Below are 130194 nucleotides of genomic sequence, written 5' to 3' on the forward strand. Positions count from 1 at the left end.
GTTTTTCAACACTAACACAAGTGCGAAAAGTGGTTTTTCCACACTAATACAAGTGCAAAAGTGGTTTCCTGCACCAACACAAGTGCGAAAAGTGGTTTTTCAACACTAACACAAGTGCAAAAAGTGGTTTTTCAACACTAATACAAGTGCAAAAGTGGTTTCCTGCACCAACACAAGTGCGAAAAGTGGTTTTTCAACAATAACACAAGTGCGAAAAGTGGTTTTTCAACACTAACACAAGGGCGAAAAGTGGTTTTTCCACACTAATACAAGTGCAAAAAGTGGTTTTTCAACACTAACACAAGTGCGAAAAGTGGTTTTTCAACACTAACACAAGTGCGAAAAGTGGTTTTTCAACACTAACAGAAGTGCGAAAAGTGTTTTTTCCACACTAATACAAGTGCAAAAGTGGTTTCCTGCACCAACACAAGTGCAAAAAGTGGTTTTTCAACACTAACACAAGTGCGAAAAGTGGTTTTTCAACACTAACACAAGGGCGAAAAGTGGTTTTTCAACACTATCACAAGTGCAAAAAGTGTTTTTTCCACACTAACACAAGTGCGAAAAGTGGTTTTTCCACACTAATACAAGTGCAAAAGTGGTTTCCTGCACCAACACAATTGCAAAAAGTGGTTTTTCAACACTAACACAAGTGTGAAAAGTGGTTTTTCAACACTAACACAAGGGCGAAAAGTGTTTTTTCCACACTAATACAAGTGCAAAAGTGGTTTCCTGCACCAACATAAGTGCGAAAAGTGGTTTTTCAACACTAACACACGTGCAAAAAGTGGTTTTTCAACACTAACATAAGTGCGAAAAGTGGTTTTTCAACACTAACACAAGTGCAAAAAGTGGTTTTTCAACACGAACACAAGTGCGAATAGTGGTTTTTCAACACTATCACAAGTGCAAAAAGTGTTTTTTCCACACTAACACAAGTGCGAAAAGTGGTTTTTCAACACTAACACAAGGGCGAAAAGTGGTTTTTCAACACTATCACAAGTGCAAAAAGTGTTTTTTCCACACTAATACAAGTGCAAAAGTGGTTTCCTGCACCAACACAAGTGCGAAAAGTGGTTTTTCAACACTAACACAAGTGCGAAAAGTGGTTTTTCAACACTAACACAAGTGCGAAAAGTGGTTTTTCAACACTAACACAAGGGCGAAAAGTGGTTTTTCAACACTATCACAAGTGCAAAAAGTGTTTTTTCCACACTAACACAAGTGCGAAAAGTGGTTTTTCCACACTAATACAAGTGCAAAAGTGGTTTCCTGCACCAACACAAGTGCGAAAAGTGGTTTTTCAACACTAACACAAGTGCGAAAAGTGGTTTTTCAACACTAATACAAGTGCAAAAGTGGTTTCCTGCACCAACACAAGTGCGAAAAGTGGTTTTTCAACAATAACACAAGTGCGAAAAGTGGTTTTTCAACACTAACACAAGGGCGAAAAGTGGTTTTTCAACACTATCACAAGTGCAAAAAGTGTTTTTTCCACACTAATACAAGTGCAAAAGTGGTTTCCTGCACCAACACAAGTGCGAAAAGTGGTTTTTCAACACTAACACAAGTGCGAAAAGTGGTTTTTCAACACTATCACAAGGGCGAAAAGTGGTTTTTCAACACTATCACAAGTGCAAAAAGTGTTTTTTCCACACTAATACAAGTGCAAAAGTGGTTTCCTGCACCAACATAAGTGCGAAAAGTGGTTTTTCAACACTAACACAAGTGCGAAAAGTGGTTTTTCAACACTAACACAAGGGCGAAAAGTGGTTTTTCAACACTATCACAAGTGCAAAAAGTGTTTTTTCCACACTAACACAAGTGCGAAAAGTGGTTTTTCCACACTAATACAAGTGCAAAAGTGGTTTCATGCACAAACACAAGTGCGAAAAGTGGTTTTTCAACACTAACACAAGTGCGAAAAGTGGTTTTTCAACACTAACACAAGTGCGAAAAGTGGTTTTTCAACACTATCACAAGTGCAAAAAGTGTTTTTTCCACACTAACACAAGTGCGAAAAGTGGTTTTTCAACACTAACACAAGGGCGAAAAGTGGTTTTTCAACACTATCACAAGTGCAAAAAGTGTTTTTTCCACACTAACACAAGTGTGAAAAGTGGTTTTTCAACACTAACACAAGGGCGAAAAGTGTTTTTTCCACACTAATACAAGTGCAAAAGTGGTTTCCTGCACCAACATAAGTGCGAAAAGTGGTTTTTCAACACTAACACACGTGCAAAAAGTGGTTTTTCAACACTAACATAAGTGCAAAAAGTGGTTTTTCAACACTAACACAAGTGCGAAAAGTGGTTTTTCAACACTAACACAAGGGCGAAAAGTGGTTTTTCAACACTAACACAAGTGCGAAAAGTGATATTTCCACACTAATACAAGAGCAAAAGTGGTTTCCTGCACCAACACAAGTGCGAAAAGTGGTTTTTCAACACTAACACAAGGGCGAAAAGTGGTTTTTCAACACTATCACAAGTGCAAAAAGTGTTTTTTCCACACTAACACAAGTGCGAAAAGTGGTTTTTCCACACTAATACAAGTGCAAAAGTGGTTTCCTGCACCAACACAAGTGCGAAAAGTGGTTTTTCAACACTAACACAAGTGCGAAAAGTGGTTTTTCCACACTAATACAAGTGCAAAAGTGGTTTCCTGCACCAACACAAGTGCGAAAAGTGGTTTTTCAACACTAACACAAGTGCAAAAAGTGGTTTTTCAACACTAATACAAGTGCAAAAGTGGTTTCCTGCACCAACACAAGTGCGAAAAGTGGTTTTTCAACAATAACACAAGTGCGAAAAGTGGTTTTTCAACACTAACACAAGTGCGAAAAGTGGTTTTTCCACACTAATACAAGTGCAAAAAGTGGTTTTTCAACACTAACACAAGTGCGAAAAGTGGTTTTTCAACACTAACACAAGTGCGAAAAGTGGTTTTTCAACACTAACAGAAGTGCGAAAAGTGTTTTTTCCACACTAATACAAGTGCAAAAGTGGTTTCCTGCACCAACACAAGTGCAAAAAGTGGTTTTTCAACACTAACACAAGTGCGAAAAGTGGTTTTTCAACACTAACACAAGGGCGAAAAGTGGTTTTTCAACACTATCACAAGTGCAAAAAGTGTTTTTTCCACACTAACACAAGTGCGAAAAGTGGTTTTTCCACACTAATACAAGTGCAAAAGTGGTTTCCTGCACCAACACAAGTGCAAAAAGTGGTTTTTCAACACTAACACAAGTGTGAAAAGTGGTTTTTCAACACTAACACAAGGGCGAAAAGTGTTTTTTCCACACTAATACAAGTGCAAAAGTGGTTTCCTGCACCAACATAAGTGCGAAAAGTGGTTTTTCAACACTAACACACGTGCAAAAAGTGGTTTTTCAACACTAACATAAGTGCGAAAAGTGGTTTTTCAACACTAACACAAGTGCAAAAAGTGGTTTTTCAACACGAACACAAGTGCGAATAGTGGTTTTTCAACACTATCACAAGTGCAAAAAGTGTTTTTTCCACACTAACACAAGTGCGAAAAGTGGTTTTTCAACACTAACACAAGGGCGAAAAGTGGTTTTTCAACACTATCAGAAGTGCAAAAAGTGTTTTTTCCACACTAATACAAGTGCAAAAGTGGTTTCCTGCACCAACACAAGTGCGAAAAGTGGTTTTTCAACACTAACACAAGTGCGAAAAGTGGTTTTTCAACACTAACACAAGTGCGAAAAGTGGTTTTTCAACACTAACACAAGGGCGAAAAGTGGTTTTTCAACACTAACACAAGTGTGAAAAGTGGTTTTTCAACACTAACACAAGGGCGAAAAGTGGTTTTTCAACACTATCACAAGTGCAAAAAGTGTTTTTTCCACACTAACACAAGTGTGAAAAGTGGTTTTTCAACACTAACACAAGGGCGAAAAGTGTTTTTTCCACACTAACACAAGTGCGAAAAGTGGTTTTTCAACACTAACACAAGGGCGAAAAGTGGTTTTTCAACACTATCACAAGTGCAAAAAGTGTTTTTTCCACACTAACACAAGTGTGAAAAGTGGTTTTTCAACACTAACACAAGGGCGAAAAGTGTTTTTTCCACACTAATACAAGTGCAAAAGTGGTTTCCTGCACCAACATAAGTGCGAAAAGTGGTTTTTCAACACTAACACACGTGCAAAAAGTGGTTTTTCAACACTAACATAAGTGCAAAAAGTGGTTTTTCAACACTAACACAAGTGCGAAAAGTGGTTTTTCAACACTAACACAAGGGCGAAAAGTGGTTTTTCAACACTAACACAAGTGCGAAAAGTGATATTTCCACACTAATACAAGAGCAAAAGTGGTTTCCTGCACCAACACAAGTGCGAAAAGTGGTTTTTCAACACTAACACAAGGGCGAAAAGTGGTTTTTCAACACTATCACAAGTGCAAAAAGTGTTTTTTCCACACTAACACAAGTGCGAAAAGTGGTTTTTCCACACTAATACAAGTGCAAAAGTGGTTTCCTGCACCAACACAAGTGCGAAAAGTGGTTTTTCAACACTAACACAAGTGCGAAAAGTGGTTTTTCCACACTAATACAAGTGCAAAAGTGGTTTCCTGCACCAACACAAGTGCGAAAAGTGGTTTTTCAACACTAACACAAGTGCAAAAAGTGGTTTTTCAACACTAATACAAGTGCAAAAGTGGTTTCCTGCACCAACACAAGTGCGAAAAGTGGTTTTTCAACAATAACACAAGTGCGAAAAGTGGTTTTTCAACACTAACACAAGGGCGAAAAGTGGTTTTTCCACACTAATACAAGTGCAAAAAGTGGTTTTTCAACACTAACACAAGTGCGAAAAGTGGTTTTTCAACACTAACACAAGTGCGAAAAGTGGTTTTTCAACACTAACAGAAGTGCGAAAAGTGTTTTTTCCACACTAATACAAGTGCAAAAGTGGTTTCCTGCACCAACACAAGTGCAAAAAGTGGTTTTTCAACACTAACACAAGTGCGAAAAGTGGTTTTTCAACACTAACACAAGGGCGAAAAGTGGTTTTTCAACACTATCACAAGTGCAAAAAGTGTTTTTTCCACACTAACACAAGTGCGAAAAGTGGTTTTTCCACACTAATACAAGTGCAAAAGTGGTTTCCTGCACCAACACAAGTGCAAAAAGTGGTTTTTCAACACTAACACAAGTGTGAAAAGTGGTTTTTCAACACTAACACAAGGGCGAAAAGTGTTTTTTCCACACTAATACAAGTGCAAAAGTGGTTTCCTGCACCAACATAAGTGCGAAAAGTGGTTTTTCAACACTAACACACGTGCAAAAAGTGGTTTTTCAACACTAACATAAGTGCGAAAAGTGGTTTTTCAACACTAACACAAGTGCAAAAAGTGGTTTTTCAACACGAACACAAGTGCGAATAGTGGTTTTTCAACACTATCACAAGTGCAAAAAGTGTTTTTTCCACACTAACACAAGTGCGAAAAGTGGTTTTTCAACACTAACACAAGGGCGAAAAGTGGTTTTTCAACACTATCACAAGTGCAAAAAGTGTTTTTTCCACACTAATACAAGTGCAAAAGTGGTTTCCTGCACCAACACAAGTGCGAAAAGTGGTTTTTCAACACTAACACAAGTGCGAAAAGTGGTTTTTCAACACTAACACAAGTGCGAAAAGTGGTTTTTCAACACTAACACAAGGGCGAAAAGTGGTTTTTCAACACTATCACAAGTGCAAAAAGTGTTTTTTCCACACTAACACAAGTGCGAAAAGTGGTTTTTCCACACTAATACAAGTGCAAAAGTGGTTTCCTGCACCAACACAAGTGCGAAAAGTGGTTTTTCAACACTAACACAAGTGCGAAAAGTGGTTTTTCAACACTAATACAAGTGCAAAAGTGGTTTCCTGCACCAACACAAGTGCGAAAAGTGGTTTTTCAACAATAACACAAGTGCGAAAAGTGGTTTTTCAACACTAACACAAGGGCGAAAAGTGGTTTTTCAACACTATCACAAGTGCAAAAAGTGTTTTTTCCACACTAATACAAGTGCAAAAGTGGTTTCCTGCACCAACACAAGTGCGAAAAGTGGTTTTTCAACACTAACACAAGTGCGAAAAGTGGTTTTTCAACACTATCACAAGGGCGAAAAGTGGTTTTTCAACACTATCACAAGTGCAAAAACTGTTTTTTCCACACTAATACAAGTGCAAAAGTGGTTTCCTGCACCAACATAAGTGCGAAAAGTGGTTTTTCAACACTAACACAAGTGCGAAAAGTGGTTTTTCAACACTAACACAAGGGCGAAAAGTGGTTTTTCAACACTAACACAAGGGCGAAAAGTGTTTTTTCCACACTAACACAAGTGCGAAAAGTGGTTTTTCCACACTAACACAAGTGCGAAAAGTGGTTTTTCCACACTAATACAAGTGCAAAAGTGGTTTCCTGCACCAACACAAGTGCGAAAAGTGGTTTTTCAACACTAACACAAGTGCGAAAAGTGGTTTTTCCACACTAATACAAGTGCAAAAGTGGTTTCCTGCACCAACACAAGTGCGAAAAGTGGTTTTTCAACACTAACACAAGTGCAAAAAGTGGTTTTTCAACACTAATACAAGTGCAAAAGTGGTTTCCTGCACCAACACAAGTGCGAAAAGTGGTTTTTCAACAATAACACAAGTGCGAAAAGTGGTTTTTCAACACTAACACAAGGGCGAAAAGTGGTTTTTCCACACTAACACAAGTGCGAAAAGTGGTTTTTCAACACTAACACAAGTGCGAAAAGTGGTTTTTCAACACTAACAGAAGTGCGAAAAGTGTTTTTTCCACACTAATACAAGTGCAAAAGTGGTTTCCTGCACCAACACAAGTGCAAAAAGTGGTTTTTCAACACTAACACAAGTGCGAAAAGTGGTTTTTCAACACTAACACAAGGGCGAAAAGTGGTTTTTCAACACTATCACAAGTGCAAAAAGTGTTTTTTCCACACTAACACAAGTGCGAAAAGTGGTTTTTCCACACTAATACAAGTGCAAAAGTGGTTTCCTGCACCAACACAATTGCAAAAAGTGGTTTTTCAACACTAACACAAGTGTGAAAAGTGGTTTTTCAACACTAACACAAGGGCGAAAAGTGTTTTTTCCACACTAATACAAGTGCAAAAGTGGTTTCCTGCACCAACATAAGTGCGAAAAGTGGTTTTTCAACACTAACACACGTGCAAAAAGTGGTTTTTCAACACTAACATAAGTGCGAAAAGTGGTTTTTCAACACTAACACAAGTGCAAAAAGTGGTTTTTCAACACGAACACAAGTGCGAATAGTGGTTTTTCAACACTATCACAAGTGCAAAAAGTGTTTTTTCCACACTAACACAAGTGCGAAAAGTGGTTTTTCAACACTAACACAAGGGCGAAAAGTGGTTTTTCAACACTATCACAAGTGCAAAAAGTGTTTTTTCCACACTAATACAAGTGCAAAAGTGGTTTCCTGCACCAACACAAGTGCGAAAAGTGGTTTTTCAACACTAACACAAGTGCGAAAAGTGGTTTTTCAACACTAACACAAGTGCGAAAAGTGGTTTTTCAACACTAACACAAGGGCGAAAAGTGGTTTTTCAACACTATCACAAGTGCAAAAAGTGTTTTTTCCACACTAACACAAGTGCGAAAAGTGGTTTTTCCACACTAATACAAGTGCAAAAGTGGTTTCCTGCACCAACACAAGTGCGAAAAGTGGTTTTTCAACACTAACACAAGTGCGAAAAGTGGTTTTTCAACACTAATACAAGTGCAAAAGTGGTTTCCTGCACCAACACAAGTGCGAAAAGTGGTTTTTCAACAATAACACAAGTGCGAAAAGTGGTTTTTCAACACTAACACAAGGGCGAAAAGTGGTTTTTCAACACTATCACAAGTGCAAAAAGTGTTTTTTCCACACTAATACAAGTGCAAAAGTGGTTTCCTGCACCAACACAAGTGCGAAAAGTGGTTTTTCAACACTAACACAAGTGCGAAAAGTGGTTTTTCAACACTATCACAAGGGCGAAAAGTGGTTTTTCAACACTATCACAAGTGCAAAAAGTGTTTTTTCCACACTAATACAAGTGCAAAAGTGGTTTCCTGCACCAACATAAGTGCGAAAAGTGGTTTTTCAACACTAACACAAGTGCGAAAAGTGGTTTTTCAACACTAACACAAGGGCGAAAAGTGGTTTTTCAACACTATCACAAGTGCAAAAAGTGTTTTTTCCACACTAACACAAGTGCGAAAAGTGGTTTTTCCACACTAATACAAGTGCAAAAGTGGTTTCATGCACAAACACAAGTGCGAAAAGTGGTTTTTCAACACTAACACAAGTGCGAAAAGTGGTTTTTCAACACTAACACAAGTGCGAAAAGTGGTTTTTCAACACTATCACAAGTGCAAAAAGTGTTTTTTCCACACTAACACAAGTGCGAAAAGTGGTTTTTCAACACTAACACAAGGGCGAAAAGTGGTTTTTCAACACTATCACAAGTGCAAAAAGTGTTTTTTCCACACTAACACAAGTGTGAAAAGTGGTTTTTCAACACTAACACAAGGGCGAAAAGTGTTTTTTCCACACTAATACAAGTGCAAAAGTGGTTTCCTGCACCAACATAAGTGCGAAAAGTGGTTTTTCAACACTAACACACGTGCAAAAAGTGGTTTTTCAACACTAACATAAGTGCAAAAAGTGGTTTTTCAACACTAACACAAGTGCGAAAAGTGGTTTTTCAACACTAACACAAGGGCGAAAAGTGGTTTTTCAACACTAACACAAGTGCGAAAAGTGATATTTCCACACTAATACAAGAGCAAAAGTGGTTTCCTGCACCAACACAAGTGCGAAAAGTGGTTTTTCAACACTAACACAAGGGCGAAAAGTGGTTTTTCAACACTATCACAAGTGCAAAAAGTGTTTTTTCCACACTAACACAAGTGCGAAAAGTGGTTTTTCCACACTAATACAAGTGCAAAAGTGGTTTCCTGCACCAACACAAGTGCGAAAAGTGGTTTTTCAACACTAACACAAGTGCGAAAAGTGGTTTTTCCACACTAATACAAGTGCAAAAGTGGTTTCCTGCACCAACACAAGTGCGAAAAGTGGTTTTTCAACACTAACACAAGTGCAAAAAGTGGTTTTTCAACACTAATACAAGTGCAAAAGTGGTTTCCTGCACCAACACAAGTGCGAAAAGTGGTTTTTCAACAATAACACAAGTGCGAAAAGTGGTTTTTCAACACTAACACAAGTGCGAAAAGTGGTTTTTCCACACTAATACAAGTGCAAAAAGTGGTTTTTCAACACTAACACAAGTGCGAAAAGTGGTTTTTCAACACTAACACAAGTGCGAAAAGTGGTTTTTCAACACTAACAGAAGTGCGAAAAGTGTTTTTTCCACACTAATACAAGTGCAAAAGTGGTTTCCTGCACCAACACAAGTGCAAAAAGTGGTTTTTCAACACTAACACAAGTGCGAAAAGTGGTTTTTCAACACTAACACAAGGGCGAAAAGTGGTTTTTCAACACTATCACAAGTGCAAAAAGTGTTTTTTCCACACTAACACAAGTGCGAAAAGTGGTTTTTCCACACTAATACAAGTGCAAAAGTGGTTTCCTGCACCAACACAAGTGCAAAAAGTGGTTTTTCAACACTAACACAAGTGTGAAAAGTGGTTTTTCAACACTAACACAAGGGCGAAAAGTGTTTTTTCCACACTAATACAAGTGCAAAAGTGGTTTCCTGCACCAACATAAGTGCGAAAAGTGGTTTTTCAACACTAACACACGTGCAAAAAGTGGTTTTTCAACACTAACATAAGTGCGAAAAGTGGTTTTTCAACACTAACACAAGTGCAAAAAGTGGTTTTTCAACACGAACACAAGTGCGAATAGTGGTTTTTCAACACTATCACAAGTGCAAAAAGTGTTTTTTCCACACTAACACAAGTGCGAAAAGTGGTTTTTCAACACTAACACAAGGGCGAAAAGTGGTTTTTCAACACTATCAGAAGTGCAAAAAGTGTTTTTTCCACACTAATACAAGTGCAAAAGTGGTTTCCTGCACCAACACAAGTGCGAAAAGTGGTTTTTCAACACTAACACAAGTGCGAAAAGTGGTTTTTCAACACTAACACAAGTGCGAAAAGTGGTTTTTCAACACTAACACAAGGGCGAAAAGTGGTTTTTCAACACTAACACAAGTGTGAAAAGTGGTTTTTCAACACTAACACAAGGGCGAAAAGTGGTTTTTCAACACTATCACAAGTGCAAAAAGTGTTTTTTCCACACTAACACAAGTGCAAAAAGTGTTTTTTCCACACTAACACAAGTGTGAAAAGTGGTTTTTCAACACTAACACAAGGGCGAAAAGTGTTTTTTCCACACTAACACAAGTGCGAAAAGTGGTTTTTCAACACTAACACAAGGGCGAAAAGTGGTTTTTCAACACTATCACAAGTGCAAAAAGTGTTTTTTCCACACTAACACAAGTGTGAAAAGTGGTTTTTCAACACTAACACAAGGGCGAAAAGTGTTTTTTCCACACTAATACAAGTGCAAAAGTGGTTTCCTGCACCAACATAAGTGCGAAAAGTGGTTTTTCAACACTAACACACGTGCAAAAAGTGGTTTTTCAACACTAACATAAGTGCAAAAAGTGGTTTTTCAACACTAACACAAGTGCGAAAAGTGGTTTTTCAACACTAACACAAGGGCGAAAAGTGGTTTTTCAACACTAACACAAGTGCGAAAAGTGATATTTCCACACTAATACAAGAGCAAAAGTGGTTTCCTGCACCAACACAAGTGCGAAAAGTGGTTTTTCAACACTAACACAAGGGCGAAAAGTGGTTTTTCAACACTATCACAAGTGCAAAAAGTGTTTTTTCCACACTAACACAAGTGCGAAAAGTGGTTTTTCCACACTAATACAAGTGCAAAAGTGGTTTCCTGCACCAACACAAGTGCGAAAAGTGGTTTTTCAACACTAACACAAGTGCGAAAAGTGGTTTTTCCACACTAATACAAGTGCAAAAGTGGTTTCCTGCACCAACACAAGTGCGAAAAGTGGTTTTTCAACACTAACACAAGTGCAAAAAGTGGTTTTTCAACACTAATACAAGTGCAAAAGTGGTTTCCTGCACCAACACAAGTGCGAAAAGTGGTTTTTCAACAATAACACAAGTGCGAAAAGTGGTTTTTCAACACTAACACAAGGGCGAAAAGTGGTTTTTCCACACTAATACAAGTGCAAAAAGTGGTTTTTCAACACTAACACAAGTGCGAAAAGTGGTTTTTCAACACTAACACAAGTGCGAAAAGTGGTTTTTCAACACTAACAGAAGTGCGAAAAGTGTTTTTTCCACACTAATACAAGTGCAAAAGTGGTTTCCTGCACCAACACAAGTGCAAAAAGTGGTTTTTCAACACTAACACAAGTGCGAAAAGTGGTTTTTCAACACTAACACAAGGGCGAAAAGTGGTTTTTCAACACTATCACAAGTGCAAAAAGTGTTTTTTCCACACTAACACAAGTGCGAAAAGTGGTTTTTCCACACTAATACAAGTGCAAAAGTGGTTTCCTGCACCAACACAAGTGCGAAAAGTGGTTTTTCAACACTAACACAAGGGCGAAAAGTGGTTTTTCAACACTATCACAAGTGCAAAAAGTGTTTTTTCCACACTAACACAAGTGCGAAAAGTGGTTTTTCCACACTAATACAAGTGCAAAAGTGGTTTCCTGCACCAACACAAGTGCGAAAAGTGGTTTTTCAACACTAACACAAGTGCGAAAAGTGGTTTTTCCACACTAATACAAGTGCAAAAGTGGTTTCCTGCACCAACACAAGTGCGAAAAGTGGTTTTTCAACACTAACACAAGTGCAAAAAGTGGTTTTTCAACACTAATACAAGTGCAAAAGTGGTTTCCTGCACCAACACAAGTGCGAAAAGTGGTTTTTCAACAATAACACAAGTGCGAAAAGTGGTTTTTCAACACTAACACAAGTGCGAAAAGTGGTTTTTCCACACTAATACAAGTGCAAAAAGTGGTTTTTCAACACTAACACAAGTGCGAAAAGTGGTTTTTCAACACTAACACAAGTGCGAAAAGTGGTTTTTCAACACTAACAGAAGTGCGAAAAGTGTTTTTTCCACACTAATACAAGTGCAAAAGTGGTTTCCTGCACCAACACAAGTGCAAAAAGTGGTTTTTCAACACTAACACAAGTGCGAAAAGTGGTTTTTCAACACTAACACAAGGGCGAAAAGTGGTTTTTCAACACTATCACAAGTGCAAAAAGTGTTTTTTCCACACTAACACAAGTGCGAAAAGTGGTTTTTCCACACTAATACAAGTGCAAAAGTGGTTTCCTGCACCAACACAAGTGCAAAAAGTGGTTTTTCAACACTAACACAAGTGTGAAAAGTGGTTTTTCAACACTAACACAAGGGCGAAAAGTGTTTTTTCCACACTAATACAAGTGCAAAAGTGGTTTCCTGCACCAACATAAGTGCGAAAAGTGGTTTTTCAACACTAACACACGTGCAAAAAGTGGTTTTTCAACACTAACATAAGTGCGAAAAGTGGTTTTTCAACACTAACACAAGTGCAAAAAGTGGTTTTTCAACACGAACACAAGTGCGAATAGTGGTTTTTCAACACTATCACAAGTGCAAAAAGTGTTTTTTCCACACTAACACAAGTGCGAAAAGTGGTTTTTCAACACTAACACAAGGGCGAAAAGTGGTTTTTCAACACTATCAGAAGTGCAAAAAGTGTTTTTTCCACACTAATACAAGTGCAAAAGTGGTTTCCTGCACCAACACAAGTGCGAAAAGTGGTTTTTCAACACTAACACAAGTGCGAAAAGTGGTTTTTCAACACTAACACAAGTGCGAAAAGTGGTTTTTCAACACTAACACAAGGGCGAAAAGTGGTTTTTCAACACTAACACAAGTGTGAAAAGTGGTTTTTCAACACTAACACAAGGGCGAAAAGTGGTTTTTCAACACTATCACAAGTGCAAAAAGTGTTTTTTCCACACTAACACAAGTGTGAAAAGTGGTTTTTCAACACTAACACAAGGGCGAAAAGTGTTTTTTCCACACTAACACAAGTGCGAAAAGTGGTTTTTCAACACTAACACAAGGGCGAAAAGTGGTTTTTCAACACTATCACAAGTGCAAAAAGTGTTTTTTCCACACTAACACAAGTGTGAAAAGTGGTTTTTCAACACTAACACAAGGGCGAAAAGTGTTTTTTCCACACTAATACAAGTGCAAAAGTGGTTTCCTGCACCAACATAAGTGCGAAAAGTGGTTTTTCAACACTAACACACGTGCAAAAAGTGGTTTTTCAACACTAACATAAGTGCAAAAAGTGGTTTTTCAACACTAACACAAGTGCGAAAAGTGGTTTTTCAACACTAACACAAGGGCGAAAAGTGGTTTTTCAACACTAACACAAGTGCGAAAAGTGATATTTCCACACTAATACAAGAGCAAAAGTGGTTTCCTGCACCAACACAAGTGCGAAAAGTGGTTTTTCAACACTAACACAAGGGCGAAAAGTGGTTTTTCAACACTATCACAAGTGCAAAAAGTGTTTTTTCCACACTAACACAAGTGCGAAAAGTGGTTTTTCCACACTAATACAAGTGCAAAAGTGGTTTCCTGCACCAACACAAGTGCGAAAAGTGGTTTTTCAACACTAACACAAGTGCGAAAAGTGGTTTTTCCACACTAATACAAGTGCAAAAGTGGTTTCCTGCACCAACACAAGTGCGAAAAGTGGTTTTTCAACACTAACACAAGTGCAAAAAGTGGTTTTTCAACACTAATACAAGTGCAAAAGTGGTTTCCTGCACCAACACAAGTGCGAAAAGTGGTTTTTCAACAATAACACAAGTGCGAAAAGTGGTTTTTCAACACTAACACAAGGGCGAAAAGTGGTTTTTCCACACTAATACAAGTGCAAAAAGTGGTTTTTCAACACTAACACAAGTGCGAAAAGTGGTTTTTCAACACTAACACAAGTGCGAAAAGTGGTTTTTCAACACTAACAGAAGTGCGAAAAGTGTTTTTTCCACACTAATACAAGTGCAAAAGTGGTTTCCTGCACCAACACAAGTGCAAAAAGTGGTTTTTCAACACTAACACAAGTGCGAAAAGTGGTTTTTCAACACTAACACAAGGGCGAAAAGTGGTTTTTCAACACTATCACAAGTGCAAAAAGTGTTTTTTCCACACTAACACAAGTGCGAAAAGTGGTTTTTCCACACTAATACAAGTGCAAAAGTGGTTTCCTGCACCAACACAAGTGCAAAAAGTGGTTTTTCAACACTAACACAAGTGTGAAAAGTGGTTTTTCAACACTAACACAAGGGCGAAAAGTGTTTTTTCCACACTAATACAAGTGCAAAAGTGGTTTCCTGCACCAACATAAGTGCGAAAAGTGGTTTTTCAACACTAACACACGTGCAAAAAGTGGTTTTTCAACACTAACATAAGTGCGAAAAGTGGTTTTTCAACACTAACACAAGTGCAAAAAGTGGTTTTTCAACACGAACACAAGTGCGAATAGTGGTTTTTCAACACTATCACAAGTGCAAAAAGTGTTTTTTCCACACTAACACAAGTGCGAAAAGTGGTTTTTCAACACTAACACAAGGGCGAAAAGTGGTTTTTCAACACTATCACAAGTGCAAAAAGTGTTTTTTCCACACTAATACAAGTGCAAAAGTGGTTTCCTGCACCAACACAAGTGCGAAAAGTGGTTTTTCAACACTAACACAAGTGCGAAAAGTGGTTTTTCAACACTAACACAAGTGCGAAAAGTGGTTTTTCAACACTAACACAAGGGCGAAAAGTGGTTTTTCAACACTATCACAAGTGCAAAAAGTGTTTTTTCCACACTAACACAAGTGCGAAAAGTGGTTTTTCCACACTAATACAAGTGCAAAAGTGGTTTCCTGCACCAACACAAGTGCGAAAAGTGGTTTTTCAACACTAACACAAGTGCGAAAAGTGGTTTTTCAACACTAATACAAGTGCAAAAGTGGTTTCCTGCACCAACACAAGTGCGAAAAGTGGTTTTTCAACAATAACACAAGTGCGAAAAGTGGTTTTTCAACACTAACACAAGGGCGAAAAGTGGTTTTTCAACACTATCACAAGTGCAAAAAGTGTTTTTTCCACACTAATACAAGTGCAAAAGTGGTTTCCTGCACCAACACAAGTGCGAAAAGTGGTTTTTCAACACTAACACAAGTGCGAAAAGTGGTTTTTCAACACTATCACAAGGGCGAAAAGTGGTTTTTCAACACTATCACAAGTGCAAAAAGTGTTTTTTCCACACTAATACAAGTGCAAAAGTGGTTTCCTGCACCAACATAAGTGCGAAAAGTGGTTTTTCAACACTAACACAAGTGCGAAAAGTGGTTTTTCAACACTAACACAAGGGCGAAAAGTGGTTTTTCAACACTATCACAAGTGCAAAAAGTGTTTTTTCCACACTAACACAAGTGCGAAAAGTGGTTTTTCCACACTAATACAAGTGCAAAAGTGGTTTCATGCACAAACACAAGTGCGAAAAGTGGTTTTTCAACACTAACACAAGTGCGAAAAGTGGTTTTTCAACACTAACACAAGTGCGAAAAGTGGTTTTTCAACACTATCACAAGTGCAAAAAGTGTTTTTTCCACACTAACACAAGTGCGAAAAGTGGTTTTTCAACACTAACACAAGGGCGAAAAGTGGTTTTTCAACACTATCACAAGTGCAAAAAGTGTTTTTTCCACACTAACACAAGTGTGAAAAGTGGTTTTTCAACACTAACACAAGGGCGAAAAGTGTTTTTTCCACACTAATACAAGTGCAAAAGTGGTTTCCTGCACCAACATAAGTGCGAAAAGTGGTTTTTCAACACTAACACACGTGCAAAAAGTGGTTTTTCAACACTAACATAAGTGCAAAAAGTGGTTTTTCAACACTAACACAAGTGCGAAAAGTGGTTTTTCAACACTAACACAAGGGCGAAAAGTGGTTTTTCAACACTAACACAAGTGCGAAAAGTGATATTTCCACACTAATACAAGAGCAAAAGTGGTTTCCTGCACCAACACAAGTGCGAAAAGTGGTTTTTCAACACTAACACAAGGGCGAAAAGTGGTTTTTCAACACTATCACAAGTGCAAAAAGTGTTTTTTCCACACTAACACAAGTGCGAAAAGTGGTTTTTCCACACTAATACAAGTGCAAAAGTGGTTTCCTGCACCAACACAAGTGCGAAAAGTGGTTTTTCAACACTAACACAAGTGCGAAAAGTGGTTTTTCCACACTAATACAAGTGCAAAAGTGGTTTCCTGCACCAACACAAGTGCGAAAAGTGGTTTTTCAACACTAACACAAGTGCAAAAAGTGGTTTTTCAACACTAATACAAGTGCAAAAGTGGTTTCCTGCACCAACACAAGTGCGAAAAGTGGTTTTTCAACAATAACACAAGTGCGAAAAGTGGTTTTTCAACACTAACACAAGTGCGAAAAGTGGTTTTTCCACACTAATACAAGTGCAAAAAGTGGTTTTTCAACACTAACACAAGTGCGAAAAGTGGTTTTTCAACACTAACACAAGTGCGAAAAGTGGTTTTTCAACACTAACAGAAGTGCGAAAAGTGTTTTTTCCACACTAATACAAGTGCAAAAGTGGTTTCCTGCACCAACACAAGTGCAAAAAGTGGTTTTTCAACACTAACACAAGTGCGAAAAGTGGTTTTTCAACACTAACACAAGGGCGAAAAGTGGTTTTTCAACACTATCACAAGTGCAAAAAGTGTTTTTTCCACACTAACACAAGTGCGAAAAGTGGTTTTTCCACACTAATACAAGTGCAAAAGTGGTTTCCTGCACCAACACAAGTGCAAAAAGTGGTTTTTCAACACTAACACAAGTGTGAAAAGTGGTTTTTCAACACTAACACAAGGGCGAAAAGTGTTTTTTCCACACTAATACAAGTGCAAAAGTGGTTTCCTGCACCAACATAAGTGCGAAAAGTGGTTTTTCAACACTAACACACGTGCAAAAAGTGGTTTTTCAACACTAACATAAGTGCGAAAAGTGGTTTTTCAACACTAACACAAGTGCAAAAAGTGGTTTTTCAACACGAACACAAGTGCGAATAGTGGTTTTTCAACACTATCACAAGTGCAAAAAGTGTTTTTTCCACACTAACACAAGTGCGAAAAGTGGTTTTTCAACACTAACACAAGGGCGAAAAGTGGTTTTTCAACACTATCAGAAGTGCAAAAAGTGTTTTTTCCACACTAATACAAGTGCAAAAGTGGTTTCCTGCACCAACACAAGTGCGAAAAGTGGTTTTTCAACACTAACACAAGTGCGAAAAGTGGTTTTTCAACACTAACACAAGTGCGAAAAGTGGTTTTTCAACACTAACACAAGGGCGAAAAGTGGTTTTTCAACACTATCACAAGTGCAAAAAGTGTTTTTTCCACACTAACACAAGTGCGAAAAGTGGTTTTTCCACACTAATACAAGTGCAAAAGTGGTTTCCTGCACCAACACAAGTGCGAAAAGTGGTTTTTCAACACTAACACAAGTGCGAAAAGTGGTTTTTCAACACTAACACAAGTGCGAAAAGTGGTTTTTCAACACTATCACAAGTGCAAAAAGTGTTTTTTCCACACGAACACAAGTGCGAAAAGTGGTTTTTCAACACTAACACAAGGGCGAAAAGTGGTTTTTCAACACTATCACAAGTGCAAAAAGTGTTTTTTCCACACTAACACAAGTGCGAAAAGTGGTTTTTCCACACTAATACAAGTGCAAAAGTGGTTTCCTGCACCAACACAAGTGCAAAAAGTGGTTTTTCAACACTAACACAAGTGTGAAAAGTGGTTTTTCAACACTAACACAAGGGCGAAAAGTGTTTTTTCCACACTAATACAAGTGCAAAAGTGGTTTCCCACACCAACATAAGTGCGAAAAGTGGTTTTTCAACACTAACACACGTGCAAAAAGTGGTTTTTCAACACTAACATAAGTGCGAAAAGTGGTTTTTCAACACTAACACAAGTGCAAAAAGTGGTTTTTCAACACGAACACAAGTGCGAAAAGTGGTTTTTCAACACTATCACAAGTGCAAAAAGTGTTTTTTCCACACTAACACAAGTGCGAAAAGTGGTTTTTCAACACTAACACAAGGGCGAAAAGTGGTTTTTCAACACTATCACAAGTGCAAAAAGTGTTTTTTCCACACTAATACAAGTGCAAAAGTGGTTTCCTGCACCAACACAAGTGCGAAAAGTGGTTTTTCAACACTAACACAAGTGCGAAAAGTGGTTTTTCAACACTAACACAAGTGCGAAAAGTGATATTTCCACACTAATACAAGTGCAAAAGTGGTTTCCTGCACCAACATAAGTGCGAAAAGTGGTTTTTCAACACTAACATAAGTGCGAAAAGTGGTTTTCAACACTATCACAAGTGCAAAAAGTGTTTTTTCCACACTAATACAAGTGCAAAAGTGGTTTCCTGCACCAACACAAGTGCGAAAAGTGGTTTTTCTACACTAACACAAGTGTGAAAAGTGGTTTTTCAACACTAACACAAGGGCGAAAAGTGTTTTTTCCACACTAATACAAGTGCAAAAGTGGTTTCCTGCACCAACATAAGTGCGAAAAGTGGTTTTTCAACACTAACACACGTGCAAAAAGTGGTTTTTCAACACTAACATAAGTGCGAAAAGTGGTTTTTCAACACTAACACAAGTGCAAAAAGTGGTTTTTCAACACGAACACAAGTGCGAATAGTGGTTTTTCAACACTATCACAAGTGCAAAAAGTGTTTTTTCCACACTAACACAAGTGCGAAAAGTGGTTTTTCAACACTAACACAAGGGCGAAAAGTGGTTTTTCAACACTATCACAAGTGCAAAAAGTGTTTTTTCCACACTAATACAAGTGCAAAAGTGGTTTCCTGCACCAACACAAGTGCGAAAAGTGGTTTTTCAACACTAACACAAGTGCGAAAAGTGGTTTTTCAACACTAACACAAGTGCGAAAAGTGGTTTTTCAACACTAACACAAGGGCGAAAAGTGGTTTTTCAACACTATCACAAGTGCAAAAAGTGTTTTTTCCACACTAACACAAGTGCGAAAAGTGGTTTTTCCACACTAATACAAGTGCAAAAGTGGTTTCCTGCACCAACACAAGTGCGAAAAGTGGTTTTTCAACACTAACACAAGTGCGAAAAGTGGTTTTTCAACACTAACACAAGTGCGAAAAGTGGTTTTTCAACACTATCACAAGTGCAAAAAGTGTTTTTTCCACACGAACACAAGTGCGAAAAGTGGTTTTTCAACACTAACACAAGGGCGAAAAGTGGTTTTTCAACACTATCACAAGTGCAAAAAGTGTTTTTTCCACACTAACACAAGTGCGAAAAGTGGTTTTTCCACACTAATACAAGTGCAAAAGTGGTTTCCTGCACCAACACAAGTGCAAAAAGTGGTTTTTCAACACTAACACAAGTGTGAAAAGTGGTTTTTCAACACTAACACAAGGGCGAAAAGTGTTTTTTCCACACTAATACAAGTGCAAAAGTGGTTTCCCGCACCAACATAAGTGCGAAAAGTGGTTTTTCAACACTAACACACGTGCAAAAAGTGGTTTTTCAACACTAACATAAGTGCGAAAAGTGGTTTTTCAACACTAACACAAGTGCAAAAAGTGGTTTTTCAACACGAACACAAGTGCGAAAAGTGGTTTTTCAACACTATCACAAGTGCAAAAAGTGTTTTTTCCACACTAACACAAGTGCGAAAAGTGGTTTTTCAACACTAACACAAGGGCGAAAAGTGGTTTTTCAACACTATCACAAGTGCAAAAAGTGTTTTTTCCACACTAATACAAGTGCAAAAGTGGTTTCCTGCACCAACACAAGTGCGAAAAGTGGTTTTTCAACACTAACACAAGTGCGACAAGTGGTTTTTCAACACTAACACAAGTGCGAAAAGTGATATTTCCACACTAATACAAGTGCAAAAGTGGTTTCCTGCACCAACATAAGTGCGAAAAGTGGTTTTTCAACACTAACATAAGTGCGAAAAGTGGTTTTCAACACTATCACAAGTGCAAAAAGTGTTTTTTCCACACTAATACAAGTGCAAAAGTGGTTTCCTGCACCAACACAAGTGCGAAAAGTGGTTTTTTAACACTAACTCAAGTGCGAAAAGTGGTTTTTCAACACTAACACAAGTGCGAAAAGTGATATTTCCACACTAATACAAGTGCAAAAGTGGTTTCCTGCACCAACACAAGTGCGAAAAGTGGTTTTTCAACACTAACACAAGTGCGAAAAGTGGTTTTTCAACACTAACACAAGGGCGAAAAGTAGTTTTTCAACACTATCACAAGTGCAAAAAGTGTTTTTTCCACACTAATACAAGTGCGAAAAGTGGTTTTTCAACACTAACACAAGGGCGAAAAGTGGTTTTTCAACACTATCACAAGTGCAAAAAGTGTTTTTTCCACACTAATACAAGTGCAAAAGTGGTTTCCTGCACCAACACAAGTGTGAAAAGTGGTTTTTCAACACTAACACAAGTGCGAAAAGTGGTTTTTCAACACTAACACAAGGGCGAAAAGTGGTTTTTCAACACTATCACAAGTGCAAAAAGTGTTTTTTCCACACTAATACAAGTGCAAAAGTGGTTTCCTGCACCAACATAAGTGCGAAAAGTGGTTTTTCAACACTAACACACGTGCAAAAAGTGGTTTTTCAACACTAACACAAGTGCGAAAAGTGGTTTTTCAACACTATCACAAGTGCAAAAAGTGTTTTTTTCCACACTAATATAAGTGCAAAAGTGGTTTTTCAACACTAACACAAGTGCGAAAAGTGGTTTTTCAACACTAACACAAGTGCGAAAAGTGATATTTCCACACTAATACAAGTGCAAAAGTGGTTTCCTGCACCAACACAAGTGCGAAAAGTGGTTTTTCAACACTAACACAAGGGCGAAAAGTGGTTTTTCAACACTATCACAAGTGCAAAAAGTGTTTTTTCCACACTAACACAAGTGCGAAAAGTGGTTTTTCCACACTAATACAAGTGCAAAAGTGGTTTCCTGCACCAACACAAGTGCGAAAAGTGGTTTTTCAACACTAACACAAGTGCGAAAAGTGGTTTTTCCACACTAATACAAGTGCAAAAGTGGTTTCCTGCACCAACACAAGTGCGAAAAGTGGTTTTTCAACACTAACACAAGTGCGAAAAGTGGTTTTTCAACACTAACACAAGGGCGAAAAGTGGTTTTTCAACACTATCACAAGTGCAAAAAGTGTTTTTTCCACACTAATACAAGTGCGAAAAGTGGTTTTTCAACACTAACACAAGGGCGAAAAGTGGTTTTTCAACACTATCACAAGTGCAAAAAGTGTTTTTTCCACACTAATACAAGTGCAAAAGTGGTTTCCTGCACCAACACAAGTGCAAAAAGTGGTTTTTCAACACTAACACAAGTGCAAAAAGTGGTTTTTCAACACTAACACAAGGGCGAAAAGTGGTTTTTCAACAATAACACAAGTGCGAAAAGTGGTTTTTCAACACTAACACAAGGGCGAAAAGTGGTTTTTCAACACTATCACAAGTGCAAAAAGTGTTTTTTCCACACTAATACAAGTGCAAAAGTGGTTTCCTGCACCAACATAAGTGCGAAAAGTGGTTTTTCAACACTAACACACGTGCAAAAAGTGGTTTTTCAACACTAACACAAGTGCGAAAAGTGGTTTTTCAACACTATCACAAGTGCAAAAAGTGTTTTTTCCACACTAACACAAGTGCGAAAAGTGGTTTTTCAACACTAACACAAGTGCGAAAAGTGGTTTTTCAACACTAACACAAGTGCGAAAAGTGATATTTCCACACTAATACAAGTGCAAAAGTGGTTTCCTGCACCAACACAAGTGCGAAAAGTGGTTTTTCAACACTAACACAAGTGCGAAAAGTGGTTTTTCAACACTAATACAAGTGCAAAAGTGGTTTCCTGCACCAACACAAGTGCAAAAAGTGGTTTTTCAACACTAACACAAGTGCGAAAAGAGGTTTTTCAACACTATCACAAGTGCAAAAAGTGTTTTTTCCACACTAACACAAGTGCGAAAAGTGGTTTTTCAACACTAACACAAGGGCGAAAAGTGGTTTTTCAACAATAACACAAGTGCGAAAAGTATTTTTTCCACACTAATACAAGTGCAAAAGTGGTTTCCTGCACCAACACAAGTGTGAAAAGTGGTTTTTCAACACTAACACAAGTGCGAAAAGTGGTTTTTCAACACTAACACAAGGGCGAAAAGTGGTTTTTCAACACTATCACAAGTGCAAAAAGTGTTTTTTCCACACTAATACAAGTGCAAAAGTGGTTTCCTGCACCAACATAAGTGCGAAAAGTGGTTTTTCAACACTAACATAAGTGCGAAAAGTGGTTTTTCAACACTAACACAAGTGCAAAAAGTGGTTTTTCAACACTAACACAAGTGCGAAAAGTGATATTTCCACACTAATACAAGTGCAAAAGTGGTTTCCTGCACCAACACAAGTGCGAAAAGTGGTTTTTCAACACTAACACAAGTGCGAAAAGTGGTTTTTCAACACTAACACAAGTGCGAAAAGTGTTTTTTCCACACTAATACAAGTGCAAAAGTGGTTTCCTGCACCAACACAAGTGCGAAAAGTGGTTTTTCAACACTAACACAAGTGCGAAAAGTGGTTTTTCAACACTAACACAAGGGCGAAAAGTGTTTTTTCCACACTAATACAAGTGCAAAAGTGGTGTTTCAACACTAACACAAGTGCGAAAAGTGTTTTTTCCACACTAACACAAGGGCGAAAAGTGGTTTTTCAACACTAACACAAGGGCGAAAAGTGTTTTTTCCACACTAATACAAGTGCAAAAGTGGTTTCCTGCACCAACACAAGTGCGAAAAGTGGTTTTTCAACACTATCACAAGTGCAAAAAGTGTTTTTTCAACAATAACACAAGTGCGAAAAGTGGTTTTTCAACACTAACACAAGGGCGAAAAGTGGTTTTTCCACACTAATACAAGTGCAAAAGTGGTTTTTCAACACTAACACAAGTGCGAAAAGTGTTTTTTCCACACTAACACAAGGGCGAAAAGTGGTTTTTCAACACTAACACAAGGGCGAAAAGTGTTTTTTCCACACTAATACAAGTGCAAAAGTGGTTTCCTGCACCAACACAAGTGCAAAAAGTGGTTTTTCAACACTAACACAAGTGCGAAAAGTGGTTTTTCAACACTAACACAAGTGCGAAAAGTGGTTTTTCAACACTAACAGAAGTGCGAAAAGTGTTTTTTCCACACTAATACAAGTGCAAAAGTGGTTTCCTGCACCAACACAAGTGCAAAAAGTGGTTTTTCAACACTAACACAAGTGCGAAAAGTGGTTTTTCAACACTAACACAAGGGCGAAAAGTGGTTTTTCAACACTATCACAAGTGCAAAAAGTGTTTTTTCCACACTAACACAAGTGCGAAAAGTGGTTTTTCCACACTAATACAAGTGCAAAAGTGGTTTCCTGCACCAACACAAGTGCAAAAAGTGGTTTTTCAACACTAACACAAGTGTGAAAAGTGGTTTTTCAACACTAACACAAGGGCGAAAAGTGTTTTTTCCACACTAATACAAGTGCAAAAGTGGTTTCCTGCACCAACATAAGTGCGAAAAGTGGTTTTTCAACACTAACACACGTGCAAAAAGTGGTTTTTCAACACTAACATAAGTGCGAAAAGTGGTTTTTCAACACTAACACAAGTGCAAAAAGTGGTTTTTCAACACTAACACAAGTGCAAAAAGTGGTTTTTCAACACTAACACAAGTGCGAAAAGTGGTTTTTCAACACTATCACAAGTGCAAAAAGTGTTTTTTCCACACTAACACAAGTGCGAAAAGTGGTTTTTCAACACTAACACAAGGGCGAAAAGTGGTTTTTCCACACTAATACAAGTGCAAAAGTGGTTTCCTGCACCAACACAAGTGCGAAAAGTGGTTTTTCAACACTAACACAAGTGCGAAAAATGATATTTCCACACTAATACAAGAGCAAAAGTGGTTTCCTGCACCAACACAAGTGCGAAAAGTGGTTTTTCAACACTAACACAAGGGCGAAAAGTGGTTTTTCAACACTATCACAAGTGCAAAAAGTGTTTTTTCCACACTAACACAAGTGCGAAAAGTGGTTTTTCCACACTAATACAAGTGCAAAAGTGGTTTCCTGCACCAACACAAGTGCGAAAAGTGGTTTTTCAACACTAACACAAGTGCGAAAAGTGGTTTTTCCACACTAATACAAGTGCAAAAGTGGTTTCCTGCACCAACACAAGTGCGAAAAGTGGTTTTTCAACACTAACACAAGTGCAAAAAGTGGTTTTTCAACACTAATACAAGTGCAAAAGTGGTTTCCTGCACCAACACAAGTGCGAAAAGTGGTTTTTCAACAATAACACAAGTGCGAAAAGTGGTTTTTCAACACTAACACAAGTGCGAAAAGTGGTTTTTCCACACTAATACAAGTGCAAAAAGTGGTTTTTCAACACTAACACAAGTGCGAAAAGTGGTTTTTCAACACTAACACAAGTGCGAAAAGTGGTTTTTCAACACTAACAGAAGTGCGAAAAGTGTTTTTTCCACACTAATACAAGTGCAAAAGTGGTTTCCTGCACCAACACAAGTGCAAAAAGTGGTTTTTCAACACTAACACAAGTGCGAAAAGTGGTTTTTCAACACTAACACAAGGGCGAAAAGTGGTTTTTCAACACTATCACAAGTGCAAAAAGTGTTTTTTCCACACTAACACAAGTGCGAAAAGTGGTTTTTCCACACTAATACAAGTGCAAAAGTGGTTTCCTGCACCAACACAAGTGCAAAAAGTGGTTTTTCAACACTAACACAAGTGTGAAAAGTGGTTTTTCAACACTAACACAAGGGCGAAAAGTGTTTTTTCCACACTAATACAAGTGCAAAAGTGGTTTCCTGCACCAACATAAGTGCGAAAAGTGGTTTTTCAACACTAACACACGTGCAAAAAGTGGTTTTTCAACACTAACATAAGTGCGAAAAGTGGTTTTTCAACACTAACACAAGTGCAAAAAGTGGTTTTTCAACACTAACACAAGTGCAAAAAGTGGTTTTTCCACACTAACACAAGTGCGAAAAGTGGTTTTTCCACACTAATACAAGTGCAAAAGTGGTTTCCTGCACCAACACAAGTGCGAAAAGTGGTTTTTCAACACTAACACAAGTGCGAAAAGTGGTTTTTCAACACTAACACAAGTGCGAAAAGTGGTTTTTCAACACTATCACAAGTGCAAAAAGTGTTTTTTCCACACGAACACAAGTGCGAAAAGTGGTTTTTCAACACTAACACAAGGGCGAAAAGTGGTTTTTCAACACTATCACAAGTGCAAAAAGTGTTTTTTCCACACTAACACAAGTGCGAAAAGTGGTTTTTCCACACTAATACAAGTGCAAAAGTGGTTTCCTGCACCAACACAAGTGCAAAAAGTGGTTTTTCAACACTAACACAAGTGTGAAAAGTGGTTTTTCAACACTAACACAAGGGCGAAAAGTGTTTTTTCCACACTAATACAAGTGCAAAAGTGGTTTCCCGCACCAACATAAGTGCGAAAAGTGGTTTTTCAACACTAACACACGTGCAAAAAGTGGTTTTTCAACACTAACATAAGTGCGAAAAGTGGTTTTTCAACACTAACACAAGTGCAAAAAGTGGTTTTTCAACACGAACACAAGTGCGAAAAGTGGTTTTTCAACACTATCACAAGTGCAAAAAGTGTTTTTTCCACACTAACACAAGTGCGAAAAGTGGTTTTTCAACACTAACACAAGGGCGAAAAGTGGTTTTTCAACACTATCACAAGTGCAAAAAGTGTTTTTTCCACACTAATACAAGTGCAAAAGTGGTTTCCTGCACCAACACAAGTGCGAAAAGTGGTTTTTCAACACTAACACAAGTGCGACAAGTGGTTTTTCAACACTAACACAAGTGCGAAAAGTGATATTTCCACACTAATACAAGTGCAAAAGTGGTTTCCTGCACCAACATAAGTGCGAAAAGTGGTTTTTCAACACTAACATAAGTGCGAAAAGTGGTTTTCAACACTATCACAAGTGCAAAAAGTGTTTTTTCCACACTAATACAAGTGCAAAAGTGGTTTCCTGCACCAACACAAGTGCGAAAAGTGGTTTTTTAACACTAACTCAAGTGCGAAAAGTGGTTTTTCAACACTAACACAAGTGCGAAAAGTGATATTTCCACACTAATACAAGTGCAAAAGTGGTTTCCTGCACCAACACAAGTGCGAAAAGTGGTTTTTCAACACTAACACAAGTGCGAAAAGTGGTTTTTCAACACTAACACAAGGGCGAAAAGTAGTTTTTCAACACTATCACAAGTGCAAAAAGTGTTTTTTCCACACTAATACAAGTGCGAAAAGTGGTTTTTCAACACTAACACAAGGGCGAAAAGTGGTTTTTCAACACTATCACAAGTGCAAAAAGTGTTTTTTCCACACTAATACAAGTGCAAAAGTGGTTTCCTGCACCAACACAAGTGTGAAAAGTGGTTTTTCAACACTAACACAAGTGCGAAAAGTGGTTTTTCAACACTAACACAAGGGCGAAAAGTGGTTTTTCAACACTATCACAAGTGCAAAAAGTGTTTTTTCCACACTAATACAAGTGCAAAAGTGGTTTCCTGCACCAACATAAGTGCGAAAAGTGGTTTTTCAACACTAACACACGTGCAAAAAGTGGTTTTTCAACACTAACACAAGTGCGAAAAGTGGTTTTTCAACACTATCACAAGTGCAAAAAGTGTTTTTTTCCACACTAATACAAGTGCAAAAGTGGTTTTTCAACACTAACACAAGTGCGAAAAGTGGTTTTTCAACACTAACACAAGTGCGAAAAGTGATATTTCCACACAAATACAAGTGCAAAAGTGGTTTCCTGCACCAACACAAGTGCGAAAAGTGGTTTTTCAACACTAACACAAGGGCGAAAAGTGGTTTTTCAACACTATCACAAGTGCAAAAAGTGTTTTTTCCACACTAACACAAGTGCGAAAAGTGGTTTTTCCACACTAATACAAGTGCAAAAGTGGTTTCCTGCACCAACACAAGTGCGAAAAGTGGTTTTTCAACACTAACACAAGTGCGAAAAGTGGTTTTTCCACACTAATACAAGTGCAAAAGTGGTTTCCTGCACCAACACAAGTGCGAAAAGTGGTTTTTCAACACTAACACAAGTGCGAAAAGTGGTTTTTCAACACTAACACAAGGGCGAAAAGTGGTTTTTCAACACTATCACAAGTGCAAAAAGTGTTTTTTCCACACTAATACAAGTGCGAAAAGTGGTTTTTCAACACTAACACAAGGGCGAAAAGTGGTTTTTCAACACTATCACAAGTGCAAAAAGTGTTTTTTCCACACTAATACAAGTGCAAAAGTGGTTTCCTGCACCAACACAAGTGCAAAAAGTGGTTTTTCAACACTAACACAAGTGCAAAAAGTGGTTTTTCAACACTAACACAAGGGCGAAAAGTGGTTTTTCAACAATAACACAAGTGCGAAAAGTGGTTTTTCAACACTAACACAAGGGCGAAAAGTGGTTTTTCAACACTATCACAAGTGCAAAAAGTGTTTTTTCCACACTAATACAAGTGCAAAAGTGGTTTCCTGCACCAACATAAGTGCGAAAAGTGGTTTTTCAACACTAACACACGTGCAAAAAGTGGTTTTTCAACACTAACACAAGTGCGAAAAGTGGTTTTTCAACACTATCACAAGTGCAAAAAGTGTTTTTTCCACACTAACACAAGTGCGAAAAGTGGTTTTTCAACACTAACACAAGTGCGAAAAGTGGTTTTTCAACACTAACACAAGTGCGAAAAGTGATATTTCCACACTAATACAAGTGCAAAAGTGGTTTCCTGCACCAACACAAGTGCGAAAAGTGGTTTTTCAACACTAACACAAGTGCGAAAAGTGGTTTTTCAACACTAATACAAGTGCAAAAGTGGTTTCCTGCACCAACACAAGTGCAAAAAGTGGTTTTTCAACACTAACACAAGTGCGAAAAGAGGTTTTTCAACACTATCACAAGTGCAAAAAGTGTTTTTTCCACACTAACACAAGTGCGAAAAGTGGTTTTTCAACACTAACACAAGGGCGAAAAGTGGTTTTTCAACAATAACACAAGTGCGAAAAGTATTTTTTCCACACTAATACAAGTGCAAAAGTGGTTTCCTGCACCAACACAAGTGCGAAAAGTGGTTTTTCAACACTAACACAAGTGCGAAAAGTGGTTTTTCAACACTAACACAAGGGCGAAAAGTGGTTTTTCAACACTATCACAAGTGCAAAAAGTGTTTTTTCCACACTAATACAAGTGCAAAAGTGGTTTCCTGCACCAACATAAGTGCGAAAAGTGGTTTTTCAACACTAACATAAGTGCGAAAAGTGGTTTTTCAACACTAACACAAGTGCAAAAAGTGGTTTTTCAACACTAACACAAGTGCGAAAAGTGATATTTCCACACTAATACAAGTGCAAAAGTGGTTTCCTGCACCAACACAAGTGCGAAAAGTGGTTTTTCAACACTAACACAAGTGCGAAAAGTGGTTTTTCAACACTAACACAAGTGCGAAAAGTGTTTTTTCCACACTAATACAAGTGCAAAAGTGGTTTCCTGCACCAACACAAGTGCGAAAAGTGGTTTTTCAACACTAACACAAGTGCGAAAAGTGGTTTTTCAACACTAACACAAGGGCGAAAAGTGTTTTTTCCACACTAATACAAGTGCAAAAGTGGTGTTTCAACACTAACACAAGTGCGAAAAGTGTTTTTTCCACACTAACACAAGGGCGAAAAGTGGTTTTTCAACACTAACACAAGGGCGAAAAGTGTTTTTTCCACACTAATACAAGTGCAAAAGTGGTTTCCTGCACCAACACAAGTGCGAAAAGTGGTTTTTCAACACTATCACAAGTGCAAAAAGTGTTTTTTCAACAATAACACAAGTGCGAAAAGTGGTTTTTCAACACTAACACAAGGGCGAAAAGTGGTTTTTCCACACTAATACAAGTGCAAAAGTGGTTTTTCAACACTAACACAAGTGCGAAAAGTGTTTTTTCCACACTAACACAAGGGCGAAAAGTGGTTTTTCAACACTAACACAAGGGCGAAAAGTGTTTTTTCCACACTAATACAAGTGCAAAAGTGGTTTCCTGCACCAACACAAGTGCAAAAAGTGGTTTTTCAACACTAACACAAGTGCGAAAAGTGGTTTTTCAACACTAACACAAGTGCGAAAAGTGGTTTTTCAACACTAACAGAAGTGCGAAAAGTGTTTTTTCCACACTAATACAAGTGCAAAAGTGGTTTCCTGCACCAACACAAGTGCAAAAAGTGGTTTTTCAACACTAACACAAGTGCGAAAAGTGGTTTTTCAACACTAACACAAGGGCGAAAAGTGGTTTTTCAACACTATCACAAGTGCAAAAAGTGTTTTTTCCACACTAACACAAGTGCGAAAAGTGGTTTTTCCACACTAATACAAGTGCAAAAGTGGTTTCCTGCACCAACACAAGTGCAAAAAGTGGTTTTTCAACACTAACACAAGTGTGAAAAGTGGTTTTTCAACACTAACACAAGGGCGAAAAGTGTTTTTTCCACACTAATACAAGTGCAAAAGTGGTTTCCTGCACCAACATAAGTGCGAAAAGTGGTTTTTCAACACTAACACACGTGCAAAAAGTGGTTTTTCAACACTAACATAAGTGCGAAAAGTGGTTTTTCAACACTAACACAAGTGCAAAAAGTGGTTTTTCAACACTAACACAAGTGCAAAAAGTGGTTTTTCAACACTAACACAAGTGCGAAAAGTGGTTTTTCAACACTATCACAAGTGCAAAAAGTGTTTTTTCCACACTAACACAAGTGCGAAAAGTGGTTTTTCAACACTAACACAAGGGCGAAAAGTGGTTTTTCCACACTAATACAAGTGCAAAAGTGGTTTCCTGCACCAACACAAGTGCGAAAAGTGGTTTTTCAACACTAACACAAGTGCGAAAAGTGATATTTCCACACTAATACAAGAGCAAAAGTGGTTTCCTGCACCAACACAAGTGCGAAAAGTGGTTTTTCAACACTAACACAAGGGCGAAAAGTGGTTTTTCAACACTATCACAAGTGCAAAAAGTGTTTTTTCCACACTAACACAAGTGCGAAAAGTGGTTTTTCCACACTAATACAAGTGCAAAAGTGGTTTCCTGCACCAACACAAGTGCGAAAAGTGGTTTTTCAACACTAACACAAGTGCGAAAAGTGGTTTTTCCACACTAATACAAGTGCAAAAGTGGTTTCCTGCACCAACACAAGTGCGAAAAGTGGTTTTTCAACACTAACACAAGTGCAAAAAGTGGTTTTTCAACACTAATACAAGTGCAAAAGTGGTTTCCTGCACCAACACAAGTGCGAAAAGTGGTTTTTCAACAATAACACAAGTGCGAAAAGTGGTTTTTCAACACTAACACAAGTGCGAAAAGTGGTTTTTCCACACTAATACAAGTGCAAAAAGTGGTTTTTCAACACTAACACAAGTGCGAAAAGTGGTTTTTCAACACTAACACAAGTGCGAAAAGTGGTTTTTCAACACTAACAGAAGTGCGAAAAGTGTTTTTTCCACACTAATACAAGTGCAAAAGTGGTTTCCTGCACCAACACAAGTGCAAAAAGTGGTTTTTCAACACTAACACAAGTGCGAAAAGTGGTTTTTCAACACTAACACAAGGGCGAAAAGTGGTTTTTCAACACTATCACAAGTGCAAAAAGTGTTTTTTCCACACTAACACAAGTGCGAAAAGTGGTTTTTCCACACTAATACAAGTGCAAAAGTGGTTTCCTGCACCAACACAAGTGCAAAAAGTGGTTTTTCAACACTAACACAAGTGTGAAAAGTGGTTTTTCAACACTAACACAAGGGCGAAAAATGTTTTTTCCACACTAATACAAGTGCAAAAGTGGTTTCCTGCACCAACATAAGTGCGAAAAGTGGTTTTTCAACACTAACACACGTGCAAAAAGTGGTTTTTCAACACTAACATAAGTGCGAAAAGTGGTTTTTCAACACTAACACAAGTGCAAAAAGTGGTTTTTCAACACGAACACAAGTGCGAATAGTGGTTTTTCAACACTATCACAAGTGCAAAAAGTGTTTTTTCCACACTAACACAAGTGCGAAAAGTGGTTTTTCAACACTAACACAAGGGCGAAAAGTGGTTTTTCAACACTATCAGAAGTGCAAAAAGTGTTTTTTCCACACTAATACAAGTGCAAAAGTGGTTTCCTGCACCAACACAAGTGCGAAAAGTGGTTTTTCAACACTAACACAAGTGCGAAAAGTGGTTTTTCAACACTAACACAAGTGCGAAAAGTGGTTTTTCAACACTAACACAAGGGCGAAAAGTGGTTTTTCAACACTATCACAAGTGCAAAAAGTGTTTTTTCCACACTAACACAAGTGCGAAAAGTGGTTTTTCCACACTAATACAAGTGCAAAAGTGGTTTCCTGCACCAACACAAGTGCGAAAAGTGGTTTTTCAACACTAACACAAGTGCGAAAAGTGGTTTTTCAACACTAACACAAGTGCGAAAAGTGGTTTTTCAACACTATCACAAGTGCAAAAAGTGTTTTTTCCACACGAACACAAGTGCGAAAAGTGGTTTTTCAACACTAACACAAGGGCGAAAAGTGGTTTTTCAACACTATCACAAGTGCAAAAAGTGTTTTTTCCACACTAACACAAGTGCGAAAAGTGGTTTTTCCACACTAATACAAGTGCAAAAGTGGTTTCCTGCACCAACACAAGTGCAAAAAGTGGTTTTTCAACACTAACACAAGTGTGAAAAGTGGTTTTTCAACACTAACACAAGGGCGAAAAGTGTTTTTTCCACACTAATACAAGTGCAAAAGTGGTTTCCCACACCAACATAAGTGCGAAAAGTGGTTTTTCAACACTAACACACGTGCAAAAAGTGGTTTTTCAACACTAACATAAGTGCGAAAAGTGGTTTTTCAACACTAACACAAGTGCAAAAAGTGGTTTTTCAACACGAACACAAGTGCGAAAAGTGGTTTTTCAACACTATCACAAGTGCAAAAAGTGTTTTTTCCACACTAACACAAGTGCGAAAAGTGGTTTTCAACACTAACACAAGGGCGAAAAGTGGTTTTTCAACACTATCACAAGTGCAAAAAGTGTTTTTTCCACACTAATACAAGTGCAAAAGTGGTTTCCTGCACCAACACAAGTGCGAAAAGTGGTTTTTCAACACTAACACAAGTGCGAAAAGTGGTTTTTCAACACTAACACAAGTGCGAAAAGTGATATTTCCACACTAATACAAGTGCAAAAGTGGTTTCCTGCACCAACATAAGTGCGAAAAGTGGTTTTTCAACACTAACATAAGTGCGAAAAGTGGTTTTCAACACTATCACAAGTGCAAAAAGTGTTTTTTCCACACTAATACAAGTGCAAAAGTGGTTTCCTGCACCAACACAAGTGCGAAAAGTGGTTTTTCTACACTAACACAAGTGTGAAAAGTGGTTTTTCAACACTAACACAAGGGCGAAAAGTGTTTTTTCCACACTAATACAAGTGCAAAAGTGGTTTCCTGCACCAACATAAGTGCGAAAAGTGGTTTTTCAACACTAACACACGTGCAAAAAGTGGTTTTTCAACACTAACATAAGTGCGAAAAGTGGTTTTTCAACACTAACACAAGTGCAAAAAGTGGTTTTTCAACACGAACACAAGTGCGAATAGTGGTTTTTCAACACTATCACAAGTGCAAAAAGTGTTTTTTCCACACTAACACAAGTGCGAAAAGTGGTTTTTCAACACTAACACAAGGGCGAAAAGTGGTTTTTCAACACTATCACAAGTGCAAAAAGTGTTTTTTCCACACTAATACAAGTGCAAAAGTGGTTTCCTGCACCAACACAAGTGCGAAAAGTGGTTTTTCAACACTAACACAAGTGCGAAAAGTGGTTTTTCAACACTAACACAAGTGCGAAAAGTGGTTTTTCAACACTAACACAAGGGCGAAAAGTGGTTTTTCAACACTATCACAAGTGCAAAAAGTGTTTTTTCCACACTAACACAAGTGCGAAAAGTGGTTTTTCCACACTAATACAAGTGCAAAAGTGGTTTCCTGCACCAACACAAGTGCGAAAAGTGGTTTTTCAACACTAACACAAGTGCGAAAAGTGGTTTTTCAACACTAACACAAGTGCGAAAAGTGGTTTTTCAACACTATCACAAGTGCAAAAAGTGTTTTTTCCACACGAACACAAGTGCGAAAAGTGGTTTTTCAACACTAACACAAGGGCGAAAAGTGGTTTTTCAACACTATCACAAGTGCAAAAAGTGTTTTTTCCACACTAACACAAGTGCGAAAAGTGGTTTTTCCACACTAATACAAGTGCAAAAGTGGTTTCCTGCACCAACACAAGTGCAAAAAGTGGTTTTTCAACACTAACACAAGTGTGAAAAGTGGTTTTTCAACACTAACACAAGGGCGAAAAGTGTTTTTTCCACACTAATACAAGTGCAAAAGTGGTTTCCCGCACCAACATAAGTGCGAAAAGTGGTTTTTCAACACTAACACACGTGCAAAAAGTGGTTTTTCAACACTAACATAAGTGCGAAAAGTGGTTTTTCAACACTAACACAAGTGCAAAAAGTGGTTTTTCAACACGAACACAAGTGCGAAAAGTGGTTTTTCAACACGATCACAAGTGCAAAAAGTGTTTTTTCCACACGAACACAAGTGCGAAAAGTGGTTTTTCAACACTAACACAAGGGCGAAAAGTGGTTTTTCAACACTATCACAAGTGCAAAAAGTGTTTTTTCCACACTAACACAAGTGCGAAAAGTGGTTTTTCCACACTAATACAAGTGCAAAAGTGGTTTCCTGCACCAACACAAGTGCAAAAAGTGGTTTTTCAACACTAACACAAGTGTGAAAAGTGGTTTTTCAACACTAACACAAGGGCGAAAAGTGTTTTTTCCACACTAATACAAGTGCAAAAGTGGTTTCCCACACCAACATAAGTGCGAAAAGTGGTTTTTCAACACTAACACACGTGCAAAAAGTGGTTTTTCAACACTAACATAAGTGCGAAAAGTGGTTTTTCAACACTAACACAAGTGCAAAAAGTGGTTTTTCAACACGAACACAAGTGCGAAAAGTGGTTTTTCAACACTATCACAAGTGCAAAAAGTGTTTTTTCCACACTAACACAAGTGCGAAAAGTGGTTTTCAACACTAACACAAGGGCGAAAAGTGGTTTTTCAACACTATCACAAGTGCAAAAAGTGTTTTTTCCACACTAATACAAGTGCAAAAGTGGTTTCCTGCACCAACACAAGTGCGAAAAGTGGTTTTTCAACACTAACACAAGTGCGAAAAGTGGTTTTTCAACACTAACACAAGTGCGAAAAGTGATATTTCCACACTAATACAAGTGCAAAAGTGGTTTCCTGCACCAACATAAGTGCGAAAAGTGGTTTTTCAACACTAACATAAGTGCGAAAAGTGGTTTTCAACACTATCACAAGTGCAAAAAGTGTTTTTTCCACACTAATACAAGTGCAAAAGTGGTTTCCTGCACCAACACAAGTGCGAAAAGTGGTTTTTCTACACTAACACAAGTGTGAAAAGTGGTTTTTCAACACTAACACAAGGGCGAAAAGTGTTTTTTCCACACTAATACAAGTGCAAAAGTGGTTTCCTGCACCAACATAAGTGCGAAAAGTGGTTTTTCAACACTAACACACGTGCAAAAAGTGGTTTTTCAACACTAACATAAGTGCGAAAAGTGGTTTTTCAACACTAACACAAGTGCAAAAAGTGGTTTTTCAACACGAACACAAGTGCGAATAGTGGTTTTTCAACACTATCACAAGTGCAAAAAGTGTTTTTTCCACACTAACACAAGTGCGAAAAGTGGTTTTTCAACACTAACACAAGGGCGAAAAGTGGTTTTTCAACACTATCACAAGTGCAAAAAGTGTTTTTTCCACACTAATACAAGTGCAAAAGTGGTTTCCTGCACCAACACAAGTGCGAAAAGTGGTTTTTCAACACTAACACAAGTGCGAAAAGTGGTTTTTCAACACTAACACAAGTGCGAAAAGTGGTTTTTCAACACTAACACAAGGGCGAAAAGTGGTTTTTCAACACTATCACAAGTGCAAAAAGTGTTTTTTCCACACTAACACAAGTGCGAAAAGTGGTTTTTCCACACTAATACAAGTGCAAAAGTGGTTTCCTGCACCAACACAAGTGCGAAAAGTGGTTTTTCAACACTAACACAAGTGCGAAAAGTGGTTTTTCAACACTAACACAAGTGCGAAAAGTGGTTTTTCAACACTATCACAAGTGCAAAAAGTGTTTTTTCCACACGAACACAAGTGCGAAAAGTGGTTTTTCAACACTAACACAAGGGCGAAAAGTGGTTTTTCAACACTATCACAAGTGCAAAAAGTGTTTTTTCCACACTAACACAAGTGCGAAAAGTGGTTTTTCCACACTAATACAAGTGCAAAAGTGGTTTCCTGCACCAACACAAGTGCAAAAAGTGGTTTTTCAACACTAACACAAGTGTGAAAAGTGGTTTTTCAACACTAACACAAGGGCGAAAAGTGTTTTTTCCACACTAATACAAGTGCAAAAGTGGTTTCCCGCACCAACATAAGTGCGAAAAGTGGTTTTTCAACACTAACACACGTGCAAAAAGTGGTTTTTCAACACTAACATAAGTGCGAAAAGTGGTTTTTCAACACTAACACAAGTGCAAAAAGTGGTTTTTCAACACGAACACAAGTGCGAAAAGTGGTTTTTCAACACGATCACAAGTGCAAAAAGTGTTTTTTCCACACTAACACAAGTGCGAAAAGTGGTTTTTCAACACTAACACAAGGGCGAAAAGTGGTTTTTCAACACTATCACAAGTGCAAAAAGTGTTTTTTCCACACTAATACAAGTGCAAAAGTGGTTTCCTGCACCAACACAAGTGCGAAAAGTGGTTTTTCAACACTAACACAAGTGCGACAAGTGGTTTTTCAACACTAACACAAGTGCGAAAAGTGATATTTCTACACTAATACAAGTGCAAAAGTGGTTTCCTGCACCAACATAAGTGCGAAAAGTGGTTTTTCAACACTAACATAAGTGCGAAAAGTGGTTTTCAACACTATCACAAGTGCAAAAAGTGTTTTTTCCACACTAATACAAGTGCAAAAGTGGTTTCCTGCACCAACACAAGTGCGAAAAGTGGTTTTTTAACACTAACTCAAGTGCGAAAAGTGGTTTTTCAACACTAACACAAGTGCGAAAAGTGATATTTCCACACTAATACAAGTGCAAAAGTGGTTTCCTGCACCAACACAAGTGCGAAAAGTGGTTTTTCAACACTAACACAAGTGCGAAAAGTGGTTTTTCAACACTAACACAAGGGCGAAAAGTAGTTTTTCAACACTATCACAAGTGCAAAAAGTGTTTTTTCCACACTAATACAAGTGCGAAAAGTGGTTTTTCAACACTAACACAAGGGCGAAAAGTGGTTTTTCAACACTATCACAAGTGCAAAAAGTGTTTTTTCCACACTAATACAAGTGCAAAAGTGGTTTCCTGCACCAACACAAGTGTGAAAAGTGGTTTTTCAACACTAACACAAGTGCGAAAAGTGGTTTTTCAACACTAACACAAGGGCGAAAAGTGGTTTTTCAACACTATCACAAGTGCAAAAAGTGTTTTTTCCACACTAATACAAGTGCAAAAGTGGTTTCCTGCACCAACATAAGTGCGAAAAGTGGTTTTTCAACACTAACACACGTGCAAAAAGTGGTTTTTCAACACTAACACAAGTGCGAAAAGTGGTTTTTCAACACTATCACAAGTGCAAAAAGTGTTTTTTTCCACACTAATACAAGTGCAAAAGTGGTTTTTCAACACTAACACAAGTGCGAAAAGTGGTTTTTCAACACTAACACAAGTGCGAAAAGTGATATTTCCACACTAATACAAGTGCAAAAGTGGTTTCCTGCACCAACACAAGTGCGAAAAGTGGTTTTTCAACACTAACACAAGGGCGAAAAGTGGTTTTTCAACACTATCACAAGTGCAAAAAGTGTTTTTTCCACACTAACACAAGTGCGAAAAGTGGTTTTTCCACACTAATACAAGTGCAAAAGTGGTTTCCTGCACCAACACAAGTGCGAAAAGTGGTTTTTCAACACTAACACAAGTGCGAAAAGTGGTTTTTCCACACTAATACAAGTGCAAAAGTGGTTTCCTGCACCAACACAAGTGCGAAAAGTGGTTTTTCAACACTAACACAAGTGCGAAAAGTGGTTTTTCAACACTAACACAAGGGCGAAAAGTGGTTTTTCAACACTATCACAAGTGCAAAAAGTGTTTTTTCCACACTAATACAAGTGCGAAAAGTGGTTTTTCAACACTAACACAAGGGCGAAAAGTGGTTTTTCAACACTATCACAAGTGCAAAAAGTGTTTTTTCCACACTAATACAAGTGCAAAAGTGGTTTCCTGCACCAACACAAGTGCAAAAAGTGGTTTTTCAACACTAACACAAGTGCAAAAAGTGGTTTTTCAACACTAACACAAGGGCGAAAAGTGGTTTTTCAACAATAACACAAGTGCGAAAAGTGGTTTTTCAACACTAACACAAGGGCGAAAAGTGGTTTTTCAACACTATCACAAGTGCAAAAAGTGTTTTTTCCACACTAATACAAGTGCAAAAGTGGTTTCCTGCACCAACATAAGTGCGAAAAGTGGTTTTTCAACACTAACACACGTGCAAAAAGTGGTTTTTCAACACTAACACAAGTGCGAAAAGTGGTTTTTCAACACTATCACAAGTGCAAAAAGTGTTTTTTCCACACTAACACAAGTGCGAAAAGTGGTTTTTCAACACTAACACAAGTGCGAAAAGTGGTTTTTCAACACTAACACAAGTGCGAAAAGTGATATTTCCACACTAATACAAGTGCAAAAGTGGTTTCCTGCACCAACACAAGTGCGAAAAGTGGTTTTTCAACACTAACACAAGTGCGAAAAGTGGTTTTTCAACACTAATACAAGTGCAAAAGTGGTTTCCTGCACCAACACAAGTGCAAAAAGTGGTTTTTCAACACTAACACAAGTGCGAAAAGAGGTTTTTCAACACTATCACAAGTGCAAAAAGTGTTTTTTCCACACTAACACAAGTGCGAAAAGTGGTTTTTCAACACTAACACAAGGGCGAAAAGTGGTTTTTCAACAATAACACAAGTGCGAAAAGTATTTTTTCCACACTAATACAAGTGCAAAAGTGGTTTCCTGCACCAACACAAGTGCGAAAAGTGGTTTTTCAACACTAACACAAGTGCGAAAAGTGGTTTTTCAACACTAACACAAGGGCGAAAAGTGGTTTTTCAACACTATCACAAGTGCAAAAAGTGTTTTTTCCACACTAATACAAGTGCAAAAGTGGTTTCCTGCACCAACATAAGTGCGAAAAGTGGTTTTTCAACACTAACATAAGTGCGAAAAGTGGTTTTTCAACACTAACACAAGTGCAAAAAGTGGTTTTTCAACACTAACACAAGTGCGAAAAGTGATATTTCCACACTAATACAAGTGCAAAAGTGGTTTCCTGCACCAACACAAGTGCGAAAAGTGGTTTTTCAACACTAACACAAGTGCGAAAAGTGGTTTTTCAACACTAACACAAGTGCGAAAAGTGTTTTTTCCACACTAATACAAGTGCAAAAGTGGTTTCCTGCACCAACACAAGTGCGAAAAGTGGTTTTTCAACACTAACACAAGTGCGAAAAGTGGTTTTTCAACACTAACACAAGGGCGAAAAGTGTTTTTTCCACACTAATACAAGTGCAAAAGTGGTGTTTCAACACTAACACAAGTGCGAAAAGTGTTTTTTCCACACTAACACAAGGGCGAAAAGTGGTTTTTCAACACTAACACAAGGGCGAAAAGTGTTTTTTCCACACTAATACAAGTGCAAAAGTGGTTTCCTGCACCAACACAAGTGCGAAAAGTGGTTTTTCAACAATATCACAAGTGCAAAAAGTGTTTTTTCAACAATAACACAAGTGCGAAAAGTGGTTTTTCAACACTAACACAAGGGCGAAAAGTGGTTTTTCCACACTAATACAAGTGCAAAAGTGGTTTTTCAACACTAACACAAGTGCGAAAAGTGTTTTTTCCACACTAACACAAGGGCGAAAAGTGGTTTTTCAACACTAACACAAGGGCGAAAAGTGTTTTTTCCACACTAATACAAGTGCAAAAGTGGTTTCCTGCACCAACACAAGTGCAAAAAGTGGTTTTTCAACACTAACACAAGTGCGAAAAGTGGTTTTTCAACACTAACACAAGTGCGAAAAGTGGTTTTTCAACACTAACAGAAGTGCGAAAAGTGTTTTTTCCACACTAATACAAGTGCAAAAGTGGTTTCCTGCACCAACACAAGTGCAAAAAGTGGTTTTTCAACACTAACACAAGTGCGAAAAGTGGTTTTTCAACACTAACACAAGGGCGAAAAGTGGTTTTTCAACACTATCACAAGTGCAAAAAGTGTTTTTTCCACACTAACACAAGTGCGAAAAGTGGTTTTTCCACACTAATACAAGTGCAAAAGTGGTTTCCTGCACCAACACAAGTGCAAAAAGTGGTTTTTCAACACTAACACAAGTGTGAAAAGTGGTTTTTCAACACTAACACAAGGGCGAAAAGTGTTTTTTCCACACTAATACAAGTGCAAAAGTGGTTTCCTGCACCAACATAAGTGCGAAAAGTGGTTTTTCAACACTAACACACGTGCAAAAAGTGGTTTTTCAACACTAACATAAGTGCGAAAAGTGGTTTTTCAACACTAACACAAGTGCAAAAAGTGGTTTTTCAACACTAACACAAGTGCAAAAAGTGGTTTTTCAACACTAACACAAGTGCGAAAAGTGGTTTTTCAACACTATCACAAGTGCAAAAAGTGTTTTTTCCACACTAACACAAGTGCGAAAAGTGGTTTTTCAACACTAACACAAGGGCGAAAAGTGGTTTTTCCACACTAATACAAGTGCAAAAGTGGTTTCCTGCACCAACACAAGTGCGAAAAGTGGTTTTTCAACACTAACACAAGTGCGAAAAGTGGTTTTTCTGCACTAATACAAGTGCAAAAGTGGTTTCCTGCTCCAACACAAGTGCAAAAAGTGGTTTTTCAACACTAACACAAGTGCGAAAAGTGGTTTTCCACACTAATACAAGTGCAAAAGTGGTTTCCTGCAACAACACAAGTGCGAAAAGTGGTTTTTCAACACTAACACAAGTGCAAAAAGTGGTTTTTCAACACTAACACAAGTGCAAAAAGTGGTTTTTCAACACTAACACAAGTGCAAAAAGTTGTTTTTCAACACTATCACAAGTGCAAAAAGTGTTTTTTCCACACTAACACAAGTGCGAAAAGTGGTTTTTCAACACTAACACAAGGGCGAAAAGTGGTTTTTCAACACTATCACAAGTGCAAAAAGTATTTTTTCCACACTAATACAAGTGCAAAAGTGGTTTCCTGCACCAACACAAGTGCGAAAAGTGGTTTTTCAACACTAACTCAAGTGCGAAAAGTGGTTTTTCAACACTAACACAAGTGCGAAAAGTGGTTTTTCAACACTAACACAAGTGCGAAAAGTGGTTTTTCAACACTAATACAAGTGCAAAAGTGGTTTCCTGCACCAACACAAGTGCAAAAAGTGGTTTTTCAACACTAACACAAGTGCGAAAAGTGGTTTTTCCACACTAATACAAGTGCAAAAGTGGTTTCCTGCACCAACACAAGTGCGAAAAGTGGTTTTTCAACACTAACACAAGTGCAAAAAGTGGTTTTTCAACACTAACACAAGTGCGAAAAGTGGTTTTTCAACACTATCACAAGTGCAAAAAGTGTTTTTTCCACACTAACACAAGTGCGAAAAGTGGTTTTTCAACACTAACACAAGGGCGAAAAGTGGTTTTTCAACACTATCACAAGTGCAAAAAGTGTTTTTTTCCACACTAATACAAGTGCAAAAGTGGTTTCCTGCACCAACACAAGTGCGAAAAGTGGTTTTTCAACACTAACACAAGTGCGAAAAGTGGTTTTTCAACACTAACACAAGGGCGAAAAGTGGTTTTTCAACACTATCACAAGTGCAAAAAGTGTTTTTTCCACACTAATACAAGTGCAAAAGTGGTTTCCTGCACCAACATAAGTGCGAAAAGTGGTTTTTCAACACTAACACAAGTGCAAAAGTGGTTTCCTGCACCAACACAAGTGCGAAAAGTGGTTTTTCAACACTATCACAAGTGCAAAAAGTGTTTTTTCCACACTAACACAAGTGCGAAAAGTGGTTTTTCAGCACTAACACAAGGGCGAAAAGTGGTTTTTCAACACTATCACAAGTGCAAAAAGTGTTTTTTCCACACTAATACAAGTGCAAAAAGTGTTTTTTCCACACTAATACAAGTGCAAAAAGTTGTTTTTCAACACTAACACAAGTGCGAAAAGTGATATTTCCACACAAATACAAGTGCAAAAGTGGTTTCCTGCACCAACACAAGTGCAAAAAGTGGTTTTTCAACACTAACACAAGTGCGAAAAGTGGTTTTTCAACACTAACACAAGGGCGAAAAGTGTTTTTTCCACACTAATACAAGTGCAAAAGTGGTTTCCTGCACCAACACAAGTGCGAAAAGTGGTTTTTCAACACTAACACAAGTGCGAAAAGTGGTTTTTCAACACTAACACAAGGGCGAAAAGTGTTTTTTCCACACTAATACAAGTGCAAAAGTGGTTTCCTGCACCAACACAAGTGCAAAAAGTGGTTTTTCAACACTAACACAAGTGCGAAAAGTGGTTTTTCAACACTAACACAAGTGCGAAAAGTGGTTTTTCAACACTAACAGAAGTGCGAAAAGTGTTTTTTCCACACTAATACAAGTGCAAAAGTGGTTTCCTGCACCAACACAAGTGCAAAAAGTGGTTTTTCAACACTAACACAAGTGCGAAAAGTGGTTTTTCAACACTAACACAAGGGCGAAAAGTGGTTTTTCAACACTATCACAAGTGCAAAAAGTGTTTTTTCCACACTAACACAAGTGCGAAAAGTGGTTTTTCCACACTAATACAAGTGCAAAAGTGGTTTCCTGCACCAACACAAGTGCAAAAAGTGGTTTTTCAACACTAACACAAGTGTGAAAAGTGGTTTTTCAACACTAACACAAGTGCGAAAAGTGGTTTTTCAACACTAACACAAGTGCGAAAAGTGGTTTTTCAACACTAACACAAGGGCGAAAAGTGTTTTTTCCACACTAATACAAGTGCAAAAGTGGTTTTTCAACACTAACATAAGTGCGAAAAGTGGTTTTTCAACACTAACACAAGTGCAAAAAGTGGTTTTTCAACACTAACACAAGTGCGAAAAGTGGTTTTTCAACACTAACACAAGTGCGAAAAGTGGTTTTTCAACACTAACACAAGTGCGAAAAGTGGTTTTTCAACACTAACACAAGTGCGAAAAGTGTTTTTTCCACACTAATACAAGTGCAAAAGTGGTTTCCTGCACCAACACAAGTGCGAAAAGTGGTTTTTCAACACTAACACAAGGGCGAAAAGTGTTTTTTCCACACTAATACAAGTGCAAAAGTGGTTTTTCAACACTAACACAAGTGCGAAAAGTGTTTTTTCCACACTAACACAAAGGCGAAAAGTGGTTTTTCAACACTAACACAAGGGCGAAAAGTGTTTTTTCCACACTAATACAAGTGCAAAAGTGGTTTCCTGCACCAACACAAGTGCAAAAAGTGGTTTTTCAACACTAACACAAGTGCGAAAAGTGGTTTTTCAACACTAACACAAGTGCGAAAAGTGGTTTTTCAACACTAACAGAAGTGCGAAAAGTGTTTTTTCCACACTAATACAAGTGCAAAAGTGGTTTCCTGCACCAACACAAGTGCAAAAAGTGGTTTTTCAACACTAACACAAGTGCGAAAAGTGGTTTTTCAACACTAACACAAGGGCGAAAAGTGGTTTTTCAACACTATCACAAGTGCAAAAAGTGTTTTTTCCACACTAACACAAGTGCGAAAAGTGGTTTTTCCACAGTAATACAAGTGCAAAAGTGGTTTCCTGCACCAACACAAGTGCAAAAAGTGGTTTTTCAACACTAACACAAGTGTGAAAAGTGGTTTTTCAACACTAACACAAGGGCGAAAAGTGTTTTTTCCACACTAATACAAGTGCAAAAGTGGTTTTTCAACACTAACACAAGTGCGAAAAGTGTTTTTTCCACACTAACACAAGGGCGAAAAGTGGTTTTTCAACACTAACACAAGGGCGAAAAGTGTTTTTTCCACACTAATACAAGTGCAAAAGTGGTTTCCTGCACCAACACAAGTGCAAAAAGTGGTTTTTCAACACTAACACAAGTGCGAAAAGTGGTTTTTCAACACTAACACAAGTGCGAAAAGTGGTTTTTCAACACTAACAGAAGTGCGAAAAGTGTTTTTTCCACACTAATACAAGTGCAAAAGTGGTTTCCTGCACCAACACAAGTGCAAAAAGTGGTTTTTCAACACTAACACAAGTGCGAAAAGTGGTTTTTCAACACTAACACAAGGGCGAAAAGTGGTTTTTCAACACTATCACAAGTGCAAAAAGTGTTTTTTCCACACTAACACAAGTGCGAAAAGTGGTTTTTCCACAGTAATACAAGTGCAAAAGTGGTTTCCTGCACCAACACAAGTGCAAAAAGTGGTTTTTCAACACTAACACAAGTGTGAAAAGTGGTTTTTCAACACTAACACAAGGGCGAAAAGTGTTTTTTCCACACTAATACAAGTGCAAAAGTGGTTTCCTGCACCAACATAAGTGCGAAAAGTGGTTTTTCAACACTAACACACGTGCAAAAAGTGGTTTTTCAACACTAACATAAGTGCGAAAAGTGGTTTTTCAACACTAACACAAGTGCAAAAAGTGGTTTTTCAACACTAACACAAGTGCGAAAAGTGATATTTCCACACTAATACAAGTGCAAAAGTGGTTTCCTGCACCAACACAAGTGCGAAAAGTGGTTTTTCAACACTAACACAAGGGCGAAAAGTGGTTTTTCAACACTATCACAAGTGCAAAAAGTGTTTTTTCCACACTAACACAAGTGTGAAAAGTGGTTTTTCCACACTAATACAAGTGCAAAAGTGGTTTCCTGCACCAACACAAGTGCAAAAAGTGGTTTTTCAACACTAACACAAGTGTGAAAAGTGGTTTTTCAACACTAACACAAGGGCGAAAAGTGTTTTTTCCACACTAATACAAGTGCAAAAGTGGTTTCCTGCACCAACGTAAGTGCGAAAAGTGGTTTTTCAACACTAACACACGTGCAAAAAGTGGTTTTTCAACACTAACACAAGGGCGAAAAGTGTTTTTTCCACACTAATACAAGTGCAAAAGTGGTTTTTCAACACTAACACAAGTGCGAAAAGTGGTTTTTCAACACTAACACAAGGGCGAAAAGTGGTTTTTCAACAATAACACAAGTGCGAAAAGTATTTTTTCCACACTAATACAAGTGCAAAAGTGGTTTCCTGCACCAACACAAGTGCAAAAAGTGGTTTTTCAACACTAACACAAGTGCGAAAAGTGTTTTTTCCACACTAATACAAGTGCAAAAGTGGTTTCCTGCACCAACACAAGTGCGAAAAGTGGTTTTTCAACACTAACACAAGGGCGAAAAGTGTTTTTTCCACACTAATACAAGTGCAAAAGTGGTTTTTCAACACTAACACAAGTGCGAAAAGTGTTTTTTCCACACTAACACAAAGGCGAAAAGTGGTTTTTCAACACTAACACAAGGGCGAAAAGTGTTTTTTCCACACTAATACAAGTGCAAAAGTGGTTTCCTGCACCAACACAAGTGCAAAAAGTGGTTTTTCAACACTAACACAAGTGCGAAAAGTGGTTTTTCAACACTAACACAAGTGCGAAAAGTGGTTTTTCAACACTAACAGAAGTGCGAAAAGTGTTTTTTCCACACTAATACAAGTGCAAAAGTGGTTTCCTGCACCAACACAAGTGCAAAAAGTGGTTTTTCAACACTAACACAAGTGCGAAAAGTGGTTTTTCAACACTAACACAAGGGCGAAAAGTGGTTTTTCAACACTATCACAAGTGCAAAAAGTGTTTTTTCCACACTAACACAAGTGCGAAAAGTGGTTTTTCCACAGTAATACAAGTGCAAAAGTGGTTTCCTGCACCAACACAAGTGCAAAAAGTGGTTTTTCAACACTAACACAAGTGTGAAAAGTGGTTTTTCAACACTAACACAAGGGCGAAAAGTGTTTTTTCCACACTAATACAAGTGCAAAAGTGGTTTTTCAACACTAACACAAGTGCGAAAAGTGTTTTTTCCACACTAACACAAGGGCGAAAAGTGGTTTTTCAACACTAACACAAGGGCGAAAAGTGTTTTTTCCACACTAATACAAGTGCAAAAGTGGTTTCCTGCACCAACACAAGTGCAAAAAGTGGTTTTTCAACACTAACACAAGTGCGAAAAGTGGTTTTTCAACACTAACACAAGTGCGAAAAGTGGTTTTTCAACACTAACAGAAGTGCGAAAAGTGTTTTTTCCACACTAATACAAGTGCAAAAGTGGTTTCCTGCACCAACACAAGTGCAAAAAGTGGTTTTTCAACACTAACACAAGTGCGAAAAGTGGTTTTTCAACACTAACACAAGGGCGAAAAGTGGTTTTTCAACACTATCACAAGTGCAAAAAGTGTTTTTTCCACACTAACACAAGTGCGAAAAGTGGTTTTTCCACAGTAATACAAGTGCAAAAGTGGTTTCCTGCACCAACACAAGTGCAAAAAGTGGTTTTTCAACACTAACACAAGTGTGAAAAGTGGTTTTTCAACACTAACACAAGGGCGAAAAGTGTTTTTTCCACACTAATACAAGTGCAAAAGTGGTTTCCTGCACCAACATAAGTGCGAAAAGTGGTTTTTCAACACTAACACACGTGCAAAAAGTGGTTTTTCAACACTAACATAAGTGCGAAAAGTGGTTTTTCAACACTAACACAAGTGCAAAAAGTGGTTTTTCAACACTAACACAAGTGCGAAAAGTGATATTTCCACACTAATACAAGTGCAAAAGTGGTTTCCTGCACCAACACAAGTGCGAAAAGTGGTTTTTCAACACTAACACAAGGGCGAAAAGTGGTTTTTCAACACTATCACAAGTGCAAAAAGTGTTTTTTCCACACTAACACAAGTGCGAAAAGTGGTTTTTCCACACTAATACAAGTGCAAAAGTGGTTTCCTGCACCAACACAAGTGCAAAAAGTGGTTTTTCAACACTAACACAAGTGTGAAAAGTGGTTTTTCAACACTAACACAAGGGCGAAAAGTGTTTTTTCCACACTAATACAAGTGCAAAAGTGGTTTCCTGCACCAACATAAGTGCGAAAAGTGGTTTTTCAACACTAACACACGTGCAAAAAGTGGTTTTTCAACACTAACACAAGGGCGAAAAGTGTTTTTTCCACACTAATACAAGTGCAAAAGTGGTTTTTCAACACTAACACAAGTGCGAAAAGTGGTTTTTCAACACTAACACAAGGGCGAAAAGTGGTTTTTCAACAATAACACAAGTGCGAAAAGTATTTTTTCCACACTAATACAAGTGCAAAAGTGGTTTCCTGCACCAACACAAGTGCAAAAAGTGGTTTTTCAACACTAACACAAGTGTGAAAAGTGGTTTTTCAACACTAACACAAGGGCGAAAAGTGTTTTTTCCACACTAACACAAGTGCAAAAAGTGGTTTTTCCACACTAATACAAGTGCAAAAGTGGTTTCCTGCACCAACACAAGTGCAAAAAGTGGTTTTTCAACACTAACACAAGTGTGAAAAGTGGTTTTTCAACACTAACACAAGGGCGAAAAGTGTTTTTTCCACACTAATACAAGTGCGAAAAGTGGTTTTTCAACACTAACACAAGTGCAAAAAGTGGTTTTTCAACACTAACACAAGTGCGAAAAGTGATATTTCCACACTAATACAAGTGCAAAAGTGGTTTCCTGCACCAACACAAGTGCGAAAAGTGGTTTTTCAACACTAACACAAGTGCGAAAAGTGTTTTTTCCACACTAATACAAGTGCAAAAGTGGTTTCCTGCACCAACATAAGTGCGAAAAGTGGTTTTTCAACACTAACACAAGTGCGAAAAGTGGTTTTTCAACACTAACACAAGTGCGAAAAGTGGTTTTTCAACACTATCACAAGTGCAAAAAGTGTTTTTTCCACACTAATACAAGTGCAAAAGTGGTTTCCTGCACCAACACAAGTGCGAAAAGTGGTTTTTCAACACTAACTCAAGTGCGAAAAGTGGTTTTTCAACACTAACACAAGGGCGAAAAGTGGTTTTTCAACACTATCACAAGTGCGAAAAGTGGTTTTTCAACACTATCACAAGTGCAAAAAGTGTTTTTTCCACACTAACACAAGTGCGAAAAGTGGTTTTTCAACACTAACACAAGGGCGAAAAGTGGTTTTTCAACACTAACACCAGTGCAAAAAGTGGTTTTTCAACACTAACACAAGTGCGAAAAGTGGTTTTTCAACACTATCACAAGTGCAAAAAGTGTTTTTTCCACACTAACACAAGTGCGAAAAGTGGTTTTTCAACACTAACACAAGGGCGAAAAGTGGTTTTTCAACAATAACACAAGTGCGAAAAGTATTTTTTCCACACTAATACAAGTGCAAAAGTGGTTTCCTGCACCAACACAAGTGCGAAAAGTGGTTTTTCAACACTAACACAAGTGCGAAAAGTGGTTTTTCAACACTAACACAAGTGCGAAAAGTGGTTTTTCAACACTAATACAAGTGCAAAAGTGGTTTCCTGCACCAACACAAGTGCAAAAAGTGGTTTTTCAACACTAACACAAGTGCGAAAAGTGGTTTTTCCACACTAATACAAGTGCAAAAGTGGTTTCCTGCACCAACACAAGTGCGAAAAGTAGTTTTTCAACACTTACACAAGTGCGAAAAGTGGTTTTTCAACACTAACACAAGTGCGAAAAGTGGTTTTTCAACACTAACACAAGTGCGAAAAGTGGTTTTTCCACACTAATACAAGTGCAAAAGTGGTTTCCTGCACCAACACAAGTGCGAAAAGTGGTTTTTCAACACTAACACAAGTGCAAAAAGTGGTTTTTCAACACTAACACAAGTGCAAAAAGTGGTTTTTCAACACTATCACAAGTGCAAAAAGTGTTTTTTCCACACTAACACAAGTGCGAAAAGTGGTTTTTCAACACTAACACAAGGGCGAAAAGTGGTTTTTCAACAATAACACAAGTGCGAAAAGTATTTTTTCCACACTAATACAAGTGCAAAAGTGGTTTCCTGCACCAACACAAGTGCGAAAAGTGGTTTTTCAACACTAACACAAGTGCGAAAAGTGGTTTTTCAACACTAACACAAGTGCGAAAAGTGGTTTTTCAACACTAATACAAGTGCAAAAGTGGTTTCCTGCACCAACACAAGTGCAAAAAGTGGTTTTTCAACACTAACACAAGTGCGAAAAGTGGTTTTTCCACACTAATACAAGTGCAAAAGTGGTTTCCTGCACCAACACAAGTGCGAAAAGTGGTTTTTCAACACTAACACAAGTGCGAAAAGTGGTTTTTCAACACTAACACAAGTGCGAAAAGTGGTTTTTCAACACTAACACAAGTGCGAAAAGTGGTTTTTCCACACTAATACAAGTGCAAAAGTGGTTTCCTGCACCAACACAAGTGCGAAAAGTGGTTTTTCAACACTAACACAAGTGCGAAAAGTGGTTTTTCAACACTAATACAAGTGCAAAAGTGGTTTCCTGCACCAACACAAGTGCAAAAAGTGGTTTTTCAACACTAACACAAGTGCGAAAAGTGGTTTTTCAACACTATCACAAGTGCAAAAAGTGTTTTTTCCACACTAACACAAGTGCGAAAAGTGGTTTTTCAACACTAACACAAGGGCGAAAAGTGGTTTTTCAACACTATCACAAGTGCAAAAAGTATTTTTTCCACACTAATACAAGTGCAAAAGTGGTTTACTGCACCAACACAAGTGCGAAAAGTGGTTTTTCAACACTAACTCAAGTGCGAAAAGTGGTTTTTCAACACTAACATAAGTGCGAAAAGTGGTTTTTCAACACTAACACAAGTGCGAAAAGTGGTTTTTCAACACTAACACAAGTGCGAAAAGTGGTTTTTCAACACTAATACAAGTGCAAAAGTGGTTTCCTGCACCAACACAAGTGCGATAAGTGGTTTTTCAACACTAACACAAGTGCGAAAAGTGGTTTTTCAACACTAACACAAGTGCGAAAAGTGGTTTTTCAACACTAACTCAAGTGCGAAAAGTGGTTTTTCAACACTAACACAAGTGCGAAAAGTGGTTTTTCAACACTATCACAAGTGCAAAAAGTGGTTTTTCAACACTAACACAAGTGCGAAAAGTGGTTTTTCAACACTATCACAAGTGCAAAAAGTGTTTTTTCCACACTAATACAAGTGCAAAAGTGGTTTCCTGCACCAACACAAGTGCGATAAGTGGTTTTTCAACACTAACACAAGTGCGAAAAGTGGTTTTTCAACACTAACACAAGGGCGAAAAGTGGTTTTTCAACACTATCACAAGTGCAAAAAGTGTTTTTTCCACACTAATACAAGTGCAAAAGTGGTTTCCTGCACCAACATAAGTGCGAAAAGTGGTTTTTCAACACTAACATAAGTGCGAAAAGTGGTTTTTCAACACTAACACAAGTGCGAAAAGTAGTTTTTCAACACTAACACAAGGGCGAAAAGTGGTTTTTCAACACTATCACAAGTGCACAAAGTGTTTTTTCCACACTAATACAAGTGCAAAAGTGGTTTCCTGCACCAACATAAGTGCGAAAAGTGGTTTTTCAACACTAACATAAGTGCGAAAAGTGGTTTCCTGCACCAACACAAGTGCGAAAAGTGGTTTTTCAACACTAACACAAGTGCAAAAAGTGGTTTTTCAACACTAACACAAGTGCGAAAAGTGGTTTTTCAACACTAACACAAGTGCGAAAAGTGGTTTTTCAACACTATCACAAGTGCAAAAAGTGTTTTTTTCCCACTAATACAAAGGCAAAAGTGGTTTCCTGCACCAACACAAGTGCGAAAAGTGGTTTTTCAACACTAACACAAGTGCGAAAAGTTGTTTTTCAACACTAACACAATTGCGAAAAGTGGTTTTTCAACACTAACACAAGTGCGAAAAGTGGTTTTTCAACACTATCACAAGTGCAAAAAGTGGTTTTTCAACACTAACACAAGTGCGAAAAGTGGTTTTTGAACACTAACACAAGTGCGAAAAGTGGTTTTTCCACACTAACGCAAGTGCGAAAAGTGGTTTTTCAACACTAACACAAGTGCGAAAAGTGTTTTTTCCACACTAATACAAGTGCAAAAGTGGTTTCCTGCACCAACACAAGTGCGAAAAGTGGTTTTTCAACACTAACACAAGTGCGAAAGTGGTTTTTCAACACCAACACAAGTGCGAAAAGTGGTTGTTCAACACTATCACAAGTGCAAAAAGTGTTTTTTCCACACAATTCACAAGTTTTTTTACAAATTCCACAAGTTTTCACCTGTTTGTTTGTTTGTTACCTGCAAAATTGAAGATTTTTCAAGTATGTTGGTTGGTCTTGTGCATTATTCTGTCTGTTTGTCTGTCTGTCAATTGCCTACAGGTCACAATTTTAAACCGATCTTCACGAAACTTCCCCAGATGGTAGAGTTGGTCATACGGAAGAAGCCTATTGATTTTGAGGTCAAAGGTCATCTTGGTCAAATTTCTAAAATTGTCATTTTTCATCCAATTGACCTGAAAATTAAACAGCAATTGTTTTGCTGTTTAAGTACCTCACTGAATTGGGAAACCAACTATTTTAAGGTCAAAGGTCAAATCAAAGTCAAACTTCTAAAATCAATTTTCATTTGAAAATCATCTATTTTTATCCTATCAAATTGAAAATTAAACAGAAATTACATAGTGCATCACTGAATTGCAAAAGCAACTATTTTAAGGTAAAAAGGTCAAAGGTCAACGCAAGGTCAAACTTCTAAAATCAATTTTCATTTGAAAATCATCAATTTTTATCCTATCAAATTGAAAATTAAACAGAAATTACATAGTGCATCACTGAATTGTAAAAGCAACTATTTTAAGGTAAAAAGGTCAAAGGTCAACGCAAGGTCAAACTTCTAAAATCAATTTTCATTTGAAAATCATCAATTTTTATTCTATTAACTTGAAATTAAACAGCAATTACATAGTTCGTAATTGAATTGGGAACCCAACTATTTTTGAGGTCAAAGGTCAAAGTACAACTCAAGGTCAAACTTCTAATATCAATTTTCATCTGAAAAATCATCAATTTTAATCTGATTGAACAGATCTATGATCAAGATGGTCAATTTTAATCTTAATGAAATGGACAATTTGATGTAACTATGGCAACTTTTTTTGGGGGGTGGAGGTGGATTTTGCAAGTAGTGCTCTGCATGGCATCTTCCTGTTTGTTTGTTTGTGAGCATGATATTTCTGGTTATCTCCCTTTGTAAATTGCTATTTAAACATGCGACTAGCTGTGCTCGTACAATGATGTTTTTTCAGCGTTTAAGGGTTACGCGTGTGTGAGCAAGACTTTCCCTAAACGCCTTTCATATATTTGGCCCTTAGTGTTTGTCTAAAACCGAGTACAAAACGTCCCTCAGACCTTTCATTGTGTAATAGGTCATCTTGTTTAAGTCATTTAAATTTTGTTTATTATTTTCACGTCATTTTGTTTCTTTTTTTGAAAGAAGAACATCAAATATGACCAGACTTTCTTCTCGATATTCAATAGAAATCGTGAGCAAGCTTTAATACCACACCTTACTACTGGCATCAGAGATTAAGTTGGGATTCTGTACCAGCAATGTTATAACTGATTGTCATTTGTGTCATGCGTATTGATTATGCAAAATGTTAGATATTTCATGTCATGGCAAGAAGGAAATCACAAAACAATATTTATCCATGCCAAACAAACAACTTTCCATCTTTGACAACAAGCAGATATGAAAAGAATCCATCCTAAATTGATTTTCTCGACTATGTATACAAAAACTAGAGGTTCCAGGGAACCTGAACAAAACTGGTCTATGGTTAGAATATGCATAATAGAACCACAAACTATATAGTTTATATGTGCTAAAAATATATGACAAAAATTGATTTTTCAATATGGCCGTCCTGCCGCGCCCATTTTTGGGCGTGTAACGCCCAAATGCAATCCCAAATTAGTTTATGTCTTAAAGATGCTGCATAACAAGTTTCATCAAATTTCATCAATATTTGTGTCTTTCAGAGCGTAGACGTCAAATTGTTTACAGACGACAGACAGACAGACAGACAGACGGACGACGGACACTGGGTGTCGACAAAAACTCAGCTGGACATAGTCCAGTTGAGTTTTTTAAAAGTACAACTACAAAACCACACCACCACAACCACCACCCTGAAAAATTTGGTTGGTATGCGGCAAATGTCAATTATATTGTCTCACCGACAGCACAAATACGTTTAATTACAGCTAGAACAGCGCTCGGTAGAACACATAGCTCGGATCTGGATCTGGACCTGAACAAAAATCGAATCGGCTTGTTCTGGACACCTACCCAACTCATTGACCTAGTTTTGTCACAACTCGTCAATAACTTTATGGTATATCGTGCTATTTATCGTTTTACACTCAATGGTGTCGATTAATTTACAAAATTTAAAACATCTCTTATGCAGAGCAGGTTTGGATCTTCATGAAAATCAAATCGATTCCTCTCTGTCACACATCCTGTTCGTCCGAATCGTCCATAACTTTTTGAGATATTATGCTACATATTATTATTGGCCCGAACTCAAAATGGTGAAGAATCACTTGTAAATTCTAGTATCCAGATCTGGATCTTCACCAAAATCTAATGAATTTGTCCTCACATACCAAACCTTTCGACCAAATTTCGTACGAATCCGTCCACAACTCTTTGAGATATCCTGCTCACAGACAGACAGGGGTGAAAACATAACCTCCGTCCATCCACCTTAGGTGGTGGAGGTAATAACAATATGGTCATAATGATACAATTTTATACTGAAATTCAATCAAAAATCAAGTTGATATTAAACCCTAAGATTTGAGTGAGTGAAATCCTCATTAACCTACTTCCTATACAAGTACATACACCACACTTCAAACAGGCAAACGTGTTCTCACCCTGATAACATTCACTTTGGGTAGGAGAGTGCAGTCTGCCAGTGTGAGATGGTTTCCATCTAGAAACGAACGTTTTGATGGACTTTCACCAGGTTCTCCGGGCAGTGGACTCGTCAGGTACAAATCAAGGATCTCCAAGGTATGCATGAGTGCCCGCTGCTGTGCTATAGCCATAGAACCGGAAAGAAAACACAAAACCAAAATGGACAATGTGAAAATGAATGTTTGACTGAAATTATCATCTCTGAAAAAATTCTCTGAAAACAGATGTGTTTCTGGGTCACTGGTCATCATCAGTGTAGAGTTTATTTACCAGAAATTGAGCTACTAACCTGTCCCTCTTAAGATTATATCTATAGATGACACATTAAATGTTGAGAGCATTGACTCTGTGCCACACCAACACTTGACTCCAAACATCATGACCAGTGGGACATCTGCCACCCGTCCATCCTGTTTGCGCATCAATTATATAGTTAAGCGGCTTTCTGAATTTCAAGCGGGAAAGCAGATATTAAAGATAAAGTGCACTTTTGGCTTAGTTGCTGTCAGTTAAAGACACAGAGACATCCATTGCACATAATCTACATAAAAGTGGCTTTTGCTTGAATTATTCAATAAATAAATCAATTAATTGAAGAATGCGTGAGCAGTACTCGTACTCTTTAAAAACTGTGTGTACAATCCAAGTCCCACTCTCCCTCCCCCCAAACTCCTTTCTCCCGGCTGAGGTACGCACAACTCGCACAGTCCCAGGTCCACCACTCTCCCAGCCGAGGGAGCGAAGCTCGACTGGCCAATTTGTATTTACGGATATTTTCATTTATGGAGTTTTGTGATTTTTTCTCCTGGAATTGTGTTTTGGAGTTACATCAGTATGTGAAATTTATACTTTCTAGCCCATCTAGAAGGCACTAAACATTTATATCAGTGAGTGAGTGGTTATGTCATGGAGCTTTATCTATAAGATACACATCTATAAATGGATTGAGGTGTTTGCTGGAATGTTTGTACCAGCATTGCTCGCCAGGTTGGTGTTCCGAATGTATGCCGAAAATCTTGAGAAGATGTCACGACCTGCAGAGTTTGATCCTGGGTACTGCACCGCCAGCTTGGGATACCTTGAAGGAAAACAGGGTTGTGAAAGGCAGAGACATGTGCAGTTAATTTGAGTGTTTTTGAAAATGCTAAATAAAAACGAAAGGTAATTTTTTTATAGCAGGGCTGTTTGGGGGGGTGGGGGGGGGGGGAAATATAGATATGATAAATAAATAAACTAAAACAATTAAAATATAATAGATATTTAAAATAGGAGAGAACAGAAAGGAGAAATGTGAAGGGGAGAGAGAGAGAGAGAGAGAGAGAGAGAGAGACAGAGAGAGAGAGAGAGAGAGGAGGAAAATGAGGAGGAAAGATATATATAAAAGAAAAGTGGAAAAACAGAGTGGGGAAAAAGATTTTTCACGACAGCGGATCTAACTTTCCACCATCAACTTTTCCATCCTCACCAAAGAATCATGCACTTAAATCTATCTGGAAATGGGAGAATGCCATCAAACAGGGGACGAAGGCACTCCAGTGGTAGAGTGGCAACAATATTCAATATCTACCCGACATAATCAAGGATACCCATCACATCAACCTGGACTTATTCAATCTCTTCCCCACATAATCAAGGATACCCATCACGTAAACCTGGACTTATTCACTATCTACCCGACATAATCAAGGATACCCATCACGTAAACCTGGACTTATTCAATATCTTCCCAACATAATCAAGGATACCCATCACATCAACCTGGACTTATTCAATCTCTTCCCAACATAATAAAGGATACCCATCACATAAACCTGGACTTACTCAATCTCTTCCCCACATAATCAAGGATACCCATCACGTAAACCTGGACTTATTCAATATATACCCGACATAATCAAGGATACCCATCACATAAACCTGGACTTACTCAATCTCTTCCCCACATAATCAAGGATACCCATCACGCACCCAGGATCTTATTCAATCTCTTCCCAACATCATCAAGGATACCCATCATGTAAACCTGGACTTATTCAATATCTACCCGACATAATCAAGGATACCCATCACGTAAACCTGGACTTATTCAATATCTACCCGACATAATCAAGGATACCCATCACATAAACCTGGACTTACTCAATCTCTTCCCCACATAATCAAGGATACCCATCACGCACCCAGGATCTTATTCAATCTCTTCCCAACATCATCAAGGATACCCATCACGCACCCAGGATCTTATTCAATCTCTTCCCAACATCATCAAGGATACTCATCACGCAACCAGGCTCTGATTCAATCCTCTACCCTACATAATGAAGGATACCCATCACGTAAACCTGGACTTATTCAATCTCTACCCTACATAATCAAGGATACCCATCACGCACCCAGGATCTTATTCAATCTCTACCCTACATAATCGAGGATACTCATCACGTACCCAGGATCTTATTCAATCTCTACCCTACATAATGAAGGATACCCATCACGTACCCAGGATCTTATTCAATCTCTACCCTACATAATCAAGGATACCCATCATGCACCCAGGATCTTATTCAATCGCTTCCCTACATCATGAAGGATACCCATCACGTCCCCAGGATCTTATTCAATCTTTACCCTACATAATCAAGGATACCCATCACGCACCCAGGATCTTATTCAATCTCTACCTTACATAATGAAGGATACACATCACGTACCCAGGATCTTATTCAATCTCTTCCCTACATAATCAAGGATACCCATCATGCACCCAGGATCTTATTCAATCTCTACCCTACATAATGAAGGATACCCATCATGTACCCAGGATCTTATTCAATCTCTACCCTACATAATGAAGGATACCCATCACGTACCCAGGATCTTATTCAATCTCTACCCTACATAATCAAGGATACCCATCATGCACCCAGGATCTTATTCAATCGCTTCCCTACATCATGAAGGATACCCATCACGTCCCCAGGATCTTATTCAATCTTTACCCTACATAATCAAGGATACCCATCACGCACCCAGGATCTTATTCAATCTCTACCCTACATAATGAAGGATACACATCACGTACCCAGGATCTTATTCAATCTCTTCCCTACATAATCAAGGATACCCATCATGCACCCAGGATCTTATTCAATCTCTACCCTACATAATGAAGGATACCCATCATGTACCCAGGATCTTATTCAATCTCTCCCCTACATAATGAAGGATACCCATCACGCACCCAGGATCTTATTCAATCTCTACCCAACATATTCAAGGATACCCACCATGCACCCAGGATCTTATTCAATATGTAACCTCCATATTGCTTTCATTGCAAAAATAAATTTTGAGTGCTTTATCATTCAGAAACCGTTGTGGCCTGTTTCAAGTTCCATTGCATTGCTGCACGGACCGAACAGCAAGAAAAAGGCAAGCCACAAAGTATACCAAAACAACAACCACAAAGGTTTATCTCTCGAGTTCTTTAAAAGTGAAATTCAAGTGGGAAATTGGTGAATTAAATTCAAATATTTATCAAGCCACAGAGCTCACAAAATGTGTTCACAGCTAGAACCAACATGGCAGAGTTCCGAACATGAGGTTTGATTCGATGTTGGGCATTTTGGGGTTTTTTTAAATCGGTATCTATATATAATGAAAGCAGATCGCACAAAAAGATGAAAAAAATGTTTATTAAATAAATTTAATTAAAGAATACCAAATGCGCCCAACCAGTTCCACCAGGCATGAAAAAAGGCCTGCAACAAAATGGCGGCTTAAGACTCCTGCGAGGTGACAGTAGACTGACCAAGATGGCGCACCGCAATCCTGGTAAGGATTTCTTTTGTATTTTGATGATGATCATCTCGCTGATTATCTTCAAAAGGTGTGTTTAAATTCACCCATACATCCGATTTTCATTCCTGCACTCCCGTGGAGGTCCGTTCATATGCATGCAAAGCTTGGGGCCGCTAGGTTTCATGGTTTTGGAGTTATGGAGGAGACACACTGATACACATGCACACTTTATCTTTTATTATTATAGAGATGGTTGGGAGACAGTGGCCATAATTATATAATAATATGATCCCTGACAAAAGGAACTTCATTGCAGGAGAAGGCCATCAGCACCTGCACAAGGGTTGCCAACCGATGGCTGTTTGTCCATGCTATATCCTTTTTAAATGCTGAGCATCAAGCAAGTAAGCAACAAGTAGCATTTTCAAATCCATTGGTAAACTAGAACGCCACTCAGTAGAGCGCATATTCCCGCCGTGGGTTTAGTTGGAATAATACTGTTGTTGTTTTTAGAACCCTCCACTTTGTAAATATTGTAATATCCCTTATAAATAATCCCCTGTAAATATTCCCATTTTTGTGTAAAGGTCAGAGGTCGCACCCTAGCTCGGTCATATTGCAACACGTAGGACACCATAGGCTTCTTCTTTAGTTATCTCATTAGTGTGTGTTCTAGTTAAGGATCTGTTCCCAATAGTTGAATCTGCGTTGCATTAATCAAATACGATAGGCCCATTTCGCTCATTATGCACTCTCTCTCTCTCTCCAAATTATCATGTGGCTGGGTTAGCAGCATTCGCTGCATTGAGCCATCATCGCTGCCTCAGCGCTGGCTCCAAACGCCATTGAACACGAGGTCAGGCTTGGAGAAGAAAGGGGCGGAGCGGCAAGAACGAGGTGTGGCCACGTCAACTCACCACCAGGGCGTGGCAGGTAAGCCCCCACCAGCCAACCAGGGCTGAGGTGAGCTCGTTAGTGGGCGTAGCCCTATGAAGGCGGCTTGATTTCAACGTGCGATCATATAAGCACAAGCGCCAAGCCCTTTGACGGACTGCGCGAGGGGAGGTCATTGTGAACGAACTGCGCGGGGAGCGCTCAATTGATTGTCACTGCATTGAGCGATCTGCGCGAGGGTACCCTCTGAGACGAACGTTGGGCGAGAGAGAGTTGGCCCGAAGATTATGTACGCAGCATCCCAGTCCCTCGCATAATTATAAGGTCCGGTCGTGCGCCAACGACACGCGAAGCTGCCTGCCATTCTTTGCGGCGGATCCGGAGCCTGGACCGGACCCCATCACCTGGACCTTTCATTAGGCTGGGCCAAATCAGGGGTGATTCTCAATTTTTCATACTACAAGGTTGTAATTTACCTAAAAGTTGTGGCTGGGTAACAGAAACAAAAGCATGAAATGTTTTTTCAAAAATATTGACGTCTTACGGTAAAACAGCCCGTTACCATAGCAACCGTTACAGACGACTCAAAAAATTCTTAAAATCGATGATTTCTCAGGCTGTGTGTGACCCCCAGAGTTGATTCTGGTACCAAAAGATTCAGAATTGAAAGCCAAGGATGATTGGATAGTTTAACAATGTCTGTGACACAATTCAATACAACCTTTATCCCAAAAACTCATTTTCATCTCAAATTTAAGGCATTTGTTTGAAAAAAAAAAAAAATTTGCTTTTTAATCATAGGATAATCATTAATCAGAGCTATAGTCAAATTAAATGTACTTTAAATTAACTTTTGTCATTGATTAAGCTTTTTTGTCTCAAATTTAAGGTCTGACATTGAACATTGATAACAAAATAAAAAACCTAGTCCCAATTGTAATCAATGGAGGCCAATGACTTCTTAGTCACAACCTCAGTGGATGTTGCCAGTCCATGCAGCTTCTCCCTGACGCCCTTCACAACCCTGTATAGAGCCTGGAGCTGCGCCTCAGATTTGGGGGCCTTGTTTGTGTTCAAATCTGTGGCGAGTCCAAGTGTCCGCTCTGCTGCGTCATTGACAACTGGGAGTTTGGCCACAACTTCCTTGCCATGACGATAGCTGTCTGCGGTGGGCCACTGTGCAACGGGGAGCTTGACAAAACTGGAGTCAATACCCAAGAGTTCAAACATGCTCCAAGAGTCGTAACCAATAAAGTCTTTGAGGGCTTTACTCCCCAATTGCTGTGAGGCTGGCATCTCCTGTATCATGTTATGTGCAGCCCCATGGTACCTGAGCATAGCCCTTCTCATAGTCTGCTTGTCAGATGACGTTCTGTCCGAGAAGAGTGCCAAAGAGACCAATCTCTCTGAGAGGTACCACAAATGGTTTTGTAGCTTCTCTCGGGCCACAGGCACAAAGGACAGAAATTTGGCAGGCCACTTTGTTGGATTCTTTGCGATACTGGCCTCAGCCTTGAGGAGGTTCTTCATCAGGTACAGGTCGTTAGATGGTGCATCTGCAGCACTGGTACATGTCAACCACGCTTTAGTGTAGAAGACTGACATGAATGCAGCGAGACTGGTTATGTCTTCCAGCTCTTCGGGTGTGTAGATATCTCCCAGCTGCCGACGGTCCTGCAAGTCCTTCACTACAAGCTTGACTGCATCCTTTTTGCTAGACTGAAGGTGGCTGATTTCCTGCAGATGTCTGTGATACCCATGGTACTGGAGAACAACCAGTTCCCCTGTTGGTGGATAAGGGCCAGTGAATCCCTGGTTTCCTGGTAGATTGAAGATGGGGGGACACTTTTCGAAGAGCCACAACACGGTCTTGGCTTTTGTATCCATGCCTAATTGCCTATGTGATGCACTGCAATAAAAAAACAATTATTAATATAATGTTTGAATGAGAAAAGTAAACAAAAACAGCATACTTGCCTGATGAATGGTTACAGTAACAACCGAAAGCAGGCATTAAAATTAATGATTGTAAGCTGCTTTTGTTAACTTTTTTTTATTGAAATTAAGATGGCCAAATTTAAACAACGTTATAACAGTTATAAAAACTGGACAATACAAGGTTGTAAAAGACAATTTAAAGTAAATTTAATTTGATTAATGGTTATCCTATGATTAAAAAGCAAAATTTTCAATTTTTTTCCATAAATATGATTGAAATTTCAGACAAAAATCAGTTTTTTGGATAAAAGTGGTATTGAATTGTGTCACAGACATTGTTAAGCTATCCAATCATCCTTGGCTTTCAATTCTGCATCTTTTGGTACCAGAATCAACTCTGGGGGTCAAACACAACTTGAGAAATCGTCAATTTAGGCATTTTTTGAGCCGTCTGTAACTGTTGCTATGGTAACGGGCTGTCTGACCGTAAAACGTCAATATTTTTGAATTATTTTTTCATGATTTTGTTCCTGATACTCACTCACAACTTTTAGGTAAATTACATTGAATTAGGAAAATCACCTCCGATTTGGCCCAGCCTAACTTTCATCCCTGCTATTCCCCATTCGTGTAAGTGTGTTTGTACTGTCCTGGGCATGTGATAAAATAAGAGTGTTTAAGGATTGCCCTGTGTATCTGCTTCTTCCTCTTCCTGTACAGTCTTACCTTTCGTTTCTTCCTTGGTTTTGGTTTTGTACATAATTAATAAACCTGTGTTCTTCCTTCTTATTCTTTTGGGTTTCCTCTCATCCGGTCGCTTTAGTGATTTCTCCATTGATATACGTGGCACGATTTGGCCAACGCTCAGGAACGGGTTTGTTTTATTGCTAACGGCTCGAGCCTCGGATTGCTAAACCGCTCGGCAATCTTCCATCTTGTCTGTGGCTCGAGCAGAAGTATCGCCCTGCTTTGCAGAGAGTTTGGTAAAGGTATCTGGGAACCCGTTGACCAGTCACCCTGGTCAACCTCAACCCCGCAAAGGAGCGCGATATCTTCTAGGACTCGGACGGCCAGCTTAAAAGACGAGGGGATTAAACATCCCTCGGTAATGGGGGCGCCGTAATCCGAGATCCGCAACAATTGGTGTCGGGGAGTGGGATTGGACCCGAACCACAGTTTTTAATTCATCTAAAAAATTTGGTCGAAAAAATTAGGAGAGGCCAAAATTATTTTTAAAACCCAAATTAAGGTCGTGCCATGGATAATCAAGGCGATTGGATGCCGGTAGGGGAGAATGAGGAGGTAGAATCGACACAGGACCCCAGGGAAGAGGTGGGAGTAATGCAGGAGGAAAGCAAAGAAGGTGCGGTAGCGGGGGTTGCAGGTGCACAAGATGGCGGCGCCTCACACGTGGCAACGAGGGCCGCGCCCGCTGCACAAATCGGGGGGATGAATGTGCAGGACCTCATGGCGCAGATTCATGCAGCCATACAAATGGGGAATATGGGATTGAGAAATGAATTGAGGAATGATATGGCAGACCAAATTGGCAGACTAAAAAATGATTTGGGAAGCAAATTGGGGGGATTAGGAAGCAAATTGGGGGGATTAGGAAGCAGATTGGGGGGATTAGGAAACTAAATTGAGGGGTTTGGAAACAGAATGAGTGACCGCATACAAAAATGTGGGGAGAACCGAGACCACATGGCAGGCGGGAGAGGCGCATCGGTACGCAGCGAGGTAACGCGACTCGAGGAGCGCGGGGTTGAGCGAGGCAGAGCAGAGCGCAGTTAAAATGACCGGGATAGAGATCGCGACCTGGGGTATGGGGAAGCCGGTGACCGCCGAAGTAGAAAAAATTGTAAGCGCGCCAGCGGTCGTCGGGCTTCACAAGGAAAAATAATTAATTCAAATTGGAAAAGAAATAGTGGAAATTGGGTTAGAAAAGACGCCGGACGTAGAAAAGCACTCGCGACAGGGAGAAATGGAATGTGCCCAAGGTCCATGTTCGCATCATGATGCCGTGCTTATTAACCCCAATGAAAGTTTGCAGGTGGTGGAGGAACAAAGAAGAGGAAGCGCCCAGGTGAGTCGGGTTGTGTTTGGTGCAAAAAGAATTTTCGCGTGCTTGGGGTGCAGGCGTAACCCGGGAGCTCGTAAAAGGTCTGTGGTGCGCGTTATGAATGGCAATGGCGCGCGTGTGCGAACGGCGCCGAAGCGCAAGTGTGATACCGAGTGCGAGGGAGAATGCACGGCAGAGTGTGATAGTGGGAGTGATTGTGATACAGAGGGTGCGTTGGTTGTGGCGGGTGTGCGAGAACGCACACCTGAGTTGGTTGTGGCGCATGTGCGGGAGGGCACATCAGAGCGCGTGAGTGGGTATGTGCAAGAGTAAGAGTGCACACCGTGAGTGTGGTAAGAGTGCACACCCACGAGTGAGTGGTAAGAGTGCACACCCACGAGTGTTACGGAGGACGTAACGGAGGAGAGGTGTGGAATGGAGTCTGTGAGCGGAATGAGTGTGCCTGGGTGGTGTGCACGGAGAGAGAGGGCGGTGACGAAATGTACGGAGTGTATGGAGACACCTGGATGTGTGAGTGTAAAAGGGGTCGCGTATGCATGTGAGCATGCAAGTCAAGCATCGACGTTGACCGGGACAGCGATTAGGCCGACGTATAGCCGACGCGAGCCCTCGGTGCACGGTGTTCGTTGTGTACTGGGGGAACCGGCGAGGGTCGTAATCACGGCGGTTTCAAAAGAACCGCCGTGCGCGATCCGCGCCGGGCCCCGCCCTGCACGGTCGGTTCCGCGCTTTGCCAGGCAAAGCGGGCGGCCCGATTTGAGGGGAGGTAGGAGGGGCCGGCGCGGCGCCCCCTTGTGGTGGTGGCGCTCCACCCGGGGAAGGCTGGGCCATCGCGCGTGGCAGCACAAAGCCTTGCACCGGGATGGTGCCTTGAGCCTTGGCCCGACGAAACCTCCTCCCCTGAATCGAATGCCGGACGGACTCAACCTACAGTAGACCCAAACCACCCGCATGCATTGCTCAGCTTTGCGAAGCCGAGCTGTAAAGAATGCATGGACATACCGAGGAGGCTCAGATATAGCGGACTGTGATGATGATGGTGTTATTGTTTGGAATTGATAGGGAATTGGCTTGAAATTACTAGTGATTCGAAATTCGGAATAGTGATGGTTGGAAATTGATACCCAGTGTCGGGGGGTGATATCCCTACCATCCCTCACACGCCTGGGGCAAAGGAGCTATATTTTTATGGGGATTGGCTGTGTAAACTAGCCCGGGAGGGTTAGGTTAATGATTCGGGAAATAGCTGACAATAGGTAACTGTAGCTTTAAGTAGCGACATTTATACCTGTAGTGGGGACGCAGAATAGCTTAGTTTGGATGATAACGATGAGGGAGTGATTAGTATAAGGGAAGATGGGGAGCACGAGTTTCAGAAGGGAGTAGTCAGCTTAGGTGATGCTGTGTGTTTGTGGTGAGGGTGATGAAGTGAGGCAATGCTCGTGAGAGATGTGTGTCATTGCTTGGATTGAGTGAATGTGCCTGGAGGAAAGGAGGGTGCAAGTGCCACCAGGTGTGTGTGCACAAGGTGTGCAAGTGAAAGTACAGGTGTATGGAGAATGGTTGTATGGAATAGATGGTATGGAATAAATGGAGTATGGAATCGATGGTGTGGAGTGAGTAGTGTGGAATATGTGGAGTGGAGTGCATGGTGCGGAAGAGTGGATGTGGGAAGATGGACCCCTTCACGAATACCCGGGGAGGGTAGTTTAAAAGTAGGTAGAGGGAGTAGGTAAATTGTGGTTGGATATTGACATCTGTGGTGCGAGAGAAGCAGAGTACTGCTTTGAGGGGTGCATTAGTGGAGTAAATTGGCTGGGCGTGTGGCCTGTTAGTACGTATGGTTAAATGGGCACTCCGCCACTGTTAGTCTGTCGGCCAGGTGAGGCCGCAGGTAGGCTCTGGGAGCCAGTAGAGTTCAATGGGGCCTGAGGATCCGGAGGACGGACCCGGGTAGCCCGACGCCAGAGAGGGCGGTAGTGGGGTGAGAGTGCCAGAGGGCCTTCCCCATGTAGGTTAGGGTAAGGAGCAGGTAAGCTCGGGAGACAACTACAGTGGCGGAGGTGTGCAGGTGAGCAGACCTGCTGGGAGCGCCACACGACCCAGCCCTGAAATTGTGTGAGGGCACAGGGAGTAGGATCGGGGGAGTGAGACCCCAAATTGGTGAGCACCACAGTTTGGTCAATGGGAGTTCGGTTCTTAGAACCACATAGTGTAAAATGGCCAATGGTTTTGCAGGGAAAGTACCCGGCTAGAGTAAAAGTTTTAAAGTCATTTAGAAGGTAGTTAGGATTGGAAGTCTCTTGGCACCATCTGCATCCACTCACCAGGGTGACAGGACTCCCCACCACCGGTTTGTGCAAATGTCTGGTATGTAAGACGCATCATGACGTGGGTGTGACATTGCTCATTGTTCCATCTCTTCCTCCTTATGAGAGATTGATGGTAAATTTGGAATAGAGGGATTAATGAGAAATTGGGATTGATGACGAATTTGGTATAGAGGGGAGATATGGGGAAGACAAGACGTAGCGACGAATTTGTAAATTGTGTAAATACGGGGTAAGGGCAAGGGTAGATTAGGTGACAGGGGGGGAACGTATGGTAGGGACGAGCTTTCTCGGCTCGCTCTCCTGCGCACCTCACCTCTGCATTACCTTGTGTTGATGTGTGCTCTTGCGCCCTTGCACCCCGCTAACCCTGCTCTGTCGTCTTTCCTCACTCATGGACCGTGGTCTTTGTGTGCAGAGGGGAAAGTGTGCAGGTGTCACAGTTGTGTGCCCGCGCCCTCACTGCTGCCTGCCTGGACCGGTACCACACGTATGGACCGCACGTTGTTGTGGCCAAGCACCACCATATGGACCACAGGTCTGTGGCCAAGTACCACATTCATGGACCCCACATTTTGGGGCCTGGCACCTCTGCTGGGGACCGGCTATTGTGGCCAGGGAGAGCTTGCTTGCGGACCACGGTAAAGGTGGCACCTAAGCCATGCAGGTGGACCACCTTAGTTGGCCCCTGCTGGCCATAATTAAAGAAATGGACATGTTTTGTGCCTTCTTTTTAGTACCAACTAGGCAGCAAGCAAGAAGTCGTCCAGGAACATCGGCCCAGCAGCCAAAAACATCGGCCCAGCAGAGAAGACATCGCACGTCATCTGCTGATTATTATTTGAACTGTGATGACTGTGCACCGGATGGTGCTTTTTGGCATTTTGGTGCTTTGGTGCTTATTGGTGCTGGTGGTATCGGTGCAGTGCGGTGTATGCCTTTCCTCTTCTCAAAAGATCTTCTTTTTGTTTCCAAAAACACAGGTCCTGGGTTCGCGTGTAAATACCAACTAGTGTCTTTGTAAATAATGCTCCCCACCGTCAATGTGTAGTTTGAAAATTAATTCCGTGATTCTGTTATTCTGTGGGCATGAGTCTGATAGACAGAATGCAATGCAGCAGGCGGGACATACTTAGTTGTTTTTAAAAATGTCGCACTCAGGGTGAAGTTAATAGTAGAGGGTTACCACACCTGAGTGTCACACTAAGTTAAAGTTCTGTCGGGCCGGGACGGCCCTGGAGGTAATGAGGGTGCAGTGTTGTGGTTTTTAGAACCCTCCACTTTGTAAATATTGTAATATCCCTTATAAATAATCCCCTGTAAATATTCCCATTTTTGTGTAAAGGTCAAAGGTCGCACCCTAGTTAGGTCATATTGCAACACGAAGGACACCATAGGCTTCTTCTTTAGTTATCTCATTAGTATTTGTTCTAGTTAAGGATCTGTTCCCAATAGTTGAATCTGCATTGCATTAATCAAATAAGATAGGCCCCATTTCGCTCATTATGCACTCTCTCTCTCTCTCTCCAAATTATCACGTGGCTGGGTTAGCAGCGTTCGCTGCATTGAGCCGTCATCGCTGCCTTAGCGCTGGCTCCAAACGCCATTGAACATGAGGTCAGGCTTGGAGAAGAAGGGGGCGGAGCGGCAAGAACGAGGTGTGGCCACGTCAACTCACCACCAGGGTGTGGCCGGTAAGCCCCCACCAGCCAACCAGGGCTGAGGTGAGCTCGTTAGTGGGCATAGCCCTATGAGGGCAGCTTGATTTCAACGCGCGATCATATAAGTGCGAGCGCCAAGCCCTTTGATGGACTGCGCGAGGGGAGGTAATTGTGAACTAACTGCGTGGGGAGCACTCGATTGATTGTCACTGCATTGAGCGATTTGCGCGAGGGTACCCTCTGAGATGAGCGTTGGGCGAGAGAGAGTTGGCACGAAGATTATGTACGTGGCGTCCCAGTCCCTCGCATAATTATAAGGTCCAGTCGCGCGCCAACGACACGCGAAGCTGCCTGCCATTCTTTGCAGCGGATCCGGAGCCTGGACCGGACCCCATCGCCTGGAACTTTCATCCCTGCTATTCCCCATTCGTGTAAGTGTGTTTGTACTGTACTGGGCGTGTGATAAAATAAGAGTGTTTAAGGATTGCCCTGTGTATCTGCTTCTTCCTCTTCCTGTACAGTCTTACCTTTTGTTTCTTCCTTGGTTTTGTACATAATTAATAAACCTGTGTTCTTCCTTCTTATTCTTTTGGGTTTCCTCTCATCCAGTCGCTTTAGTGATTTCTCCATTGATATACATGGCACGATTTGGCCAACGCTCAGGATCGGGTTAATTTTATTGCTAACGGCTCGAGCTTCGGATTGCTAAACCACTCGGCAATCTTCCATCTTGTCCGTGGCTCGAGCAGAAGTATCGCCCTGCTTTGCGAAGAGGTTGGCAAAGGTATCTGGGAACCCGTTGACCAGTCACCCTGATCAACCTCAACCCCGCAAAGGAGCGCGATATCTTCTAGGACTCGGACGGCCAGCTTAATAGACGAGGGGATTAAACCCCCCTCGGTAAGGGGAGCGCCGTAATCCGAGATCCGCAACAATACGTTTTGTCTAACATCCCCTCTCCCCAAAACAATAAATGAAAAAGAAAGTAAGCCCTAACGGTCAGAGAATTTGTTTTGATATATCTCGGGATTAGAGGAGAAAAACATCATTTAAGAATAAGAATAAAAGCTTTAATGCAGTAAAACAGAAAAAAATCTTTCCCAAAAAAATTCCTGGATCCGGAATAATATCCTGAGCTTCACCAAAAACTAATCAATTCTTCCTTATCCCAAGGGCAATCATCCCACCAACTTTCATCCAAATCCGTTCAGAACTTTTCCAGATATCTTGTTCACAAACACACAAACACACACACACACGGACGGACAGGATCGAATGCGTTACTCCCTGGCAGGAGTAATAAACCCGAAAACCGCAGAGCCAGAACCAGAATGATTTCTTTGGCCTGGGAAGGCCATGCGAGGTTCCTTCTTCTTCAGCCTCTAACAACCCTGGGTGAATATGCGATCTTTTAAAAAAAAGTTGGAATTTTGCCAAATCTGTTTTATTCGTTTGTTAATATACCTCAGCCATTGACAAATCTGGAACTAAGTCTTTATAAGTTCATCAAATACTGACACCGTGAATGAAATTCGCTGAGATAAATGTTGATATCTCTTCTGAGGTTAAAAAAAACAGTTTTAAAGCATTATACGTATCAAACAATACATTTTATGAAACGGGGAAACCTAATACACAATTTGGTGGTTTTAAAATGACAGAATATGTCTTTATTAGAAAAGAAAAAAAAAGAACCTTGAAGACGACGCTGCTAACAAAATACACCGCTCTAATGCGTAACCACGAGTTTAAACGACATTTACAACAAATATGAAAACTATTTTCATATCACAATGTTAAATATAGAATATATAGAAGATAATGTTAAAAAAAAATGAGCCCCGTCTTCCAATGGTAAACAATCCTTCAAAAAATTCCTGGATCCGGAATAATATCCTGAGCTTCACCAAAAACTAATCAATTCTTTCTTATCCCAAGGGCAATCATCCCACCAACTTTCATCCAAATCAGTTCAGAACCTTTGCAGATATCTTGTTCACAAACACACGAACACACACACGCACACACACACACACACGGACACGGACACGATCGAATGCATTACTCCCTGGCGGGAGTAATAATAACATTGATATTACAATGAATAAATTCATGTTACATGTTGTGTAGTCTTTGTATCTCGACTTTGAAGTGTTATCATAACTAGGATGCTAAAGTTACGTATTGCTCAAATTACTTCATACGATGCCAGGCATGTATGACTGACTGCTGTCATATATGCTCGACATAACTGCTTCCATTGCATTGTTTATGAAAGTTGTTGCATTCTCCATAAAGGAATACACCATGGTAGCCAAACATTCAAGCAGGTATGTTACAGAGAGAGAGAGACAGAGACAGAGACAGAGACAAACAAACCTTGGAGGGCAAAGGATATCTTCAAGGAACTCTTCAATCTTGAGTGTGTCTGTTTTGACTCCACCATTGAAGGTCAGGAAAGGTGGCTGGGTACCAGGTGCTAAGTTGGCAAGATTAGCAGATTTTCTGGAAGAGTAATTAAAAAAACAGTTTTGAAATCTCTAGAGCAATTATTTATTTATTTTTTTGCTTTGTCCCCACACACATCCCTTCTTCCCTTGATGACAAATTTCAATGGGTAAGGCTCAAAACTGAATTGGTCGTTCAATAACAAAGTGGAACATTAAAGTTGAGATGTGCTTGTCATGTTCAGAAAATACACACATCCATGCTGTGAGACACACCATGCAGAAAAACACCTCACCACCACATAATTAAAAACACCTCACCACCACGTAATTATAAATACCTCACCACCACGTAATTCAAAACACCTCACCACCACATAATTAAAAACACCTCACCACCACATAATTAAAAAACACCTCATCACCACGTAATTATAAATACCTCACCACCACGTAATTCAAAACACCTCACCACCACATAATTAAAAAACACCTCACCATCACGTAATTAAAAACACCTCACCACCACATAATTATAAACACCTCACCACCACGTAATTCAAAACACCTCACCACCACGTAATTATAAATACCTCACCACCACATAATTAAAAACACCTCACCACCACGTAATTAAAAACACCTCACCACCACATAATTATAAACACCTCACCACCACGTAATTAAAAACACCTCACCACCACATAATTAAAAACACCTCACCACCACATAATTATAAACACCTCACCACCACATAATTATAAACACCTCACCACCACATAATTCAAAACACCTCACCACCACGTAATTATAAATACCTCACCACCACGTAATTCAAAACACCTCACCACCATGTGATTTAAAAACACCTCACCACCATGTGATTTAAAAACACCTCACCACCATGTGATTATAAACTCCTCACCACCACATAATTCAAAACACCTCACCACCCCATAATTATAAATACCTCACCACCACATAATTCAAAACACCTCACCACCACGTAATTCAAAACACCTCACCACCACGTAATTATAAATACCTCACCACCACATAATTAAAAACACCTCACCACCATGTAATTATAAATACCTCACCACCACGTAATTCAAAACACCTCACCACCACATAATTAAAAACACTTCACCACCACATAATTAAAAACACCTCACCACCACATAATTAAAAACACCTCACCACCACATAATTCAAAACACCTCACCACCACATAATTAAAAACACCTCACCACCACATAATTATAAACACCTCACCACCACATAATTCAAAACACCTCACCACCACGTAATTATAAATACCTCACCACCACATAATTCAAAACACCTCACCACCATGTGATTTAAAAACACCTCACCACCACGTGATTATAAACACCTCACCACCACATAATTCAAAACAACTCACCACCTCGTAATTATAAATACCTCACCACCACGTAATTCAAAACACCTCACCACCATGTGATTTAAAAACACCTCACCACCATGTGATTTAATAACACCTCACCACCACGTCATTTAAAAACACCTCACCACCACATAATTCAAAATACCTCACCACCACGTGATTCAAAACCACCACAACGTTATTAAAAACACTTCACAACCACGGAAACAAAAGTTTTAGGGCGTCGTTAAGTGAGAACACAGACACTGCCCAGATGTGTAGATATACAGACAAATGACTGTACCCGAGTTGCCATTTTGTCATGGTTTAAACCAATCATAATTCAAACAATAATTCAAAATATTCAATATTAAAATGTATTTGTAATATACGTGATATCACATTTTATAAACAATTGAAGTTGAAAACTTAAGTTGAAAAAAAAGATTTTCCCCCAAAAAATAAAATAATAAATCCCAGCCAATCGGTCCTTGGCTTCCTTCTCAGCCTTCCTTCCACCAATCAGAGGGAAGCTTCTTGCCCCACCCTCTACCAATCGGCGGGCTTCATCCTGCCTCGTCTCCCTATTAGTGGTGTCTCGTCCAATAGCTGCCCTCTGGGCATGTCTATTGCCTGCTTGCTCAATGTTTTATCGCCATGTTGGCGCAATGCGTGGGCGCTTCCTGCCTGCACTTCCGGTGAGTTTTATTGTGGGGGGAATTTTATTAGTGTGTGTGCTGCTATTGGGCATACCTAGTGTCTGTTGGTGTAGTGCCATAAGGGACAATGGATAAATCACAAGGTCTCACACACAGGGGAATTAGCATAATCCCTACTCGAGTGAACATGAGGCCATCCTTGTATGACCACAAATGTACGAGCTTAATCCGACATCCGGGCTAGACAAGTCCTCTACTTATGTACATCAAAATGCTTGTTCTTCTTCACAACAATCGGGAGCATGATATCGACACAGATCTACCTGATCTATATATTACTCTACCCCAAAATTCACAACAGTATTGTATTTTTAAAAGTCCATTCTCCTGCAGAAGAAAACACTTATGCCAAAACAAAAATACTGACAATAAACATAATAATACAGGATGAATTACATATAATGACCACTCAACTGCCACACGCCACAGTGTGCAACAAAATTATGATGTCACTTAAAAATACACTCTTATGGTTTAGTTTTGGAAGAATAAAGTGCACTGTGCAGAATTATAGCTTATAAACAGGGAGGAACAACTGACAATAATCGCAAAGGTCTAACTAGAGTGGCCTCAAAATGAATATCGCTGGTTAGATTTCTACCTCCAGGGTGATGTCGTGGAAGTGGTTTGGGACTCAAGACCAATGACTGGAAAACAGGTTTACAAAGATCCAGACTTTATTAACTAGTTGTTCACTTCATTCAAATACTAATAACTACCGTTAACTCAATGGACCAGATAGCTCTATCCGCATAGTCCCTCTTTCTCAGCCGATGTTTCTCCGTAGCGCCGTACTCGTTGGTATTCGTTCGTTCGTCGGGCAGGGCTTCTGAGGACAAGTGCTCCTGAATCAAAGTCTGTTCTGGTTTATATCGGCACACTTGAGTTAATCCCTTCTCCGCTGAAAGGTTGCTCCGTCATCCCGCTCGCCTTACTGGCACCAACTCGCTCCCCTCCTGCTGTGAGTTATATTTGCCTTACAATAGGAGAGTGCTCTAGCCTGGGGCTGTGACCAGGTGAACAAGTCATTACTACTTTCGTGCACATTCCTGACATTAATTTCAAGTCGTTGGTTCTTCCTCGTTACCAGTTCCAATCAATGAGTTACCAGTTCTAATCAATGAGTTACATTTCCACAATTCCCTCATCTTTTTGTTTTTGTTTATATTAACCATTAATCTAAACATCAATATAAGTAAACAATCAATCACTCCATGTAAACATCAATACAAGTATAAGTAAATAATCAATCACTACAGGTAAATATCAATACAAGTATTCAAACCATAACTTTGGTAATCCACTTCCCTTAGGCATACACCGTCCTCCTGCAAGAATCACAAAACATTTCGTTGGTCATTGACTCCTTCCATATTGTTCGATCTATTGCATTTGCATCACAAATATCTTTTCAAAACAACACTTCACCATCACCAAGATACAACAATTTCACTTCATCTTCAAGTTTTGTAAAGCATCTGCAACATCTGGCAAAAATGTTTGCCTCTACACAAATGTTGACTCTTTGTTTGAAAGGAAGGGCTGATCACTTGTGTTTGAATCCAGGTATGAAACATTTTCTCCTAATGTCTTCATAGCACCTGCACTACTTCGTGTAGGGTCTTGCTGTTGTAATAACTGCACGGAGTCATAGACTGACCCTGCTCTCCATGTAGCATTCTTGCCACTCTTGCTGTAGCATAGTAATTTCCTGAACAAGGCCTTTGCCCAGTTGTAGTCGACTTGCCTCCTCCCTCATTGTGAGTGGGCAGCAAGTATTGGTGTGACGTTGATTGGCCAGCAAGATGTGGAACAGGGATGCCGGATGCATCCACAATGATGTTGGGACTATGGTGTTCAGGTCATTCATGGTCCATACCAGGAGCAACCAGCAGAATCGCGCACAGCTGTTGTGACAAGGGCACAGCCGTTTGTTTGCAGCTCCATGCTGGTTCCCCGGAAGTTGGTGAAGTAATAACATATGTCCCCGCATTTCACAGAGGTTGCAGGTAAAATGTCGTTGTCCTGCAACTTCTGATGTGATGAATGTTCGAAGCCTTCAAACAAGAGTAAGTGATCGCCTTCCTTTCATATGTTGCAGTGTGATCCAGGCAAATGGTCACATAAATTTCCTTGGTGAAGGTAAGCATCCATCTCCAAGTTACACGGGAGAATGTCTTCATCATTCTTTGAGAAAGAGGGTGTATGCCGCGATTAACTTCATTTTAGCCACAAATTTTCTTTCTCGAACTTCTTCCCACTTCCGTTAGCACTCCCTTCAAAATGTGATCTCGTCTTATCCTTATGCTCAGTCACATCTGAATCTGCTTTCCACACAAACTGAATCAGATAGGGTACATCTTACCATGAAATCAGCATAATCATGTATGTCTTCCGACAGTTTCACATTCAACAATTTGTTGTTTTTCCTTAAAACATTTAAAAGTTATATTCATTTATATGCGTCACACAAATAATATTCAATCAGGTATGTATTTCACTACTAAACTAAGAATAGCATCCACAAATGCTTTCAGGTTAATATAGTTCAAAAATTAACTCATGCAGGTATTTTAGCACTACTCTAAGAAAATAAATTGTATATGATTACAATCACAAACGGGAATATCTAATTCCCAACAACAATTTTCCCAAACCAACAAATTAAGCATAATGTATTATTACCATAATTCCTCTCCACTTTTTCTTTTCCCTTTTTTTTCTTTTCTTTTCTAACAGTGTGTCAGTCGTGGTGATATGAGTTCACTGGTCTTGTAATTGACACAACTCATAACATTGTCGTTATGCCATTATCTTAATTCTACTGTATTCATTTGCAACATCACTTGATTTAATCTTTTAATCTCAGTATTTATGTCGCCATAAAAGTCTTCCTTTTCTGGTTCCACATTTCTTTCCTCATTTGTAACTTCATGCGTTATCATCGTGTTGTTGGTTACCTTATTCAAACACACCGTCACTCAGGCTTTCAAGCAAGCCACCACTAAAACAATTGCCAATATAACTACTAAACCCACAAACAAGTCTGCTACTCCTTGTATATATTCATACCTATGACATAATTATATGTCGATGACATTCAACATTATATACCAAACTAACAAGCTTCCTAAAAGGTAAATAAAGAAAATCCCTTAATATGTAACATAAATCAGATTATTTGTCTTACCCTGATCCCCCTATCTCCCGTGGTCGAACTAAATCCCCTAATCATGAGTGTAGTTGTGATACATTATCCCTCATGTTGCGCTAATATCAGTAGATAATGGTATGTCATGTAGGCAAATAAATGTCACTATCTTCCCTAATTCAAGTCGGAATATTAAATGTTGAAAATGTAATGTTTATCAATGCAAGAGGTGTTAAAATGTAATTCAAATGAATGTAAATCACGACTATCATTTATCCGCCACTGAATGTTCTGCTGGGCTGCTAGGTGCAGCCTCATTTTCTGTGGGATCGTCCATATTAGCCCCATGTGCTTGCTTGCAATGAGAGGCATGAATCCAACTTTCTATTTTGGGTCCATATTTGTTCCTATTCTTATCAATCTCCTATGGTTTATCAATTTGTTCCAAGATACCGCAACCAAAGGTTTTAACCAAAGCTCTACCAAACTATTTCCAATGTGAACAAAAATGCCAGTGAAACAATGATTCGAAGAATTATCTTCAAGGGGTCAATAAATTTATTCTATAACCAGATCTAATTTTCCCATCCAATAGTTTGCCTTGCCACATGCCATATTATAACACTTTAATAAACCTTCGAAAAATGTTTCCCATCTCAACAAATTTCCTTTTTACAAATAGCCATGTGTAACTTACGTATTTAACTACAATATCCTCTCAATTTGTTTGGCCTAACTGGCCGCAAAAGTGGCTGCCGGCATGCAGTACCGTTTTTTATCTACCAAGGAAGTGCTCGTCCACACAAGACCTCTACCAAAATGTTGTTTGTAAAAACAAATCTGGGATTTCTGATTACATGGATGCACTCAGGACATTTTCAGGCTGCTGTTAACAATCCACTATGATAAATTAATTCCTTTACCCACAATCAAATAATTAGTACAAATTGAGGATATTATCCCTATCACATTCATTTATAGATTCATTATGTTGGATCTAAATTTTCAATAATTTCCCACTGCTGCAAGGAAGAACAATAGCTCTCATAAGTCTTAGTAATATCGTACTTAATTTACCCAGCATCGAATAATTTATTTACTATCCTTTCTCATCTGTTAACCAGTGACTTTGTTTGAACTCCAGAACTCAAAACTCACAATAGTTCAAAAGCAAAATTTTCTTTACTATTTTCCCATATCATCTATGCCTAATACACATCCATACATACAGCACAATTTATATGCTGATAAAATTCAAGTTTATATATATAAAAATCCATGAGCAGAGTACTCTGGGAAGTCAGTGTAAGACCTCTCCCAAATTTGGCTAATTGTGTACTCCCACATTTTTATGAAGCTCATATCCATAAATAGCTTTGATTCTCATATAAATTCTATCAAAATGGAATCTCAAGATTACTCCCAATTTTTACTATCAATGAATTTACTATCAATGAATGGCTGCTCATAACTCAGCAAATCAAATTCTTTTATATTCCATCTCCCTTGACAAAAATGATAATGTTCATAATCAAATTATATTTCTATTTTATTTTACGAATTCTCTCGATATGTGATCCCATCCACATGGAACTATCTATTTTCAGACAAGGCACACTGTCGGTGTCAACAATCTTGTAAGATTGATACACAAAAACACACACACACATGCATTATGCATATTTGTTTGCGTTGGAACCATTATTTACAGATCAAGATGGGTGTCAATTTTATTTCAATTTCATAAAATTTGTCCATCAAATTTAAAATGCTAATACACAAATAGACTAAAAGTCTATTCTTAGAAAACCCCTATGATGTCACATTGAAATTACCCTTTCAGTTTCCACAATAATTTATCCAAATTTGACTACCCACCCATTTGTATGTCAGTCGACCACTGACCTATCAATCGTGCAGAACAATAGTCCGAAATTCCCACCTGATCATCATGTGACTCTTGTCACTTGGTTTGCCAAAAAAAAATTGCAAAGCAATTGTTCCAAACTTTGTAAATTTAAAATTTTGTGCCCAACATAAAAGATCCAATTTCAGCATTTGATCAATTAATTATCAATTTGCTTACAAGCAAAAGAAAAAATGAATAATTCTTGCTCCGAAAACTTTTCAGACACAAGAATCATCGACAGTTATTCATGTTTGTCCAGTAATCTAATTTGTTGAGGCCAATCGTCATTTGGGATTTGTCACAATGAAGGCCTAATCGTTGTCTGAGGTATCGGTCAGCACTGGTACCCTTGATCTTGGTTTACCCTATGAACTTGTCTTCCTTTTGGAATACGGACATCCTCTTTTCCAATGTCCCATCCGTCCACACTTGAAACACCGGTTTCTGTCGTTGCCTGGTCTGTGCACCTGTGCACTTGTATTGCTGGGCTGCATCTCTACATCCCTGAGTTGCCACTGCAATCTCTCGTTATCTCCTGAAACACGAAAAAATTATCTGTATCGTCCTTTTTGGGGAGACAACTGGAAATCAGATGGGACAACTGTCATTTTCATTCCTAATTTCGAGGGCAGTTGTGCATTTGTCTCCTCCACTGTATCCTGTATCCTTTTTATTTTAAATTCTAGATCCGTTATCCGTTCTTGCTGTTCCCGTTGTCTGGATTCACCATCCCAAAGATGGAATGCAAGCCAGTCTACCGTTAGATTCTGTCTCTCCCTGGCTTTCAATCTTTGTCCCAATCTTTCCAATCGACTTCGCTCAAATGTACCATCTCTTGGAAACTCCTCAGCATTTCCCTTTGTCCACAAATACCAATTCTCGACCTGCCTTATAGCTTCGGCACCATAACGGTCGTACATATGATATGTACAAGTACCTTTTTGTGGAATCTCTGGTTGTCCTTGTGTATTCTTGCAGGTTCCATTTCCCATTCTGCCTTTTATCAAAGTAGCGTTGGATGTGTTGTAGCTTGTTCCTCTAAAGCTTCACTCGTACCTCCAGGAAGGATCTCTCCACCTGTTCAAACGGTGATTTCCAGAGAATCTCTCTCACCTGTGGCTTTTGCACAATCCAATCTCACAGATCAGTATTTGTAAATGAGCCAGAGGGTCAGTATGAAATGGGTGAATCCTCAGGTGTCCGCTCTGTTGAAGGGGAAATCACACAATGGTAACCGCACATATATATCTATATATAAACTCACCACCTTGCTCAATTTTCCAAGGTTGTCTTCACATTGATAATATCTCACAAAGATATCAAAACTTCTTTCTTGAGGCCGCATTTTCATCAATCAAACAATCAATATATTCTATTCAATTTATTCAGTTCAATTTATTCAATTAAATTCATTCAATTAAATTTATTCAGTTCAATTTATTCAGTTAAATTTATTCAATTAAATTTATTCAGTTTAATTCAATTATTCAATTTCAATTAATTTATCAATATTCATCAATAAATCAAATTAATCATTTTGGATGACTCCTTGCATAAGCCCTTTCCCCAATGATGTCAGGACAGGTCCATCTATTGACTGAGATTGAAGATCATCGGTCGTCACCTCTAGTTCATACCTCATGTCAATTGACGAATCACTGTTCTGTCCTAGGGTCATATCTGACATATTTTCCCATTTTGTCTGGTCTCCACAAATTTTCTTTGCAACCACTAAAGGCAACTCATCCTTCATTCGTGAGACAGCCAAAATGGATGGCAGATATTAAAGTTCTTTGGGAAAAATATCTCATCATTTTTCTTTTAATAGTACCCAAAATCTCTTGGCAATATAAATTTCGTAAAACTCCTGAAATGGGACTGTCAAATTCCTTCAATCATGCTAAATTTTGAAACTCCATCACTTGTAATACCCAATTTATCCCATAGGGCTTGAAAGTTCTTTCCCAAGTTCGTGCAATCATTCTGCATCGGAACCCTATGATATCATTCATAATAATCATCATGATTTTATAATCATGGTCATATCATAATCATCTATTTGAAAAACAAACATTTCCTTTATCACCACAGCTATGTGGTATACTCAACAATAAATAAACTGTACATAGCAAAAGGCTACCTCCTGACCACGTAGTATTCCTATTGACAATAAGTCATAACAATATCGAATAATCATTAAACAATTAAAAGAAAAATCGCTTCTACTGCTCCAGCCGCAGCATTCGTCATTTTGTCTGCTCATTCGCGTGACCAAAACGAAATAAAGGGAGCTCAACCATTACACGGCGCTTTTAATGGCGCATGCCATAGGAACTCAACGCAATTTCGATTCGGCCAGAAAAACGAGCAAATTTTGGAGGATGTTAACTGGAATTTGTCGTGAAAATATATACAAAATATACAAAAATATATACCCACAAAAATAAACAAACCCAAACAAACCCAAGGTCGACCATATTACACAATATTACACCATTTCAGGTAACATGAGAAAATCGTCATGATTGCTGAAATGTTCCAGGGTTTATGCACAGCTTAAAAGAGGTATGCTTTGTGGTGTTGCCCACCTACCACATTTAATTAAATTACCACATTGAATTAAATTACACCATTTCAGCATCGTATTGATTGCTGGAATGTTCCAGGGTTTATACACACCTTAAAAGAGGTATGCTTTGTGGTGTTGCCCACCTACCACATTGAATTAAATTACCACATTTAATTAAATTACACCATTTTAGCATCGTATTGATTGCTGGAATGTTCCAGGGTTTATACACACCTTAAAAGAGGTATGCTTTGTGGTGTTGCCCACCTACCACATTGAATTAAATTACCCATAAACATTTCTTCCGTTCAACAGAACAAACATTTCCTATATCATGACATGTGCATGTCTTCAAAAAATTGTTTGACCACAACAACAATGAACAGAAAGAGTGAAAGGTAAAAGTAAAACGAATTAAAACTGCGGGCAGTGATGATCCGGGGACCATACCGCTCCATCCTGATTGGACGGGTGCATGCCAGAGTCGTTAACAACGACAGTGCAGATCCGATTGTTCAAAATTTCAACTCAATTGATCGGAAAATGAACGCAGGGATGCATTTTAAAGGTTTTCAAGAAATCCACCATGGCCGCCATGTCACGTGACTTATGATGTCATAATTAATATATGCATCCAATCAAGTGACTTACGATGATTGGTCAAGGTATCAAGCTCATCTGACCAACGGTTTGGCCTGCAGGTCGACACCAAGTTCATGGTCAGAAGAGAAAAAATGTAATTAATTAAATAAGTACTTCATTAATTTCTAATAATTAAATAACTCGTGAATTCTCATCCGATTCACTTAACATTTGAGTGTTCCCAAAACGTTGCAACAACGAAAGTGAAACGTTGTAGCGACGTTGTGGAAACGTTAGCAGAACCCAACATTTGAATGTTCCCAAAACGTTGGAGCAAAACGTTGCAACAACGAAAGTGAAATGTTGTAGCGACGTTGTGGAAACGTTAGCAAAACCCAACATTTGAATGTTCCCAAAACATTGGAGCAAAACGTTGCAACAACGAAAGTGAAACGTTGTAGCGACGTTGTGGAAACGTTAGCAAAACCCAACATTTGAATGTTCCCAAAACGTTGGAGCAAAACGTTGCAACAACGAAAGTGAAACGTTGTAGCGACGTTGTGGAAACGTTAGCAAAACCCAACATTTGAATGTTCCCAAAACGTTGGAGCAAAACGTTGCAACAACGAAAGTGAAACGTTGTAGCGACGTTGTGGAAACGTTAGCAAAACCCAACTTTGAATGTTCCCAAAACGTTCCAACAACAAGTTCCAACAACAAGTTCCAACAACAAGTTCCAACAGCAAGTTCCAACAGCAAGTTCCAACAGCAAGTTCCAACAACAAGTTCCAACGGCATGTTCCAACAACAAGTTCCAACAACAAGTTCCAACAACAAGTTCCAACAGCAAGTTCCAACAACAATTTCCAACAAGAAGTTCCAACAACAAGTTCCAACAACAAGTTCCAACAACAAGTTCCAACAACAAGTTCCAACAACAAGTTCCAACAACAAGTTCCAACGGCATGTTCCAACAACAAGTTCCAACAACAAGTTCCAACAACAAGTTCCAACAACAAGTTCCAACAACAAGTTCCAACGGCATGTTCCAACAACAAGTTCCAACAACAAGTTCCAACAACAAGTTCCAACAACAAGTTCCAACAGCAAGTTCCAACAACAAGTTCCAACAACAAGTTCCAACAACAAGTTCCAACAACAAGTTCCAGCAACAAGTTCCAACAGCAAGTTCCAACAACAAGTTCCAACAACAAGTTCCAACAACAAGTTCCAACAACAAGTTCCAACAGCAAGTTCCAACAGCAAGTTCCAACAACAAGTTCCAACAACAAGTTCCAACAACAAGTTCCAATGGCATGTTCCAACAACAAGTTCCAACAACAAGTTCCAACAACAAGTTCCAACAACAAGTTCCAACAACAAGTTCCAACAGCAAGTTCCAACAACAAGTTCCAACAGCAAGTTCCAACAACAAGTTCCAACAACAAGTTCCAACAACAAGTTCCAACAACAAGTTCCAACAGCAAGTTCCAACAACAAGTTCCAACAACAAGTTCCAACAACAAGTTCCAACAGCAAGTTCCAACAACAAGTTCCAACAACAAGTTCCAACAACAAGTTCCAACAACAAGTTCCAACAACAAGTTCCAATGGCATGTTCCAACAACAAGTTCCAACAACAAGTTCCAACAACAAGTTCCAACAACAAGTTCCAACAGCAAGTTCCAACAACAAGTTCCAACAGCAAGTTCCAACAACAAGTTCCAACAGCAAGTTCCAACAACAAGTTCCAACAACAAGTTCCAACGGCATGTTCCAACAACAAGTTCCAACAACAAGTTCCAACAGCAAGTTCCAACAACAAGTTCCAACAACAAGTTCCAACAACAAGTTCCAACGGCATGTTCCAACAACAAGTTCCAACAAGTTCCAACAACAAGTTCCAACAACAAGTTCCAACAGCAAGTTCCAACAACAAGTTCCAACAACAAGTTCCAACAGCAAGTTCCAACAACAAGTTCCAACAGCAAGTTCCAACAACAAGTTCCAACAACAAGTTCCAACAACAAGTTCCAACAACAAGTTCCAACAACAAGTTCCAACAGCAAGTTCAAAAATCCTCAATTTTCATCCGATTCACCATTTAATTTGTTCAAAGAACGTTCATTTCGTAAAATCGACCCAACCACAACAACCCATGCTATCTGTCTGACAAATTTCATCAAAAAACAACAGCACTGGTTTTGCTTCCTGGAAGCTTCCTGCAAAACGCTTTGCTTCTCGCAAAACGTCCGCCAATGGGAACTAGAGGGAGGGGGAAGGAGCGGGAGCAAGAGACAGGTAGCCGGAATGGACATGAGGGACAATGAGGGACAGTGAGGGAGTGTCAGTATGCAATTTTCATCCAATCGCCATCTTTCAAAATAATTCTGGACCGGCATGAGATGGCGTTGTCTGTCATTAATTTATATGTTGATCGAACGATTTTTAGGTGTTATAAAATGGTGGGAAAAAATTGGCGAAAATTTTCCCTCTCCTCCACCCCCCCATTTTTTTTTTTTTTTTTTTTTTTTTTTACTTTGGACCCTCGGCTTTCGTCCGACACAATTCCGTTTAATTTGTCTACATCCGACCAGCCGTTCCAAAGATATAAGCCGTTTTGTTGCAATACCATAAATTGGAATGAGGGAAAATATATATATATATAAATATAACTCCATTTCCCTGCTCCCTGTCGCACGCCGAGCAAGTCGCGTGCTTTGAGCAAGTGCAAACAAACAAGTGTAAACTACTTTACACGTGTACGGGTATGTAAACGAGTGTACCGGCCTTACACGACCTGGAAGCAAATGGTCGCATGGTGCACTCATGCCCCGTTTGCTCCCAGGTCACAGTAAGGCCCTTAATGACCAGCGCCGACCTGGCGCATTTTATTTAGACAGCGCAAAAAATACGTATTTACAGAAATCATTTAGAAAAACACGAATAATAGCTACAATCGTTTGTCGATGTTCCATCCGTGACTTCGTTACACCACCTATATCGCGGCATCGGTGCGCAAGGAAGCCCCACACCACGTCCTCCACCATGTATGTACAAAAACTATTCCCAGGTTCGGAAATCATACTGGACAAAAACAAGACACACTTACCTTTTAAAGATCTTGTTTGTGTCCAATTGATGCCAGCGGTGCCTCCATATTGTCGTGGAAGTGGTTTGGGACTCAAGACCAATGACCGGAAAACAGGTTTACAAAGATCCAGACTTTATTAACTAGTTGTTCACTTCATTCAAATACTAATAACTACCGTTAACTCAATGGACCAGATAGCTCTATCCGCATAGTCCCTCTTTCTCAGACGATGTTTCTCCGTAGCGCCGTACTCATTGGTATTCGTTCGTTCGTCGGGCAGGGCTTCTGAGGACAAGTGCTCCTGAATCAAAGTCTGTTCTGGTTTATATCGGCACGCTTGAGTTAATCCCTTCTCCGCTGAAAGGTTGCTCTGTCATCCCGCTCGCCTTACTGGCACCAACTCGCTCCCCTCCTGCTGTGAGTTATATTTGCCTTACAATAGGAGAGTGCTCTAGCCTGGGGCTGTGACCAGGTGAACAAGTCATTACTACTTTCGTGCACATTCCTGACATTCATTTCAAGTCGTTGGTTCTTCCTCGTTACCAGTTCCAATCAATGATTTACCAGTTCTAATCAATGAGTTACATTTCCACAGTGACCATCCTCACGAAGGCTACCATCCCCACAAGAGCAACGTACAAAACGGCCATGCAGACTTCACCGTGCTGTTTAACCCTCCGGGGATCTTTGGATGGCCAAGGGTTAACCATGACCATCACCGCCGTGCCTCGGCACAATGTACCATTTCCTGTGTGTTTTATATTTCACGGCGATGGCCCCGCTTCACACAGGGGTGACAAAGGCTTCATTGGCTTGATATGGGTGAGAGAGAGAGAGAGAGAGAGAGTGAGAGTGAGAGTGAGAGTGTGAGAGTGAGAGTGTGAGAGTGAGAGTGAGAGTGAGAGAGAGAGAGAGAGAGAGAGAGAGAGAGAGAGAGAGAGAGAGAGAGTGAGAGAGTGAGAGAGTGAGAGAGTGAGAGAGTGAGAGAGAGAGAGAGAGAGAGAGAGAGAGAGAGAGAGAGAGAGATAAAGAGGGAAGGAGGGGTGGGACAGAGACAGAGACAGAGAGGTGGGAGAGAGGGAGAGAAGGAGATAGAGGGGTGGGAGAGAGGGAGAGAGGAGTGAGAGAGAGAGAGAGAGAGAGAGAGAATGAGAGAGAGAGAGAGAGAGAGAGAGAGAGAGAATGAGAGAGAGAGGTGGGAGAGAGGGAGAGAAGGAGAGAGAGGGGTGGGAGAGAGGGAGAGAGGAGTGAGAGAGAGAGAGAGAGAGAGAGAATGAGAGAATGAGAGAATGAGAGAATGAGAGAATGAGAGAATGAGAGAATGAGAGAATGAGAGAGAGAGAGAGAAAGAGAAAGAGAAAGAGAAAGAGAAAGAGAAAGAGAAAGAGAGAGATAGAGAGAGAGAGAAAGAGAAAGAGAAAGAGAGAGAGAGAGAGAAAGAGAAAGAGAAAGAGAAAGAGAGAGAGAGAGAGAGAGAGAGAGAGAGAGAGAGAGAGAGAGAGAGAGAGAGAGAAAGAGAAAGAGAAAGAGAGAGAGAGAGAGAGACTTTTGTATCTTTTTATTATAAAAATAGAAAAAGAAAACCCCCAAATAGGGGTCACATTCTCATTTCAAGCAGAGAAACAAACAAAAAATATTAATACAGTAAAATTATGCACAAAACATTTCACAAAACAATAAACGTTTCTCCAGGATTTTACAAATGACTTCTTTCACGCACCATTTGGTCTCAAACTGTGGCAGCCTTCCTGTTATGGAGAAAAAGGCAAAGTCTAACTTTACACGGCTCGTCACAAGATTTTTAAACAAGAACAAGGCATTTTCCTCATTAGCTCCAAGATCATCAACTTTTCTTTTTCTTGATTTATACACTGCCATTTTTGCCTGTGCAAGCAGGAAATTACCTAACACATCATTCATATTTTTGTGTGAGATGTCTAAGCCATAAATGAAAACACAAGTGTTGAAAACCAAGCCAATCCTGCCAAAACAATTCTTAAGAAAGATAAATAAAGGAGCCAACCGTTGACATTCAACATAAATATGAAAGAGGTTTTCAGGCCTTTTACAAAAGGGACATTCATCTGCTAGGAGACTTGAGAAGCGGTGCAGCAAGTGGTTAGAGGGGAGGATCCAGTGTGCAAGTCTCCATTGGAGGTCACCATGTCGTGGCGGCACAGGAGGATGATAGAATCCTTTCCAATTAGGAAAATATGGGGGGGAACAAGGTAAGAGATCTCTCCATCGAACCCTCGGCTGTGTCATTTGCCCTTGCAAAAAGAAACTTACGCAACCCAAATAGAGGTCGTTTTGTTTAGGAAACCCATTGAATCCTATGCTAAAGGGGGTACACGGAGGAGAGTTGGCAAGAGAAAACTTGCAAATAAGTTCAGGAAAGGTAGCAGGAGAAGCACCTTGTTCGTTGTCTGCTTGGACTTGCTCCCAGTTAGGTGCAAGCTGTACATAGGTATGAAGCACACAGCGTAGCAGACGCGTAGAGAGAGAGAGAGAGAGAGAGAGAGAGAGAGAGAGAGAGAGAGAGAGAGAGAGAGAGAAAAAGAAGGAGAGAGGGAGAGAGAGGGAGGGAGAGGGAGAGAAGGTGAGAGAGGGAGAGAGAGGTAGAGGGAGGGAGAGGGAGAGAGGAGGAGGAAAAGCGGGAGAGAGGAGGGGAGAGGGTACCCCAGGAGATCTATCGGGGGAGAGCTACCACCGAGTTTGAGGATGCAGCACCGGCACCTCCACCGGAATCGGGGACAACGGATACCTTCGAGGATCCCGATCCGGGTTTGACGGCGGCAGCTGCTGCCGGACCCAAGCCAGGAAGTAACGCTAAGTGCTATTTCTGTGGGAACCGGAACCATCTCAGGTCAGTTTGTCCGGCTAAGGAAGCAAAGTGTCATTTGTGCGCAAAGACGGGTCTTTTTGCTAAAGTTTGTCGAGCATCACAAGGCCGGCGAGCTCACTCGGGCGCTGAATGTGCTTATCTCCGCGCCCGCAGTACGAACGGCGCCTGGCGCGCCTCGCCCTCCGTGGGCCCCGAGCTGAGCGCTCGACCTTGATGAGACTCGCCGCGCCGACTAAACAAGTGTCGCGATCACTTCAGTATGCAGCACGACCGTCCTTGACACGAATTCTTTCGATGCCCAGCCAACTTCCGGGATCGGCCACCCGATCGGTGAACGCTGGCTTTGAAACTCCGCACGTGGCACGAGCGCCCTCTGGAGGCGGCACGATCGACCTCCAATCGACTTTAACTGCACGAAGGCTGGGATCTTCGTGGGTGGCACGAGCGCCCTCTGGAGGCGGCAGGACTGGCCTACAAGCAAATTCAACGGCACGGAAGACATTAGCTGGCGTCGGATCCACACGCGAGGCTCGCGTGCCTCCCCTCGACGATTCGACATCTACAGGGCCACTGGCCTGGCCCGCGCGATTATCCCACTCATGATTGAAGGAATTTTTTGCAAATGCTTTAATTGACACGGGATCCACTGATAGTTATGTAGATGTTCGACTTGTACAGAGACATGGATGGCCGATTCTTGGGACAAGACTCAGAATCTTCATGGCTTCTCAGGGGCTATGGCTTAGCACAAAGGGGGAATATCGACTGAAGTTTGTCATTAAGGGTCGAATGTTTCCGGATGTGCATTTAATGGTCTTACCAGCATTATATGCAGTTTTGTTAGGACATGATTTTCTCTAGCGACATGGGCACTTGGAAATGGAATTTGGTGGTACTGATACTCTTGCTGTGTGTGCTCTTGCAGTGATGGAAATTGAGCCACTGTCGCTGTTTCCCAATATGACCACAGACTGTACACCTGTTGCGGTTAAATCACGACGCTACTCACGAGCTGACATGCAATTCATTGCGGAAGAGACTGTGCAGCTACTAAAGGAAGGTATCATAGAACCTAGTCGGTCGCCTTGGAGGGACCAGGTTCTGGTGGTTCGGACCGAATCACATCGCAAACGCATGGTAATCGACTATTTGCAGACGATTAATCGGTTTACCCAATTGGATGCCTACCCACTCCCGGGAATGGACTCCCTGTTTCGACAGGTGGCACAGTATTCGGTCTATAGCACTCTCGATCTACGTAGTGCGTATCATCAGATCCCCATCTCTGCGGCGTATCGCATCTATACTGTGTTCAAATTAGGCCAGAGGTTGTACCAGTTCACCCGGCTACCTTTCGGGGTCACGAATGGAGTTACGTGTTTTCAAAGGGCTATGGACGACCTCATCGCTAAGGAGAACTTAACCGATGTCTTTGTTGAGCTGGATAATCTCACGGTTTGCGGGTATGACAAAGAACATCATGATGCTAATCTGAAGCGCTTCCTCGAGGTTGCGCACACCGCACAGGTATCACATGACTATGAATGAGGCTAAATGTCGCTACTCTGCTCGCACGATAGATCTCCTGGGGTACACCGTGACCCATGGCTCTGTTGCTCCGGATAAGGAGCGTCTGCGACCCTTGCTCGACATGGCCCCGCCCTGCGATCGTGCTTCCTTGAAGCGTGCTCTCGGGCTGTTTGCTCATTATTCCAAGTGGGTTCAAACATTTTCCGCGAAGCTCTGCCCACTTGTGGACTGCGATGCGTTCCCCATGAGTCTCGCTGCCAAGGCCGCTTTTCATGGCCTTAAGTCTGACATCGCTGGCGCCGCTGTGTCGATGATTGACGAAAATAAATCCTTTGTTTTGGAAAGCGATGCGTCGGATCATGCGATAGCTGCGACGCTCTCTCAAGGGGGGCGCCCTGTGGCCTTCTTTTCAAGGACTCTCTCCTCCGTGGAACAGCGACATTCGTCAGTCGAAAAGGAGGCGTATGCCATCGTTGAGTCGATCAGGCGTTGGCGTCCCTATTTGCTTGGACGATGTTTCCAAATTATCACAGATCAAAAGAGCGTTGCATTTATGTACGACACACAGCATGCTCAACGCATTAAGAATGAGAAAATCACTCGCTGGTGGATCGAGCTCACCGATTTCTGCTACACAACCAAATATCGCCCAGGGCGGGATAACCTTGTTGCCGATGCTTTATCGCGGCCGGCGATGTGTGCGAGCCTCACCTCTGTTGAGGACCTGCGCGTTCTTCATGACACCTTGTTCCATCCCGGTGTGACGCGTTTCGCTCATTACGTGCGCAGTCGTAACTTGCCCTATTCCGTTGAGGATATTCGTCAGCTCTGTCGCACTTGTTCCGTATGCGCTGAACTCAAACCTCGCTTCTACAACCCTCCTATGGGCACGCTAGTCCAAGCCACCAGGCCGTCGGAGAGATTGGCGATGGATTTCAAAGGGCCACTGCCGGCGTCACCGGCTTCGAGTAATTCTCGTTTTCTACTCACGATCGTTGATGAGTTCTCTAGATTCCCTTTTGCTTTCCTGTGCGGAGATATGTCGGCTGCTACGGTTATCCGGTGCTTGCAGAACTTGTTTTCTATGTATGGGAATCCGGCCTATGTGCATACCGATCGAGGGGCGGTGTTCTTGTCCCAGGACGTGAGGAACTTCTTGCTCCAGCATAATGTTGCTTCAAGCTATACTACTCTGTATAGGCCACAGGCGAATGGACAGGTCAAACGCTTTAATGGCATTATATGGAGGGCAGTTACTCTGAGTCTTAAGTCGCGGCCGAGGACTAGACAAATGGGCTTGGTCACTACCCGGGGCATTAAACTCTATCAGGACTTTATTGTGTACTGCTACCAATCAAACTCCCTAGCAACGGATGTTTCATTACCCGAGGTATTCGGGTAGTGCCCGACCTTTACCGGGTTGGCTTGCTGAGCCGGGACCGGCTTTTCTCAAATGGGCAGTTCGCATGAGTAAATATGACCTGCTGGTAGATAAGGTGCAAGTTCTCCAAGCTAACCCCGAGCACGCTCGTGTGTTGTTGCCCAATGGACGGGAGTCGACGGTCTCAGTACGCCACCCGGCCCCATGCGGGGAAGTTGACGAACCAGCTTACGATTCCGTTGATCCGCCCATTGAGCAGCCTATGGAGTATCTGCCGGTTTCCTCGCCGCTACATGCACCCGATCCGGCTAGCCTGGTGGGGCCACCGCCATCACCCGATTTAGGCGGCTACTCTGACGCGGGGGTCTCCGGTCTTGGGGATGTAGTACCCGGTAGTTACCGGACCCGTGCCGGGAGAGAGATTTGCTGCCCTGATCACTATGGTTGGGTCTGACTGACATGGACTGGAAACTGCTGCTCACTGATATTACTCTGCTACTATGTGCTGCTAGCTTGATTTCTGCCTTAGCGGAAGTGTAGTTTTAACGGCGGGGAGAATGTAATGAAATTGTGTCTAAGTTGAACAAAGGTGTTATGCTGTCTCCAACCACTGAGAGGCTTCTATATGAACTCGGACGAACATCGCTCCGAGACATTCCTGTGGCATTTATTCTGTGTGATAGTGTATACTCAAATGGTGCGTATATCTAGATGATCCAGGCTTGCTTGCACTAATTGCTATTAATTGCTACTCCCATGATTATGAAATACTGATACAATGCTTGATTATTTCTTACTGGTGTTGCCAGAGATCAAAACTGAATTAAACCTACTGTTGCGGTTTTGAGAACCCACACAAATAACATCATTAAAGGTTAAAGGTTGCACCCCATAGATAGGCCACAAGCAACACGTAGGTCACATTAGGATGGTAGTTATTTCTTAGTATGTGTTTAGATAAGGCCATGTCCAGTAGTTGCATCTGCGTTGTGTCAAACAAATAAGAGTAGGCCCCTTTCGTTCATTTTGGCAGCCTCACTCCAAGCGACGCCACTGAGCTATACCGCTCTTCAGTCTATACCCCATCGGCCCTCCCAATTTGTTACGCTCCTTGGCCAGCAGCCTTCGCTGCCCTTGGGCTCGCTCAAAGCAGCCCAAACGCCACGAGGTGAAGCCCGGAAAAAGGGGGCGGAGTGCAAGGATAGAGGTGCGGCCACGTCAAGCAGCCATCAAGGCGGAGCCGGTAAGCCCTCACCAGCCAACCAGGGCTGAGGGGAGATCCCCTGACCGGGCGTGGTTGGGGCTTCGAGAGCATTCCCTGGCTTGGCTTATAAAAGCGCGGACACAAAGCCCTCAAAAGGACTGACGCAACTGCACTCATTATATGAGGACTGGCCAGAAGAACTTCGTGGTATAAAGAGCGCATTCAGAAGGACTGGTACGAGAGTTGAGTACGATAGGGAGAGACGCGTTGTGGCAACCAGATAACAAAGCGCGAGCGCGCGGCACGCATTGCCGAGAACTGCAGCGTGCAGAAGGTCATTGGGGAAGGGGCGCTTGGAACGAGAATGAGCATGAAAGTTATCAGGCAGCCAAGAAGGCTGCAAAGAAAGAGGTAGCAAAGGTGCAGGAGGAATGTAGGAAAATGATCGGAGAACGCTTGGATTCGGAAGAGGGTCAGAGAGCGGTATTCAGGATTGCAAAGCAGATAGCGAAAGAGAGGTGTGATGTGATGGGGGTGAGTTGCTTGAAGGATGAAGTGGGACAAATCGTTGTGGACACAGATGGAATTAAAGGAAGATGGAAAAGATATATGGAAATGCTGTTGAATACAGAGAATGAATGGGCTGGCAACATAGAGAGTAACCAAGTTTTAGGACCGGCAGAGAAGATAACCGAGAAGGAAGTTGAGGAAGCGACAAAAGCAATGAAGAGTAGAAAAGCGGGAGGGCCGACTGAAGTTGTGGGAGATATGTTGAAGGCAGCAGGAAGTTGGGGTGTGAAGAGAATTACAGAGATCTGTAATCTGGTGGTGAAAGAAGGCCGCATTCCAGTGGATTGGGAACTGAGTATCCTCGTCCCTCTATACAAGGGGAAAGGTGACCCGCTGGAGTGTGGCTCGTACCGAGCGATAAAGTTATTGGAGCATGGAATGAAGGTATTGGAAAGGGTGTTGGAGAGGAGGATAAGGAAGAAGGTGAAGATCGATGAAATGCAGTTTGGATTTATGCCAGGAAGAGGAACGACAGACGCGCTCTTTATTGTGAGGCAGTTGCAGGAGAAGTACATGGAGAAGAGGAAGAAGTTGTTTCTTGGGTTTGTTGATCTGGAGAAAGCATTCGATAGGGTTCCACGCAAAGTATTGACATGGGCATTGAGGAAGTTAGGAGTGGAGGAATGGTTGACCAGAGTAGTGATGGCAATGTACAAAAGAGCGCGCACAGCTGTAAGGACGAAGGACGGGAACAGTGGTGAGTTTGAGGTGAAGGTGGGAGTGCATCAGGGGCCGGTACTAAGTCCACTACTATTTGTAGCTGTGATGGAGGTGCTGGCTCAGAATGTAAAGGAGGGTTTACCGTGGGAGTTGTTGTATGCAGATGATCTGGTGTTGATTGCGGAAAGTATGGATGGACTGAAGGAAAAGATGAACAAGTGGAAGGATGTATGGAGACAAAAGGTCTGAAGGTGAATATCGGAAAGACGAAGGTGATGGCAAGTGGTAAAGCATGTGGTGAGGTGGAAAGAACTGGGAAGTGGCCATGTGCTGTGTGCAGGAAGGGTGTCGGAGTGAACTCCATTCAATGTACAATGTGCGCTGAGTGGGTTCATCAAAAATGTAGTGGTCTGAGAGGGTCATTAACCAGTGTGGCAGCTACATTCAAATGTAAGGTGTGCACAGAGGGAGCTGCAGATGGAGGAAATGTTGATTTGGATCTTGGAGACGGCGTGAAGCTGGAAGGTGTGAAAACATTTTGCTACCTCGGAGACATGCTGAATGGAGAAGGTGGATCAGACTCGGCAACTGTTGCAAGAGTGAGATGTGCATGGAAGAAGTTTCGGGAACTGAGTGGCGTGCTGACAAGGAGGGGTGTCGTTGAAGCTGAAGGGAAAGGTGTATGCTGCATGTGTGAGAAGTGTTATGATTTATGGGAGCGAGACATGGGTAATGAACGTAGAGCAGCAACGAAGGCTGGAAAGGATGGAAATGCGAATGGTTCGGTGGATGTGCGGAGTATCGTTGAGAGAGAGGCAGACAAATGATGAATTGCGAAAGATGATGGGAATAGAACCTGTGATTGATGCTGTGAAGAGGAACAGGTTGAGGTGGTTTGGTCTAGTGTTGAGGAAGGATAAAAGTGACTGGTTGAGAAGAGTGATGGAAATGAATGTAGAAGGAAGTAGAGGACGGGGCAGACCGAGAAAGACTTGGTTGAAGATGGTGGAAGAAGAAATGCGGACAAGGGGGTTAACAAAGAGAGATGCAGAAAATAGGGCAAAATGGAGAAGATTGTCATTGGGACCGCAAGGCTAACCCCCGCTCTCGCAGGGAAAATGGCCTTCAAATGCATGTTGTTGTTGTTGTAATCAGTATCCGAGAAATGGGCAACCTTCCAGGAGGAAATGTGCAACAACATCTTCACAATGTCGCGGTAAATAGTAGAGATATCAAAATTAAAAACAAATTCCAACTTTTTCACAGACTACAACCGAGCTGGAATGAGTATTAAATTTTGATTTCTTACTTTCTATTTATATTTGAAGTTTAAATCATTATGTAATGAACACAAAAGGGTCCATATGTGACAGATCCCGCCCCTCTTTCCCTCCATTGTAGGTTTTACCCAACAATATGAATTTTGTTCTTTCCTGCCCCCTCCACTTCCCACTCCCATTCCTTCCTTTGCTGCACCAAAAATGGTTTTCATTGCAGTGTTACGCAGAACGTATCACGGTCTGCACTGGTGCAGTTGGTTACCTTTATATCCCTGTGCACAACGTTCCAGGAGTGCATGTACTCAAAAGCATCAGCCATCTGGAGGGAGGAGATGAAATATTCAAACATGAACACAGATTGTGGTTGTTGAGATTTTACAATTTTGAGTGCAATTCTTTGTGTTATATTTCAAACCACGTCATAAACATCACACTGAGGCTGAAACCAACTTCCGCTCACCTGCTTCATGGGAAACCACAACTCTCTTTCTGGACGATTCCTCAGATAATGAATTTGGGAAGCGAGTGAACCTGCACACATCAGACAGAAACATACAAGAGCGAGGCAATGAGATTTTTCATTTTTGAGAAAACACGAGTTGACTAAAAGTTGTTTTGTTTTTCAATGTTTCATTGTTAAAATAAACAGAAAATGATAAAGATAAAAATTTGCTTGCAAAGGTCATTGAAAGCAAGGTGATAGATGGCCACAGGTGGACACAAGTAGGGGAAAAAATGAACAGGAAAAAGGGTGAGAGAGGGAGAGAGACTTTACTTTGGTGTCTTTTTGTTATAAAAGTATAAAATGAAAAGTATTCAACCTCCAATTTACATACAAATCACAACCTCATTTCCAATGCATTTGCACAAAACACCCCCCCCCCCCCCTGCCCCATAACTCTTCAAACACAAGAAGGTTCCCCATGTTTACATGATAAGCATGTTCGAGCTTTATACGTGCTGACACCATCCGGATAAAACAAAAAAGTGCATTTTCATTATTTCCACTACCTAATCTCGCTTTTCTGATTTTATAAATTGCACGCTTAGCAATTCCAAGCAAAAAATTCAAAAGCAAAATCACAGAGTTTTTCCTCGTATTACATGCAAATCCGTAAACAAAGATTGTAACAGAAAAAAACAATTTTGAATTTGCAAAAGATTCGGCTCAGATACAGAAACAGAGATGACAATCTCATGCACTCAATAAACACATGATACAAATGTTCAACATTACCACAAAAAGGACATAAATTAGACACAGCAGGGTTAAACTTCTGAACTAACACCAGTGTGGCCAGGGCGTGATGGACCAGGCTCCAATTTAGGTCTCCTGTTCGTCCGACAGTCGGACACCTGTACATTTCATCCCAATTTGGAGTGAGAAATGCTCCTGAAGGTAAAAGCTCTTTCCACTTGTTTCTTAAGGGTGCTGCACAGCCCGGTAAGTACACCTCCAGACAAATTCTGTACATTGCCCTTTTCCCCATGATGTGGAACACACCGGATTCTTCGCTGTTGGAGGAAAACACACCATGTTGTTCCTGGGCAGTGACTGAGAGTTCAGGGAAGGTTAACCGAAAATCTACTTCCTCATTTACCCCATTCCACCCAATATTTAAATCTAACAAAGTCTGGGATACAATATTTATGACCCTGCTCACTATTCTAATTGAACGCAAGCCAATTTTTTCAGAAACAGTGCTGGCAGACAACCATCGCTTCAAGGATAGCTCCATAAGATCGTGCACTTTATTAATCCCATTGTTCGTAAGATGTTCCATAAAAGCTCGGCTGGTAGATATTTCAGTGAATAAGGAGTTTTGGAACAATGGCTCATGCACAAACTTCCTGGGATCGTAAGAGATCTCCAACCGCTGCACTCCTAGAGCTTGCCAGGCGTTCAGGAGAGACAGATGAAATGCAGGGAGCCGAGCTCAATCGACCTGCTTCAAGTCCATAAAGAAAAGTTCCTGGTCATAGTCCATTCTACCTACTTGCCTGAGCAAGGCATTCGTGAGGACGCCAGGGCACAACCTCGCTGTATAGCAGATGTCATAAGCCGAAAAGCCATTATTCGACTCGGGATGTGCACCAGGTTTTGGCCACCTGAATTACGTGGTCTGCACAACACATCTGGCTTAAGCCAGTGGTGGCCTCCCCAGAAGAAGTCAACTAGGCCCCTCTGAATGTTGGTGATCAGAGCTTGAGGAGGCTGGAGTGCTATGATCTTATGCCATACGATTGGAAGCACCAGGTTGTTTATTATCGTTACCCGTGCCTTAAGTGACAAGATATGGAGCATCCCTTTCCACTTTGATAGTTTCTGCTTAACGTTATTTCGGAAACCATCCCAGTTTTTCTTCATATAGCTTGTAGTTCCCAAATGGATGTCTAAGTATTTAAACACATCCATTTTCCATGACATTCCTCCTGGAAGAGTTGGGGGACCCATATGTGAAGCCTGTGACACAGATAGGGTATCTGGGTACAGAGAAAGAGCTACGCTCTTGTTCCAATTTACTCTTGCTGATGAAGCAAGTTCAAATTTGGCGAAACACCGGGATAGCTCAAAAACATCTTCCTGGTTTTTAACCACAACACACAGGTCGTCTGCATATGCTGACGTAACAATTTTGGAATTGTTTGACAAAGACAAACCAGATAAGGTGGTACGAAGGAGAGCCAGTAAGGGTTCGATGGACAGTGTGTACAACATATGCCTGACAGTGGACAGCCCTGACGGATGCCACGCTGAAAGGGGAAAGGATGACACAGACTGTTATTTACTTTTAGCAGGCATGACACATTGTTGTATAAAAGTTTAATGCAAGAAATGAATTTTTCTCCAAATCCTGCTTTAGTAAGAACTGCAAACAAAAATGAGTGATCCACACTGTCAAAAGCTTTCTCCTGATCAAGGAGTAATAACCCAAAAGCATGCAATGCAGTTTGACCGATAGCAATCAAGTCTCCAACCAAGAAAATACTGTCACACATGGATCGTTCAGGTATGCAATACACTTGGTCATTCCCAACTAAGAAAGAGATGACCTTTTAAAGACGCACTGCAAGCATTTTTGACACAATATTATTGTCAGTATTTAAGAATGACACAGGCCGCCAGTTTGTAATCTGCTGCAAATCCCCTTTCTTGGGAAGAAGACATAAGACAGCTCTTCTGCAGCTCAGGGGCAATTCCCCCTGATTTAGGTTCTCATGAAACATCTAAATTAAAGCAGGACACAGAACATTCCAAAAAACTTTGTAAAATTCAGCAGGAAGTCCGTCAATTCCGGGGGCCTTGCCGTCTTCGAGTTGTTTCACTGCTGTTGTGAAATCCTCAAGAGAAATGTCACATTCCAGTTGGAGTTGCTGCTCTTCAGAAAGAGATAGGAGAAGTTCAATCATCTCATTTGCCATAGTTTTATCCACCGTTCTTGGAGTAAACAAGTTTGAGTAAAACTCTTGCAGTGAATGTTTAATGTTACTCTGGCAAGTCAGAACACCGTCGGAAGAGCGTAGACTCTGAATCTGCCGAGAAGTGTTGGCAGCCTTCTGCATTTTGAAACAAGCGTTACGCCTAGGTCCCCCGTCGGGGAAGTGATGTGAGTTGACAAAGTGGAAGACGCAGAAAACATGCTATGATGTGATATTCCGCTCACAAGGTTCAGACATACATGGAGGCGGCCATCTTGGATTTTGAAGTGGCGACCCAATTTTCAATAGCGTTCTTCCTTATGCCTAGATACACACACAGACCAGATTAGAAGTTAGTAGTTCGTTTATTTTTCAAGATATTTCGCTCACAAGGTTCAGACGTACATGGTGGTGGCCATCTTGGATTTTGACGTGGCGACCCAATTTTCAATAGTGTTCTTCCTTATGCGAAGATACACCCACACACCAGATTAGAAGTTAGTAGTTCGTTTATTTTTCAAGATATTTCGCTCACAAGGTTCAGACATGTATATGGTGGCGGCCATCTTGGATTTTGACGTGGCGACCCAATTTTCAATAGGGTTCTTCCTTTTGCAGAGATACACCCACACACCAGATTATAAGTTGGTACTTCGCTTATTAGTCCCCTACCGGTGTACACCGGAAGGGACAATAGGTTTCACGCCGTCCCTCCATCCGTCAGTCCGTCAGTCCGTCAGTCCATCAGTCCGTCAGTCTGTCAGTCCGTCACGCAAAGAACAGTTTTCCGGACTTTTTTTCTAAACGCTTAATGCTAATAATTTCAAACTTGGCACATGGTTTCCTCATGATAAGTTACAGGTCAAGTTCGATCTTCACGACGTTTCGATCATTTTTAACAAAGTTATGGCACTTTGAACTTTGGTAATTCTGATAATTCTGATGATCCTTAACTCAGTGCCATTTTAAGTTTTAATTTCCTTTAAAAAAGATTTTCTCTGCAATAATAGGACCGATTGAGATAAAATTTTCACCATATGATGGACTCGGTCTGTAGAATATTTTAATGGTAATTATGACGTCACAGGTCACGTGGTTCAGCCGCCATATTGTTTTTCGTGAAAACACGAAAACCAATTTTTCTCTGCAATGGCTGAAGAGGTCGAGGCCAAACTTTGCAGGCAGAATCGGATACCCATGACGAACAAAAAAGTTAGCGAGCATGACGTCATGCGTCACATGGTTTCAGAGTTATGACGTTTTGAAGCATGAACCTTCAAAAACCGAGCTCCTCCCTCATTTTTGATCCAATCGAGGGGAAACTTCACAGATCTGTTCAGCACTAAAATGTCCTTTTGGAATTTGCGATAGGGCACGTGGTTTGGCAGATATCGTTGATTAAACGAGAATATATTTTTAAAAATGGATATCTCTTGTTTATTCTCGAGTTCTCCTCAAGCCGCACTGCGCGTCCTCAGCCTCGTCTCGCGAACGTCAACAGGGCGACACAGCGCACGCTTTCAGGAGGGGCGGAGCCAAGCCGAGCAACATATATATATACACATCGATCATTGATCGTGAACCGGAAAATATAATAAATTACACATGGTTTCAGAGTTATGACGTTTTTAAGCATGAACCTTTAAAACCGAGCTCCTCCCTCATTTTTGATCCAATCGAGGGGAAACTTCACAGATCTGTTCAGCACTAAAATGTCCTTTTGGAATTTGCGATAGGGCACGTGGTTTGGCAGATATCGTTAATTAAATGAAAATATTTTAAAAAATGGATATCTCTTGTTTATTCTCGAGTTCTCCTCAAGCCGCACTGCGCGTCTTCAGCCTCGTCTCTCGAACGTCAACAGCGCGACACAGCGCGCGCGCTTTCCGGAGGGGCGGAGCCAAGCCGAGCAACATATATATGCACATCGATCATTGATCGTGAACTGAAAAATATAATAAATTACTGATGGTTTCAGAGTTATGACGTTTTTAAGCATGAACCTTTAAAACCGAGCCCCTCCCTCATTTTTTATCCAATCGAGGGGAAACTTCACAAATCTGTTCAGCATGTCAGTCTACTAAAATGTCCTTTTGGAATTTGATAGGGCACGTGGTTTGGCAGATATCATTAATTAAACGAAAATATTTAAAAAATGGATATCTCTTGAATCGCTAGTACCTCATACCGTGAGTTGGTAATAATTTATATAATTCACACAGTGCAACACGTGCAGGCCGCTCCACGGAGCGACCTTGCGGGCTTATCAACGAGGCGAGGCGTGACACACGTGTCTCAGCATACCTCAGATGAAGTTTGAAAACCATAATCAACCGTGCATAAATTTGCATATTCCATCATTTTTGACAAAGTTATGGCACTTTGAACTTTGGTAGGGGACATGTATTGCAGCGCAATACTCAGAATGCTTGTTTTTCAAGATATTCAGCTCACAAGGTTCAGATATACATGGCATCAGACATACATGGCGGCGGCCATCTTGGATTTTGACGTGGGTTGCACCCACACACCAAATTCGAATGCGGTCCTTCACTTACGCACGCACGCACGCATGTATGCACGCACGCACGCATGGATGTACGGAGGGGAAAACCATAGTCCCCCTTTCACTCCGCGGTGCGATGGGGGACAAAAAATCTTTGTTTGGAGTCTCGAGGTGTATTCTGCTCATCCGCAGGTGAATCATTGCTCCAGCCGCACGCTCTTTGACGAGTTCGGCGAGCGGGGTCTTTTTTTTCTATCAGCTGCTGATATTGGTCATTTCCCCAAGATGTTCCAGCTTCTTGTTCATATTTAAGTACATCTGCTTTTAGAGCACTTATCAACCCAGACATATTACTGGTGGCATATGAGCAATATTGCTGGCAGAAAATCTGAATTTGTGATTTGGTGCAGTCCCACCACTGTCGCATATTGATATCGGAACACTTTTTCTTTTCTAATCCTTCCCATACCAGTCTGAAGACATTTTTTAAATGTTCATCTTGCAACAATTTCACATTGAAAGTGCAGTGTACACTCTTACAGCAATGATAGGGTAACATACATTCCATTACAATCATATGGTGATCAGAAAAGCCAGATGGAGTTGTACATGTTCTCTGAAGCAGATTCACCATTCCTTGGTTCACGTACAATCTGTCCAGTCGACCCATGGTTAACTGGTTTTATGCACAGCACACCCATGTATACTGATGGGTGTTTGGATTTTGTAATCGCCATACATCTCTAAGTTTGTAATTTTTCACAAGTTGTGCCAAGGACTTTGCACTGGGTACAAGTGGCTCAGGAGTGTTCCTGTCCAGTCGAGGGTTGAGTGTGCAATTATAGTCTCCCCCCATACAAATTACACAAGTCAAATCAACAGTGCTTAAACAATCCGCTAACTTTGGAAGAAATAGAGCCCTTTCAGCACTGTCACTGGGGCAATACACATTAATAATGCTAACCATTTGATTGCTGCTAATAAAATCCACCACCATCAAGAAACCCTCACAAATCTCTCTGTTGTGAATCTCAGATGGTTGAAGGCGAGGATACAAGATTATTGCCACCCCCGCTTTCGCTTCTTCAACCGCCCTGGAGAAAACATGGCACCCTTTAAACATTCTGCGCCACTCGTCTTCACAAGATTGGTTGATGTGTGTCTCTTGTAACATGAAAATATAAAAACTTTTCTTTCTCAAATAGTTGTGACACCTCCAGACGCCGCATACGGTTGCGACCTCCGTTTATGTTGAGAGACGTTACCTTCATTTACTCTTTATTAATTTTCCTCCTCTTGGAGTTATTTTCCTGCCTTAGTGGCACACTTCCTCAACAGCTGAAATTGAGGTTCGGAGATCCCAACTCGCTGGGGTTCACGAATCATGTTTCTAGTAGTTTTTAGAAAAGCATGTAGGTTTCGGAAATAATCCTGAATTCTAACATTCCTTTTCCTGAAGGATTCATCGAGGAATTTTTAAATTTCATCTTCTGTAACGACAGTGTCCCCATCCTCATCCTCTTGGGCACAAAACCCACTCACACTAGCAAGTCGGTCTACTGTTTCCTGTTCACCCATTGGTTGTAGGGAGGGGTCTACCATTCCATGTATCTCAGTAGGTGAGGGGGGGGGGGGGTGGTCAACTGTGTCCCGATCACCATTAGGTCATGGGGAGGAGACTATGACATCATCCACCCCATTAGGTGGGGATGGAGGAGAATCTACAATCACCTGGTCTCGATTTTCTAATGGTCTCACCAAACAGGGAAAGGAACTCTTTACGTGTCCGTAAGCTCCACACCCATAGTATGCCATGACGTCCGTGGAGGCATACATTCTATAAGTATGGCCATTAATCTTTGCATGCAAAACTACATTTAGCTTTTGCTCATTTTGGGGCAATATCATGGTTTTTCAACACTAACACAAGTGCGAAAAGTGATTTTTCAACACTAACACAAGTGCGAAAAGTGTTTTTTCCACACTAATACAAGTGCAAAAGTGGTTTCCTGCACCAACACAAGTGCGAAAAGTGATTTTTCAACACTAACACAAGTGCAAAAAGTGGTTTTCAACACTAACACAAGTGCGAAAAGTGGTTTTTCAACACTAACACAAGTGCGAAAAGTGTTTTTTCCACACTAATACAAGTGCAAAAGTGGTTTCCTGCACCAACACAAGTGCGAAAAGTGGTTTTTCAACACTAACACAAGTGCGAAAAGTGGTTTTTCATCACTAACACAAGTGCGAAAAGTGGTTTTTCAACAATAACACAAGTGCGAAAAGTGTTTTTTCCACACTAATACAAGTGCAAAAGTGGTTTCCTGCACCAACACAAGTGCGAAAAGTGGTTTTTCAACACTAACACAAGTGCGAAAAGTGGTTTTTCAACACTAACACAAGTGCGAAAAGTGGTTTTTCAACACTAACACAAGTGCAAAAAGTGTTTTTTCCATACTAATACAAGTGCAAAAGTGGTTTCCTGCACCAACACAAGTGCGAAAAGTGGTTTTTCAACACGAACACAAGTGCAAAAAGTGTTTTTTCAACACTAACACAAGAGCGAAAAGTGGTTTTTCAACACTAACACAAGTGCGAAAAGTGTTTTTTCCACAGTAATACAACTGCAAAAGTGGTTTCCTGCACTAACACAATTGCGAAAAGTGGTTTTTCAACACTAACACAAGTGCGAAAAGTGGTTTTTCAACACTAACACAAGTGCGAAAAGTGTTTTTTCCACACTAATACAAGTGCAAAAGTGGTTTCCTGCACCAACACAAGTGCGAAAAGTGGTTTTTCAACACTAACACAAGTGCGAAAAGTGGTTTTTCAACACTAACACAAGCGCGAAAAGTGGTTTTTCAACACTAACACAAGTGCGAAAAGTGTTTTTTCCACACTAATACAACTGCAAAAGTGGTTTCCTGCACTAACACAATTGCAAAAAGTGGTTTTTCAACACTAACACAAGTGCGAAAAGTGGTTTTTCAACACTAACACAAGTGCGAAAAGTGGTTTTTCAACACTATCACAAGTGCAAAAAGTGTTTTTTCCCACTAATACAAAGGCAAAAGTGGTTTCCTGCACCAACACAAGTGCAAAAAGTGGTTTTTCAACACTAACACAAGTGCGAAAAGTGGTTTTTCAACACTAACACAAGTGCGAAAAGTGGTTTTTCAACACTAACACAAGTGCGAAAAGTGGTTTTTCAACACTATCACAAGTGCAAAAAGTGGTTTTTCAACACTAACACAAGTGCGAAAAGTGGTTTTTGAACACTAACACAAGTGCGAAAAGTGGTTTTTCCACACTAACGCAAGTGCGAAAAGTGGTTTTTCCACACTAACGCAAGTGCGAAAAGTGGTTTTTCAACACTAACACAAGTGCAAAAAGTGTTTTTTCCACACTAATACAAGTGCAAAAGTGGTTTCCTGCACCAACACAAGTGCGAAAAGTGGTTTTTCAACACTAACACAAGTGCGAAAGTGGTTTTTCAACACCAACACAAGTGCGAAAAGTGGTTTTTCAACACTATCACAAGTGCAAAAAGTGTTTTTTCCACACAATTCACAAGTTTTTTCACAAATTCCACAAGTTTTCACCTGTTTGTTTGTTTGTTACTTGCAAAATTGAAGATTTTTCAAGTATGTTGGTTGGTCTTGTGCGTTATTCTGTCTGTTTGTCTGTCTGTCAATTGCCTACAGGTCACAATTTTAAACCGATCTTCACGAAACTTCCCCAGATGGTAGAGTTGGTCATACGGAAGAAGCCTATTGATTTTGAGGTCAAAGGTCATCTTGAGGTCAAATTTCTAAAATTGTCATTTTTCATCCAATTGACCTGAAAATTAAACAGCAATTGCATAGTACCTCACTGAATTGGGAAACCAACTATTTTAAGGTCAAAGGTCAAATCAAAGTCAAACTTCTAAAATCCATTTTCATTTGAAAATCATCAATTTTTATCCTATCAAATTGAAAATTAAACAGAAATTACATAGTGCATCACTGAATTGCAAAAGCAACTATTTTAAGGTAAAAAGGTCAAAGGTCAACGCAAGGTCAAACTTCTAAAATCAATTTTCATTTGAAAATCATCAATTTTTATCCTATCAAATTGAAAATTAAACAGAAATTACATAGTGCATCACTGAATTGTAAAAGCAACTATTTTAAGGTAAAAAGGTCAAAGGTCAATGCAAGGTCAAACTTCTAAAATCAATTTTCATTTGAAAATCATCAATTTTTATTCTATTAACTTGAAATTAAACAGCAATTACATAGTTCGTAATTGAATTGGGAACCCAACTATTTTTGAGGTCAAAGGTCAAAGTACAACTCAAGGTCAAACTTCTAATATCAATTTTCATCTGAAAAATCATCAATTTTAATCTGATTGACCCGATCTATGATCAAGATGGTCAATTTTAATCTTAATGAAATGGACAATTTGATGTAACTATGGCAACTTTTTTTGGGGGGTGGAGGTGGATTTTGCAAGTAGTGCTCTGCATGGCATCTTCCTGTTTGTTTGTTTGTGAGCATGATATTTCTGGTTATCTCCCTTTGTAAATTGCTATTTAAACATGCGACTAGCTGTGCTCGTACAATGATGTTTTTTCAGCGTTTAAGGGTTACGCGTGTGTTAGCAAGACTTTCCCTAAACGCCTTTCATATATTTGGCCCTTAGTGTTTATCTAAAACCGAGTACAAAACGTCCCTCAGACCTTTCATTGTGTAATAGGTCATCTTGTTTGTCATTTAAATTTTGTTTATTATTTTCACGTCATTTTGTTTCTTTTTTTGAAAGAAGAACATCAAATATGACCAGACTTTCTTCTCGATATTCAAAAGAAATCGTGAGCAAGCTTTAATACCACACCTTACTACTGGCATCAGAGATTAAGTTGGGATTCTGTACCAGCAATGTTATAACTGATTGTCATTTGTGTCATGCGTATTGATTATGCAAAATGTTAGATATTTCATGTCATGGCAAGAAGGAAATCACAAAACAATATTTATCCATGCCAAACAAACAACTTTCCATCTTTGACAACAAGCAGATATGAAAAGAATCCATCCTAAATTGATTTTCTCGACTATGTAAACAAAAACTAGAGGTTCCAGGGAACCTGAACAAAACTGGTCTATGGTTAGAATATGCATAATAGAACCACAAACTATATAGTTTATATGTGCTAAAAATATATGACAAAAATTGATTTTTCAATATGGCCGTCCTGCCGCGCCCATTTTTGGGCGTGTAACGCCCAAATGCAATCCCAAATTAGTTTATGTCTTAAAGATGCTGCATAACAAGTTTCATCAAATTTCATCAATATTTGTGTCTTTCAGAGCGTAGACGTCAAATTGTTTACAGACGACAGACAGACAGACAGACAGACGGACGACGGACACTGGGTGTCGACAAAAACTCAGCTGGACATAGTCCAGTTGAGTTTTTTTAAAGTACAACTACAAAACCACACCACCACAACCACCACCCTGAAAAATTTGGTTGGTATGCGGCAAATGTCAATTATATTGTCTCACCGACAGCACAAATACGTTTAATTACAGCTAGAACAGCGCTCGGTAGAACACATAGCTCGGATCTGGATCTGGACCTGAACAAAAATCGAATCGGCTTGTTCTGGACACCTACCCAACTCATTGACCTAGTTTTGTCACAACTCGTCAATAACTTTATGGTATATCGTGCTATTTATCGTTTTACACTCAATGGTGTCGATTAATTTACAAAATTTAAAACATCTCTTATGCAGAGCAGGTTTGGATCTTCATGAAAATCAAATCGATTCCTCTCTGTCACACATCCTGTTCGTCCGAATCGTCCATAACTTTTTGAGATATTGTGCTACATATTATTATTGGCCCGAACTCAAAATGGTGAAGAATCACTTGTAAATTCTAGTATCCAGATCTGGATCTTCACCAAAATCTAATGAATTTGTCCTCACATACCAAACCTTTCGACCAAATTTCGTACGAATCCGTCCACAACTCTTTGAGATATCCTGCTCACAGACAGACAGGGGTGAAAACATAACCTCCGTCCATCCACCTTAGGTGGTGGAGGTAATAACAATATGGTCATAATGATACAATTTTATACTGAAATTCAATCAAAAATCAAGTTGATATTAAACCCTAAGATTTGAGTGAGTGAAATCCTCATTAATCTACTTCCTATACAAGTACATACACCACACTTCAAACAGGCAAACGTGTTCTCACCCTGATAACATTCAGTTTGGGTAGGAGAGTGCAGTCTGCCAGTGTGAGATGGTTTCCATCTAGAAACGAACGTTTTGATGGACCTTCACCAGGTTCTCTGGGCAGTGGACTCGTCAGGTACAAATAAAGGATCTCCAAGGTATGCATGAGTGCCCGCTGCTGTGCTATAGCCATAGATCCGGAAAGAAAACACAAAACCAAAATGGACAATGTGAAAATGAATGTTTGACTGAAATTATCATCTCTGAAAAAATTCTCTGAAAACAGATGTGTTTCTGGGTCACTGGTCATCATCAGTGTAGAGTTTATTTACCAGAAATTGAGCTACTAACCTGTCCCTCTTAAGATTATATCTATAGATGACACATTAAATGTTGAGAGCATTGACTCTGTGCCACACCAACACTTGACTCCAAACATCATGACCAGTGGGACATCTGCCACCCGTCCATCCTGTTTGCGCATCAATTATATAGTTAAGCGGCTTTCTGAATTTCAAGCGGGAAAGCAGATATTAAAGATAAAGTGCACTTTTGGCTTAGTTGCTGTCAGTTAAAGACACAGAGACATCCATTGCACATAATCTACATAAAAGTGGCTTTTGCTTGAATTATTCAATAAATAAATCAATTAATTGAAGAATGCGTGAGCAGTACTCGTACTCTTTAAAAACTGTGTGTACAATCCAAGTCCCACTCTCCCTCCCCCCAAACTCCTTTCTCCCGGCTGAGGTACGCACAACTCGCACAGTCCCAGGTCCACCACTCTCCAAGCCGAGGGAGCGAAGCTCGACTGGCCAATTTGTATTTACGGATATTTTCATTTATGGAGTTTTGTGATTTTTTCTCCTGGAATTGTGTTTTGGAGTTACATCAGTATGTGAAATTTATACTTTCTAGCCCATCTAGAAGGCACTAAACATTTATATCAGTGAGTGAGTGGTTATGTCATGGAGCTTTATCTATAAGATACACATCTATAAATGGATTGAGGTGTTTGCTGGAATGTTTGTACCAGCATTGCTCGCCAGGTTGGTGTTCCGAATGTATGCCGAAAATCTTGAGAAGATGTCACGACCTGCAGAGTTTGATCCTGGGTACTGCACCGCCAGCTTGGGATACCTTGAAGGAAAACAGGGTTGTGAAAGGCAGAGACATGTGCAGTTAATTTGAGTGTTTTTGAAAATGCTAAATAAAAACGAAAGGTAATTTTTTTTATAGCAGGGCTGTTTGGGGGGGTGGGGGGGGGAAATATAGATATGATAAATAAATAAACTAAAACAATTAAAATATAATAGATATTTAAAATAGGAGAGAACAGAAAGGAGAAATGTGAAGGGGAGAGAGAGAGAGAGAGAGAGAGAGAGAGAGAGAGAGAGAGAGAGAGAGAGAGAGAGAGGAGGAAAATGAGGAGGAAAGATATATATAATATAAAAGTGGAAAAACAGAGTGGGGAAAAAGATTTTTCACGACAGCGGATCTAACTTTCCACCATCAACTTTTCCATCCTCACCAAAGAATCATGCACGTAAATCTATCTGGAAATGGGAGAATGCCATCAAACAGGGGACGAAGGCACTCCAGTGGTAGTGTGGCGACAATATTCAATATCTACCCGACATAATCAAGGATACCCATCACATCAACCTGGACTTATTCAATATCTTCCCAACATAATCAAGGATACCCATCACATAAACCTGGACTTACTCAATCTCTTCCCTACATAATCAAGGATACCCATCATGCACCCAGGATCTTATTCAATCTCTACCCTACATAATGAAGGATACCCATCATGTACCCAGGATCTTATTCAATCTCTCCCCTACATAATGAAGGATACCCATCACGTACCCAGGATCTTATTCAATCTCTGCCCTACATAATCAAGGATACCCATCACGCACCCAGGATCTAATTCAATCGCTTCCATACATCATGAAGGATACCCATCATGCACCCAGGATCTTATTCAATCTCTACCCTACATAATGAAGGACACCCATCACGTAAACCTGGACCTATACAATCCTTACCCTACATAATCAAGGATACCCATCACGCGCCCAGGATCTTATTCAATCTCTACCCAACATAATCAAGGATACTCATCATGCACCAAGGATCTTATTCAATCTCTACCCAACATAATCAAGGATACCCATCACGTAAACCTGGACTTATTCAATCCCTACCCTACATAATCAAGGATACCCATCACGCACCCAGGATCTTATTCAATCTCTACCCAACATATTCAAGGATACCCACCATGCACCCAGGATCTTATTCAATATGTAACCTCCATATTGCTGTTACATATTTAGGTGAATGTATGTAAATTACCATTCAGGTTGCTTATCCGTGTGTATTATATTAAGGGTTGTTGTGATGGGAGGGTCAGGAGCCCTTCGGAACCAGTGGCCGGAAACGGAAGTGGCCGGAAACGGGAGAAGAAAAGACACGAGGAGAGAAAAGGACGGTGTTTCTTCTTCCTCGCCCCGCGACGACGAGAAGGTGGAATCGACCTTACGCTGCGCGGAAAACGCGCCGTTGCGAAACGTCTGGCGAGAGGAGTTACCTGGGCGGTAAATACCTTTGGACACGTCCAGTCACTGTGAGTTCGTGCACGAAACCAAGCGTCCGGGACAGTTTGCCCCGTCTACAAAGACGCGTACGGGTCCGCACGTTGGGCCTCGCTCGCGTCGGAAGCCGCGCTGGGTTTTGCCCCGTCTACAAAGACGCGTACGGGTCCGCACGTTGGGCCTCGCTCGCGTCGGAAGCCGCGCTGGGTTTTTGCCCATCTACAAGGACGCGTAAGAGTCGCACTTGGGGCCTCGCGCACGTTGGACGCCGCGCTGGGTTTGCCCCGTGGCTTGGCAAGGAGGTGCGCTGCAGCCGCGGCCCCAGTCCGAGACGGCACGTTTAGAGCACGTCCGCCCGGGGCTCGTTCAACCGCCCGTGTGCGGAGAGGAGAGACATTGACCACGGAGGGAGTCAGGAGTGGGGCTCACGTGAGGAATGTATAAGATTAAGATGGCCATCTTAGAGTTTGTGTAGATGAGTTCACATGGTTGTAATATTGATTGTGCATTGTTGATGGTTGTTGATTGCTCAGTGAATATATTATTGATTATTCCGGATCCTTGGTGTGGGGTTTCTTCTTGACCGGAATTCATATTGATTGCGTTACGAAAGCGTATAAACCATATATCTTGCTGGCGAAGGTCCTCTCACGGTCCGGGGGTCACCGAGACCTGGTATGCACTGAGGGGACCACGTAACAGAATTGGGGGCTCGTCCAAATTACGATTTGCGGTTTCGCAATTGGGTCTACGTCCGGGATCTAAAAGTGTATAAAATAATAAAATAATAATATTTTTGGTAATTAAAATTAATTAATTAATTAGTAATTGGTAATATTTTTTTTTGGAGAAATTGGGGAAAGTCTTGGGGTGAAGGTTAACAGGTGTTAACGATAGGCACCATGGCGTTTGTGGCACAGAACTTTGGGGTAACCCCGAGTGAGGCACAGTTCCGAGCGTTGCTAAAGTCGGATCTCTTGAAATTGGCCAAACATTTTAACTTGGAGGTCCGAACTAATTTGAGGAAGGCAGAGTTGCAGGCCACGGTGATACAATCTATGGTGGGATTAGGAACATGGGACGAGTTAGCCTGGGAGTGGCTACCCGAAGAACCAGAAGACGTTGAGCTCCGGAAACTGGAGTTGCAATTACGGAGCCAGGAACGGATAAAAGAAGAGGAAAGGAAAGCAGAAAAGGAAAGAGCAGAAGAAGAAAGGAAAGCAGAAGAGAGAAGAGAAGAGAAACAAGCACAAGAAAGGAGAGTGGAACGAGAACTCCAGGAAAGGTTAGCAGAAGAAGAAAGGAAAGCAGAAAAGGAAAGAGCAGAAGAAGAAAGGAAAGCAGAAAAGGAAAGAGCAGAAGAAGAAAGGAAAGCAGAAAAGGAAAGAGCAGAAGAAGAAAGGAAAGCAGAAAAGGAAAGAGCAGAAGAAGAAAGGAAAGCAGAAAAGGAAAGAGCAGAAGAAGAAAGGAAAGCAGAGGAGAGGAGAGAAGAGAAACAAGCAGAGGAAAGGAGAGTGGAAAGAGAACTCCAGGAAAGAAGAGAAAAGGAACAAGCAGAGGAAAGGAGAGCTGCAAGGGACCTCGAAGCAGAGGAGAGAAAAGCGGAAAGGGAATTAAAGGAACGTGACATGCAGCTTCAGCAAGAAATCAAATTCAAGGAGCTGGAGTTAATGAGAGAACGGGGAGAGGCACCACCCTTGCTGACGGGGTCGACACCTAACCAGAAAACCTGGGATGTGGGCAGACATGTGAGGCTGGTTCCACCGTTCAGTGAAAAAGAAGTCGCGAAATTTTTTCCACACTTTGAGAAAGTGGCTCGACAATTAAACTGGCCGGAGGAGGCATGGACCATACTCGTGCAAAGTGTGCTGGTGGGGAAAGCTCAGGAAATTTATTCGGCGCTACCAATGGACCAATGTGCAGATTATGAGGTACTGAAGAAGCACATCCTCAAAGCCTATGAGTTGGTTCCGGAAGCTTACAGGCAAAAATTCAGGAATGCCAGGAAGAGGGAGAGTGAGACCCATGTGGAGTTTGCCAGAGTGAAAGAAAACATGTTTGATCGGTGGTGTGAGTCAAAAGGAGTCGGGAAAGACTTCGAAACATTGCGGGACTTGATCCTGGTGGAGGAATTCCAGCAGTGTGTCCACGAGGACATCAAAGTGTACCTGCAGGAAAAGAAAGTACCGAAGTTGTGGGACGCAGCCACCATGGCAGATGATTATGCCTTAACCCACCGAATAGGGGTCCACAAACCTAACTCCTCGCCTAGACTTCAGCAGGGGAGTTATGGAACACCCGGGGCGGAGAATGACCTTACATGGCGGCGGCCTCGAGATGATTATGGGGACAACTATGATACCCCAACGGTTAGAAATCCGAGGGCTACGGGCCCAAGACAAACTTATTTTTCGGGGGGCTCAAGGCCGACCCCGAGGTTCTCCCCCGGGCCTACTTGTGCTTTTTGCCATAAAACTGGACACTTGATGTCCCAATGTTACCTCCGAAAAAGGGAGAACCCGGAACGGAATCAGTCTAGTGCGACTCCGAATGCACTGGCAAGTGTGAGAAATCATTCTTGGAGAGCAGAGCTGGGGGAAGATTCCCCTGTCAAAGGTACGGCGTCCCGGGAGAACCTTGTTCAGGAGGGCTACAAACATTTCATTTCAGAGGGGTTCGTGTCGCTGGATGGCGACCCGAGTAACCAGAAGCCAGTTAGGGTATTGAGGGACACAGGAGCACACCAATCGTTGATGCTGGAGGGCATTTTGCCATTGTCGGAGAAGACGGCAACTGGGGTTAGTGTGCTTTTACAGGGGGTCGGGGGCTATGTTAAAGCTCCGCTTCATGTCATCCAGTTGAGTTCTGAGTTGGTATCCGGGCCGGTCACCGTAGGCTTACAAGCCACCCTTCCTGTGGAGGGAATCTCTTTTATTATCGGGAATGATTTGGCCGGGGGGCGAGTTTCGGGTAATCCAAGAATGGTGGACAAGCCCAGTAAGGAAAATAACACCACTCGGTTAGAGATGGAGATTCCGGGTATCTTTCCATCCTGTGCAGTGACTCGGGCTATGGGTAGAAAGCACGCGGAAGAGAAGGAGGAAGAAAGAGAGGGGGAGTTGGAACCCTTAGAGGTACGGGAAGACAACTCGGAACAGGGAAATAACCAGGGGAGGGATTCCCAGGAATTTCGAGAAAGGGTAGCGTCTGGAACGCAAGGGGACGTGGAGTGTCCGTCGGAGACCGCAGAGAACGAAGTGGAGCAAACCGCGCTGGTCCGGAGGAGACTAGTGGAAGAACAACACGAAGACTCGGAGATCCAGAGGTTAATGGAGAAAGCCGTTACGGAAGAAGAGGCTACGAAGATACCTGTGGGGTATTTCATGAAGGGGGAAACCCTAATGAGGAAATGGAGGCCCCCGGAGGTACCCGCAGACGATGAGTGGAAAGTTCACTATCAGATTGTGGTGCCACCGCTGTACCGGAAGGAGATCTTGAGTTTGGCACATGAGACCCCTTGGGCCGGGCACCTGGGAGTGAACAAGACCTGTGACAGGATATTAGTACATTTTTTCTGGCCGGGACTGCGACGGGATGTGGCGGAGTTCTGCAAGTCCTGCCATTCTTGTCAGCTGGTGGGAAAGCCGAATCAAAAAATTCCCCCCGCCCCGTTAAAGCCAATTCCAGCTTTTGAAGAGCCATTCAGCCGAGTCATTGTGGACTGTGTGGGCCCTTTACCCAAAACCAAAGCTGGACATCAATACTTACTGACCATCATGTGTGCGTCCACCAGGTTCCCCGAGGCAGTGCCCCTGAGGAAAATAACGGCGGCAGTTATTGCAAAGGCCTTGATTAAATTTTTCACTTGGGTTGGCCTACCTAGGATCATTCAATCGGATCAGGGGACCAATTTCATGTCCACACTGTTCCAGCAAGTGGTACACCTGTTGGGGGTGGAACAAGTAAGATCCAGCGCCTACCATCCCGAGAGCCAAGGGGCCCTGGAAAGGTTTCACCAGACTTTAAAGAATATGATCCGAACGTATTGTTTTGAATGTGCCAAGGATTGGGATGAAGGGATACCCCTATTGTTGTTTGCGGCGAGGGAGTCCGTGCAGGATTCCTTGGGATTCAGCCCGTTTGAACTGGTGTTTGGACACGCAGTGCGGGGACCGTTGAAATTGGTGAAAGAACAGTGGTTACTACAGGAGTCCCGGACACCGATGAGGGAGTATGTGGCCACAGTAAAAAACCGATTGGCAAAGGCGTGTGAGGTGGCACGACGGAACTTGAGAAGGGCCCAGGGGAAAATGAAGGAGAGACATGACAAGACCTCGCAGATAAGGAATTTCAGTCCTCAGGACCGGGTGTTAGTATTGCTGCCCGTTCCAGGTCAGCCCCTCCAGGCTAGATATTTCGGTCCTTATGCAGTGGAGGAGAGGGTGAATGAGACAGACTACGTGGTGACCACTCCCGACCGACGAAAAAAGCGACAGTTGTGTCATGTCAACCGACTGAAGAAATATCATGAGAGGGAACCGGTGGAAGACGTAGTTCCTGTCTCACCGGTCGTACCAGTGACAATGGACGGAAACGCCGGTGTGAAGTTTGATAACTTGGATGACCAGGCCTGCCCCAAATTGACGAACACCGAAGTGTTGAATCATTTGGATGAGAAGTTAGGTCATTTAACAAGGGAACAGCAAGGACAACTGTCCAGCCTAATGTTCGAATTTAAACATTTGTTCACAGATGTACCTGGTCGTACGGACTTAGTATATCATGATATCGAGGTGGGGGAGGCCACTCCAGTGAAACAACACCCCTATCGGATGAACCCGGTAAAGATGGAGTACCTTCGGAAGGAGATGCAATATATGTTGGACAATGACATCATCGAACCAAGCAACAGTGAATGGAGCTCCCCATGTGTGTTGGTTCCGAAACCCGATGGCAGCTTCCGGTGTTGTACGGATTTAAAACGGGTGAATGCAGTGACCAAGACCGACTCCTATCCGCTCCCGAGGATTGACGACTGTATTGATCGAATAGGCCCAGCTAAATTTGTTACCAAATTTGACTTGCTGAAAGGGTATTGGCAGATCCCTCTTACCGATAGAGCCAAAGAAATCTCAGCTTTGGTCACTCCGAACGGGTTATATCAGTACAAGGTCCTCCCTTTTGGGTTGAAGAACGGGCCGGCGACATTTCAACGACTGATTAATAGGCTCATTGCAGACCTGGAGGGGGTGGAGGCATATCTGGATGATGTAATCATCCACACCATGACCATGGAAGACCATATTAAGCAAATCCATGCATTTTTTCAGACGATGTCTGAGGCAGGTCTGACCATCAACTTAGCCAAGAGTGAATTTGTAAGAGCACAGGTAGTGTTCCTCGGCCATGTAGTAGGGCAGGGTCAAGTACAACCAGTGACCGCCAAGGTAGAAGCTATCGATCGCTTCCAAGTCCCAAAGGGGAAGAAAGAGCTGATGAGATTCTTAGGGATGGCGGGGTGGTACCGGCGGTTCTGTAAGAATTTTTCGGATGTGGTAGCCCCTTTAACGAGTTTGTTGAGAAAGGAGACCCCATTCGTTTGGGATGGCAAATGTCAGGCGGCCTTTGCCCATGTCAAAGCGATACTAATGAGCTCTCCGGTCCTAACCGCTCCGGACTTTCAGGCACCTTTCAAGTTGGCCGTAGATGCAAGCGATGTGGGGGCGGGAGCGGTCTTGTTACAGGAAGATGAGGATGGGGTGGACCACCCCGTGTGCTACTACTCCAAAAAGTTCAATAAACATCAGGTAAATTATGCCACCGTGGAGAAAGAGACCCTGGCTCTCCTGCTAGGGCTTCAACATTATGAGGTGTATTTAGGAATCACGTCCTTTCCCATAAAGGTCTTTACGGATCACAACCCCTTAACCTTCATTCAAAGAATGAAAAATAAAAATCAGAGGTTGATGAGATGGAGTTTGGCTTTGCAGGGGTTCAACTTGGAAATTGAACATGTACGGGGCCGGGACAATGTCGTGGCGGACGCTTTGTCCAGATTGAGTTAATCTGGGGGGGGGGGGGGTGAGTGATCTGGTTTGTTTCTCCAAATTGGCCGGCAAAGAAAGTTTCGCTGGGTTCAAACTTTCTTTCTTGAAGGGGGGGAGTGTTACATATTTAGGTGAATGTATGTAAATTACCATTCAGGTTGCTTATCCGTGTGTATTATATTAAGGGTTGTTGTGATGGGAGGGTCAGGAGCCCTTCGGAACCAGTGGCCGGAAACGGAAGTGGCCGGAAACGGGAGAAGAAAAGACACGAGGAGAGAAAAGGACGGTGTTTCTTCTTCCTCGCCCCGCGACGACGAGAAGGTGGAATCGACCTTACGCTGCGCGGAAAACGCGCCGTTGCGAAACGTCTGGCGAGAGGAGTTACCTGGGCGGTAAATACCTTTGGACACGTCCAGTCACTGTGAGTTCGTGCACGAAACCAAGCGTCCGGGACAGTTTGCCCCGTCTACAAAGACGCGTACGGGTCCGCACGTTGGGCCTCGCTCGCGTCGGAAGCCGCGCTGGGTTTTGCCCCGTCTACAAAGACGCGTACGGGTCCGCACGTTGGGCCTCGCTCGCGTCGGAAGCCGCGCTGGGTTTTTGCCCATCTACAAGGACGCGTAAGAGTCGCACTTGGGGCCTCGCGCACGTTGGACGCCGCGCTGGGTTTGCCCCGTGGCTTGGCAAGGAGGTGCGCTGCAGCCGCGGCCCCAGTCCGAGACGGCACGTTTAGAGCACGTCCGCCCGGGGCTCGTTCAACCGCCCGTGTGCGGAGAGGAGAGACATTGACCACGGAGGGAGTCAGGAGTGGGGCTCACGTGAGGAATGTATAAGATTAAGATGGCCATCTTAGAGTTTGTGTAGATGAGTTCACATGGTTGTAATATTGATTGTGCATTGTTGATGGTTGTTGATTGCTCAGTGAATATATTATTGATTATTCCGGATCCTTGGTGTGGGGTTTCTTCTTGACCGGAATTCATATTGATTGCGTTACGAAAGCGTATAAACCATATATCTTGCTGGCGAAGGTCCTCTCACGGTCCGGGGGTCACCGAGACCTGGTATGCACTGAGGGGACCACGTAACATTGCTTTCATTGCAAAAATAAATTTTGAATGCTTTATCATTCAGAAACCGTTGTGGCCTGTTTCAAGTTCCATTGCATTGCTGCACAGACCGAACAGCAAGAAAAAGGCAAGCCACAAAGTATACCAAAACAACAACCACAAAGGTTTATCTCTCGAGTTCTTTAAAAGTGAAATTCAAGTGGGAAATTGGTGAATTAAATTCAAATATTTATCAAGCCACAGAGCTCACAAAATGTGTTCACAGCTAGAACCAACATGGCAGAGTTCCGAACATGAGGTTTGATTCGATGTTGGGCATTTTGGGTTTTTTTAAAATCGGTATCTATATATAATGAAAGCAGATCGCACAAAAAGATGAAAAAAATGTTTATTAAATAAATTTAATTAAAGAATACCAAATGCGCCCAACCAGTTCCACCAGGCATGAAAAAAGGCCTGCAACAAAATGGCGGCTTAAGACTCCTGCGAGGTGACAGTAGACTGACCAAGATGGCGCACCACAATCCTGGTAAGGATTTCTTTTGTATTTTGATGATGATCATCTCGCTGATTATCTTCAAAAGGTGTGTTTAAATTCACCCATACATCCGGTATTCATTCCTGCACTCCCGTGGAGGTCCGTTCATATGCATGCAAAGCTTGGGGCCGCTAGGTTTCATGGTTTTGGAGTTATGGAGGAGACACACTGATACACATGCACACTTTATCTTTTATTATTATAGAGATGGTTGGGAGACAGTGGCCATAATTATATAATAATAAGATCCCTGACAAAAGGAACTTCATTGCAGGAGAAGGCCATCAGCACTTGCACAAGGGTTGCCAACCGATGGCTGTTTGTCCATGCTATATCCTTTTTAAATGCTGAGCATCAAGCAAGTAAGCAACAAGTAGCATTTTCAAATCCATTGGTAAACTAGAACGCCACTCAGTAGAGCGCATATTCCCGCCGTGGGTTTAGTTGGAATAATACTGTTGTGGTTTTTAGAACCCTCCACTTTGTAAATATTGTAATATCCCTTATAAATAATCCCCTGTAAATATTCCCATTTTTGTGTAAAGGTCAAAGGTCGCACCCTAGTTAGGTCATATTGCAACACGAAGGACACCATAGGCTTCTTCTTTAGTTATCTCATTAGTATGTGTTCTAGTTAAGGTCTGTTCCCAATAGTTGAATCTGCATTGCATTAATCAAATAAGATAGGCCCCATTTCGCTCATTATGCACTCTCTCTCTCTCTCTCTCTCCAAATTATCACGTGGCTGGGTTAGCAGCGTTCGCTGCATTGAGCCGTCATCGCTGCCTTAGCGCTGGCTCCAAACGCCATTGAACATGAGGTCAGGCTTGGAGAAGAAGGGGGCGGAGCGGCAAGAACGAGGTGTGGCCACGTCAACTCACCACCAGGGTGTGGCCGGTAAGCCCCCACCAGCCAACCAGGGCTGAGGTGAGCTCGTTAGTGGGCGTAGCCCTATGAGGGCAGCTTGATTTCAACGCACGATCATATAAGTGCGAGCGCCAAGCCCTTTGATGGACTGCGCGAGGGGAGGTAATTGTGAACTAACTGCGTGGGGAGCACTCGATTGATTGTCACTGCATTGAGCGATCTGCGCGAGGGTACCCTCTGAGATGAACGTTGGGCGAGAGAGAGTTGGCACGAAGATTATGTACGTGGCGTCCCAGTCCCTCGCATAATTATAAGGTCCAGTCGCGCGCCAACGACACGCGAAGCTGCCTGCCATTCTTTGCAGCGGATCCGGAGCCTGGACCGGACCCCATCGCCTGGAACTTTCATCCCTGCTATTCCCCATTCGTGTAAGTGTGTTTGTACTGTACTGGGCGTGTGATAAAATAAGAGTGTTTAAGGATTGCCCTGTGTATCTGCTTCTTCCTCTTCCTGTACAGTCTTACCTTTTGTTTCTTCCTTGGTTTTGTACATAATTAATAAACCTGTGTTCTTCCTTCTTATTCTTTTGGGTTTCCTCTCATCCAGTCGCTTTAGTGATTTCTCCATTGATATACATGGCACGATTTGGCCAACGCTCAGGATCGGGTTAATTTTATTGCTAACGGCTCGAGCTTCGGATTGCTAAACCACTCGGCAATCTTCCATCTTGTCCGTGGCTCGAGCAGAAGTATCGCCCTGCTTTGCGAAGAGGTTGGCAAAGGTATCTGGGAACCCGTTGACCAGTCACCCTGATCAACCTCAACCCCGCAAAGGAGCGCGATATCTTCTAGGACTCGGACGGCCAGCTTAATAGACGAGGGGATTAAACCCCCCTCGGTAAGGGGAGCGCCGTAATCCGAGATCCGCAACAATACGTTTTGTCTAACATCCCCTCTCCCCAAAACAATAAATGAAAAAGAAAGTAAGCCCTAATGGTCAGAGAATTTGTTTTGATATATCTCGGGATTAGAGGAGAAAAACATCATTTAAGAATAAGAATAAAAGCTTTAATGCAGTAAAACAGAAAAAAATATTTCCCAAAAAAATTCCTGGATCCGGAATAATATCCTGAGCTTCACCAAAAACTAATCAATTCTTCCTTATCCCAAGGGCAATCATCCCACCAACTTTCATCCAAATCCGTTCAGAACTTTTCCAGATATCTTGTTCACAAACACACAAACACACACACACACACGGACGGACAGGATCGAATGCGTTACTCCCTGGCAGGAGTAATAAACCCGAAAACCGCAGAGCCAGAACCAGAATGATTTATTTGGCCTGGGAAGGCCATGCGAGGTTCCTTCTTCTTCAGCCTCTAACAACCCTGGGTGAATATGCGATCTTTTAAAAAAAAAGTTGGAATTTTGCCAAATCTGTTTTATTCGTTTGTTAATATACCTCAGCCATTGACAAATCTGGAACTAAGTCTTTATAAGTTCATCAAATACTGACACCGTGAATGAAATTCGCTGAGATAAATGTTGATATCTCTTCTGAGGTTAAAAAAAACAGTTTTAAAGCATTATACGTATCAAACGATACATTTTATGAAACGGGGAAACCTAATACACACTTTGGTGGTTTTAAAATGACAGAATATGTCTTTATTAGAAAAGAAAAAAAAAGAACCTTGAAGACGACGCTGCTAACAAAATACACCGCTCTAATGCGTAACCACGAGTTTAAACGACATTTACAACAAATATGAAAACTATTTTCATATCACAATGTTAAATATAGAATATATAGAAGATAATGTTTAAAAAAAATGAGCCCTGTCTTCCAATGGTAAACAATCCTTCAAAAAATTCCTGGATCCGGAATAATATCCTGAGCTTCACCAAAAACTAATCAATTCTTTCTTATCCCAAGGGCAATCATCCCACCAACTTTCATCCAAATCAGTTCAGAACCTTTGCAGATATCTTGTTCACAAACACACGAACACACACACGCACACACACACACGGACACGATCGAATGCATTACTCCCTGGCGGGAGTAATAATAACATTGATATTACAATGAATAAATTCATGTTACATGTTGTGTAGTCTTTGTATCTCGACTTTGAAGTGTTATCATAACTAGGATGCTAAAGTTACGTATTGCTCAAATTACTTCATACGATGCCAGGCATGTATGACTGACTGCTGTCATATATGCTCGACATAACTGCTTCCATTGCATTGTTTATGAAAGTTGTTGCATTCTCCATAAGGGAATACACCATGGTAGCCAAACATTCAAGCAGGTATGTTACAGAGAGAGAGAGACAGAGACAGAGACAAACAAACCTTGGAGGGCAAAGGATATCTTCAAGGAACTCTTCAATCATGAGTGTGTCTGTTTTGACTCCACCATTGAAGGTCAGGAAAGGTGGCTGGGTACCAGGTGCTAAGTTGGCAAGATTAGCAGATTTTCTGGAAGAGTAATTAAAAAAACAGTTTTGAAATCTCTAGAGCAATTATTTATTTATTTTTTTGCTTTGTCCCCACACACATCCCTTCTTCCCTTGATGACAAATTTCAATGGGTAAAGCTCAAAACTGAATTGGTCGTTCAATAACAAAGTGGAACATTAAAGTTGAGATGTGCTTGTCATGTTCAGAAAATACACACATCCATGCTGTGAGACACACCATGCAGAAAAACACCTCACCACCACATAATTAAAAACACCTCACCACCACGTAATTATAAATACCTCACCACCACGTAATTCAAAACACCTCACCACCACATAATTAAAAACACCTCACCACCACATAATTAAAAAACACCTCATCACCACGTAATTATAAATACCTCACCACCACGTAATTCAAAACACCTCACCACCACATAATTAAAAACACCTCACCATCACGTAATTAAAAACACCTCACCACCACATAATTATAAACACCTCACCACCACGTAATTCAAAACACCTCACCACCACGTAATTATAAATACCTCACCACCACATAATTAAAAACACCTCACCACCACGTAATTAAAAACACCTCACCACCACATAATTATAAACACCTCACCACCACGTAATTAAAAACACCTCACCACCACATAATTAAAAACACCTCACCACCACATAATTATAAACACCTCACCACCACATAATTATAAACACCTCACCACCACATAATTCAAAACACCTCACCACCACGTAATTATAAATACCTCACCACCACGTAATTCAAAACACCTCACCACCATGTGCTTTAAAAACACCTCACCACCATGTGATTTAAAAACACCTCACCACCACGTGATTATAAACTCCTCACCACCACGTAATTATAAATACCTCACCACCACATAATTAAAAACACCTCACAACCATGTAATTATAAATACCTCACCACCACGTAATTCAAAACACCTCACCACCACATAATTAAAAACACTTCACCACCACATAATTAAAAACACCTCACCACCACATAATTAAAAACACCTCACCACCACATAATTCAAAACACCTCACCACCACATAATTAAAAACACCTCACCACCACATAATTATAAACACCTCACCACCACATAATTCAAAACACCTCACCACCACGTAATTATAAATACCTCACCACCACGTAATTCAAAACACCTCACCACCATGTGATTTAAAAACACCTCACCACCACGTGATTATAAACACCTCACCACCACATAATTCAAAACAACTCACCACCTCGTAATTATAAATACCTCACCACCACGTAATTCAAAACACCTCACCACCATGTGATTTAAAAACACCTCACCACCATGTGATTTAATAACACCTCACCACCACGTCATTTAAAAACACCTCACCACCACACAATTCAAAATACCTCACCACCACATGATTCAAAACCACCACAACGTTATTAAAAACACTTCACAACCATGGAAACAAAAGTTTTAGGGAGTCGTTAAGTGAGAACACAGACACTGCCCAGATGTGTAGATATATAGACAAATGACTGTACCCGAGTTGCCGTTTTGTCATGGTTTAAACCAATCATAATTCAAACAATAATTCAAAATATTCAATATTCAAATGTATTTGTAATATACGTGATATCACATTTTATAAACAATTGAAGTTGAAAACTTAAGTTGAAAAAAAAGATTTTCCCCCAAAAAATAAAATAATAAATCCCAGCCAATCGGTCCTCGGCTTCCTTCTCAGCCTTCCTTCCACCAATCAGAGGGAAGCTTCTTGCCCCACCCTCTACCAATCGGCGGGCTTCATCCTGCCTCGTCTCCCTATTAGTGGTGTCTCGTCCAATAGCTGCCCTCTGGGCATGTCTATTGCCTGCTTGCTCAATGTTTTATCGCCATGTTGGCGCAATGCGTGGGCGCTTCCTGCCTGCACTTCCGGTGAGTTTTATTGTGGGGGGAATTTTATTAGTGTGTGTGCTGCTATTGGGCATACCTAGTGTCTGTTGGTGTAGTGCCATAAGGGACAATGGATAAATCACAAGGTCTCACACACAGGGGAATTAGCATAATCCCTACTCGAGTGAACACGAGGCCATCCTTGTATGACCACAAATGTACGAGCTTAATCCGACATCCGGGCTAGACAAGTCCTCTACTTATGTACATCAAAATGCTTGTTCTTCTTCACAACAATCGGGAGCATGATATTGACACAGATCTACCTGATCTATATATTACTCTACCCCAAAATTCACAACAGTATTGTATTTTTAAAAGTCCATTCTCCTGCAGAAGAAAACACTTATGCCAAAACAAAAATACTGACAATAAACATAATAATACAGGATGAATTACATATAATGACCACTCAACTGCCACACGCCACAGTGTGCAACAAAATTATGATGTCACTTAAAAATACACTCTTATGGTTTAGTTTTGGAAGAATAAAGTGCACTGTGCAGAATTATAGCTTATCAACAGGGAGGAACAACTGACAATAATCGCAAAGGTCTAACTAGAGTGGCCTCAAAATGAATATCGCTGGTTAGATTTCTACCTCCAGGGTGATGTCGTGGAAGTGGTTTTGGACTCAAGACCAATGACCGGAAAACAGGTTTACAAAGATCCAGACTTTATTAACTAGTTGTTCACTTCATTCAAATACTAATAACTACCGTTAACTCAATGGACCAGATAGCTCTATCCGCATAGTCCCTCTTTCTCAGCCGATGTTTCTCCGTAGCGCCGTACTCGTTGGTATTCGTTCGTTCATCGGGCAGGGCTTCTGAGGACAAGTGCTCCTGAATCAAAGTCTGTTCTGGTTTATATCGGCACACTTGAGTTAATCCCTTCTCCGCTGAAAGGTTGCTCCGTCATCCCGCTCGCCTTACTGGCACCAACTCGCTCCCCTCCTGCTGTGAGTTATATTTGCCTTACAATAGGAGAGTGCTCTAGCCTGGGGCTGTGACCAGGTGAACAAGTCATTACTACTTTCGTGCACATTCCTGACATTCATTTCAAGTCGTTGGTTCTTCCTCGTTACCAGTTCCAATCAATGAGTTACCAGTTCTAATCAATGAGTTACATTTCCACAATTCCCGCATCTTTTTGTTTTTGTTTATATTAACCATTAATCTAAACATCAATATAAGTAAACAATCAATCACTCCATGTAAACATCAATACAAGTATAAGTAAATAATCAATCACTACAAGTAAATATCAATACAAGTATTCAAACCATAACTTTGGTAATCCACTTCCCTTAGGCATACACCGTCCTCCTGCAAGAATCACAAAACATTTCGTTGGTCATTGACTCCTTCCATATTGTTCGATCTATTGCATTTGCATCACAAATATCTTTTCAAAACAACACTTCACCATCACCAAGATACAACAATTTCACTTCATCTTCAAGTTTTGTAAAGCATCTGCAACATCTGGCAAAAATGTTTGCCTCTACACAAATGTTGACTCTTTGTTTGAAAGGAAGGGCTGATCACTTGTGTTTGAATCCAGGTATGAAACATTTTCTCCTAATGTCTTCGTAGCACCTGCACTACTTCGTGTAGGGTCTTGCTGTTGTAATAACTGCATGGAGTCATAGACTGACCCTGCTCTCCATGTAGCATTCTTGCCACTCTTGCTGTCGCATAGTAATTTCCTGAACAAGGCCTTTGCCCAGTTGTAGTCGACTTGCCTCCTCCCTCATTGTGAGTGGGCAGCAAGTATTGGTGTGACGTTGATTGGCCAGCAAGATGTGGAACAGGGATGCCGGATGCATCCACAATGATGTTGGGACCATGGTGTTCAGGTCATTCATGGTCCATACCAGGAGCAACCAGCAGAATCGCGCACAGCTGTTGTGACAAGGGCACAGCCGTTTGTTTGCAGCTCCATGCTGGTTCCCCGGAAGTTGGTGAAGTAATAACATATGTCCCCGCATTTCACAGAGGTTGCAGGTAAAATGTCGTTGTCCTGCAACTTCTGATGTGATGAATGTTCGAAGCCTTCAAGCTTCAAGTAAGTGATCGCCTTCCTTTCATATGTTGCAGTGTGATCCAGGCAAATGGTCACATAAATTTCCTTGGTGAAGGTAAGCATCCATCTCCAAGTTACATGGGAGAATGTCTTCATCATTCTTTGAGAAAGAGGGTGTATGCCGCGATTAACTTCATTTTAGCCACAAATTTTCTTTCTCGAACTTCTTCCCACTTCCGTTAGCACTCCCTTCAAAATGTGATCTCGTCTTATCCTTATGCTCAGTCACATCTGAATCTGCTTTCCACACACACTGAATCAGACAGGGTACATCTTACCATGAAATCAGCATAATCATGTATGTCTTCCGACAGTTTCACATTCAACAATTTGTTGTTTTTCCTTAAAACATTTAAAAGTTATATTCATTTATATGCGTCACACAAATAATATTCAATCAGGTATGTATTTCACTACTAAACTAAGAATAGCATCCACAAATGCTTTCAGGTTAATATAGTTCAAAAATTAACTCATGCAGGTATTTTAGCACTACTCTAAGAAAATAAATTGTATATGATTACAATCACAAACGGGAATATCTAATTCCCAACAACAATTTTCCCAAACCAACAAATTAAGCATAATGTATTATTACCATAATTCCTCTCCACTTTTTCTTTTCCCTTTTTTTTTTTGTTTTCTAACAGTGTGTCAGTCGTGGTGATATGAGTTCACTGATCTTGTAATTGACACAACTCATAACATTGTCGTTATGCCATTATCTTAATTCTACTGTATTCATTTGAACATCACTTGATTTAATCTTTTAATCTCAGTATTTATGTCGCCATAAAAGTCTACCTTTTCTGGTTCCACATTTCTTTCCTCATTTGTAACTTCATGCGTTATCATCGTGTTGTTGGTTACCTTATTCAAACACACCGTCACTAAGGCTTTCAAGCAAGCCACCACTAAAACAATTGCCAATATAACTACTAAACCCACAAACAAGTCTGCTACTCCTTGTATATATTCATACCTATGACATAATTATATGTCGATGACATTCAACATTATATACCAAACTAACAAGCTTCCTAAAAGGTAAATAAAGAAAATCCCTTAATATGTAACATAAATCAGATTATTTGTCTTACCCTGATCCCCCTATCTCCCGTGGTCGAACTAAATCCCCTAATCATGAGTGTAGTTGTGATACATTATCCCTCATGTTGCGCTAATATCAGTAGATAATGGTATGTCATGTAGGCAAATAAATGTCACTATCTTCCCTAATTCAAGTCGGAATATTAAATGTTGAAAATGTAATGTTTATCAATGCAAGAGGTGTTAAAATGTAATTCAAATGAATGTAAATCACGACTATCATTTATCCGCCACTGAATGTTCTGCTGGGCTGCTAGGTGCAGCCTCATTTTCTGTGGGATCGTCCATCTTAGCCCCATGTGCTTGCTTGCAATGAGAGGCATGAATCCAACTTTCTATTTTGGGTCCATATTTGTTCCTATTCTTATCAATCTCCTATGGTTTATCAATTTGTTCCAAGATACCGCAACCAAAGGTTTTAACCAAAGCTCTACCAAACTATTTCCAATGTGAACAAAAATGCCAGTGAAACAATGATTCCAATAATTATCTTCAAGGGGTCAATAAATTTATTCTATAACCAGATCTAATTTTCCCATCCAATAGTTTGCCTTGCCACATGCCATATTATAACACTTTAATAAACCTTCGAAAAATGTTTCCCATCTCAACAAATTTCCTTTTTACAAATAGCCATGTGTAACTTACGTATTTAACTACAATATCCTCTCAATTTGTTTGGCCTAACTGGCCGCAAAAGTGGCTGCCAGCATGCAGTACCGTTTTTTATCTACCAAGGAAGTGCTCGTCCACACAAGACCTCTACCAAAATGTTGTTTGTAAAAACAAATCTGGGATTTCTGATTACATGGATGCACTCTCAGGACATTTTCAGGCTGCTGTTAACAATCCACTATGATAAATTAATTCCTTTACCCAGAATCAAATAATTAGTACAAATTGAGGATATTATCCCTATCACATTCATTTATAGATTCATTATGTTGGATCTAATTTTTCAATAATTTTCCACTGCTGCAAGGAAGAACAATAGCTCTCATAAGTCTTAGTAATATCGTACTTAATTTACCCAGCATCGAATAATTTATTTACTATCCTTTCTCATCTGTTAACCAGTGACTTTGTTTGAACTCCAGAACTCAAAACTCACAATAGTTCAAACCAGCAAAATTTTCTTTACTATTTTCCCATATCATCTATGCCTAATACACATCCATACATACAGCACAATTTATATGCTGATAAAATTCAAGTTTATATATATAAAAATCCATGAGCAGAGTACTCTGGGAAGTCAGTGTAAGACTCCCAAATTTGGCTAATTGTGTACTCCCACATTTTTATGAAGCTCATATCCATAAATAGCTTTGATTCTCATATAAATTCTATCAAAATGGAATCTCAAGATTACTCCCATTTTTTACTATCAATGAATTTACTATCAATGAATGGCTGCTCATAACTCAGCAAATCAAATTTTTTTATATTCCATCTCCCTTGACAAAAATGATAATGTTCATAATCAAATTATATTTCTATTTTATTTTACGAATTCTCTCGATATGTGATCCCATCCACATGGAACTATCTATTTTCAGACAAGGCACACTGTCGGTGTCAACAATCTTGTAAGATTGATACACAAAAACACACACACACATGCATTATGCATATTTGTTTGCGTTGGAACCATTATTTACAGATCAAGATGGGTGTCAATTTTATTTCAATTTCATAAAATTTGTCCATCAAATTTAAAATGCTAATACACAAATAGACTAAAAGTCTATTCTTAGAAAACCGCTATGATGTCACATTGAAAAACACCCTTTCAGTTTCCACAATAATTTATCCAAATTTGACTACCAACCCATTTGTATGTCAGTCGACCACTGACCTATCAATCGTGCGGAACAATAGTCCGAAATTCCCACCTGATCATCATGTGACTCTTGTCACTTGGTTTGCCAAAAAAAAATTGCAAAGCAATTGTTCCAAACTTTGTAAATTTAAAATTTTGTGCCCAACATAAAAGATCCAATTTCAGCATTTGATCAATTAATTATCAATTTGCTAACAAGCAAAAGAAAAAATGAATAATTCTTGCTCCGAAAACTTTTCAGACACAAGAATCATCGACAGTTATTCATGTTTGTCCAGTAATCTAATTTGTTGAGGCCAATCGTCATTTGGGATTTGTCGCAATGAAGGCCTAATCGTTGTCTGAGGTATCGGTCAGCACTGGTACCCTTGATCTTGGTTTACCCTATGAACTCGTCTTCCTTTTGGAATACGGACATCCTCTTTTCCAATGTCCCATCCGTCCACACTTGAAACACCGGTTTCTGTCGTTGCCTGGTCTGTGCACCTGTGCACTTGTATTGCTGGGCTGCATCTCTACATCCCTGAGTTGCCACTGCAATCTCTCGTTATCTCCTGAAACACGAAAAAATTCTCTGTATCGTCCTTTTTGGGGAGACAACTGGAAATCAGATGGGACAACTGTCATTTTCATTCCTAATTTCGAGGGCAGTTGTGCATTTGTCTCCTCCACTGTATCCTGTATCCTTTTTATTTTAAATTCTAGATCCGTTATCCGTTCTTGCTGTTCCCGTTGTCTGGATTCACCATCCCAAAGATGGAATGCAAGCCAGTCTACCGTTAGATTCTGTCTCTCCCTGGCTTTCAATCTTTGTCCCAATCTTTCCAATCGACTTCGCTCAAATGTACCATCTCTTGGAAACTCCTCAGCATTTCCCTTTGTCCACAAATACCAATTCTCGACCTGCCTTATAGCTTCGGCACCATAACGGTCGTACATATGATATGTACAAGTACCTTTTTGTGGAATCTCTGGTTGTCCTTGTGTATTCTTGCAGGTTCCATTTCCCATTCTGCCTTTTATCAAAGTAGCGTTGGATGTGTTGTAGCTTGTTCCTCTAAAGCTTCACTCGTACCTCCAGGAAGGATCTCTCCACCTGTTCAAACGGTGATTTCCAGAGAATCTCTCTCACCTGTGGCTTTTGCACAATCCAATCTCACAGATCAGTATTTGCAGATGAGCCAGAGGGTCAGTATGAAATGGGTGAATCCTCAGGTGTCCGCTCTGTTGAAGGGGAAATCACACAATGGTAACCGCACATATATATCTATATATAAACTCACCACCTTGCTCAATTTTCCAAGGTTGTCTTCACATTGATAATATCTCACAAAGATATCAAAACTTCTTTCTTGAGGCCGCATTTTCATCAATCAAACAATCAATATATTCAATTCAATTTATTCAGTTCAATTTATTCAATTAAATTCATTCAATTCAATTTATTCAGTTCAATTTATTCAGTTAAATTTATTCAATTAAATTTATTCAGTTTAATTCAATTATTCAATTTCAATTAATTTCTCAATATTCATCAATAAATCAAATTAATCATTTTGGATGACTCCTTGCATAAGCCCTTTCCCCAATGATGTCAGGACAGGTCCATCTATTGACTGAGATTGAAGATCATCGGTCGTCACCTCTAGTTCATACCTCATGTCAATTGACGAATCACTGTTCTGTCCTAGGGTCATATCTGACATATTTTCCCATTTTGTCTGGTCTCCACAAATTTTCTTTGCAACCACTAAAGGCAACTCATCCTTCATTCGTGAGACAGCCAAAATGGATGGCAGATATTAAAGTTCTTTGGGAAAAAGATCTCATCATTTTTCTTTTAATAGTACCCAAAATCTCTTGGCAATATAAATTTCGTAAAACTCCTGAAATGGGACTGTCAAATTCCTTCAATCATGCTAAATTTTGAAACTCCATCACTTGTAATACCCAATTTATCCCATAGGGCTTGAAAGTTCTTTCCCAAGTTCGTGCAATCATTCTGCATCGGAACCCTATGATATCATTCATAATAATCATCATGATTTTATAATCATGGTCATATCATAATCATCTATTTGAAAAACAAACATTTCCTTTATCACCACAGCTATGTGGTATACTCAACAATAAATAAACTGTACATAGCAAAAGGCTACCTCCTGACCACTTAGTATTCCTATTGACAATAAGTCATAACAATATCGAATAATCATTAAACAATTAAAAGAAAAATCGCTTCTACTGCTCCAGCCGCAGCATTCGTCATTTTGTCTGCTCATTCGCGTGACCAAAACGAAATAAAGGGAGCTCAACCATTACACGGCGCTTTTAATGGCGCATGCCATAGGAACTCAACGCAATTTCGATTCGGCCAGAAAAACGAGCAAATTTTGCAGGATGTTAACTGGAATTTGTCGTGAAAATATATACAAAATATACAAAAATATATACCCACAAAAATAAACAACAAACCCAAACAAACCCAAGGTCGACCATATTACACAATATTACACCATTTCAGGTGACATGAGAAAATCGTCATGATTGCTGAAATGTTCCAGGGTTTATGCACAGCTTAAAAGAGGTATGCTTTGTGGTGTTGCCCACCTACCACATTTAATTAAATTACCACATTGAATTAAATTACACCATTTCAGCATCGTATTGATTGCTGGAATGTTCCAGGGTTTATACACACCTTAAAAGAGGTATGCTTTGTGGTGTTGCCCACCTACCACATTGAATTAAATTACCACATTTAATTAAATTACACCATTCTAGCATCGTATTGATTGCTGGAATGTTCCAGGGTTTATACACACCTTAAAAGAGGTATGCTTTGTGGTGTTGCCCACCTACCACATTGAATTAAATTACCCATAAACATTTCTTCCGTTCAACAGAACAAACATTTCCTATATCATGACATGTGCATGTCTTCAAAAAATTGTATGACCACAACAACAATGAACAGAAAGAGTGAAATGTAAAAGTAAAACGAATTAAAACTGCGGGCAGTGATGATCCGGGGACCATACCGCTCCATCCTGATTGGACGGGTGCATGCCAGAGTCGTTAACAACGACAGTGCAGATCCGATTGTTCAAAATTTCAACTCAATTGATCGGAAAATGAACGCAGGGATGCATTTTAAAGGTTTTCAAGAAATCCACCATGGCCGCCATGTCACGTGACTTATGATGTCATAATTAATATATGCATCCAATCAAGTGACTTACGATGATTGGTCAAGGTATCAAGCTCATCTGACCAACGGTTTGGCCTGCAGGTCGACACCAAGTTCATGGTCAGAAGAGAAAAAATGTAATTAATTAAATAAGTACTTCATTAATTTCTAATAATTAAATAACTCGTGAATTCTCATCCGATTCACTTAACATTTGAGTGTTCCCAAAACGTTGCAACAATGAAAGTGAAACGTTGTAGCGACGTTGTGGAAACGTTAGCAAAACCCAACATTTGAATGTTCCCAAAACGTTGGAGCAAAACGTTGCAACAACGAAAGTGAAACGTTGTAGCGACGTTGTGGAAACGTTAGCAAAACCCAACATTTGAATGTTCCCAAAACGTTGGAGCAAAACGTTGCAACAACGAAAGTGAAACGTTGTAGCGACGTTGTGGAAACGTTAGCAAAACCCAACATTTGAATGTTCCCAAAACGTTGGAGCAAAACGTTGCAACAACGAAAGTGAAACGTTGTAGCGACGTTGTGGAAACGTTAGCAAAACCCAACATTTGAATGTTCCCAAAACGTTGGAGCAAAACGTTGCAACAACGAAAGTGAAACGTTGTAGCGACGTTGTGGAAACATAAGCAAAACCCAACTTTGAATGTTCCCAAAACGTTCCAACAACAAGTTCCAACAACAAGTTCCAACAACAAGTTCCAACAACAAGTTCCAACAACAAGTTCCACAGCAAGTTCCAACAACAAGTTCCAACGGCATGTTCCAACAACAAGTTCCAACAACAAGTTCCAACAACAAGTTCCAACAACAAGTTCCAACAACAAGTTCCAACAACAAGTTCCAACAGCAAGTTCCAACAACAAGTTCCAACAACAAGTTCCAACAGCAAGTTCCAACAGCAAGTTCCAACAACAAGTTCCAACAACAAGTTCCAACATCAAGTTCCAACAACAAGTTCCAACGGCATGTTCCAACAACAAGTTCCAACAACAAGTTCCAACAACAAGTTCCAACAACAAGTTCCAACGGCATGTTCCAACAACAAGTTCCAACAACAAGTTCCAACAACAAGTTCCAACAACAAGTTCCAACAGCAAGTTCCAACAACAAGTTCCAACAACAAGTTCCAGCAACAAGTTCCAACAGCAAGTTCCAACAACAAGTTCCAACAACAAGTTCCAACAACAAGTTCCAACAACAAGTTCCAACAACAAGTTACAACAGCAAGTTCCAACAACAAGTTCCAACAACAAGTTCCAACAACAAGTTCCAACGGCATGTTCCAACAACAAGTTCCAACAACAAGTTCCAACAGCAAGTTCCAACAACAAGTTCCAACAACAAGTTCCAACAACAAGTTCCAACAACAAGTTCCAACAGCAAGTTCCAACAACAAGTTCCAACAACAAGTTCCAACAGCAAGTTCCAACAACAAGTTCCAACAACAAGTTCCAACAACAAGTTCCAACGGCATGTTCCAACAACAAGTTCCAACAACAAGTTCCAACAAGTTCCAACAACAGGTTCCAACAACAAGTTCCAACAACAAGTTCCAACAGCAAGTTCCAACAACAAGTTCCAACAACAAGTTCCAACAGCAAGTTCCAACAACAAGTTCCAACAGCAAGTTCCAACAACAAGTTCCAACAACAAGTTCCAACAACAAGTTCCAACAACAAGTTCCAACAACAAGTTCCAACAGCAAGTTCCAACAACAAGTTCCAACAACAAGTTCCAACAGCAAGTTCAAAAATCCTCAATTTTCATCCGATTCACCATTTAATTTGTTCAAAGAACGTTCATTTCGTAAAATCGACCCAACCACAACAACCCATGCTATCTGTCTGACAAATTTCATCAAAAAACAACAGCACTGGTTTTGCTTCCTGGAAGCTTCCTGCAAAACGCTTTGCTTCTCGCAAAACATCCGCCAATGGGAACTAGAGGGAGGGGGAAGGAGCGGGAGCAAGAGACAGGTAGCCGGAATGGACATGAGGGACAATGAGGGACAGTGAGGGAGTGTCGGTATGCAATTTTCATCCAATCGCCATCTTTCATAATAATTCTGGACCGGCATGAGATGGCGTTGTCTGTCATTAATTTATATGTTGATCGAACGATTTTTAGGTGTTATAAAATGGTGGGAAAAAATTGGCGAAAATTTTCCCTCTCCTCCACCCCCCCCTTTTTTTTTTTTTTTTTTTTTTTTTACTTTGGACCCACGGCTTTCGTCCTACACAATTCCGTTTAATTTGTCTACATCCGACCAGCCGTTCCAAAGATATAAGCCGTTTTGTTGCAATACCATAAATTGGAATGAGGGAATATATATATATATATATAAATATAACTCCATTTCCCTGCTCCCTGTCGCACGCCGAGCAAGTCGCGTGCTTTGAGCAAGTGCAAAAAAACAAGTGTAAACTACTTTACACGTGTACGGGTATGTAAACGAGTGTACCAGCCTTACACGACCTGGAAGCAAATGGTCGCATGGTGCACTCATG

General features: G+C 40.8%; 2 protein-coding genes across 2 annotated transcripts; both read right to left on the reverse strand.

Annotated features, from left to right (window-relative positions):
- Positions 1-53440: 53440 nt before the first annotated feature.
- Positions 53441-71152, reverse strand: LOC144888983 (chloride intracellular channel protein 4-like). The gene is made up of 7 exons (XM_078768775.1): positions 71114-71152; positions 70943-70949; positions 68966-69044; positions 68714-68839; positions 54599-54705; positions 53585-53748; positions 53441-53461 (listed from the first exon to the last, which is right to left on the reverse strand). Exons 1-7 carry the CDS (start codon positions 71150-71152, stop codon positions 53441-53443), a joined length of 543 nt encoding a protein of 180 aa, XP_078624901.1.
- A 32693-nt stretch (positions 71153-103845) lies between these two features.
- Positions 103846-119679, reverse strand: LOC144888982 (chloride intracellular channel protein 4-like). Its single transcript, XM_078768774.1, has 6 exons — positions 119641-119679; positions 119470-119476; positions 117594-117672; positions 117342-117467; positions 104884-104990; positions 103846-104033 (listed from the first exon to the last, which is right to left on the reverse strand). The coding sequence occupies exons 1-6, from the start codon at positions 119677-119679 to the stop codon at positions 103846-103848; spliced, it is 546 nt and encodes a 181-aa protein (XP_078624900.1).
- Between the last annotated feature and the right edge of the window lie 10515 nt (positions 119680-130194).

Source organism: Myxine glutinosa, unplaced genomic scaffold, assembly GCF_964187855.1.
Source record: "Myxine glutinosa unplaced genomic scaffold, kmMyxGlut1.1 SCAFFOLD_422, whole genome shotgun sequence".
Lineage (NCBI taxonomy): Eukaryota > Metazoa > Chordata > Myxini > Myxiniformes > Myxinidae > Myxine > Myxine glutinosa.

What these genes read in the sequence shown, in the direction of transcription:
- LOC144888982 (XM_078768774.1), bottom strand. Translation starts at nt 119,679, where the DNA reads ATGCTCCCGATTGTTGTGAAGAAGAACAAGCATTTTGAT. An exon ending in GATATCCTTTGCCCTCCAAG is followed by an intron (nt 104,991 to 117,341) that starts GTTTGTTTGTCT and finishes TTTTCCTTCAAG; the next exon opens with GTATCCCAAGCTGGCGGTGC. An exon ending in CAACCTGGCGAGCAATGCTG is followed by an intron (nt 104,034 to 104,883) that starts GTACAAACATTC and finishes CTATGGCTATAG; the next exon opens with CACAGCAGCGGGCACTCATG.
- LOC144888983 (XM_078768775.1), bottom strand. Translation starts at nt 71,152, where the DNA reads ATGCTCCCGATTGTTGTGAAGAAGAACAAGCATTTTGAT. An exon ending in GTTATTGAACGACCAATTCA is followed by an intron (nt 68,840 to 68,965) that starts GTTTTGAGCCTT and finishes TTACTCTTCCAG; the next exon opens with AAAATCTGCTAATCTTGCCA. An exon ending in GATATCCTTTGCCCTCCAAG is followed by an intron (nt 54,706 to 68,713) that starts GTTTGTTTGTCT and finishes TTTTCCTTCAAG; the next exon opens with GTATCCCAAGCTGGCGGTGC.